The sequence below is a fragment of the Heteronotia binoei genome, chromosome 2 (genome assembly GCF_032191835.1).
Source record: "Heteronotia binoei isolate CCM8104 ecotype False Entrance Well chromosome 2, APGP_CSIRO_Hbin_v1, whole genome shotgun sequence".
Classification (NCBI taxonomy): Eukaryota; Metazoa; Chordata; class Lepidosauria; order Squamata; family Gekkonidae; genus Heteronotia; species Heteronotia binoei.
The window spans coordinates 22,797,642-22,904,961 of NC_083224.1; the positions used below are offsets into that span (position 1 = coordinate 22,797,642).

The 107,320-nt window shown below is 45.6% G+C and overlaps 4 protein-coding genes and 1 pseudogene across 4 annotated transcripts; all 5 read left to right on the top strand.

The window, feature by feature from the left end:
- Nucleotides 1-348: 348 nt before the first annotated feature.
- LOC132567271 (zinc finger protein OZF-like) lies at nucleotides 349-14,199 on the top strand (the record flags this gene model as incomplete). The annotated part of the gene is made up of 7 exons (XM_060232960.1): nucleotides 349-354; nucleotides 2,198-2,312; nucleotides 3,376-3,446; nucleotides 6,165-6,270; nucleotides 9,827-9,946; nucleotides 12,518-12,588; nucleotides 13,396-14,199. Coding segments are annotated over exons 1-7 (1,293 nt in total), but the record flags the coding sequence as incomplete, so codon positions are not given.
- A 19,272-nt stretch (nucleotides 14,200-33,471) lies between these two features.
- LOC132567272 (zinc finger protein 420-like) lies at nucleotides 33,472-47,659 on the top strand. The gene is made up of 4 exons (XM_060232961.1): nucleotides 33,472-33,490; nucleotides 38,679-38,798; nucleotides 44,718-46,369; nucleotides 46,430-47,659. Exons 1-4 carry the CDS (start codon nucleotides 33,472-33,474, stop codon nucleotides 47,657-47,659), a joined length of 3,021 nt encoding a protein of 1,006 aa, XP_060088944.1.
- A 7,867-nt stretch (nucleotides 47,660-55,526) lies between these two features.
- LOC132567273 (zinc finger protein 709-like) lies at nucleotides 55,527-69,604 on the top strand. The gene is made up of 4 exons (XM_060232962.1): nucleotides 55,527-55,577; nucleotides 57,007-57,073; nucleotides 64,148-64,267; nucleotides 66,879-69,604. The coding sequence occupies exons 1-4, from the start codon at nucleotides 55,527-55,529 to the stop codon at nucleotides 69,602-69,604; spliced, it is 2,964 nt and encodes a 987-aa protein (XP_060088945.1).
- A 13,685-nt stretch (nucleotides 69,605-83,289) lies between these two features.
- LOC132567274 (zinc finger protein 69-like) lies at nucleotides 83,290-96,881 on the top strand. The gene is made up of 6 exons (XM_060232963.1): nucleotides 83,290-83,446; nucleotides 86,234-86,348; nucleotides 87,613-87,683; nucleotides 87,877-88,003; nucleotides 90,079-90,198; nucleotides 96,817-96,881. The coding sequence occupies exons 2-6, from the start codon at nucleotides 86,234-86,236 to the stop codon at nucleotides 96,879-96,881; spliced, it is 498 nt and encodes a 165-aa protein (XP_060088946.1). The 5' UTR covers nucleotides 83,290-83,446.
- Nucleotides 96,882-97,102: 221 nt separating this feature from the next.
- Nucleotides 97,103-103,386, top strand: LOC132567275 (oocyte zinc finger protein XlCOF6-like; annotated as a pseudogene).
- The last annotated feature ends 3,934 nt before the right edge of the window (nucleotides 103,387-107,320 follow it).

Here is a 107,320-nt window from a genome sequence, read left to right on the forward strand (position 1 = left end):
TGCATTATGTAAGAAAGTAACAGTCTGTACCTGTACAGATTTCTTCCTAAGATTGATGGAGTCTCATTACATATGGCTTAAGGTGATACCTTCCGTGATGATAGATTCAGGTGGGTAGTCATGCTTGCACATGAAAGCTTATACCATGAATAAAACCTTTTTGGTCTTAAACAGGAGCAACAAGCTAAGTCTACAGGGTCAACAGCTGTATGGATCCAATTAAGGGGCAACAAGGATTGAAGCAATAAATACGTTGATATAGCAGATAAGTGTGTAAGAGAACCTTTTCTAATTATGGTGAAATTAACTGAGATTCCTTTTTGACGCCCCATTCATTTCCTTTCAAGCATGAAGGTAACAGGCAGCATTTTTTCTTTTTAGTTGGGGTGGAGTGCAGTATATTTCAAGTTTCATTGCATGGATGTTGGAACCAAGGAACAGAAAATATTGAAGAATTTCAATTTCTTCATCAGCAGCAGTTTCCGCATTTCTCCACTAGTCATTACTTTTGTCTTCCTGATGGTCGGCTGTAATCTCCCTTTAGCATTTTCTGTTGTAGCCTTCACTAATAATGATTTCAAGTTTTCACTATTTTCTGCCAGTAATGTGGTGTCATCTTCATATCTCAGATTCTTAATGTTCCTTCTCCCATTTTCATTCCACCTTCCTCTAAATGACAGGGAGATAAAATCCATTGTAGTCTGGCAGCCTTACGCATGGGAAACCATTCTGTTTCTGTGTGTTCTAACAGTGGCCTCTTGACCAGAGTACAGGCAGGGCTAGCCCGTTCACTAGGCAGCCTTAGGTGGCTATCTGGGGTGCGGCCCTGGGAAGGGCACCAGTTTGGCCCTCCCACCCGACCTTGCTTCTGCAATGAGGGAAATACCTGGCAAAGGAAAGGGCAGCAGCAGTGCTCTTGTGCCTCAGAGCAAGCCATGAGGCTGCTGTCGTGTCAGAAATTCTGTGATATTTTTCTATACTGTGTGCGACCCCCCCCCTTTTTTGTATTTTGTAATGTGCATATTTAATGGTTACATTTGGAAGTGATTCACTGTTATTAATATATTTCTTACATTGAGTTATTAATTTTGTTTTTTTCGTTATTTTCCACAATTGTTTTTGGTATCTGCAGAGAAATATATTAGCCTACACGCTAAAAAATATACAGAAATTTACTAGTATCAGCATAGTACGAACTGAAAACAGAGTCCTGATGAATAAATTCTAGAAAGGGTTCCCATGTGGTGTAGAACTTAGAGACAAAGTGGGGGTTGTGTATGCAGTAAATGTGATCTGAAAGTCTCTCCATAACAAAAAAATCCGAGATAGTTTTAAACCAATTATGGATAAGGGGGGGATGAGCAGATTTCGAAGTGTTTGCTATGGTGAGTTTGGCTGCTATTAGTAATAAAAAGATAAGCCATATCTTTTCTTGATCCCAGCAATCAAAAGCATGGATGTAAACCTTGAATCCCAAGCTGGTTATCTTCTGAAATTATCTTCTATGAATTACAAGTTGATTTATCTCTCCTTTGCTCTTTTAACTGATGTGAATTTGCAGTATGATCTCAAGTGCCTCTTCCTTTTGTGAATCCATGTGGAACATTTGACATTTCTCTTTCATTATATGACCACAGGCCTGGTTGTAAAAGTTTGAGCACTTGACTTGCATGAGGAATTAATACAGTGGTTCAATAGTCGCTACAGTCTTGGATGTCTCCATTTTTGGAACTGGAATGTAAAGTGAGCATTTCCCCTCTGTGGGCCATTCTTTTGTTTTCCATCTTTGTTAGCAAATAACAAGAATAACAAAGTAAAGCTGCATTGACATCTACTGGGAGAAGAAATCACCAGGAGTAGATGGGATATCAGGGGAGGTATTTCCAGCCACAGAAAAAGAGTCTATCAAGTTAAGATTCTACCTTCTTCTTCAAAAGATTCTTCTTAAAAGGAATCTGTCTTCCTTTCATTTCTTTTTTATAATGCTTCAGTGTTTTGTTCCTATCTTTTCTTAGATATTTCTGCTTCTAGATAGTTCAGAAGTCTGGGAAGAAAACCCAACCCTGGTTCTTGCCCCTGTGGTTAAAGAAACTCTGATGGTGGAGTCAGTGATGAGGAGTCTGGGAGTGGGTCAGGATCCATATACCACCCCCTGCTCCATTCCTTCTCTAACCCCTCTCCCTTACTGTTGTTTCAGATGTGGGGAGGATCTGTGAAGGTGGAAGCAAAGTTGTCTGAGTCAGAAGGAGCTCTGTCAGAGGAAGGTCAGAGGGCACAGGCCCAGGAGCATGCCCGAGAGGCCCTGTCAAGTGGTAAGGGGGCCTCCTGCCCAGAGGGAATCAGGACACGTAGTGAAGTTGTTGAGCAGAAGCTTCCGGACAGAAGAAAAGGGAAATACTTTTACATAGAATGGAGTCCTGGGGGAAAGTGCCCTAGGATGTTGCGATAGCCACTTCAGTTTAAGGGGAAGTATGTAGATTCATGGAGAGCAATTCCATTCTTATTTACATTAATGAAAATATTTATATCACAGCTTCCTTCCATTAGAAAGACACAAGGTCTCTCAAAAAAGGAAACGGAGAACAAATCTGGGTGCAGCCTTAGCCAAGGTGAATCAGTGGAACCTCCATGTTTTCTTGACCAGCATGACCTGGACTAACTAAGGTCATCCAATCGTGGAAGCCAAGAATGGTCAGCCCTGCTTAATTTCTGGCTTCGGAAACCAGCAAAGAAATTCCTGCAAAGGGTTCCTATGCAGAGGCATACTGCGTGTAAATGTCTCTTGCCTTCTAGAACTGGAGTTACCATGAGTCAGCTATGACTTGATAGCATTTTAGACACACACACACCCTGTTCTGGGGCAGCAAATCTAAAAAAACCCCACATTGCCAGACGCCAGTAATTTTGACTCTGTGTCCCGTTCTCTGGGGGAATGTCATGCCCAAGCTTTTGGTCTGATCCTGCAACCATTTGAGCCCCAAGGTTCACAGGACACATATCAAGTCTCACAGAAGTGTGAAATCACTCTCTATTTGGATATTTTTTCTCTTTTTGTTTTGTTTTCGTTTTTTATTCTTTTTCACTTTTTATGTTAAAAAAAAAGAGGTTGTTTATGTGTGGAAAATAACAAAATAAAAAAAAAAAGAAGTGTGAAATATTTTGACAGCATTTATAACCCCTGAGGCTCATGGGCACCTGGTGCTTCTATTTTGCTTCCGCCACAGTTTATTAAAATTATTACAAATTTTATTGAGTGTGAAGAAGACCAGGTTTCAGACCCTGGGAATGGGGATGCATAAAAGCAGGATTCAGAGAAGCAAAGCAAATAGGAATTTGAGTTTTAAACCCTTCCTTCCAATTTTGTCTCCCTTGCAGGCAGTGAAGAGATGTTGTCGAGCTATTTTCTTTGCAGAGAAGTGGGAATGGCTGCTCAGCCTCTGGGCCAGGTAGGGGAGGATGAACAGGGGATAGTCAGGGCCCTCCCTCCTTTCTCAGGGAAGCTTTTGCTCCTGACGTCTTAGGAAGAGAGACTCTGAATGGCACTGGCCTTACACATCCCATACTCTACCTCCTACACCCTCAGAAAGTACCCCTGTCGAGGTCTCTGCCCGGCAGGATCTCTGATGAAGGAATCTGCTTTTTCTTTCAGTCTCCATTTTCCTTTGAGGAGGTGGCCGTGTATTTCAGCATGGGGGAGTGGGCTCTGCTGGATCCAGGCCAGAAAGCTCTCTACAAAGAAGTCATGCTGGAGAACTATGAGAGTGTGGCTTTTCTGGGTAAGGATCCTTCACAGGCATACTGCTGCCATAGGGATTATACAATCTGTCTTTGTGAGGCTAGTGCAGCTAACTCGCCGCCACTCTGTGCATCGAGCAGTTGGGGTGGCCATAAAAGTGTTGTTCAGCATAGCCAAGTAGAGCAATACAAGCCCCGCCACCCCCCCACCACTGATCCAGGGCAGCTGAGGACAGTGTTGTGGCCATCATCCAAGCCAGAGCAGTTGTCTTGTCCTGAGGCCAAGGAAGGGCTGAGAGGCCCTCTGAAAGACTCTGGAAGAATCCAGATCCTAATTTCTCAGTTGCCAGCCATTACAACATCCCCTTCCCTACATGGGATTATGCCTGTCCATTCAGGCTGTAATCTGGAAAGATCCATCCCCTGTGGAGTGGTTCAGATTGTGGGCTTGGATCGTGACCATGGTTCCGTCCTTCTGGAAGAAAATTTCCTCTTTCTTGGATTTCTTTCCTTCCCCATATAAGAATGGTCACTTTCTGTCTCTGTCTCTCTATCTCTGCCAAAGCCAGGAATCAAAGAGACCTTATAATGCAGGGATCGCCAACCCCCAGTCTGTGGACCAGTACCAGACCGTGGCCTGTTAGCAATCAGGCTTTGAGTTGTATAATTACTTCATTATATATTACAATGTAGTAGTAGTAGTAATACTCCTGCCCTCCACTTTGAATTTCAAAGTCTCAGAGCAGCTCACAATCTCCTTTATCTTCCTCCCCCACAAAAGACACCCTGTGAGGTGGGAGGTGCTGAGAGTGCTCTCCCCAGAAGCTGTCCTTTCAAGGACAACCTCTATGAGAGCTATGGCTGTCCCAAGGCCATTCCAGCAGCTGTAAGTGGAGGAGTGAGAAATGAAACGCGCTTCTCCCAGATAAGAGTCTGCACACTTAACTACCACATCAAAATAATAGAAATAAAGTGCACAATTGTATCATCCCAAAACCACCACCACCCTCCGGTGCCTGGATAAATTGTCTTTCACAGAAACGGTCCCTGGTGCCAAAAAGGTTGAGGATATAGTCAAAGGTCTTGCATCTGAGGAGCGGCTGCAGAGTTTTTCTAAAGATCTCAAGAGGCTGTTTCCTTCTCAAATGAAATGGCTGCAGGTGGGTATCCTTTACATTGATACCAAGGGAATGGGCAAGGAATCCCCATTGGATCTCTTCACTTCTAAACAACTCCTTGTTTGGTAGAATCCCCAAGTATGCAGAGTGAGGAGAGAGAGAGAGAAGGCCCCTGCGGCCTGGAATCTGGGGGCTCAGAAACTCCTCCTGGGGCTTAGTTGACTTGTGCCCATTGAGTGGCCACACTAGCCTTAAAGTCTGGACATTCCAGGGAAGGGGGAGGTTTCCGTAATGGATGATTCCCAGCTGTGGGTCACTTGCATGTAGCCTCAGTTCAAAGATGCACGCTTCCCTCTCACATATCAGGTGAAAGGCTCTTTGTTAATACTGAGAAGGCAAGAACAGCTCTAATGCAGTGCCTTTGGAGGTTTAAAAATAATAACAATTCAGTTCAAAACCAAATATATCCATACCCCAAGGGTAGGAGTATTTTCTGCCCCCACAAGACGCATGCAATAAGAAATGTTTTTTTCTCCTGCTTGGCTTTATTCTGGAAGCAGAGAAAGCAAAGTTGACCGATCAGCTGCCTTTGTCTCCTCCAGCCCAGCTGTTAATTAGGATGACTCAGCAGCTCTAGCAAATCAGACAGTTTCTGGCAAAACTTGCTTTAACTTATAGGCTAGCTCTAAGGTGATCCCTTCCTTACTGTCCGTTCTCTGGGAGAATGTCATGCCCAGGCTTTTGGTCTGATCGTGCAACCATTTAAGCCCCAAGATTCACAGGGCACGTATCAAGTCTCACAGAAGTGTGAAATGTATTGACAGCATTTATAACCCCTGAGGTTCATGGACAGCTGGTGCTTCTATTTTGCTACTGCCACAGTTTATTAAAATTATTACAAATTTTATTGAGTGTGAAGAAGACAAGGTTTCAGACCCTGGGAATGGGGATGCATAAAAGCAGGATTCAGAGAAGCAAAGAAAATAGGAATCCTTCCTTCCTATTTTGTCTCCCTTGCAGGCAGTGAAGAGATGTTGTCGAGCTATTTTCTTTGCAGAGAAGTGGGAATGGCTGCTCAGCCTCTGGTCCAGGTAGGGGAGGATGAACGGGGGGTAGTCAGGGCCCTTCTTTCTCGAGAAAGCTTTTGCTCCTGCTGTCTTAAGAAGAGAGACTCTGAATGGCACTGGCCTTACACATCCCATACTCTACCTCCTACACCCTCAGAAAGTACCCCTGTCAAGGTCTCTGCCCAGCAGGATCTCTGATGAAGGAATCTGCTTTTTCTTTCAGTCTCCATTTTCCTTTGAGGAGGTGGCCGTGTATTTCACCATGGCGGAGTGGGCTCTGCTGGATCCAGGCCAAAAAGCTCTCTACAAAGAAGTCATGCTGGAGAACTATGAGAGCGTGGCTTCTCTGGGTAAGGATCTTTCACAGGGAAACTGCTGCCATTGGGATTATACAATCTCTTTGTGAGGCTAGTGCAGCTAACTCACCGCCACTCGGTGCATCGAGCAGTTGGGGTGGCCGTGAAAGTGTTGTTCAGCATGGCCAGGTAAAGCAATACAAGCCCCCCCTCCACTGATCCAGGGCAGCTGAGGCCAGTGTTGTGGCCATCACCCAAGCAAGATAAGTTGTCTTGTCCTGAGGCCAAGGCAGAGCTGAGAGGCCCTCCGAAAGACTCAGGGAAAAGCCAGATCCTAATTTCTCAGTTGCCAGCCATTACAACATCCCCTTCCCTACATGGGATTATGGCCGTCCACTCTGGCTGTAATCTGGAAAGATCCATCCCCTGTGGAGTGGTTCGGATTGTGGGCTTGGATCGTGACCATGGTTCCATCCTTCTGGAAGAAAATGTCCTCTTTCTTGGATTTCTTTCCTTCCCCATATAAGAATGGTCACTTTCTGTCGCTGTCTCGCTTTCTCTGCCAAAACCAGGAATGAAAGGGACTCTATAATGCAGGAGTTGCCAACCCCCCGACTGTATCCAGTTAGCAATCAGGGTGTGATATGTATATTTACTTAATTATATATTACAATGTAGTAGTAATAATAATAATAATCCTGCCCTCCACTCTGAATTTCAAAGTCTCAGAGCGGCTCACAATCTTCTTTCCCTTCCTCCCCCACAACAGACACCCTGTGAGGTGGGTGGGGTTGAGATAGCTCTCCCCAGAAGCTGTCCTTTCAAGGACAACCTCTATGAGATCTATGGCTGACCCAAGGCCATTCCAACAGCTGTAGATGGAGGAGTGAGAAATCAAACTTGGTTCTCCCAGATAAGAGTTCGCACACATAACTACCACACCAAAATAATAGAAATAAAGTGCACATCCTGAAACCACCCCCACCCCCCTGGTGCCTGGATAAATTGTCTTCCTCAAAACCGGTCCCTGGTTCCAAAAAGGTTGAGGATATAGACAAAGGTCTTGCATCTGAGGAGTGGCTGCAGAGTTTTGCCAGAAGATCTCTAGAGGCTGTTTCCTTTTCAAATGAAGTGGCTGCAAATGGGTATCCTTTACATTGATATCAAGGGAATGGGCAAGGAATCCCCATGGGATCTCTTCACTTCTAAACAACTCCTTGTTTGGTAGAATCCCCAAGTATGCAGAGTGAGGAGAGAGAGAGGCCCTCTAGAGCCTGGAATCAGGGGGCTCAGAAACTCCTCCTGGGGCTGAGCTCACTTGTGGCTGTTGAGTGGCCCCACTAGCCTTAAAGACTGGACATTCCAGGGAAGGGGGAGGTTTCCACAATGGATGATTCCCGTCTGTGGGTCACTCGCGTGTAGGCTCAGTTCAAGTATGCACGCTTCCCTCTTACAAATCAGGTGAAAGGTTCTTTGTTAATACTGAGAAGGCAAGAACAGCTCTAATGGAGTGCCTTTGGAGGTTTACAGATAATAACAATTCAGTTCAAAACCAAATAAATCTAGGTTTAAAGATTTTTATTTCAAATGAGAAAGGGAAAGTAGATATAGAAAAGTAAAGAAAACATCTGTTCAGAAAAATAGAATACATTCTGCATATCGTTAAATCCTCAAATACAAAATAATTCTATCATGTCATTATTATTAGGCATGTGCACCCCAATCCAGCGATAGGTGGTGGTTGGTCGTGTTGTAGCTGCTGCGACGCTAGTGAACTTCCTGAGGACTTAGGCACGCTGGAGCGTGGGGAGGGGACAGGCGTAGCTTGCTGTGAGGGAGGCGGTCGCCATGGCAATGCCGCTGGCGTAGGCACACAAGGGAGGCGGAGGCAGTTGGGTCAGGCCACCCCCCTGCCCCCATTGGCCAGTCTTGGTGCATGTGCCGCAGCTCCTGACAGTCAGGGATGGGCATAGGCGGCCCCAGAGAGGCTGATAGCAATCCCTAACCAGCCCCCAAACAGAAAACAGAGCCAATGATGGGCTGACCATCAAAGGCAAAGGAGAGATTGCCCACCAACACGGGGAGGGAACAGAAGTGGGAGGGAGACAGGCCCATACGGGAATACGGAGAAACCGTCAATCCCCTCAAGCCCTCCTGCTGTCGTAGACTCTGCCGATGGCAGGCAGACAAGCAGAAAGTACCAAGTGCAGGAGTTCGCTGTCATAGACAGCGGCTGGAATGTGTGTCTGGGAGTGAGCAGCCCAGCAGCAGACACCCCCCCACACCCACAGACCCCCTGTGATGCCCTGACGCCCCCTGCCATGTGCACAGAACACCTCCCCGGGGGCCGCAGAACTCAGAGTGTGAGTGCATCAGCCGCAGAACTCTGAGTCCACTTCATCAGCCCCCCCTTAGTGCCCTGTGCACAACAGCCCTGTGGGGTTGGGTATACCTGTCCATTCAGTGCTCCCTGATGCCCGCGTTTTTCTAAATCTGGCTGGCACCATCTCCCCCATCCGCAAGGAAGAGGGTTGACAACAACGACACCCCTGTGCTGCTCTCAGGGTCTGCCAAACTAGCTTCTCCATGTTTACATGACATCACCCTGGTCATGCTGAACAACTGTGGCATATCTGAACGTTTGGTGTGTGTTCTCTGCACACTATAAGTGTTTGGGGAAGATGGTACAGGACAGACTCTTCCGAGCCCTTATCTGGTCTTTCCTTCACTGTGTGTTACTCTGGGATGGGCATTGAGAGGCTCTTGCTATTCTGTAACACTTGAATGGCTTTGAGGCCCCATAAGCCAGTCTTCTGGGCATAAGAACATGAGAAGCCATGTTGGACCAGGCCAACGGCTCACCCAGTCCAACATTCTATGTCACAGCTGTAAAAATAAAAGTGCTATCAAGAGGTCCACCTGTGGGGCTAGACGATACACTCCTTTCTGGACAGACAGGCTGCCTTGGTGCTTCTAGGAAAGGTGGAAATTCCTGGATGATTCAGGAACTGCTGAGCGATAGACAATAGACAAGCTCAGGTAAGGTGTAGAGAATGGCTCAGATATAGCAAGAAAATGCAGCTGACCTTAGAGAAAGGTGGCCCAACAATACAGGGTTGGTTTTCTCATTGGTCATTACCTGCCCCCCTAACAAATGGCGCCTCTTTCAAAAACCACGGTGGCCCCCTCTGAACTGTGGGATTCACTTGGTTAGATCCTGGTTCGACCCCCAGAAAACATCTATTTTGGGAAGGCTGAAAACGAGTTTCTCCTTGCTCTTCACAATGGCAAGGAAACGCTTGATGTTTGATGACTGCATATTGTGATAACTTTTTCTATTTAATTAGCTGAAAGTCAAAAGAGCTGCACGGGAAGTCTTTCTTTGCAACTTCCTCCTTAAAACACTACAGGAAGTTTGGGGAGAGGAGGGATGGGACACAATATAAAAAAGCTCTGTGGGATGGCCTGGCAGGGATAAAATATTACCAGCAGCTCAGTTTGGTAGGAAAGAAGCTCTTATAAAAGAAATGCAGACCGAAAGGAGAGGAGTCCCTGACTTGTGGCCTGCCTTCTTGCATTGGTGCTGATTGAAACTCTTTCCTCATTCCAGCAGCAGATCTAGAAGAGACAGCTGTGGAATTCCAGGGGTTCTCTTTGGAAAAAGTCAAGACTCAAAATGCTGAAGAAAACCATGGAGATGGACCACAGAGGCAAGAGGAAAACCACACAGGTAAGAGGAGAGATAAGCACATTCCTTGCCAAAGAGGGGTCCTCCCTGAAACCCCAGTCCATGAAGAAAGGTCAGTCCACAAAAGAAGGAACAAAGGCCTCCATTTGAACCAGAGAATCCACTGCAGGGAAAAGGGAAATTAAAGTGTGGCATTTGTAAAAACCTTCAGTCAGAGAATGAACAGCAATGCTAATTTGCTCAGGAGAGAAATTGTACAGTTGCTTGGCATACAAAAAGATCTTCAATCCTAAAAGAGCCCTCACAGAGGTCTCAGATTGGGGAGTCAATATTAATAACAAGAGTGCCACCCAGGGCTCTCTGATGCAGGAGGCGGGCAGCCCAATCCAGAGAACCGGCGTGTAGCTGTGCTCGATTGCAGAGCTAGCGTAGGCAGCCGCAGTCAGCTTCCAAAGGGGAGATGTTGCGCCACACTTGGAGGGGGAAAAGTGGCCCGATGAGTGAGAGAGAACCTGTTGCCATGGTGATTCTGCCCAGGTGTACGGTATTGGCCCACTGCCAAGGTGGGGGTGCGGGAGGCAGAGGCTCGCGTGGGAGCACGGGATTGGCCAGCCCGTTGCATGTGTACAGGCGAGGGGGTGGAAAGGCCACGCCTGTGAGGCCGTCGATGCTTCCACTCCCTCCCACTGTCAGAGACCCTGCCAATGGCAGGCAGGCGGGCAGAGGTATGCGCAGACAAGCAGGAAATCCCAAGCGCAGGAATTTGCTGTCCTAGACAGCAGCTGGAATGTGTGTCTGGGAGCGGCCAGACCATGTCCAAAAGACCACAACCCGGAGCCCCCCCCCAACGTTGCCCTGCTGCTGCCCCCTGCTATGTGAAAGGAATGCCTCCCCTGGGGGCCGCGGAACTCAGAGTGCGAGCCGCTGGGCATGGATCCACCTCAGCAGCCCCCCTCAAGTGCCCAGTGCACAACAACCCTGTACGGTTGGGTAGGCCATCAGCCCGGGCAGGCTGAGGGTCAGCACCCCCCGTTCCCTGTCCAGCCACGTGGGAGGCAGCGTGGCGGCTCAAAACCCATCCCCCTCCGCTACAACTATGTCTGCCCACCCTCCCAGGCATTCCCTCGAAGTTGGGGGGGGGGCTTGCCCTGAAAACGTGCAGCAGATGCCAAGCAGGAGAGACAGCAGAGGGCACAGCTCAGACTTTATTTTTCCGGAACAGAGTGCAACAGTTTCCCTGCTGCGTGGTCGGCAGTATCGCTGTGGGTGGGGCTACATTCCGAGCGACAGGCAGAAGCAGCTGAGGGAGTGGGGGCGGGCGGTAGAGCGACACACGTGGCAGCCTCTGTGTTGGAGTCCCACCTGCAAAACAGAAACAGAGATCAAGAGCACCTGCAGGGGCGGCAGCTGGAAGACCAGGGTGCGTTTCAGGCGGGTGCTCTCTTAAAGGGACAGTCTCTGACCCACCTCCCCACATCGGGTCAGCTACCACACACACACACACACCGCATGCCATTCCAGGGGTTGGGAATGCGGCAGAGGGCAGACCGAGGGAAGGGGGCAGGCAGCAGCACAGGGGAGTGGGCTCAGCAAATGCCCCCTGCCTGAGCCACCTGCCTGGTTCATCTGCCAGGGATGCTCACGCACCAAGCAGCCATGAGCGAGGGGAGGGGGAGGATAGTCGGGGTGAACAGTGAAACTTACCCAGCTGTGGGTGACAGTCCTCGCTCGCATGCAGAGCCTCCGCGAGCCCGGAACTTGTGGAGACCTGGAAACGAGCAGTTAACCCTAGGGGAGAGATCTTGCTCTCCACTGAGCAAGTCAAAGATACTGTCAAAGCTATGGCGCAGTGCAAAACCCGTCACCAACACCCCTGCCTGTTCTTCGCTCTAAGTTCGTATGGCCGGGAGCTCACCGGCGGAATATCCCGCCACACGCTCATCCCCCTAACAACTGAATTGTGCGAGGCAGAGTGGAACTATTTCTAGAAGGGAGGCTCCCGCAATAGGACGCCGGGAAGGGGCCTCGCCAGGCCGAGGTGTGAGGGGATTGGTGAGGTAATCACACAGCTCCCTAAGGGGTTTGCGAGCTTCTGCATTGGCGGAGCGACCTTTGTTTTTGGTTCAACAAATGCCTATGGAACATGCAGCTGTTTTTGAAACGTTGCGCCTCTCGAGGGGGGCGTCTCATGGCTCAAACTGCTCAGGACATTGCTTAAGCCTGGCCGCACCCCGAATTCCCCCCCTCCTTCGCTTAATGCCATGCTCCGCTTCACTTCCACCCACGCTTGGGCGTAGCCCTCCGGCGCCGCTGCACTCAGGCGGAGCAGAGCTTGGGCTGCCCCCCGCCCACGTAATTCCCCTCCACTGTGGCGGCGGCGGTCATACGTTGGCGTAAACCCTTCTGCGGCTGGAATGCTCCCAAAACACTTTTTGGCAACCCCCCTCTGGATTGTGCTGTTAATGTTCTTTCAAAGAGTAGATAATTGTACACTTCAGTGTATACCAGGAGAAGGCATTGAACTATCTGGAGCATGGGTGGAACTTCAGGATCCGACTAGACCTCCTTGTGTGGATTCTAACAAGATCTCTCTCTCTTTTTCTATTCTTGCAGGAGATAATCAGAGTAATGAGGAGGATGAGGAACCGCATCAGGTATTGCCTGATGAAGTCAAGAAGGAAGATGTGAGAAGAAATGTCAGGATTCAAGGCAGACTGAAGAAGAAAATCAGTCGCAGGGTGAAGAAGAGAAATAAATCCATTCCTTGCCAAGGTGGGGATTTCCAAGAAGTTATTCACCTGTTGGAGGAATCATACAAGTGCTTGGGGTGTGGAATGAACTTCTCAGATCAAACCCAATATACTGTCCATTTGGGAATGCACAGTGGAAAGAAGACCCATCAGTGTCTGGACTGTGGAAAGGCCATGATTACCAGAGCAGAGTTCTTTAGACATCTAAGAACACATACAGGAGAGGAACCTTCTAACTGCTCAGACTGTTCTAGGAGCTTTTCAGAGAAACCAGACCTTGGTCAACGTCAGAGAATTCCTGCAAGAGAGAAGCCTTTAATCTATTCCAAGAGTGGAGTGCTATTCTTGAATGGAAACGAGAGTAATATGCATGTTTCAAAGCACAGTATAATGAACACACACCGATGCTTTCAGTGCGGAAAGTACTTCAAATACAAATCACAGTTCCTTGTACACCAAAGGACCCACAGAGTTGGGAAACCTTTTGAATGCTCACAGTGTGAAAAGAAATTCAATGAGAATTTCCTTCTTATACAACATCAAAAAGCCCACAGAGGGGAAACGTTTTTAGAGTGCTCAGAGTTTGGGAGGAGATTCAGTAGGAGTGGCACTTTTGAATGCTCACAGTGTGGGAAGAGCTTCAGTCAGAGTGACCATCTTCAGCTGCATCTAAGAACGCACACAGGGGAGAAGCCTTTTGAATGCTCAGAATGTGGGAAAAGATTCAGTCGGAGTAGCCATCTTCAGGTGCATCAAAGAACACACACAGGGGAGAAGCCTTTTGAATGCTCAGAGTGTAGGAAGAGATTCAGTGATAGTAACAGTCTTCAAAAACATCTAAGAATCCATTCTAGGGAGAAACCTTTTGAATGCTCAGAGTGTGGGAAGAGTTTCAGTTGGAGTAGCAATCTTCATCAGCATCAAAGAATGCACACAGGGGAGAAGCCTTTTGAATGCTCAGAGTGTGGGAAGAGATTCATTCAGAGTGGCCATCTTCAAAGTCATCTCAGAACGCACACAGGGGAGAAGCCTTTTGAATGCTCAAAGTGTGGGAAGAGATTCAATCATAGTGGCAGTCTTCATCAGCATCAAAGAATGCACACAGGGGAGAAGCCTTTTCAGTGCTCCGAGTGTGGGAAGAGATTCAGTCAGAGTGGGACTCTTCAAAGTCATCTCAGAATCCACACAGAGAAGCCCTTTGAATGCTCAGAGTGTGGAAAGAAATTCAGGCAGAGTGGAGAACTTCAACACCATCGAAGAACACACATAGGGGAGAAGCCTTTTGAATGCTCAGAGTGTGGGAAGAGATGCAGTCAGAGTAGCAGTCTTCAACGTCATATCAGAACCCACACTGGGGTGAAGCCTTTTGAATGCTCAGTGTGTGGGAAGAGATTTAGTTGGAACGGCAGTCTTCAAAAACATCTAAGAATCCATTCAGGGGAGAAACCTTTTGAATGCTCAGAGTGTGGGAAGAGATTCAGTCGGAGTGGGACTCTTCAAAGTCATCTCAGAACCCACACAGGGGAGAAGCCTTTTGAATGCTCAGAGTGTAGGAAGAGATTCACTAACAGTAGCAGTCTTCAAAAACATCTAAGAATTCATTCAGGGGAGAAGCCTTTTGAATGCTCAGTGTAGGAAGAGATTCAGTCACAGCAGCACTCTTCAACAGCATCAAAGAACCCACAGAAGGGAGAAGCCTTCTGAATGCTTAAAGCAGGAGTGTTGAACTCATTTGTTTTGGAGCCGGATGTGACATAAATGAGACGTTGCCAGACCATTTGTGTCATAAAATGTAATACCAGGTTGCAGAGATATAAACTTTATAAAGGAGTGTGGGATGAGGTTGTCAGAGTAGCCAGCTTCAACAGCATCAAGGAATCCACAGAGGGCAACAATCTTTTGAATAGAAATTCAGTTAACATTCTTATGTTCAACAACATCTAAGAACACTCACAGGGAGAAGACATGTAACTTCTTAGCCCAGTAAGTTACATTGAACTCAGTTGTTACTAGGATACGATGTGAATGTGGGAACCAACCGAGAGCGCCGTAGACGAACCGGCGCGGAGTGGGAGCCAGCCGAGGGCACCACAGACGAATTGCGGGCGTCGGCTAGGAGGGTCGGGGAGTAGCGACAGAGCCCTGGGGAGCGGAGGAGCCGAGGAGAAACGAGAGGCGAGTGAACCCCAGGACGAGGGCTTTGGCGGGCGCCTTTTGGCCCCGCCCTGCTCCCCCCCCGTCTTTGTCATCTCGCGCCCACCGACCCACCCATCCACTCCTTCTGTCTGCAAGCGCTGAATAACACGGCTGACTCAGCAGCCTGGGTATCCCCAATTAGAGAAGCCCTATACGGGGCTCAGGGGAGCCCAGGTCGTATGCTGAGTCAGAGAAGACCTGAGGCGACGCGGAGAGAAGCTGTGCTTCCCGGCCGGACCAGCCAAGAGACCGCAAGAAGGACCTGCCTCCCCTCCCCCCCCCCCCCAGATTGCCAGGCTACAGATGCCCGAGCGGCTGAATCAGAAGTGGTCACCATCTGCACTTGCACTTTAACATCATTGGGACTCATCTAACATCTTGACACCACCGGCACCTGCACTTTAACACCACCGAGACCATCACCGGGACTAATTTTGTAAACGGTATCAATGAAGAACATCTACGGGCAGTGTGCATTAATTACCCAACAGATTATCTGGACTCACACCCCACGGATGAACGACGGCTAGCTCACTAATAGAACCAATTATTATTATTGTTAATTAATTATTGATTATTTTATCAATCAATTAGCGACTAAATTAATATCTAGAAAAAAATTCTTAACTTATTAATTAGGACGGGGTGGGAGGGACTATTTATTAATAAGGGACTATTTATTAATAAGTTTAGGAACCAATGAACTTATAGAAATTCAAACTAATTGATTGTAAGGTGGATTGTAAGGTGGATTAATTTAAGACACAAGTAGTGGGTTATCAGCCGGGAACCGGAGGGGTTGGTGAGGAGGGTAAATTGAAACGGCAGGTGGAGACAAATCGGGGGAGTGACACCGGTGACTTTATCCTGGGTTGGTGCAGATGTTCGGCCAGGGGATCCCAGTGCTCCTGGGGAGGGGAAGATATGACGGTGGGAATAGACAGAAATATAATGGAAGGAGACAGAGACAAAACGGTGCTTGGCCACTTTCCAGTATACTTCCCATCCCAATGGTGGCAGGTAGTGGGGCCAAGAGGAAATGCTCGCCTCTGTCATTGGTGTTATGTAAGGCCAGGTCCATAAATAACAAGACCGCGACCCTTAGGGAGTATCTGCTACAGCAGAATGTGGACCTGGCTTGCGTGACCGAGACCTGGGTGAGGGACGGGGAGACAGTAGCTCTCTCCCAGATGTCCCCCCCAGGATACTCGGTCTTTCACCAATCACGGATTAGCGGGCGGGGGGGAGGCGTAGCGTTACTCATACGGGAGGATTACTCCTTTCGGGCTCTCCCGGACCCAAAGATTGATGGGATTGAGTGCGCCGGTCTGGCGTGGGATGTTGGAGAGGGGTTGGCAGTTTGGCTGGTATACCGTCCGCCTAACGCACCAGCTAACGCCTTACCATCACTATTGGAGGCAGTGGCGGGCTGGGCGTTGGAGTACCCGAGGCTTATGGTCCTGGGTGACTTCAACGTCCATGCCGACGACACGGCCTCCACTCAGGCGATGGACCTAGTGCCGTCCAGGGCGACACTGGGACTCTCTAAATTTGTCACGACTCCCACGCATCAGGCCGGGCACACATTAGACCTGATCTTTGCATCCGGGATTTTGGTGAACGATATCGCCGTAGAAGCGGTACCATGGTCGGATCTCCTAGCCCTTAAGGCCCGTATGGGGACGCTGCCCCAACCCTGTATGGGCGGAGAGCCTATTTTGGCTCGCCCTCGGGGCCTGATGGACCCGGACCGGTTCCAAATGGCCCTGAGGGATCCCTGGCCCACTGGCAATTCCCTCGATGACCTGGTGGAGATCTGGCAGGGCCAGTTGTCCAGGGCTATCGACGAAATTGCACCCCGGCGTCCTCTACGCCCTCGTATGAAGCTGGCTCCCTGGTATACCTTGGAGCTGCGCCAGCTGAAACAAGGGCTCAGACGACTAGAGAGGCAGTGGAGGCATACTCGGGATGAAGCAATGAGAACATCCTACAGAACGTTTATGAAGTCTTATGAGATGGCAGTCAAGGTTGCAAAGAAAGATTACTTTGCAACCAAGATTGCATCTGCAAACTCGCGCCCAGCACAATTATTTAGAATAATTGGGGATCTTATAATGCTGCCACAAGGCAAACCAAATGTTAAAGAATTAGAAATAGGCTGTGAGGCATTTGCGAGATTTTTTGCAGATAAAATCTCATTGCTCCGCCAAGACCTGCCTACCACTTTGGACACAGTGAGTGAAATTGAGGCTCCGTGCCTGTCTTCGGGTTTAGTGCTGGACCACTTCGACCCGCTCAGCCTGGAGGAAGTCGACAGAATCCTCTCTGCTGCTCGCCCGACAACATGCGATCTGGACCCTTGCCCCTCTTGGCTGATTAAATCTTGCCAGGGGGAGCTTAGATGTCCTTTACGGGACATCATAAATAGGTCCCTCTTAGAGGGGCATTTTCCAACACCTCTGAAAGAGGCCTTGGTCCGCCCTCTCTTGAAAAAAGCTACAGCAGACCCGGCCGAATTGGTGAACTACCGTCCGGTGTCTTAATTTACCGTTTTTAGGTAAAATTATTGAGAGGGCTGTGGCGTTGCAGCTTCAGAGGTTTCTGGATGACGCTTCTGTCCTAGACCCATGTCAGTCTGGCTTCCGGCCGGGCCATGGGACAGAGACGGTGTTGGTCGCCTTGGTAGATGACCTCCAACGGCAACTGGATCGAGGTGGCGTTGCGGTGCTGATGCTGTTAGATCTGTCGGCTGCATTTGATACAGTCGACCATCGGCTACTGACACGCTGCCTCGCCGACATTGGGGTTGAGGGGTTGGCCTTGCAATGGCTTTCCTCCTTTCTCCTGGGTCGGGGACAGAGGGTGGCTATTGGGGGTGAGCGGTCCCGGAGGCGCACACTGGATTGTGGGGTGCCTCAGGGAGCAGTGCTCTCCCCGATGTTGTTCAACATCTATATGCGCCCCCTTGCCCAGATTGCCCGGCGGTTTGGGCTGGGTTGCCATCAATATGCAGATGACACCCAGCTCTATCTACTAATGGACGGCTGGCCCGACCCCGTACCAGGGAATCTCGACTGGGCCTTACAGGCTGTTGCGACATGGCTCAGGCTGAGTGGGCTGAAGTTGAACCCAGCGAAGACAGAGGTCCTTTGCGTGGGTCACGGCGCTCTGGGAAGGGAAATAGCTCTCCCGGCCTTCGATGGCACTCTATTGAAACCAGCGCACCAGGTAAAGAGCCTGGGTGTTTTACTGGAGCCTTCATTGTCGATGGAGGCCCAGATAGCAGCCACTGCCAAGTCAGCATTCTTCCATCTGAAGCGGGCAAGGCAGTTGGCCCCTTTCCTTGAGCGCCGGGACCTCGCAACAGTGATCCACGCAACGGTCACCTCAAGACTAGACTACTGTAATGCCCTCTACTTGGGGCTACCTCTGTGCCGGACTCGGAGACTGCAGCTAGTGCAGAACACGGCGGCCAGGCTGTTGTTGGGACTCCCAAAACAGGAACATATACGGCCGGGGCTACGTGAACTGCACTGGCTGCCGATTATATACCGGGTCCAGTACAAAGTGTTGGTCATCACCTTTAAAGCCTTATATGGCCGAGGACCTGCCTACCTGAGGGACCGTCTTTCCCCATATGAACCCCAGAGAGCACTGAGGTCAGTCGGGAAAAATCTAATGACCATCCCTGGGCCGAAGGAGATTAAATATCAGAATACTAGAGCACGGGCATTTTCAATCGCGGCCCCAATCCTATGGAACCGACTCCCCGAGGAGGTGCGGGCCCTGCGGAACCTTGATCAGTTCCGCAGGGCCTGCAAGACCGCCCTTTTTAAACTTGCACACTTGGACTGCTAAGAAGATCGGTAATTAAGGATCCGCCAATGCGGGTTGAAGATCTATACCGCTGAATAACTGTACTGTAATTGGATTGGTTTTAATGTTATTAATGTTTTAATGTTTTATACTGTTAAATCTAAAGGCTTTTATCTACTATTGTATGTTTTTATAAAATGTTGTTAGCCGCCCTGAGCCTGCCGAGGTGGGGAGGGCAGGATAAAAATAAAATTTATTATTATTGTATTATAATGTCATGGACTTTTATTCCAGAATAGAGCTGTCCACAGATGTAGGTTGTTCCGAAACTATACAGAATTTTGAAGCAAAAGTCTTAAAGTTTGGTTGTAATTGGGACCCAGAACCTGGTAACATTTGGTAAGGCCAACTTCAGAAAGCTTATCCTTCCATACAGCATTACACTGTTCCCTCATCTACCTGAATTTGTGCTATCTTTTGATTGGTAGGTTAGGAGCAGTGTGAATGTCCCATTTTCTCAACTGTACTGACTCAATATGTGTAATCCACCTTCAGAATGCCTCCCACCTTAGAGAAACTTTTCCTGTCCATCTCCCTCCCCCCACTCCATGGCAGAAGTAGTCCTCTTCCCGCTCTGAAAATATATTTCCTCATTACACTCAATCAGCAACTTTTTTCTGCACAACCCTGGAAGCATTTTTGCCTGTGAAACAGGGCTTCTCCCCTATTTAGAGTGTATTACCCTAATAAGTACACATAGAATAAAAATTCTCCAAGGAACTGGAGCCACTGCCCTCAACAGTAGCTCAATCCACCACAAAAATTGCAAACTTTCCACAGATTCATCAGCCATCTGTCAATTACCTTAAATCTGCCCCCTTCTCCAACCATCTCTGTGTGATTCATCCATATCAATCCACTCTCCTTCCGATTCAAATCTGCTCCCACAACTTTCCTTGCAGTTCATTCCTACTTAGTGACTTGGCCTTCAATGAAGACACATATGTACCCCATGGTGCTGAGGTTCAAGCATGGGGACAAACATCTGGGAATCCCATAGAGGTTGCTGGGTGGTTTTGGGCCAGTCACTCTCTCACCTTCATGGAGTTAGTGCAGTTATTGTGAGGGCAGAACCACAGATGAGGAAAACGATACTTGTAAATTTCTTTGGTTCCCTATTTGGGGAGAGAAGCAAGGTACAGGTGCCTAGAAAATAAAAGAATGCTTTAAAAAAAAGTGGCTCAAGGCTCTTGTTTTATTTCAGCCTCCAACTACACCCCTGCTCTTGCAGGTCACCCACCCGAAACACCGTCCCTCACCCCTACAGCTTTATTTCTCCTCCTCTCCCATGACGTTCCAGCACAGTCATTTCCAACTGTCAAAGGTGTCAAGAACTGCATTTTATCTCCCTATCTCTTCAGTCTGGGTGCAGAACATAGCATATGGAATACTGGATTAGTATTCACCTCTCAGCTGCTGGTATTCCAAGGAGGTCTCCCATCCAAGTACTTGCCAGGGTCGATCCTGATCTTCTGAGGTCTGATGAGGTGGGGCTTGCCTGGGCTGTCCATGTCAGGACATTAAGCCTACTTTCCCAGCAGCTTCAGGTGTTCATACCTTGAGTGAGAAGGAGGTGAGAGTTGTCTGTACATGCTGTGAAGAAACAGATGAACTGTCCTTCCTCTTGCAACCTTTTAAATATTTTAAAAACTGGATGCATGCTGTTATCCATCCTGCCCCAGCATGGTATTCCTACCCCACCAATTTTGAGTCTCCCAGTCTGGATTCTTAAGAACAAAAGAAAAGCTCTGCTGAATCAGACCAGTGGTTCATCTAGTCCAGCATTCCATCTCACACAGTAGCCAGGCAGTTCTCTGGAGGGCAAACAACAGGGCACAGAGTCCTTCATAAGAACACCTGGAAAGCCCTGCTGAAATAAGACCATGCAGTAGGACCACTATAAAATATATAATGTAAGGTAAAGATGGTGACCGGAACTGGAGCCCGGGTGCTAGGGCTCCGATTAATTCAGTGACAACTTAAGAACAATAAGCTATTGATAAACATACATCACAGTGATAATACCTGGAGGTGCTTGGAGTGGATAGAGAAGAGAAGAAACCAACCAACTTCCAAGAAACCAACTTATATCGAGTCGCGCTGCGCCGAGACTGCGGAGGTCTTCCCGGCGTGCGGGAGGCGAGCTGGGATCGCTGCTGGTTGCGCCGCCATTGGCCGGCTGCTGTGACCAGCCGCTGGCTGGGTCAGCCGGGCCGGCGTGGAAGTAGGGCGCGGCCGCAGGCTGAGATACCCAGAGCAGCCGGAGAGGGTCAGGAGACCGAGGTGAGAGGCACTCAGAACGGGTGGGCCGGCGTGGAAGTCGGGCGCGGCCGCAGGCTGAGGTACCCAGAGCGACCGGAGAGGGCCGGGAGACCGAGGAGAGAGCTGCCATGCATGGCGATGAGAGCCTGGAGGACGCCATGCTCGAAACAACGAGTGTGCAGTGCGGTGCGACTGGTGATCGCCGCAGACGGAGCTGACGGGAGTGTGGGAGTGACGAGGCCGCAGCCACTACAAAGGTTTAGCCCGACCCGACCGCTAGGAGCCACACGACCAAGAAGCCCTGTACGTGGCGAACGGCGTGTGGAGGCCTGTGCACCGGCTGCAGGGGGCGGCATTCACCCCGGAGTAGCGACGGCGGAGCTGGAATCCCTCCACCCCTTGGGATTTACAACTGGGAGGACTCCTGGGAGGACACAGGGGGAAGTTCCATCTCCTCCTGGGTCACCTGAGATTTGGGGTGACCTGGACCGTTGGACAGCAGAGAGCATCAGTGGAAACTCTGGCCACAGACCAAGAATACCGACGAGCACTGGCACTTTTAGAACTGTATCCGAAAGACTTCCACCTAATTGGCAGCTAAACTCCCACTCTCCACTGAGACAAATAGTTTACATCGCTGGTAACTAGAAAGATTTAATTATTTAGTTAATTAACAAGTGATCATTAATTGTTTAGCACTAAGGATTATTTATATATTTATTAGTAGATTAATTTTGAGGGGTGGAATTGGGGGGTTATTTGTTAATGTGCTACTGATGTCCAGAGTTAGCTAAGGAATTCGAGTAGGTTAGGATCAGGGATTTTAATTAACTTTGGATTAATTAATAGTGAACCAGCAATCTCAAGGATGGAGTAAAAGAAGGGGGGGAGGGAGGTTAAGATTAGAATAAAATAAGCGAGGAGAGAAGAGACGACAACCCGGTATTAGTGGAGGACATACCGAACACAGGGGGGGATGTCTGGCCTGGGGATCCCAGTGCTCATGGGGAGGGGGAAGGTCTCTCGGCTTGGCTTCGCGAACGAAGATTTAAGAAGGGTGCAATAGTCCATGTCTGCTGCAGGCTCGCTGGTGGCTGACAAGACCAATGCGGGACAGGCAGGTCCGGCCACAGTGGCTGCAGGGAAAAGTCTGATTTAGGGTTGGTGCTGTAGCAGTGCGATTCTTCCTCAATCTCCTTTTGTCCTCAAGACCAGCTATGCGTGCGTTCTCAAAAGAAGAAACAGCCTGGTGGATGGTGTGCCTCCATGCTTTGCGATCTGAGGCTAGGTCAGACCACTGGTGATGGTTGATGCGACAGGTGCCAAGGGATTTCTTCAAGGAGTCCTTGTACCTCTTCTTTGGTGCCCCTCTATTTCGATGGCCGGTGGAGAGTTTGCCATACAGGGCAATCTTGGGAAGGCGGTGGTTTTCCATCCTAGAAATATGCCCTGCCCAGCGCAGCTGCGTCTTCAACAGCAGTGCCTCGATGCTGGTAACCTCCGCCCGCTTGAGAACTTCAGTGTTGGTCACAAAGTCACTCCAGTGGATGTTGAGGATGGTGCGAAGGCAGCGCTGATGAAAGCACTCAAGGAGTCGCAGGTGATGACGGTATAAAACCCACGATTCGGAGCCGTAGATGAGGGTTGTCATCACAACCGCTTTGTAAACATTGATCTTTGTGCCTTTTTTCAGATGCTTGTTGCTCCACACTCTTTTGTGCAGTCGGCCAAAGGCACGGTTTGCCTTTGCCAGCCTGTTGTCAATCTCCTTGTCGATCTTAGCATCTGAGGAGATGATGCACCCCAGGTAGCTGAACTGCTGGACTGTCTTCAGAATTGATTCACCCACAGTGATGCAGGGAGGGTGATAATCTTCCTGGGGTGCAGGCTGCTGGAGGTGGGAGGTACGACGGTGGGAGCAGACGGTATGATAAGGGAAGGAGGCGGAGACAAAACAGTGCTCAGCCCCCTTCCAGCCTGCGTCCCATCCCGACAGTGACAGGTAGTGGGGCTAAGAGGAGCCCGTCTCCGTCATTGGTGTTATGTAACGCCAGGTCCATAAACAATAAGGCCTCAATCCTTAGGGAATTCCTGCTTAAGCAGGACATGGACCTGGCTTGCGTGACCGAGACCTGGGTGCAAGATGGGGAGACAGTGGCTCTCTCCCAGATGACACCCCCGGGTTACTCGGTCTTTCACCAATCACGGACAAACGGGCGGGGGGGAGGGGTGGCGCTACTCATATGGGAGGATTACTCCTTTAGGGCTCTCCCGGCCCCAACGATCGATGGCTTGGAATGTGCCGGTTTGGCGTGGGAAGTGGGGGAGGGGTTGGCGATCTGGCTGGTGTACCGTCCGCCTAACGCACCGGCCAGCGCCTTACCATTCCTGATGGAGGCAGTGGCGAGCTGGGCGTTGGAGTTCCCAAGGCTTATGGTCTTGGGTGATTTCAATGTCCATGCGGATGACACGGCCTCCAGTCGGGCAATGGACCTAGTGTCTTCCATGGCGACACTGGGACTCTCCCAATTTGTTACCACCCCCACACATCAAGCCGGGCACATGTTAGACTTGATCTTTGCGTCCGGGATTTTGGTGGACAATATCACTGTAGAAGCGGTGCCATGGTCGGATCACCTAGCTCTCAAGGCTCATGTGGGTGCGCCGCCCCAACCCTATATGGGCGGCGAGCCTATTTTGGCTCGCCCACGGAGTCTGATGGACCCGGAACGGTTCCAAATGGCTCTGTGGGATCCCTGCCCCCCCAGCGATTCCCTTGATGACCTGGTAGAGGCTTGGCATGACAGGCTATCCAGGGCCATCAACGAGATCGCTCCCCGGCATCCTCTGCGCCCCCGTAGTAGGCTGGCTCCATGGTACACCTTGGAGCTACGGTAGCTGAAACACGGACTCAGACGATTAGAGAGGCGGTGGCGGCATACTCGTGAAGAAGCGACGAGAACATCCTACAGAACGTTTATGAAGTCTTATGAGATGGCAGTCAAGGCCGCAAAGAAGGAATACCTTGCGGCCAGGATTGCGTCTGCAAATTTGTGCCCGGCACAATTATCTAAGATAATTGAGAATTTGACTAGTCTGCCTCAGGGCAGACCAAATGTAAGAGAATTGGAAATAGGCTGTGAGGCTTTTGTGAAATTTTTTGCAGACAAGATCTTGTTGCTCCGACAGGACTTTCCCGCCATGTTGGATACAGTATTGGAACCCGAGGTTCTGTGCCTGTCTTCTGATTTTAGTTTGGATCACTTCGACGCACTTAGCTTAGGGGAAGTTGACGGAATTCTCTCTACTGTGCGCCCTACAACTTGTGATCTTGACCCATGCCCCTCCTGGCTAATTAAATCTTGTCAGAGGGAGCTAAGATATCCTGTACGGGATATCATAAATAGATCCCTCTTGGAAGGGCAATTTCCAACATCTTTGAAAGAGGCCATGGTCCGCCCTCTCTTGAAAAAAAGTACAGCAGACCCGGCTGAATTGGCAAATTACCGACTGGTCTCGAACTTACCATTTTTGGTAAAGTTATTGAGAGGGCAGTGGCGGCACAGTTACAGAGATTTCTGGATGACACTTCCGCCTTAGACTCCCACCAGTCCGGCTTTCGTCCAGGTCATGGGACGGAGACAGTGCTGGTCGCCTTGGTGGATGACCTCCAGCGGCATCTGGATCAAGGTGGCATGGCGGTGCTGATGTTGTTAGATCTGTCGGCCGTTTTCCATAATACGGTTGACCATCGGCTACTGGCCCGCCGGCTTGCCAACACAGGGATCAGGGGGTCCTCCTTACAGTGGCTTTCCTCCTTCCTTAATGGTCGGGGACAAAGGGTGGCAATTGGGGGAGAGCTGTCCCGGAGGCACCCACTAGTGTGCAGGGTGCCACAAGGTGCAGTTCTCTCTCCGATGTTATTTAACATCTACATGCGCCCCCTTGCCCAGATTGCCCGGAGGTTTGGGCTTGGGTGCCACCAATATGCAGATGACACCCAGCTCTATCTACTAATGGACGGCCGGCCTGACTGCGTTCCCGAAAACCTGGACTTAGCATTGCAGGCCGTGGCAGGTTGGCTCAGGCTGAGGGGGTTGAAGTTGAATCCAATGAAGACAGAGGTCCTTTGCTTGGGCTGTGGTGCCCTGGGAGGGGAAATCCCCCTTCCGGCTTTTGACGGTGTACCGCTGAAAGCGGCCCATAGGGTCAAAAGCTTGGGGGTTCTTCTGGAGCCTTCATTATCAATGGAGGCACAGATAGCGGCCACTGCCAGGACCTAGCAACGGTGATCCATGCTACGATCACCTCGAGACTAAACTACTGTAACGCCCTCTACATGGGGCTGCCCTTGTGCCAAACTCGGCAGCTGCAGCTGGTGCAGAACGCAGTGGCTAGGCTGTTGTTGGGGCTCCCAAGATGGGAGCACATACAGCTGGGGCTGCACGGACTGCACTGGCTGCCGGTGGTGTACCGAGTTAGTTACAAGGTGCTGGTTATTACCTTTAAAGCCCTATATGGCCGAGGACCTGTTTACTTGAGGGACCGTCTTTCCCCGTATGAACCCCAGAGAGCGCTGAGGTCAGCTGGAAAGAACCAGCTGAATATCCCTGGGCCAAAGGAGGCCAGATTGAAGACCACCCGGGATCGGGCCTTCTCCATAGCAGCTCCCCTACTGTGGAACCAACTTCCGGAGGAGGTACGGGCCCTGCGATGTTTAGACCAATTCCGCAGGGCCTGCAAAACCCACCTCTTTAAAATAGCCTTCACTTAATACCGAGCCAAGAAAGTCCTGCTGGATATGTTTTATGTTTTAGTCACTGGATTTTATGGAAGATCTTAACTATAGCACCATAATGTTAATCTTAATGTAAGTTTTAATGATTTTAAGGATGATTTTATAATTGAAATTGTAATTACTGTATACGGTTTTATTGTACATTGTATTTACGTGTTGTGAGCCGCCCTGAGCCTGCTCTGCGGGGAGGGCGGGATATAAATAAAAAGTATTATTATTATTATTATTATTATTATTATTATTATTATTATTATTATTATTATTATTATAATCAATAGTGCTGTAAGATTGGATTTGACTCTCAAAATCCTGTTGGTCACTGAGGTGCAACTGGACTTAAATCAAGCTTTTCTGCAGACCAGCATAGCTTCCCTCTGATGCATTAAGTCCCAAAGCAATTTATAACTTGCACGATGCATTGACCAGTGGCTTGGTATGGTTTTGAAGTGCTCAAGAAGATCTAGGAAGAACTGAATTCAAGAATCCCCTGCCACCGCCACCAGCACAAAGTTCTTGGTAACCTTTGGTCAGTTACATAAGAACATAAGAGAAGCCATGTTGGATCACGCCAATGGCCCATCCAGTCCAACACTGTCACACAGTGGCCAAAAAAAATTATATATATAATTATACACATATAAATACACACTGTGGCTAATAGCCACTGATGGACCTCTGCTCCATATTTTTATCTAACCTCCTCTTGAAGCTGGTTATGCTTGTAGCTGCCACCACCTCCTGTGGCAGTGAATTCCACATGTTAATCACCCTTTGGGTGAAGAAGTACTTCCTTTTATCCGTTTTAACCCGACTGCTCAGCAATTTCATCGAATGCCCATGAGTTCTTGTATTGTGAGAAAGAGAGAAAAGTACTTATTTCTCTACTTTCTCCATCCCATGCATTATCTTGTAAACCTCTATCATGTCACCCCGCAGTCGACATTTCTCCACGCTAAAGAGCCCCAAGTGTTTTAACCTTTTCTCGTAGGAAAGTGTTCCAACCCTTTAATCCTTCTAGTTGCCCTTTTCTGGACTTTTTCCAATGCTATAATATCCTTTTTGAGGTGCGGTGACCAGAATTGCACACAGTATTCCAAATGAAACCGCACCATCGATTTATACAGGGGCATTATGATACTGGCTGATTTGTTTTCAATTCCCTTCCTAATAATTCCCAGCATGGCATTGGCCTTTTTTATTGCAATCGCACACTGGCTTGACATTTTCAGTGAGTTATCTACCATGACCCCAAGATCTCTCTCTTGGTCAGTCTCTGCCAGTTCACACCCCATCAACTTGTATTTGTAGCTGGGATTCTTGGCCCCAATGTGCATTACTTTGCACATGGCCACACTGAACCTCATCTACCATGTTGACGCCCACTCACCCAGCCTCAACAAATCCCTTTGGAGTGCCTCACAATCCTCTCTGGTTCTCACCACCCTGAAGAATCTAGTGTCATCTGCAAATTTGGCCACTTCAGTGCTTACTCCCAACTCCAAATCATTTATGAACAAGTTAAAGAGCATGGGACCCAGTACGGAGCCCTGCAGCACCCCACTGCTTACCATCCTCCACTGCGAAGACTGCCCATTTATACTCACTCTCTGCTTCCTATTAATTAGCCAGGTTTTGATCCACAAGAGGACCTGTCCTTTTACTCCATGACTCTCAAGCTTTCTAAGGAGCCTTTGATGAACTTTACAAAAGCTTTCTGGAAGTCAAGGTAAACAACATCTATTGGGTCTCCTTTGTCCACATGTTTGTTCACCCCCTCAAAGAAATGTAACAGGTTAGTGAGGCAAGATCTTCCCTTACAGAACCCATGCTGAGTCTTCCTCAATAATTTGTGTTCATCAGTGTGCCTACTTATTCTGTCCTTGATAATGGTTTCTACCAACTTTCCCGGTATTGAAGTCAGAATGACTGGCCTGTAATTTCCCGGATCTCCTTTGGAACATCATAACCTAAGCTACCTCACAAGTCTGTTGTAAGAATAAAAGGGAAGAAAAGGTGACTCGCATATGCATTTATTTATAGTCTGCCTTCCTCACCAATATTCAAGGCAGATAGGTTGGAGCCCCTTCCCCGTGAGGAAAGGCTGAAAAGTCTGGGACTTTTCTGTTTAGAAAGGGGATGACTAAAGGGGGACAGGATTGAGCAGGGATGCTGAACTTGCTTAACAAGAGCTGCATAGAATAAACATCAGATGTTTGAGACCTAGAAGGAAGACAGATGGGAGGGTGGGAGAGGTGGAAAGAAAGGAACTTTAAATGCATTCTCCAAGCTGCGGGCTGGCTTGGCAAAGTGATTTAAAGAGATTAATGCTTAAACCAGCAGATGCGGGGGGGGGGGCTTGGAGAGCCACACAATATGTGTGAATGAATCCCATGTGGCTCCCGAACTGCACTTTAGCCAGCCCTGTTCAAGAAGATTTCCTGGGTTCTCCAGAATATAAGCTCCAGGTTGGGAAATTCCTGGAGATTTCGGGTGGTACAGCCTGGGCAGGGTGGGGTTTGGGGAGGGGAGAGAACTCAGCAAAACATCATGCAGCCATTTTCTCCAGGGGAACTGATCCCTGTGGTCTCCACCTGGAGTCTGCCAATGCCAACCCTACCAGAGGGCTCACCTATACCTACATAGAAGGGCATCAGGGAGGTGGCAGGGGGAGGAGAGGACAATGACTGGACAAGGGCAGACTTCAACCTGTTTGTAATTGTGAAGCTTCCCTGTTCCAGGCTAATAATCTTGAGAGGAGAATATTCCCAGCCCTTGAAAAAGATCTTTATTTTGAACATGTAAACAATCGTAGGGCAAAAGGACCTCGGCGCTATCTGCATCCATCTCCTGGTCTCCTTGGGCCTGGTGTTTTTGGAAAAATTTTCTTTCAGACTACTGCCTCTGGACACCTATGGACTCCTATATAAATTGTCTATGTTTTGGAGCCTGAATTCCTTGTTGTTATAGCTTACTTGTGATGGTTCTTTAGACTTTGTAATGTATAACTTATACAGTGGTTTAAGAACAAAGCAGTAGACGAGCACCTTTAAGACCAACTAAGTTTTATTCAGAGTGGTTTGATAATCCATTCATATATAAGGGTGCAACGTATTTTTCTTTTAGAAGAGTCTATCAGAATAATGTCTTTTTTGTACTGTCATGCTGGATTAAAGGATATTGGTTATCTCATGACATATGCTAAACCCATCTCCCACTGTATTCTAATATATTATTTTTTGTTTTGGCAATCTGCAATGATGTTTATAATACTATGCTACATGTTAAATTAGGTAGACAGAAACTCTCCTAAGAAAAAGCCGTTCTTAGTTTAACCCATGCTTGAGGAGAAATAACACAGTTAACAGACTCTGCATTTATTACCTTGTGATGATGGACTGTCGCCATTCATTCCCCAACTCTGACATGTTTTTGCCTTTGTTGTTTTCCCACACAACTGATGCTATCCAGACCTACCTTGTGATTTTTAAAAAATTGTTAATTTCACTATTTTGCCAACTGATTCTAACTTTGAACTATTTTGATGCTTGACCACTGCCCACCAGCTGTATGTAGCACTGCTCACAGTACTGCATTTCATTATCTGATGAAGTGTGCATGCACACAAAAGCTTACATTCCGACTTAAACTTTATTGGTCTTAAAGGTGCTAACGGAATGCAACTTTGTTCTAAGATGGAGGTTTATCAAATGATGCATGAGGTGCAGAGAGAGGGCAAAGAGAACTTTTTCTCCCTCTCCCAAATTACTAGAACTCAAGGGCATCCAACTGCAAATAGTTAAAGTGGACCTCCTTCCAGGGTCAGGATGCTGGATCAGATGACCCCACCTTGGGCTGACCCAGGAGGGCCGATTCTCTGGTGGAACAATGGATTGCATGGATTCTCCAACCCAGGACTAGCCCCCTCCTCCCATGGATTTTCCCAGCCGTTACTCGGTGGAGGAGGAATTCTGGAGGCCAGGCGAGAAAGGGACTGGAGGGAGCCACTTGCTCAGCCTCCTTTGCCTGAGACTGGGGGCTGATCCAGCCTGGGGTTCCCTCCTACCTCTTCCGGGACCGCAGCCCTGTGCGGGGTGATTCCCGAGCAGCCCCACTGAGCTGCATTGCCGGGGGTCGCTGACCGCAGCCGTGATGAATGAAGCCCAGCCCCGCGGGCGGGGAGGTCTTTACGGGAGGGTGGGGAGGAGCTTTCTTTGGACCTTTCCCTGCAACCTTGAAAGCGTTAAAACAACCGAGCAGTTTGCTAGAGCGGCCGACAAAGGAAAGAGCGGAGAGAAGGAGGGGGGCTCCAGACACAGAAGAGCGCGGGAAGGTCCCCTCCCAGTCAGTCTCCCCGGAGAGGGATTCCGCTCTCGCCGTGTTCGGGGCAGGGGCCCTTTTAAACCCTTTCCAAAGGTGAAGTTCTCCCCTGTCCGGGTTTCCCTCTGTCAGCCCCGGGGGGTCCGGAGGCGCCTGTCTTGGAGGGGGGGGGGGGGTCTGCAGGGCTTGCAAGGCGGCTCTTTCCCGGGCGGCCTCTGGGGGATCGGGACCCGCCAGGCAGCGGGGAGGTGAGTAGAAGGAACACCCCAGGCCAGCACCATCTCTGCATCCTACCCTGCTGGAGGGTGGAAGGAGTTTATCCGAGATAGATTACTAATACTTTTATATTTGTAAAGTGTTTTTTGTACTGTGTTATCTGGTGCGTTTTCTCGGTTCTCGAGCCCTATTCCGGGGAGAGGGAGCAGGATATAAATGTGATTGAATAAATACCCTCCACGGTGTCCCTTGCAGGGGCTGAAAGGCCGGATCTGAGTTTTGTAAACCAAAATGCATTCTGAGCCATGGAGGGCAGAGGGGGGCCCCATAAGATGTCGATCACATTGGATGAGTCATTCATGCTGATTGGCTGCCCCAAATATTGCATATCTGGGCCGCACTCCCCCCCAATCTGCAGGTTTTTTTGTGGGGGGGCGGGTTATTTATTTGCATTAAATTATAGAACAGAGTTTATGTCCAGTGACATCTTTAAGACAAAATCGTATTCAAGGTATAAGCTTATGTGTACAAGTACTATTTTTCAGAATAGTCCAGGTTTTTGCATCACGTAAGAAAGGAAATAACAGTCTGTACCTGTGCACGTTTCTTCCTAAGATTGATGGAGTCTCATTACATGTGGCTTAAAGTGATGCCTTCCGTGATGATAGATTCAGGTGGGTAGTCATGCTTGCACATGAAAGCTTATACCTTGAATAAAACCTTTTTGGTCTTAAACAGGAACAACAAGCTAAGTCTACAGGGTCAACAGCTGTATGGATCCAATTAAGGGGCAACAAGGATTGAAGCAATAAATACGTTGATATAGGAGATAAGTGTGTAAGAGAACCTTTCTAATTAGGGTGAAATTAACTGAGATTCCTTTTCGATGCCCCATTCATTTCCTTTCAAGCATGAAGGTAACAGGCAGCATTTTTTCTTTTTAGTTGGGGTGGAGTGCAGTCTATTTCAAGTTTCATTGTATTGATGTTGGAACCAACAGAAAATCTTGAAGAATTTCAATTTCTTCATCAGCAGCAGTTTCCGTATTTCTCCACTAGTCATTACTTTTGTCTTCCTGATGGTCGGCTGTAATCTCCCTTAACATTTTCTGCTCTAGCCTTCACTAATAATGATTTCAAGTTTTCTCTACTTTCTGCCAGTAATGTGGTGTCATCTTCGTATCTCAGATTCTTAATGTTCCTTCTCCCATTTCCATTTCACCTTTGTCTAAATGACAGGGAGATAAAATCCATTCTAGTCTGGCAGCCTTGCGCATGGGAAACCATTCTGTTTCTCTGTATTCCAACAGTAGCCTCTTGACCAGAGTACAGGCAGGGCTGGCCCGTTCACTAGGCAGCCTTAGGTGGCTATCTGGCATGCAGCCCTGGGAAGGGCACCAGTTTGGCCCTTCCACCCGACCTTGCTTCTGCAGTGAGGGAAATACCAGGCAAAGGAAAGGCCAGCAGCAGTGCTCCTGTGCCTCAGAACAAGCCATGAGGCTGCTGTCATGTCAGAATTCTTGTGATATTTTGTGATATTTTTCAATACCGTGTGCTACCCCCCCTTTTTTGTATTTTGTAAAGTGCATATTTAATGGTTACATTTGGAGGTGATTCACTCTTATTAATATATTTCTTACATTGAGTTATTAATTTTGGTTTTTTTGTTATTTTCCACGTTTTGGGTATTTGCATAGAAACATATTAGCCTACGCACTAAAAAATATATAGAATTTTACTAGTATCAGCATAGTACGAACTGAAAACAGAGTCCTGATGAATAAATGATTTAGAGTTGGGAGTGAGCAGTGAAGTGGCCAAGTTTGCGGATGACACTAAATTGTTCAGGGTGGTGAGAACCAGAGAGGATTGTGATGAACTCCAAAGGGATCTGTTGAGGCTGGGTGAGTGGGCGTCAACGTGGCAGATGCGGTTCAATGTGGCCAAGTGCAAAGTAATGCACATTGGGGCCAAGAATCCCAGCTACAAATACAAGTTGATGGGGTGTGAACTGGCAGAGACTGACCAAGAGAGAGATCTTGGGGTCGTGGTAGATAACTCACTGAAAATGTCAAGACAGTGTGCGTTTGCGATAAAAAAAGGCCAACGCCATGCTGGGAATTATTAGGAAGGGAATTGAAAACAAATCAGCCAGTATCATAATGCTCCTGTATAAATCGATGGTGCGGTCTCATTTGGAGTACTGTGTGCAGTTCTGGTCACCGCACCTCAAAAAGGATATAATAGCATTGGAGAAAGTCCAGAAAAGGGCAACTAGAATGATTAAAGGGCTGGAACACTTTCCCTATGAAGAAAGGTTGAAATGCTTGAGACTCTTTAGCTTGGAGAAATGTCGACTGTGGGGTGACATGATAGAGGTTTACAAGATTTCCAAGCGCGTGCTATGGTGAGTTTGGCTGCTATTAGTAATAAAAAGATAAGCCATATCTTTTCTTGTTCCCAGCAGTCAAACGCATGGATGTAAGCCTTGAATCCCAAGCTGATTATTTTCTGAAATTATCTTCTATGAATTACAAGCTGATTTATCTCTCCTTTGCTCTTTTAACTGATGTGAATTTGCAGTATGATCTCAAGTGCCTCTTCCTTTTGTGAATCCATGTGGAACATCTGACATTTCTCTTTCATTATATGACCACAGGCCTTGTTGTAAAATGTTGAGCACTTGACTTGCATGAGGAATTAATACAGTGGTTCAATAGTCGCTACAGTCTTGGATGTCTCCATTTTTGGAACTGGAATGTAAAGTGAGCATTTCCCCTCTGTGGGCCATTCCTTTGTTTTCCATCTTTGTTAGCAGATTCTTGTTAAGATTTTGATGGACTCCTTTTCTGTGGCTTGGAATACCTCCCCTGATATCCCATCTACTCCTGGTGATTTTTTCTCCCAGCTGTTCTCAATGCAGCTTTACTTTGTAAAATTCTACCTCCTTCTTCTTCAAAAGATTCTTCTTGAAAGGAATCTGTCTTCCTTTCAGTTCAACCCTGGTTCTTGCCCCTATGGTTACAGCAGCTCTGATGGTGGAGTCAGTGATGAGGAGTCTGGGAGTGGGTCAGGATCCATCTTTCCCCCCTGCTCCATTCCTTCTCTAACCCCTCTCCCTTTCTGTTGTTTCAGATGTGGGGAGGATCCGTGATGGTGGAGATGGAGGAAGGTCAGAAGATGCAGGCCCAGGAGCATACCTGAGAGGCCGTCAAGTGGTAAGGGGGCCTCCTGCCCAGAGGGGATTGGGACATGTAGTGAAGTTGTTGAGCAGAAGCTTCGGGACTAGAGAAAAGGGAAATACTTCTACATAGAATGGAGTTCTGGGGGAAAGTGCCCTAGGATGTTGCAATGGCTACTTCAGTTTAAGGGGAAGTATGTAGATTCATGGAGAGCAATTCCATTCTTATTTACATTAATGAAAATATTTATATCACAGCTTCCTTCCATAAGAAAGACACAAGGTCTCTCAAAAAAGGAAACGGAGCACAAATCTTAGCCAAGGTGAATCAGTGGAACCTCCATGTTTTCTTGACCAGCATGACCTGGATTAACTAAGGTCATCCAATCTTAGAAGCCAAGAATGGTCAGCCCTGCTTAATTTCTGGCTTCGGAAGCCAGCAAAGAAATTCAGGGTTCCTATGCAGAGGCATACTGCTTCTGTCTCTTGCCTTGTAGAACTGGAGTCACCATGAGTCAACTATGACTTGACAGCATTTGAGACATACACCCCCTGTTCTGGGGCAGCAAATCTAAAAAAATCCCAACATTGCCAGACGCCTGTAATTTGGGCTCTATGTCCCGTTCTCCAGGAGACTGTCATGCCCAAGCTTTTGGTCTGATCCTGCAACCATTTGAGCCCCAAGGTTCACAGGACACATATCAAGTCTTACAGAAGTGTGAAATGTGTTGACAGCATTTATAACCCCCGAGGCTCATGGGCACCTGGTGCTTCTATTTTGCTTCCGCCACAGTTTATTAAAATTATTATAAATTTTATTGAGTGTGAAGAAGACAAGGTTTCAGACCCTGGGAATGGGGATGCATAAAAGCAGGGTTCAGAGAAGCAAAGCAAATAGGAATTTGAATTTTAAATCCTTCCTTTCAATTTTTTCTCCCTTGCAGGCAGTGAAGAGATGTTGTCGAGCTGTTTTCTTTGCAGAGAAGTGGGAATGGCTGCTCAGCCTCTGGTCCAGGTAGGGGAGGATGAACAGGGGATAGTCAGGGCCCTCCCTCCTTTCTCAGGGAAGCTTTTCTCCTGTTGTCTTAAGAAGAGGGACTCCGAATGCTGCTGGCCGTACACATCCCATACTCTACCTCCTACACCCACAGAAAGTACCCCTGTCGAGGTCTCTGCCCGGCAGGATCTCTGATGAGGGAATCTGCTTTTTCTTTCAGTCTCCATTTTCCTTTGAGGAGGTGGCCGTGTATTTTACCATGGCGGAGTGGGCCCTTCTGGATCCAGGCCAAAAAGCTCTCTACAAAGAAGTCATGCTGGAGAACTATGAGAACGTGGCTTTTCTGGGTAAGGATCTTTCAAAGGCAAACTGCTGCCATTGGGATTATACAATCTCTTTGTGAGGCTAGTGCAGCTAACTCGCTGCCACTTGGTGCATCAAGTAGTTGGTGTGGCCATGAAAGTGTTGTTCAGCATGGCCAGGTAGAGCAATACAAGCCCCCCCACCCATGATCCAGGGCAGCTGAGGCCAGTGTTGTGGCCATCACCCAAGCCAGAGAAGTTGTCTTGTCCTGAGGCCAAGGCAGAGCTGAGAGGCCCTCCGAAAGACTCAGGGAAAAGCCAGATCCTAATTTCTCAGTTGCCAGCCATTACAACATCCCCTTTCCTACATGGGATTATGGCCGTCCACTCTGGCTGTAATCTGGAAAGATCCATCCGCTGTGGAGTGGTTCGGGTTCTGGGCTTAGATTTAACCATGGTTCCGTCCTTCTGGAAGAAAATTTCCTCTTTCTTGGATTTCTTTCCTTCCTCATATAAGAATGGTCCTTTTCATCCAGTTTGATGTAGTGGTTAAGTATGCGGACTCTTATCTGGGAGAACCGGGTTTGATTCCCCACTCCTCCACTTGCACCTGCTGGCATGGCCTTGGGTCCGCCATAGCTCTGGCAGAGGTTGTCCTTGAAAGGGCAGTTTCTGGGAGAGCCTTCTCCAGCCACACCCACCTCACAGGGTGTCTGTTGTCGGGGAGGAAGGTAAAGGAGATTGTGAGCTGCTCTGAGACTCTTTGGAGTGGATGGCGGGATATTAATCCAATATCTTCATCTTCGTCTTCTGTCTCTCTTTCTCTGCCAAAACCAGGAATGAAAGAGACCATATGATGCAGGAGTCGCCAGCCCCCAGACTGTGTCCAGTTAGCAATCTGGCTGTGAGTTGTATAATTACTTCATTATATATTAAAATGAAGTAGTAGTAGTAGTAATAATAATAATCCTGCCCTCCACTCTGAATTTCAAAGTCTTAGAGCGACTCACAATCTCCTTTACCTTCCTCCCCCACAACAGTCATGCTGTGAGGTGGGTGGGGCTGAGAATGCTCTCCCCAGAAGCTGTCCTTTCAAGGACAACCTCTATGAGAGCTATGGCTGTCCCAAGGCCATTCCAGCAGCTGTAAGTGGAGGAGTGAGAAATCAAACCCGGTTCTCCCAGATAAGAGTCCGCACACTTAACTACCACATCAAAATAATAGAAATAAAGAGCACAATTGTAATATCCTGAAACCACCCCCCCCCCCCCCCCGGTGCCTGGATAAATTGTCTTCCACAAAATCGGTCCCTGGGGCCAAAAAGGTTGAGGATATAGACAAAGGTCTTGCATCTGAGGAGTGGCTGCATAGTTTTTCCAGAAGATCTCAAGAGGCTGTTTCCTTTTCAAATGAACTGGCTGCAAGTGGGTATCCTTTACATTGTTATCAAGGGAATGGGCAAGGAATCCCCATGGGATCTCTTCACTCCTAAACAACTCCTTGTTTGGTAGAATCCCCAAGTATGCAGAGTGAGGAGAGAGAGAGGCCCTCTGGGGCCTGGAATCAAGGGGCTCAGAAGCTCCTCCTGGGGCTGAGCTCACTTGTGGCTGTTGAGTGGCCCCACTAGCCTTAAAGACTGGACATTCCAGGGAAGGGGGAGGTTTCCACAATGGATGATTCCCGTCTGTGGGTCACTCGCGTGTAGGCTCAGTTCAAGTATGCACACTTCCCTCTTACAAATCAGGTGAAAGGTTCTTTGTTAATACTGAGAAGGCAAGAACAGCTCTAATGGAGTGCCTTTGGAGGTTTACAGATAATAACAATTCAGTTCAAAACCAAATAAATCTAGGTTTAAAGATTTTTATTTTCAAATGAGAAAGGGAAAGTAGATAAAGAAAAGTAAAGAAAACATCTGTTCAGAAAAATAGAATACATTCTGCATATCGTTATATCCTCAAATACAAAATAATTCTACCATATCATTATTATTAGGCATGTGCAGCCCAATCCAGCCATAGGTGGCGGTCGGTCATGGTGTAGCTGCCGCGACGCTAGTGAACTTCCTGAGGACTTAGGCACGCTGGAGCATGGGGAGGGGACAGGCGTAGCTTGCTGTGAGGGAGACTGTTGCCATGGCAATGCCGCTGGCGTAGGCACACAAGGGAGGCGGAGGCAGGCGGGTCAGGCCACCCCCCTGCCCCCATTGGCCAGTCTTGGTGCATGTGCCGCAGCTCATGACAGTCAGGGATGGGGAGAGGCGGCCCCAGAGAGGCTGATAGCCATCCCCAACCAGCCCCCAAACAGAAAACGGAGCCAATGATGGGCTGACCATCAAAGGCAAAGGAGAGATGGCCCACCAACACGGGGAGGGAACAGGAGTGGGAGGGAGACAGGCCTGCACGGGACCACGGAGAAGCCGTCATTCCCCTCACGCCCTCCCAGTGTCAGAGACTCTGCCAATGGCAGGCAGACAAGCAGAAAGTACCAAGTGCAGGAGTTCGCTGTCATAGACAGTGGCTGGAATGTGTGTCTGGGAGTGAGCAGCCCAGCAGCAGACACCCCCCCCACACCCACAGACCCCCTGTGATGCCCTGACACCCCCTGCCATGTGCACAGAACACCTCCCCCGGGGGCCACAGAACTCAGAGTGCGAGTGCATCAGCCGCAGAACCTCATCAGCCCCCCCTTAGTGCCCTGTGCACAACAGCCCTGTGGGGTTGGGTATACCTGTCCATTCAGTGCTGCCTGATGCCCACGTTTTTCTAAATCTGGCTGGCACCATCTCCCCCATCCCCAAGAAAGAGGGTTGACAACAGCGACACCCCTGTGCTGCTCTCAAGGTCTGTCACACTAGCTTCTCCATGTTTACCTTACATTACCCTGGTCATGCTGAACAACTGTGGCATATCTGAACGTTTGGTGTGTGTTCTCTGCACGGTATAAGTGTTTGGGGAAGATGGTACAGGACAGACTCTTCCGAGCCCTTATCTGATCTTTCCTTCACTGAGTGTTACCCTGGGATGGGCTTTGAGAGGCTATAGCTATTCTGTAACAAGTGAATGGCTTTGATGCCCCATAAGCTAGTCTTCTGGCCATAAGAACATGAGAAGCCATGTTGGACCAGGCCAAAGGCCCACCCAGTCCAACATTCTATGTCACACAGCGGTAAAAATAAAAAGTGCCATCAAGAGGTCCACCTGTGGGGCTAGACGATATACTCCTTTCCGGACAGACAGGCTGCCTTGGTGCTTCTAGGAAAGGCGGAAATGCCTGGATGATTCAGGAACTGCTGAGCGATAGACAATAGACAAGGCCAGGTAAGGTGTAGAGAATGGCTCAGATATAGCAAGAAAATGCAGCTGACCTTAGAGAAAGGTGGCACAACAATACAGGGTTGGTTTTCTCATTGGTCATTACCTGCCCCCCTAACAAATGGCGCCTCTTCCAAAAACCACGGTGGCCCCCTCTGAACTGTGGGATTCACTTGGTTAGATCCTGGTTCGATCCCCAGAAAACATCTATTTTGGGAAGGCTGAAAACGAGTTTCTCCTTGCTCTTCACAATGGCAAGGAAACGCTTGATGTTTGATGACTGCATATTGTGATAACTTTTTCTATTTAATTAGCTGAAAGTCAAAAGAGCTGTACGGGAAGTCTTTCTTTGCAACTTCCTCCTTAAGACACTACAGGAAGTTTGGGGAGAGAAGGGATGGGACAGAATATAAAAAAGCTCTGTGGGATGGCCTGGCAGGGATAAAATGTGACCAGCAGCTCAGGAAAGAAGCTCTTATAAAAGAAATGCAGAACAAAGAGAGAGGAGTGTCTGACTGGTGGCCTGGCTTCTTGCATGGGTGCTGATTGAAACTCTTTCCTCATTCCAGCAGCAGATCTAGAAGAGACAGCTGTGGAATTCCAGGGGTTCTCTTTGGAAAAAGTCAAGACTCAAAATGCTGAAGAAAACTATGGAGATGGACCACAGAGGCAAGAGGAAAACCCCACAGGTAAGAGGAGAGATAAGCACATTCCTTGCCAAAGAGGGGTCCTCCCTGAAACCTCAGTCCATGAAGAAAGGTCAGTCCACAAAAGAAGGAACAAAGGCCTCCATGTGAACCAGACAATCCACTGCAGGGAAAAGGGAAATTAAAGTGTGGCATTTCTAAAAACCTTCAGTCAGAGAATGAACAGCAATGCTAATTTGCTCAGGAGAGAAATTGTACAGTTGCTTGGCATACAAAAAGATCTTCAATCCTAAAAGAGCCCTCAAAGAAAACAAATCAGCCAGTATCATAATGCCCCTGTATAAATCGATGGTGCGGTCTCATTTGGAGTACTGTGTGCAGTTCTGGTCGCCGCACCTCAAAAAGGATATTATAGCATTTGAGAAAGTCCAGAGAATGGCAACTAGAATGATTAAAGGGCTGGAGCACTTTCCCTATGAAGAAAGGTTGAAACGCTTGGGACTCTTTAGCTTGGAGAAACGTCGACTGCGGGGTGACATGATAGAGGTTTACAAGATACTGCATGGGATGGAGAAAGTAGAGAAAGAAGTACTTTTCTCCCTTTCTCACAATACGAGAACTCGTGGGCATTCGATGAAATTGCTGAGCAGACAGGTTAAAACGGAAAAAAGGAAGTACTTCTTCACCCAAAGGGTGATTAACATGTGGAATTCACTGCCACAGGAGGTGGTGGCGGCCACAAGTATAGTCACCTTCAAGAGGGGTTTAGATAAAAATATGGAGCAGAGGTCCATCAATGGCTATTAGCCACAGTGTATGTGTGTATATAAAATTTTTCGCCACTGTGTGACACAGAGTATTGGACTGGAAGGGCCATTGGCCTGATCCAACATGGCTTCTCTTATGTTCTTAAAGAGGTCACAGATTGGGGAGTCAATATTAATAACAATAGTGCCACCCAGGGGTCTCTGATGCAGGAGGCGGGCAGCCCAATCCAGAGAACCGGCGTGTAGCTGTGCTCGATTGCAGAGCTAGCGTAGGCGGCTGCAGTCAGCTTCCAAAGGGGAGATGTTACGCCACACTTGGAGGGGGAAGAGTGGCCCGATGAGCGAGAGAGAACCTGTTGCCATGGTTATTCTGCCCAGGCACACGCTATTGGCCCACTGCCAAGGTGGGGGTGCGGGAGGCAGAGGCTCGCGTGGGAGCACGGGATTGGCCAGCCCATTGCATGTGTCCAGGCGAGGGGGTGGAAAGCCCATGCCTGCGAGGCCGTCGATGCTTCCACTCCCTCCCACTGTCAGAGACTCTGCCAATGGCAGGCAGGCGGGCAGAGGTATGCGCAGACAAGCAGGAAATCCCAAGTGCAGGAATTCGCTGTCCTAGACAGCAGCTGGAATGTGTGTCTGGGAGCGGCCAGACCATGTCCAAAGACCACCACCCGGAGCCCCCCCCCCCAATGTTGCCCTGTTGCTGCCCCCTGCTATGTGAAAGGAATGCCTCCCCTGGGGGCTGCAGAATTCAGAGTGCAAGCCGCTGTGCATGGATCCACCTCAGCAGCCCCCACTCAAGTGCCCAGTGCACAACAACCCTGTACGGTTTGGTAGGCCATCAGCCTGGGCAGGCTGAGGGGCAGCACCCCCCGTTCCCTGTACAGCACGAGGGAGACAGCGTGGCGGCTCAAAACCCATTCCCCTCTGCTACAACTACGTCTGCCCACCCTCCCAGGCATTCCCTCGAAGTTGGGGGGGGCTTGCCCCAAAAATGTGCAGCAGATGCCAAGCAGGAGAGACAGCAAAGGGTACAGCTCAGACTTCATTTTTCCGGAACAGAGTGCAACAGTTTCCCTGGTGCGTGCTGGGCAGTCTCGCCGTGGGTGGGGCTCCATTCCGAGCGACAGGCAGAAGCAGCTGAGGGAGTGGGGGCGGGCGGTGGAGCGACACACGTGGCAGCCTCTGTGTTGGAGTCCCACCTGCAAAACAGAGACAGAGATCAAGAGCACCTGCAGGGGCGTCAGCTGGAAGACCAGAGTGTGTTTCAGCCGGGTGCTCTCTTAAAGGGACAGTCTCTGACCCACCTCTTCGCATCGGGTCAGCTACCACACACACACATACCGCATGCCATTCCAGGGGTTGGGAATGTGACAGAGGGCAGACCGAGGGAAGGGGGCAGGCAGCAGCACAGGGGAGTGGGCTCAGCAATGCCCCCTGCCTGAGCCACCTGCCTGGTTCATCTGCCAGGGACGCTCACGAACCAAGCAGCCATGAGCGAGGGGAGGGGGAGGATAGTGGGGGTGAACAGTGAAACTTACCCAGCCGTGGGCTAAAGTCCTCGCTCGCATGCAGAATCTCCGTGAGCCTGGAACCTGTGGAGACCTGGAAACAAGAGCAGTTAGCCCCAGTGGAGAGACCTTGCTGTCCCCTGCGCAAGTCAAGGATACTGTCAAAGCGCAAAACCTGTCACCAGCACCCCTACCTGTTCCTTGCTCTAAGTTCGTATGGCTGGGAGCTCGCTGGCAGAATTTCCCGCCACGCGCTCCTCGCCCTAACAACTGAATTGTGCGAGGCAGAGTGGAAGTATTTCTAGAATGGAGGCTACCGCAATAGGACACCGGGAAGGGGGCTCGCCAGGCCGAGGTGCGAGGGATTGGTGAGTCAATCACGCAGCTCCCTAAGGGGTTTTTGAGCTTCTGCAGCGGCAGAGGCGACCTTTGTTTTTGGTTCAACAAGTGCCTATGTGACACGCTGCTGTTTTTGCAACGTTGCGCCTCTCGAGGGGGGCCAGTCAGGCGACGGACCTAGTGTCTTCCATGGCGACACTGGGACTCTCTCAACTTGTTGTGACCCCCACTCACCAGGCTGGTCACATGTTGGACTTGATCTTTGCGGCCGGGGTTGTAGTGAGCGATATAACCGCCACGGCGGTGCCATGGTCGGATCACTTCGCCCTCAAGGCCCGTGTAGATATGCCTCCCCAAACCTGTTTAGGCGAGGAGCCTATTATGGCTCGCCCGCGGAGCCAGATGGACCCGGAACGGTTCCAAATGGCTCTGTGGGATCCCTGGCCCTCTGGCATCCCTCTCGATGGCCTGGTTGAGTCCTGGAATAGCCGGCTCTCTAGGGCCATCGAGGAGATTGCACCTCGATGTCCTCTGCGACCTCGGATTAGGCCGGCTCCGTGGTATACCCCGGAATTGCGCCGGCTGAAACAAGGCCTTAGACGGCTAGAGAGGCAATGGCGACGTACCCGCGACGAAGCGACTAGAACATCTTATAGGAAGTTTATGAAATCCTATGAGATGGCAATCAAGGCCGCAAAGAAAACATACTTTGTGACCAAGATTGCATCTGCAAATTCGCGCCCAGCTCAATTATTTAGAATAATTCGGAATCTTACTTCATTGCCACAGGGCAACCCAAAAGCTAAGGAATTGGAGATAGGCTGCGAGGCTTTTGCGAAATTCTTTGCAGAGAAGGTCCAATCGCTCCGCCACGACTGCCCCGCCAATTTAGATGCAGTAAGTGAACTTGAGGCCCAATGCGTGTCTTCAGATTTAACCTTGGACTGTTTCGACCCACTCAGGTTGGAGGAAGTTGACAGAATTCTTGGCACTGCACGATCCACAACTTGTGACCTGGACCCTTGCCCCTCCTGGCTAATTAAGGCCTGCCAGGAGGAACTGAAATGTCCTATACGGGACATCATAAATCGATCCCTTTCGGAGGGTGTTTTCCCAACATCCCTGAAGGAGGCAGTGGTCCGCCCTCTCGAAAAAAGTTACATCAGACCCATCCGTATTGGCACACTATCGGCCGGTCTCAAACTTGCCCTTTTTGGGTAAAATTATTGAGAGGGCTGTGGCGTTGCAGTTGCAGGGCTTTCTGGAGGACACTTCCACCTTGGACCCATGACAGTCCGGCTTTCGCCCGGGCCATGGGACGGAAACAGTTTTGGTCGCCCTCATAGATGACCTCCGACGACAACTGGACCGGGGCGGCTCGGCAGTATTGCTGCTGCTCGACCTGTCGGCGGTGTTCGACACCGTCGACCATCGGCTGCTGACCCGCCGCCTCGCCGACGCAGGAATTCGGGGGCTAGCCTCACAGTGGCTCTCCTCCTTCCTTGAAAATCGGGGACAAAGGGTGGCAGTTGGGGGGAAGCTGTCTCAGAGACACCCTCTTCATTGTGGGGTGCCTCAGGGGGCAGTTCTCTCCCCGATATTGTTTAATATCTTTATGCGCCCCCTTGCCCAGATTGCGCGGAGGTATGGGCTCGGTTGTCTTCAGTACGCTGATGATACCCAGCTCTATCTATTGATGGAAGGCCGGACTGGCGATGTCCCTATAAATTTGGACCGGGCGCTACAAGCCGTGGCTGGCTGGCTCAGGCTGAGTGGGCTGAAATTGAATCCAACGAAGACTGAGGTCCTTTGCGTGGGCCGAGACGGACCGGGAGGGGAGATCATTCTGCCGGCCTTTGACGGTGCGCCACTGATACCAGTGCGCAGGGTCAAGAGCTTGGGGGTGCTACTGGAATCCTCGCTATCAATGGAGGCCCAGATAGCTGCCACCGCAAGATCCGCCTTCTTTCATCTTAAGAGGGCGAGGCAGTTGGCTCCCTTCTTGGAACGCAACGACCTAGCAACTGTGATCCACGCAACGGTCACCTCAAGATTAGACTACTGCAATGCCCTCTACATGGGGCTGCCCTTGTGTCGAACACGGAGACTTCAGGTAGTGCAGAATGCGGCGGCCAGGCTGCTGGTGGGACTACCTAGATGGGAACACGTGCAGCCTGTGCTGCGGGATCTGCATTGGCTGCCGATCGTCTACCGTGTTCGCTATAAGGTGCTGGTTATCACCTTTAAAGCCCTATATGGCCGAGGACCTGCCTACCTAAGGGACCGCCTCTCCCCATATATTCCCCAGAGAGCACTAAGATCCAGCTCCCAAAACCTCCTACAAATCCCTGGGCCAAGAGAGGCCAGACTGAAGATAACCCGGGAGCAAGCCTTTTCACTAATGGCCCCTCGTTGGTGGAACCAACTTCCAGAGATGGTGCGAGCCCTGCGGGACTTGAACCAGTTCCGCAGGGCTTGCAAAACCTCTCTTTTTCAGCTCGCATTTAAAACAGGACCAGACCAAACTGATTAATTATTGTAACTTTAGCCACCTCATGTGTAATTGGAACTGATGTATGATAATGTGTAAATTGTGACCGATAGAAGTATAGCACCTATTTCTATCTATTTTTATATTTTTATATTTTTCTATTTTCTATTTTTAAACTTTAATTAATTTATAACTGTACCATTTAAATCATTGTGTATCTGTTTTAACCAAATCATGGCTTGCCATGTTTGTGAGCCGCCCTGAGCCCGCCTTTTTAAACTTTAATTAATTTATAACTGTACCATTTAAATCATTGTGTATCTGTTTTAACCAAATCATGGCTTGCCATGTTTGTGAGCCGCCCTGAGCCCGCCTTTTGGCGGGGGAGGGCGGGATATAAGAATAAAATTTGCTTTGCTTTACTTTGCTTTGCATGTCATGGCCCAAACTGCTCAGGACACTGCCTAAGCCTGGCCGCAACCCCAATTCCACCACCTCCTCCGCCTGAACGCCGTGCGCCACCTCACTTCCGCCCACGCTCGGGCGCAGCCCTCACGCGGAGCAGTGCTCGGGCTGCCCTTGCCCACGTAAGTCCCCTGCACTGTGGCGGCGTCGGTCATACGTTGGCGCAAATCCTTCTGCGGCTCCTATGCTCCCAAAACACGTTCTGGCCACCCCCCTCTGGATTGTGCTGTTAATGTACTTTCAAAGAGTAGATAATTGTACACTTCAGTGTACACCCGGGGGAAGGCATTCAACTATCTGGAGCATGGGAGGAACTTCAGGATCCGACTAGACCTCCTTGTGTGGATTCTAACAAGATCTCTCTCTCTCTCTCCCTTTATTTCTGCAGGAGATAATCATAGTAATGAGGAGGATGAGGAACCACATCAGGTATTGCCTGATGAAGTCAAGAAGGAAGTTGTGAGAAGAAATGTCAGGATTCAAGGCAGACTGAAGAAGAAGAAAATCAGTCACAGGCTGAAGAAGAGGAATAAATCCATTCCTTGTCAAGTTGGGGATTTCCAAGAAGTTATTCACCTGTTGGAGGAATCATTCAAGTGCTTGGAGTGTGGAATGAACTTCTCAGATCAAACCCAATATACTGTCCATTTGGGAATGCACAGTGGAAAGAAGACCCATCAGTGTCTGGACTGTGGAAAGGCCGTAATTACCAGAACAGAGTTCCTTAGACATCTAAGAACACATACAGGAGAGGCACCTTCTAACTGCTCAGACTGTTCTAAGAGCTTCTCAGAGAAACCATACCTTGCTCAACGTCAAAGAATTCCTATAAGAGAGAAGCCTTTAATGCTGTTCTTGAATGGAAAAGAGAGTAATATGCATCTTTCAAAGCACAGTATAATGAACACACACCGATGCTTTCAGTGCGGAAAGTACTTCAGATACAAATCACAGTTCCTTGTACACCAAAGGACCCACAGAGTTGGGAAACCTTTTGAATGCTCACAGTGTGGAAAGGAATTCAATGAGAATTTCCTTCTTATACAACATCAAAAAGCCAACAGAGGGGAAACGTTTTTAGAGTGCTCAGAGTTTGGGAGGAGATTCAGTAGGAGTGGCACTTTTGAATGCTCACAGTGTGGGAAGAGCTTCAGTCGGAGTGACCATCTTCAGGTGCATCTAAGAACGCACACAGGGGAGAAGCCTTTTGAATGCTCAGAATGTGGGAAAAGATTCAGTCGGAATAGCCATCTTCAGGTGCATCAAAGAACACACACAGGGGAGAAGCCTTTTGAATGCTCAGAGTGTAGGAAGAGATTCAGTGACAGTAGCAGTCTTCAAAAACATCTAAGAATCCATTCTTGGGAGAAACCTTTTGAATGCTCAGAGTGTGGGAAGAGTTTCAGTTGGAGTAGCAATCTTCATCAGCATCAAAGAATGCACACAGGGGAGAAGCCTTTTGAATGCTCAGAGTGTGGGAAGAGATTCAGTCAGAGTGGCCATCTTCAAAGTCATCTCAGAACGCACACAGGGGAGAAGCCTTTTGAATGCTCAAAGTGTGGGAAGAGATTCAATTATAGTGGCAGTCTTCAACAGCATCAAAGAACCCACACAGGGGAGAAGCCTTTTCAGTGCTCAGAGTGTGGGAAGAGATTCAGTCAGAGTGGGACTCTTCAAAGTCATCTCAGAATTCACACAGAGAAGCCCTTTGAATGCTCAGAGTGTGGAAAGAAATTCAGGCAGAGTGGAGAACTTCAACACCATCAAAGAACACACATAGGGAAGAAGCCTTTTGAATGCTCAGAGTGTGGAAAGAGATTCAGTCACAGTAGCCATCTTCAACGTCATATGAGAACCCACACAGGGGTGAAGCCTTTTGAATGCTTAGAGTGTGGGAAGAGATTCAGTCAGAGTGTCAATCTTCAAAGTCATCTCCGAATCCATACAGGGGAGATGCCTTTTGAATGCTCAGAGTGTGGGAAGAGATTCAGTCACAGTAGAACTCTTCAGAGGCATCAAAGAACCCACGCGGGGGAGAAGGCTTTTGAATGCTCAGATTATGGGAAGAGATTCAGTCACGGTAGAACTCTTCAACAGCATCAAAGAATCCACATGGTGGAAAAGCCTTTTGAATGCTCAGAGTGCGGAAAGAGATTCAGTCGGAGTGGCCATCTTCAACAGCATCAAATAACCCACACAGGGGAGAAGCCTTTTGAATGCTCAGAGTGTGGGAAGAGATTCAGTCGGAGTGACCATCTTCAACAGCATCAAATAACCCACACAGGGGAGAAGCCTTTTGAATGCTCAGAGTGTGGGAAGAGTTTCAGTCGGACTGGCAGTCTTCAACAGCATCAAAGAACGCACACAGGGGAGAAGCCTTTTGAATGCTCAGAGTGTGGGAAGAGATTCAGTCACAGTATAACTCTTCAACAGCATCAAAGAACCCACATGGGGGAGAAGGCTTTTGAATGCTCAGAGTGCGGGAAGAGATTCAGTCACAGTATAGCTCTTCAACAGCATCAAAAAACCCACACGGGGGAGAAGCCTTTTGAATGCTCAGAGTGTGGGAAGAGATTCAGTCGTAGTGGCAGTCTTCAACAGCATCGAATAACCCACACAGGGGAAAAGCCTTTTGAATGCTCTGAGTGTGGGAAGAGATTCAAGCACAGTGGCAGTCTTCAACAGCATCGAAGAACCCACACAGAGGAGAAGCCTTTTCCGTGCTCAGAGTGTGGGAAGAGATTTAGTCGGAGTGGGACTCTTCAAAGTCATCTCAGAACCCACACAGGGGAGAAGCCTTTTGCATGCTCAGAGTGTAGGAAGAGATTCACTAACAGTAGCAGTCTTCAAAAACATCTAAGCATTCATTTAGGGGAGAAGCCTTTTGAATGCTCAGAGTGTGGGAAGAGATTCAGTCACAGTAGCAGTCTTCAACAGCATCAGAGAACCCACACTGGGGAGAAGCCTTTTGAATGCTCAGAGTGTGGGAAGAGATTCAGTTGGAATGGCAGTCTTCAAAAACATCTAAGAATCCATTCAGGGGAGAAACCTTTTGAATGCTCAGAGTGTGGGAAGAGATTCAGTCGGAGTGGGACTCTTCAAAGTCATCTCAGAACCCACACAGGGGAGAAGCCTTTTGAATGCTCAGAGTGTGGGAAGAGATTCAGTTGGAATGGCAGTCTTCAAAAACATCTAAGAATTCATTCAGGGGAGAAGCCTTTTGAATGCTCAGAGTGTAGGAAGAGATTCAGTCACAGTAGCACTCTTCAACAGCATCAAAGAACCCACAGAGGGGAGAAGCCTTCTGAATGCTTAAAGCAGGAGTGTTGAACTCATTTGTTTTGGAGCCGGATCTGACATATATGAGACCTTGCCTGGCCATTTGTGTCATAAAATGTAATACCAGGTTGCAGAGATATAAACTTTATAAAGGACATTCAGACTTAAGACTGTACCATGATGCAGTTTGTTTGACATGGATAAAGGATTGGATAATGCTGTTAAATAAAAAAACTTTTATTGTTAGAAGCTCATGGGAACAAATTCGGCTGGCATGCTTATATGTATTACGGGAAAAATAAGATGGACTTTTTTTTTCTCACCACTGTATTAGAAATAACTTACTAAATACATGGATAAAATATAAGAAATATGGTGATGAAAGAAAGCCACTTTGGATAGTGCCAGCAGAAGTAATAAACATAACAGCTGAATCTGATGAAGAGAGAGGGATGTCATATAACCAACTGTTAAAGATTCATGGTGATAAAGCTGAATTAAAATCAGCAGAAGAGTTATATAACAAGTATGACTGGTTTCAAATGCAACAAATAAAAAGCTTGATGGAAAATGATATCAAATCTGTTGGAATTAGATGTGAGCAAACGGAATTGGAAAGGGTTCTGCTTAGAGATAATGAAAAATTAATATCGAAAATATATAAATTATTGTTGAAATGGTCTACAGAAGAAGAAGTAGTAACATCTCAAATGATTAAATGGGCATTTAATGTAAACAAGGAAATACAAATGGATACATGGGAGTGTCTTTGGAAGAATTCGATGAAAATATCAACATGTCAGAGTATTAAAGAGAATTGTTTTAAGATGATGTATAGGTGGTATATGACTCCGAAAAAACTGGCAAAGATGAGTAAAAAGTCGGACAGATGTTGGAAATGTAAGAAACATGAAAGTTCTTTTTATCATATGTGGTGGACTTGTGAAAAAGCAAAAAAGTTTTGGCGGGTCATACAACAAGAAATATCTAAAATTTTGGAATATGACTTTAAGAAAGTTGCAGAGACTTTTCTGTTGGGATTACAAATGGAAAAATTTTCAAAAGAAGATAGAACTCTAATTTGGTACTTGCTCTCAACTGCTAGAACACTGTATGCGCAGTTGTGGAAGCAAGAAAAAATACCAGAGAAATGGGATTGGATCGTGAAAGTTTTATCATGGAGTGAGATGGACAAACTAACAAGAACTTTAAGAGACTATGATTTGGAAGTGTTTAAAAGGGAGTGGAAGAAACTTAGAGGATATATAGAGAAAGAGTGGAATGTAAAAAGATATTGGACAATTTTTTAATAATGAGTATGAGAAAAGGTAGAAATTGAACTTTGATTGGTTAAGGGTACCTTTATAAGTGAACTCAAGTATATAACTTCGGCGGGAGTCTAGTAACGGAGGGAGGGGGGATTTGAAAATATATGGGTTAGGGATAGTAATGATATAAACAGATTTTGTTACCATATGTTATTAATAAAAATTGTTTAAAACAAACTTTATAAAGGACATAGACAAACAAAGATTTTTTTTAACTTAAAACATGCTTTAACCATTAGCACTTGTTGGTCTTTAAGGTTCTTTCTTTGTTTCTCTCTCCCATGCATTCTGGGCTCCTTCTATTACACAAAAGTGCTGCTGAGCCAAGCCTGTCTTCCTTCTGTTGGCTGAGGCTCCTCCCCCTTCTGGTCCCCGAGGAAGGAGGGAAAGCTTCCTTTGAAGAAAACTATTCCTCTCCCCCTTTCTTCCCAAGGGAGGAGCCTCAGTCAGTGGGGTAGATCGAGACTTTGTTCGGTAACTCCTATATGATTGAGCAAGCTTGCTAAAGAAAGCTGTGATGCAGAAGGAAGCAAGAGAGAAAGAGCAAAACAGATGACAGCCAGTTGCTCGGGAGCCTGATAGAAGCCATCCAGGGGCCTGATTTGACCCTTGGCCACATGTTTGACACCCCGTCTTAGAGTGTGGGAAGAAGTTCAGTCAGAGTAGCCCTCTTCAGCAGCATCAAGGAATCCACAGAAGGCAACAATCTTTTGTATAGAAATTCAGTTAACATTCTTATGTTCAACAACATCTAAGAACACTCACAGGGAGAAGACATGTAACTTCTTAGCCCAGTAAGTTACATCGAACTCAGTTGTTACTAGGATACAATGCAAATGTTACGGACTTTTATTCCAGAATAGAGCTGTTCACAGATGTAGGTTGTTCCAAAACTAGACAGAATTTGGAAGCAAAAGTCTTAAAGATTGGTTGTAATTTGGACCCAGAACCTGGTAACATTTGCTAAGGCCAACTTCAGAAAGCTTATCCTTCCATACAGCATTACACTGTTCCCTCATCTACCTGCAATTTGTGCTATCTTTTGATTGGTAGGTTAGGAGCAGTGTCAATGTCCCATTTTCTCAACTGTACTGACTCAATATGTGCAATCCACCTTCAGAATGCCTCCCACCTTAGAGAAACCTTTCCTGTCCATCGCCCTCCCCCCTCCCTCCACTCCATGGCAGAAGTAGTCCTCTTCCCGTTCTCAAAATACATTCCTCATTACACTCAATCAGCAATTTTTTTCTCCACAACCCTGGAAGCATTTTTGCCTGTGAAACAGGGCTTCTCCCCTAATTATTACCCTAATAAGTACACATAGAATAAAAATTCTCCAAAGAACTGGAGCCACTGCCCTCACCAGTAGCTCAATCCACCACAAAAATTGCAAACTTTTCAGATTCATCAGTCATTGTCAATGACCTTAAATCTGCCCTTTTCTCCAACCATCTCTGTGTGATTCATCCACACCAATCCACTCTCCTTCCAATTCAAATCTGCTTCCACTCCTTTCCTTGCAGGTCATTCCTACTTAGTGACATGGCCTTCAATGAAGACACAAATGTACCCATGGTGCTGAAGTTTGAGCATGGGGACAAACATCTGGGAGTCCCTTAGAAGTTGCTGGGTGACTTTGGGCCAGTCACTCCTCTCCCATGACGTTCCAGCACAATCGTTTCCAACTGTCAAAGGTGTCAAAAACTGCATTTTATCTCCCTATCTCTTCAGTCTGGGTGCAGAACATATCATATGGAATACTGGATTAGTATTCACCTCTCAGCTGCTGGTATTCCAAGGAGGTCTCCCATCCAAGTACTTGCCAGGGTCGATCCTGCCGATCTTCTGAGGTCTGATGAGGTGGGGCTTGCCTGGGCTGTCCAGGTCAGGACACTAAGCCCACTTTCCCAGCAGCTTCAAGTGTTCATACCATCAGTGAGAAGGAGGTGAGAGTTGTTTGTACATGTTGTGAAGAAATAGATGAACTGTCCTTCCTCTTTCTTCTGGCAACCTTTTAAATATTTTAAAAACTGGATACACGCTGTTATTCATCCTGCCCCAGCATGGTGTTCCTGCACCACCAGTTTCGAGTCTCCCAGTCTGGATTCTTAAGAACAAAAGAAAAGCTCTGCTGAATCAGACCAGTGGTCCATCTAGTCCAGCATTCCATCTCACACAGTAGCCAAGCAGTTCCTCTGGAGGGCAAACAACAGGGCACAGAGTCCTTCATAAGAACACCAGGAAAGCCCTGCTGAAATCAGACCATGCAATAGGACCACTACAAAATATATAATCAACAGTGCTGTAAGATTGGATTTGACTCTCAAGATCCTGTTGGTCACTGAGGTGCAACTGGACTTTAATCGAGCTGTTCTGCAGACCAGCATGGCTTCCCTCTGATACATTCAGTCCCAAAGCAATTTATAACTGGCAGGATGCATCGACCAGTGGCTTGGTATAGTTTTGAAATGCTCAAGAAGACCTAGGAAGAACTGAATTCAAGACCCCCCTACCCCCACCACCAGCACAAAGTTCTTGGTAACCTTTGGTCAGTTACATCATCTTAACCTAAGCTACCTCACAATTCTGTTGTCAGAATAAAAGGGAAGAAAAGGTGACTCGCATATGCATTTATTTATAGTCTTCCTTCCTCACCAATACTCAAGGCAAATAGGATATTGGAGCCCCTTCCACATGAGGAAAAGCTGAAGACTGGGACTTTTCTGTTTAGAAAGGGGATGATTAAAGGGGGACAGGATTGAGCAGGGGTGGCTGAACTTGCTTAACAAGAGCTGCATAGAATAAACATCAGATGTTTGAGACCCGGAAGGAAGGAAGACAGATGAGAGGGAGGGAGGGAGAGGTGGAAAGAAAGGAACTTTAAATGCATTCTCCAAGCTGAGGGCTGGCATGGCTTGGAGAAGTGATTTAAAGAGATTAATGCTTTAACCAGCTGATGGGGTGCGGGGGGTCGGGCTTGGAGAGCCACACAATATGTGTGAATGAATCCCATGTGGCTCCCGAACTGCAGTTTGGCCAGCCCTGCTCAAAGCCAAGAAGATTTCATGGGTTCTCCAGAGTATAAGCTCCAGGTTGGGAAATTCCTGGGGATTTCGGGTGGTACAGCCTGGGCAGGGTGGGGTTTGGTGAGGGGAGAGAACTCGGCAAAACATCATGCCAGAGAGCGGACCTTCCAAAGCAGCCATTTTCTCCAGGGGAACTGATCCCTGTGGTCTCCCCTGAGTCTGCCAATGCCAACCCTACCAGAGGGTTCACCTATACCTATGAAGAAGGGCATCAGGGAGGTGGCAGGGGGAGGAGAGGACAATGACCAGACAAGGGCAGACTTCAACCTGTTTGTAAGCTTCCCTGTTCCAGGCCAATAATCTTGAGAGGAGAATATTCCCAGCCCTTGAAAAAGATCTTTATTTTGAACTTGGAAACAATCGTAGGGCAAAAGGACCTCGGCACTATCTGCATCCATCTCCTGGTCTCCTTGGGCCTGGTGTTTTTGGAAAATTTTTCTTTCAAACTACTGCCTCTGGTCACCTATGGACTCCTAGATAAATTGTCTATGTTTTGGAGCCTGAATTCCTTGTTATAACTTACTTGTGATGGTTGTTTAGACTTTGTAATATATAACTTATACAGTGGTTTAAGAACAAAGCAACAGACAAGAGCACCTTTAAGACCAACTAAGTTTTATTCAGAATGGTTTGATGATTCATTAATATATAAGTAACTCATGAATTTATATGTTCCTAGAATTTGTGGTTGTTCGGCTTAGTTCATTCACTGGGGGACCCTTGTTTGCTTTTTCCGGTCACATACACCCAGACAACACTGAAACTAACATTAATTAATTACACCATCTCAGGCTCATTCACTTGCTCAGCTTCCAGCATTCTAAAAAAGTTAAAAGGTAGAGCTATACTATACATCCACTGTAGGATGCGACGTATTTTTCTTTTAGAAGAGTGTATCAGAATAATGTCTTTTTTGTACTGACATGCTGGAATAAAGGATATTGGTTATCTCATGACATATGCTAAACCCATCTCCCACTGTATTTTAATATATTATTTTTTGTTTTGGCAAACTGCAATGATGTTTATAATACTATGCTACATGTTAAATTAGGTGGACAGAAACTCCACTAACAACCCCCCCCCCCGTTCTTAGTTGAACCCATGCTTGAGGAGGAATAACACAGTTAACAGACTCTGCATTTATTACCTTGTGATGATGGACTGTCGCCATTAATTCCCCAACTCTGACATGGTTTTGCCTTTGTTGTTTTCCCACACAACTGATGCTATCCAGACCTACCTTATGATTTTTTAAAAATTGTTAATTTCACTATTTTGCCAAGCGATTCTAACTTTGTACTATTTTGCATGCTTGACCACTGCCCACCAGCTGTATGTAGCACTGCTCACTGTACCGCATTTCATTAACTGATGAAGTGTGCATACACACAAAAGCTTACATTCCGAATAAAACTTTATTGGTCTTAAAGGTGCAAAGGGAATGCAACTTTGTTCTAAGTGGGGATATGATGAAGGTTTATCGAATTATGCATGAGGTGAAGAGAGACGGCAAAGAAATCTTTTTCTCCCTCTCCCAAATTACTAGAACTCAAGGGCATCCAACTGCAAATAGTTAAACTGGACCTCTTTCCAGGGTCCGGATGCTGGACCAGATGACCCCACCTTGGCCTGACCCAGGAGGGCCGATTCTCTGGTGGAACAATGGATTGCATAGATTCCCCAACCCAGGACTAGCCCCCTCCTCCCATGGAGTTTCCCAGCCGTTACTCGGTGGAGGAAGAATTCTGGAGGCCAGGCGAGGAAGGGACTGGGGGGAGACACTTGCTCAGCCTCCTTTGCCTGAGGCTGGGGGCTGATCCAGCCTGGGGTTCCCTCTTCCGGGGGTGCAGCCCCGTGCGGGGTGACTCCCGAGCAGCCTCACTCAGCGGCATTGTCGGGGGTCGCTGACCGCAGCCGGGATGAATGAAGCCCAGTCCCGCGGGCGGGGGAGGTCTTTACGGGGGGAAGGAGCTTTCTTAGGGCCTTTGCAATCTTGAAAGGGTTAAAACAACCGAGCAGTTTGCTAGAGGGGCCGACAAAGGAAGGGGGCGGAGAGAAGGAGGGGGGCTCCAGACACAGAAGAGCCCGGGAAGGTCCCTCCCCAGTCAGTCCTTTCGGTCTCCCCGGAGAGGGATTCGGATCTCGCCATGTGTTCTGGGCAGGGGCCTTTTAAACCCTTTCCAAAGGTGAAGTTCTTCCCTGTCCGGGTTTCCCTTTGTCTGCCCCGGGGGGTCCGGAGGCGCCTGCCTTGGAGGGGGGGGTGGTCTGCAGGGCTTGCAAGGCGGCTCTTTCCCGGGCGGCCTCTGGGGGATCGGGACCCGCCAGGCAGCGGGGAGGTGAGGATGGGGGGAGCCCCCCAGGCCAGCAGCATCCCTGCATCCTAACCTGCTGGAGGGTGGAAGGAGTTTTTCCGAGATAGACTGCTAATACTTTTATATTTTTAAAGTGTTTTTTGTACTGTATTATCTGGTGCGTTTTCTCGGTTCTCGAGCCCCATTCCGGGGAGAGGGAACAGGATATCAATGGGATTGAGTAAATATCCTCCACGGTGTCCCTTGCAGGGGCTGAAAGGCCGGATCTGAGTTTTGTAAACCAAAATAAATTCTGAGCCATGGAGGGCAGAGGGAGGCCCCATGAGATGTCGATCATATGGGAAGAGGCATTCATGCTGATTGGCTGCCCCAGATATTGCATATCTGGGCCGCACTCACCCCCCATCTGCAGGGTTTTCTTTGTGGGGGGGGGGGGTATTTATTTGCATTAAATTATAGAACAGAGTTTATGTCCAGTGACATCTTTAAGACAAAATCGTATTCAAGGTATAAGCTTATGTATACAAGTACTCTTTTTCAGAATAGTCCAGGTTTTTGCATTATGTAGGAAAGGAAATATCAGTCTATACCTGTGCAAATTTCTTCCTAAGATTGATGGAGTCTCATTACATGTTGGTCGTAAACAGGAGCAACAAGCTAAGTCTACAGGGTCAACAACTGTATGGATCCAATTAAGGGGCAACAAGGACTGAAGCAATAAATATGTTAAAATAGCAGATAAGTGTGTAAGAGAACCTTTTCTAATTATGATGAAATTAACTGAGATTCCTTTTCGATGCCCCATTCATTTCCTTTCTAGCATGAAGGTAACAGGCAGCATTTTTTCTTTTTAGTTGGGGTGGAGTGCAGTATATTTCAAGTTTCATTGCATGGATGTTGGAGCCAAGGAACACAAAATCTTGAACAATTTCAATTTCTTCATCAGCAGCAGTTTCTGTATTTCTCCACTAGTCAATTCTTTTGTCTTCCTGATGGTCGGCTGTAATCTCCCTTTAGCATTTTCTGCTGTAGCCTTCACTAATAATGATTTCAAGGTTTCACTACTTTCTGCCAGTAATGTGGTGTCATCTGCATATCTCAGATTCTTAATGTTCCTTCTTCCATTTTCATTCCACCGTCCTCTAAATGACAGGGAGATAAAATCCATTCTAGTCCGGCAGCCTTGCGCATGGGAAACCATTCTGTTTCTCCGTATGCTAACAGCGGCCTCTTGCCCAGAGTACAGGCAGGGCTGGCCCGTTCACTAGGCAGCCTTAGGTGGCTATCTGGGCTGCGGCCCTGGGAAGGGCACCAGTTTGGCCCTTCCACGCGACCTTGCTTTTGCAGTGAGGGAAATACCTGGCAAAGGAAAGGGCAGCAGCAGTGCTCCTGTGCCTCAGAGCAAGCCATGATGCTGCTGTCGTGTCAGAAATTTTGCGATATTTTTCTATACTGTGTGCTCCCCCCCCCCCTTTTTTGTATTTTCTAAAGTGCATACTTAATGGTTACATTTGGAAGTGATTCACTGTTATTAATATATTTCTTACATTGAGTTATTAATTTTGTTTTTTTCGTTATTTTCCACAATTGTTTTGGGTATTTGCAGAGAAATATATTAGCCTACACGCTAAAAAATATACAGAATTTTACTAGTATCAGCATAGTATGAACTGAAAACAGAGTCCTGATGAATAAATTCTAGAAAGGGTTCCCATGTGGTATAGAACTTAGAGACAGAGTGGGTGTTGTGTATGCAGTAAATGTGATCTGAAAGTCTCTCCATAACAAAAAATATCCGAGATAGTTTTAAACCAATTATGGATAAGGGGAGGATGAGCAGATTTCCAAGCGCTTGCTATGGTGAGTTTGGCTGCTACTAGCAATAAAAAGATAAGCCATATCTTTTGATCTCAGGAGTCAAAAGCATGGATGTAAGCCTTGAATCCCAAGCTGGTTATTTTCTGAAATTATCTTCTATGAATTACAAGCTGATTTATATCTCCTTTGCTCCTTTAACTGATATGAATTTGCAATATGATCTCAAGTGCCTCTTCCTTTTGTGAATCCATGTGGAACATCTGACATTTCTCTTTCATTATATGATGTCAGGGCTGGTTGTCAAAGTTTGAGCACTTGACTTGCAAGAGGAATTAATACAGTGGTTCAATAGTCATTACAGTCTTGGATGCCTCCATTTTTGGAACTGGAATGTAAAGTGAGCATTTCCCCTCTGTGGGCCATTCTTTTGTTTTCCATCTTTGTTAGCAGATAACAAGAATAACAAAGTAAAGCTGCATTGACAACTACTGGGAGAAGAAATCACCAGGAGTAGATGGGATATCAGGGGAGGTATTTCCAGCCACAGAAAAGGAGTCCATCAAGTTAAGATTCTACCTTCTTCTTCAAAAGATTCTTCTTGAAAGGAATCTGTCTTCCTTTCATTTCTTTTTTATATTGCTTCAGTGTTTTGTTCCTATCTTTTCTTAGATATTTCTGCTTCTAGATAGTTCAGAAGTCTGGGAAGAAAACCCAACCCTGGTTCTTGCCCCTGTGGTTAAAGAAGCTCTTATGGTGGAGTCATTGATGAGGAGTCTGGGAGTGGGTCAGGATCCGTATCCCACCCCCTACTCCATTCCTTCTTTAACCCCTCTCCCTTGCTGTTGTTTCAGATGTGGGGAGGATCGGTGAAGGTGGAAGCAAAGTTGTCTGAGTCAGAAGGAGCTCCATCAGAGGAAGGTCAGAGGACGTAGGCCCAGGAGCATGCCCAAGAGGCCCTGTCAAGTGGTAAGGGGGCCTCCTGCCCAGAGGGCATCAGGACACGTAATGAAGTTGTTCAGCAGCAGCTTCAGGACAGGAGAAAAGGGAAATACTTCTACATAGAATGGAGTTCTGGGGGAAAGTGCCCTAGGATGTAGCGATAGCCACTTCAGTTTAAGGGGAAGTATGTAGATTCATGGAGAGCAATTCCATTCTTATTTACATTAATGAAACTATTTATATCACAGCTTCCTTCCATTAGAGAGACACAAGGTCTCTCAAAAAAGGAAACGGAGCACAAATCTGGGTGCAGCCTTAGCCAAGGTGAATCAGGGGAACCTCCATGTTTTCTTGACCAGCAAGACCTGGACTAACTAAGGTCATCCAACCTTAGAAGCCAAGAATGGTCAGCCCTGCTTAATTTCTGGCTTCGGAAACCAGCAAAGAAATTCAGGGTCTAATTCTGCCTCTAACTGTCTCTTGCCTTGTAGAACTGGGGTCACCATGAATAAGTTATGACTTGATAGCATTTTAGACACACACACACCCTGTTCTGGGGCAGCAAATCTGAAAAAAAAACCACATTGCCAGACGCCAGTAATTTGGGCTCTGTGTCCCGTTCTCCAGGAGACTGTCATGCCCAAGCTTTTGGTCTGATCCTGCAACCATTTGAGCCCCAAGGTTCACAGGGCACATATCAAGTCTCACAGAAGTGTGAAATATGTTGACAGCATTTATAACCCCCGAGGCTCATGGGCACCTGTTGCTTCTATTTTGCTTCTGCCACAGTTTATTAAAATTATTACAAAAAATTGTGAAGAAGACAAGGTTTCAGACCCTGGGAATGGGGATGCATAAAAGCAGGATTCAGAGAAGCAAAGCAAACAGGAATTTGAGTTTTAAATCCTTCCTTCCAATTTTGTCTCCCTTGCAGGCAGTGAAGAGATGTTGTCGAGCTATTTTCTTTGCAGAGAAGTGGGAATTGCTGCTCAGCCTCTGGTCCAGGTAGGGGAGGATGAACAGGGGATAGTCAGGGCCCTCCCTCCTTTCTTGAGGAAACTTTTGCTCCTGCTCTTCTTAAGAAGAGAGACTCTGAGTGGCACTGGTCTTACACATCCCGTACCCTACCTCCTACACCCTCAGAAAGTAACCCTGTCAAGTCTGTGACCGGCAGGATCTCTGACGAGGGAATCTGCTTTTTCTTTCAGTCTCCATTTTCCTTTGAGGAGGTGGCCGTGTATTTCAGCATGGGGGAGTGGGCCCTGCTGGATCCAGGCCAGAAAGCTCTCTACAAAGAAGTCATGCTGGAGAACTATGAGAGTGTGGCTTTTCTGGGTAAGGATCTTTCACAGGCAAACTGCTGCCATTGGGATTATACAATCTATCTTTGTGAGGCCAGTGCAGCTAATTCGCCGCCACTCAGTGCATCGTGCAGTTGGGGTGGCCATGAAAGTGTTGTTCAGCATGGCCAGGCAGAGAAATATGAGCCTGCCCCCCCCCCACTGATCCAGGGCAGCTGAGGCCAGTTTTGTGGCCATCACCCAAGCCAGAGAAGTTTTCTTGTTCTGAGGCCAAGGAAGGGCTGAGAGGCCCTCCAAAAGACTCTGGAAGAATCCAGATCCTAATTTCTCAGTTGTCAGCCATTACGACATCTCCTTCCCTACATGGGATTATGGCCGTCCACTCTGGCTGTAATCTGGAAAGATCCATCCCCTGTAGAGTGCTTTGGATTGTGGGCTTGGATTGTGACCATGGTTCCGTCCTTCTGGAAGAAAATTTCCTTTCTTGGATTTCTTTCCTTCCCCATATAAGAATGGTCACTTTCTCTCTCTGTCTCTCTTTCTCTGCCAAAGCCAGGAATGAAAGAGACCCTATAATGCAGGGATTGCCGACCCCGTGGACCAGTACCAGACCGTGGCCTGTTAGCAATCAGGCTTTGAGTTGTATAATTACTTCATTATATATTACAATGTAGTAGTAGTAGTAGTAGTAATCCCGCCCTCCACTCTGTCCCAAGGCCATTCCAGCAGCTGTAAGTGAAGGAGTGAGAAATCAAACTCGGTTCTCCCAGATAAGAGTCCACACACTTAACTACCACATCAAAATCATAGAAATAAAGAGCACATCCTAAAACCACCTCCACCACCCCTGGTGCCTGGATAAATTGTCTTCCACAAAACCGGTCCCTGGTGCCAAAAAGGTTGAGGATATAGACAAAGGTCTTGCATTTGAGGAGTGGCTGCATAGTTTTTCCAGAAGATCTCAAGAGGCTGTTTCCTTTTCAAATGAACTGGCTGCAAGTGGGTATCCTTTACATTGATACCAAGGGAATGGGCAAGGAATCCCCATGGGATATCCTCACTTCTAAACAACTCCTTGTTTGATAGAATCCCCAAGTATGCTGAGAGAGGAGAGAGAGAGGGCCTCTGGGGCGTGGAATCTGGGGGCTCAAAAGCTCCTCCTGGGGCTGAGCTCACTTGTGGCCAGTGGCCTTAAAGACTGGACATTCCAGGGAAGGGGGAGGTTTCCGTAATGGATGATTCCCTGCTGTGGGTCACTTGCGTGTAGGCTCAGTTTAAAGATGCACACTTTCCTCTCACAAATCAGGTGAAAGACTTTTTGTTAATACTGAGAAGGCAAGAACAGCTCTAATGGAGTGCCTTTGGAGGTTTACAGATAATAACAATTCAATTCAAAACCAAATAAATCCATACCCCAAGGGTTGGAGTATTTCCTACCCCCACAAGTCGCATGCAATATGAAAGGTTTTTTCCTCCTGCTTGGCTTTATCTTGATAGCAAAGTTGACCGATTGGATGCCTTTGCCTCCTCCAGCCCAGCTGTTAATTAGGATGAGTCATCAGCTCTAGAAAATTAAAAATCAGACAGGTCCTGGCAAAACTTATAGGCTGGCTTTAAGGGCACATATCAAGTCTCACAGAAGTGTGAAATATTTTGACAAAATTTATAACCCCTGAGGCTCATGGGCACCTGGTGCTTTTATTTTGCTTCCACCACAGTTTATTAAAATTATTACAAATTTTATTGAGTGTGAAGAAGACCAGGTTTCAGACCCTGGGAATGGGGATGCATAAAAGCAGGATTCAGAGAAGCAAAGCAAATAGGAATTTGAGTTTTAAACCCTTCCTTCCAATTTTGTCTCCCTTGCAGGCAGTGAAGAGATGTTGTCGAGCTGTTTTCTTTGCAGAGAAGTGGGAATGGCTGCTCAGCCTCTGGTCCAGGTAGGGGAGGATGAACAGTAGATAGTCAGGGCCCTCCCTCCTTTCTTGGAGAAGCTTTTGCTCCTGCTGTCTTAAGAAGAGAGACTCTGAATGGCACTGGCCTTACACATCCTATACTCTACCTCCTACACCCTCAGAAAGTACCCCTGTCGAGGTCTCTGCCCGGCAGGATCTCTGATGAGGGAATCTGCTTTTTCTTTCAGTCTCCATTTTCCTTTGAGGAGGTGGCCGTGTATTTCACCATGGCGGAGTGGGCCCTTCTGGATCCAGGCCAGAAAGCTCTCTACAAAGAAGTCATGCTGGAGAACTATGAGAGTGTGGCTTTTCTGGGTAAGGATCTTTCACAGGCAAACTGCTGCCATTGGGATTATACAATCTATCTTTGTGAGGCTAGTGCAGCTAACTCGCCGCCACTCGGTGCATCGAGCAGTTGGGGTGGCCATAAAAGTGTTGTTCAGCATAGCCAGGTAGAGCAATACAAGCCCCCCCCCTCCACTGATCCAGGGCAGCTGAGGCCAGTGTTGTGGCCATCATCCAAGCCAGAGAAGTTGTCTTGTCCTGAGGGCAAGGCAGAGCTGAGAGGCCCTCCGAAAGACTCAGGGAAAAGCCAGATCCTAATTTCTCAGTTGCCAGCCATTACAACATCCCCTTCCCTACATGGGATTATGGCCGTCCACTCTGACTGTAATCTGGAAAGATCCATCCCCTGTGGAGGGGTTCGGATTGTGGGCTTGGATCGTGACCATGGTTCCGTCCTTCTGGAAGAAAAATTCCTCTTTCTTGGATTTCTTTCCTTCCTCATATAAGAATGGTCACTTTCTCTTTCTGTCTCTCTCTCTTTGCCAAAACCAGGAATGAAAGAGACCCTATAATGCAGGAGTCGCCAACCCCCAGACTGTGTCCTGTTAGCAGTCGGGCTGTGAGTTGTATAATTACTTCATTATATATTACAATGAAGTAGTAATAGTAATAATAATAATCCTGCCCTCCATTCTGAATTTCATAGTTTCAGAGCGGCTCACAATCTCCTTTACCTTCCTCCCCCACAAAAGACACCCTGTGAGGTGGGTGGGGCTGAGAGCTCTCCCCAGAAGCTGTCCTTTCAAGGACAACTTCTATGAGAGCTATGGCTGTCCCAAGGCCATTCCAGCAGCTGTAAATGGAGGAGTGAGAAATCAAACCTGGTTCTCCCAGATAAGAGTTCGCACACTTAACTACCACACCAAAATAATAGAAATAAAGAGCACAATTGTATCATCCTGAAACTACCACCAGCCCCATGTGCCTGGATAAATTGTCTTCTACAAAGGTCTTGCATCTAAGGAGTGGCTGCAGAGTTTTTCCAGAAGATCTCAAGAGGCTGTTTCCTTTTCAAATGAACTGGCTGCAAGTGGGTATCCTTTACATTGATATCAAGGGAATGGGCAAGGAATCCCCATGGGATCTCTTCACTTCTAAACAACTCCTTGTTTGGTCGAATCCCCAAGTATGCAGAGTGAGGAAAGAGAGAGAGAGAGGGGGGGCCTCTGGGGCCTGGAATCTGGGGGCTCAGAAGCTCCTCCTGGGGCTTTGCTGACTTGTGCCCTTAAAGACTGGACATTCCAGGGAAGGTGCAGGTTTCCGAAATGGATGATTCCCGGCTGTGAGTCACTCGCGTGTAGGCTCAGTTCAAGGATGCACGCTTCCCTCTCACAAATCAGGTGAAAGGTTCTTTGTTAATACTGAGAAGGCAAGAACAGCTCTAATTGAGCGCCTTTGGAGGTTTACAAATAATAATAATTCAGTTCAAAACCAAATACATCTAGGTTTAAAGATTTTTATTTCCAAATGAGAAAGGGAAAGGGAAATTCTATCATGTCATTATTATTAGGCATGGGCAGCCCAACCCAAACATAAGCGGCGGCCAGTCGTGGCGTACCTGTCGCGCCGCTTGTAGACTTCCTGAGGACTTTGGCACGGTGGAGCGTGGGGAGGGAAGAGTAGCTTGCCATGAGGGATATGGTCACCATGGCAATGCTGGTGGTGTAGGTATGCAAGAGAGGTGGAGGCAGGCAGAGGGGAGGGCCAGCCCACCTCCCCCCCATTGGCCAGTCCTGGCACATGCGCTGCAGCTGATGACAGTCAGGGATGGGGAGAGGCGGCCCCAGAGAGGCTGATAGCCATCCCCAACCCGCCCCCAAACAGAGAACGGAGCCAATGATGGGCTGACCATCAAAGGCAAAGGAGAGATGGCCTACAAACACGGGGAGGGAACAGGAGTGGGAGGGAGACAGGCCCATACGGGACTACGGAGAAGCTGTCAATCCCCTCACGCCCTCCCGGTGTCAGAGACTCTGCCAATGGCAGGCAGACAAGCATGAAGTACCAAGTGCAGGAGTTCGCTGTCATAGACAGTGGCTGGAATGTGTCTGGCAGTGAGAAGCCCAGCAGCAGACACCCCCCCACTCAGAGACCCCCTGTGTTGCCCTGACGCCCCCTGCCATGTGCACGGAACACCTCCCCCGGGGGTCGCAGAACTCGGAGTGCGAGTGCAGCAGCCGCAGAAATCTAAGTCCACTTCATCAGCCCTCCCTTAGTGCCCTGCATACAACAGCCCTGTGGGGTTGGGTATACCTATCCATTCAGTGCTCCCTGATGCCCGGGTTTTTCTAAATCTGGCCGGCACCATCTCCCCCATCCCCAAGGAAGAGGGTTGAAAACAATGACACCCCTGTGCTGCTCTCAGGGTCTGCCAAACTAACTTCTCCATATTTACATTACATTACCCTGGTCATGCTGAACAACTGTGGCATATCTGAACGTTTGGTGTGTGTTCTCTGCACACTATAAGTGTTTGGGGAAGATGGAACAAGACAGACTCTTCTGAGGCCTTATCTGATCTTTCCTTCACTGAGTGTTACCCTGGGATGGGCTTTGAGAGGCTATAGCTATTCTGTAACAAGTGAATGGCTTTGATGCCCCATAAGCTAGTCTTCTGGCCATAAGAACATGAGAAGCCATGTTGGACCAGGCCAAGGGCCCACCCAGTCCAACATTCTATGTCACACAGCGGTAAAAAAAAAAAAAGTGCCATCAAGAGGTCGACCTGTGGGGCTAGACGATACACTCCTTTCCGGACAGACAGGCTGGAAAGGCGGAAATGCCTAGACGATACACTCCTTTCTGGACAGACAGGCTAGGAAAGGCGGAAATGCCTGGATGATTCAGGAACTGCTGAGCGATAGACAATAGACAAGCCCAGGTAAGGTGTAGAGAATGGCTCAGATATAGCAAGAAAATGCAGCTGACCTTAGAGAAAGGTGGCCCAACAATACAGGGTTGGTTTTCTCATTGGTCATTACCTGCCCCCCTAACAAATGGCGCCTCTTCCAAAAACCACGGTGGCCCCCTCTGAACTGTGGGATTCACTTGGTTAGATCCTGGTTCGATCCCCAGAAAACATCTATTTTGGGAAGGCTGAAAACAAGTTTCTCCTGGCTCTTCACAACGGCAAGGAAACGCTTGATGTTTGATGACTGCATATTGTGATAACTTTTTCTATTTAATTAGCTGAAAGTCAAAAGAGCTGCACGGGAAGTCTTTCTTTGCAACTCCCTCTTTAAAATACTGCAGGAAGTTTGGGGAGAGGAGGGATGGAACAGAATATAAAAAAGCCCTGTGGGATGGCCTGGCAGGGATAAGGTGTGACCAGCAGCTCAGTTTGGTAGGAAAGAAGCTCTTATAAAAGAAATGCAGACCGAAGAGAGACGAGTCCCTGACTGGTGGCCTGGCTTCTTGCATGGGTGCTGATTGAAACTCTTTCCTCATTCCAGCAGCAGATCTAGAAGAGACAGCTGTGGAATTCCAGGGGTTCTCTTTGGAAAAAGTCAAGACTCAAAATGCTGAAGAAAACTATGGAGATGGACCACAGAGGCAAGAGGAAAACCACACAGGTAAGAGGAAAGATAAGCACATTCCTTGCCAAAGAGGGGTCCTCCCTGAAACCTCAGTCCATGAAGAAAGGTCAGTCCACAAAAGAAGGAACAAAGGCCTCCATGTGAACCAGACAATCCACTGCAGGGAAAAGGGAAATTAAAGTGTGGCGTTTGTAAAAACCTTCAGTCAGAGAATGAACAGCAATGCTAATTTTCTCAGGAGAGAAATTGTACAGTTGCTTGGCATACAAAAAGATCTTCAATCCTAAAAGAGCCCTCAGAGAGGTCACAGATTGGGGAGTCAATATTAATAACAAGAGTGCCACCCAGGGCTCTCTGATGCAGGAGGCGGGCAGCCCCATCCAGAGAACCGGCGTGTAGCTGTGCTCGATTGCAGAGCTAGCGTAGGTGGCCGCAGTCAGCTTCCAAAGGGGAGACATTACGCCACACTTGGAGGGGGAAGAGTGGCCCGATGAGCGAGAGAGAACCTGTTGCCATGGTGATTCTGCCCAGGTGCACGCTATTGGCCCACTGCCAAGGTGGGGGTGCCGGAGGCAGAGGCTCGCGTGGGAGCACGGGATTGGCCAGCTCATTGCATGTGTCCGGGCGCAGGGGTGGAAAGCCCACGCCTGTGAGTCCGTCAATGCTTCCACTCCCTCCCACTGTCAGAGACTCTGCCAATGGCAGGCAGGCGGGCAGAGGCATTCGCAAAGAAGCAGGAAGTCCCAAGTGCAGGAGTTCGCTGTCCTAGACAGCAGCTGGAATGTGTGTCTGGGAGCGGCCAGACCAAGTACAAAAGACTCCACCACTACCACTTGGAGCCCCACCCCTCCGGTATTGCCCTGCTGCCACCCCCTGCTATGTGCAAGGAACACCTCCCTTGGGGGCTGCAGAACTCAGAGTGCGATCCGCTGGGCATGAATCCATTTCAGCAGCCCCCCCACAAATGCCCAGTGCACAACAGCCCTGTGCAGTCGGGTAGACCGTCAGCCCAGGCAGGCTGAGGGACGGCACCCCCCCTCCCCTGTCCAGCCAAGCGGGGGGCAGTGTGGTGGCTCATATCCCATTCCCCCCCTAGAACCAAGTCTGCCCACCCTCCCAGGCATTCCCTCGGAGAGACCACTGACGGAGGGGGGGGGGTTGCCCCGGAAACATGCAGCAGATATCAAGCATGAGAGACAACAGAGGGCACAGCTCAGACTTTATTTTTCCAGAACAGAGTGCAACAGTTTCCGTGATGCGCGCTGGGCAATCTCCCCGTGGGTGGGGCTCCATTCTGAGTGGCAGGCAGAAGCAGCTGAGGGAGTGGGGGGGCGGTGGAGCAACACACACGGCAGCTTCTGTGTTGGAGTCCCACCTGCAAAACAGAGACAAAGATCAAGAGCACCTGCAGGGGCGGCAGCTGGAAGAGCAGCCTGCGTTTCAGCCGGGTGCTCTCTTAAAGGGATAGTCTCTGACCCACCTCCCCGCATCGGGTCAGCTACCACACACACACACAACGCATGCCCTTCCAGGGGTTGGGAATGCGGCAGAGGGCAGACCGAGGAAAGGGGGCAGGCAGCAGCACAGGAGGATGGGCTCAGCAAATGCCCCCTGCCAGAGATACCTGCCTGGTATACGTGCCAGAGATGCTCGTGCACCTGAGCAGCCAAGAGCGAGGGGAGGGGGAGAATAGTGGGGGTGAAAAGTGAAACTTACCCAGCAATGGGTGACAGTCCTCGCTTGCATGCAGAGCCTCCGTGAGCCCGGAACCTGTGGAGACCTGGAAACAAGAGCAGTTAGCCCCAGGGGAGAGACCTCACTCTCCCCTGTGCAAGTCAAAGATACTGTCAAAGCTATGGCGCAGTGCAAAACCCATCACCAACACCCCTGCCTGTCCCTCGCTCTAAGTTCGTATGGCTGGGAGCTCGCCGGCAGAACTTCCCGCCATGCGCTCCTCTTCCTAACAACTGAATTGTGCGAGGCAGAGCAGAAGTATTTCTAAGAGGTAGGGGATTACAATAGGACGCCGGGAAGGGGGCTCTCCAGGCCGAGGTGCGAGGGGATTGGTGAGACAATCACGCAGCTCCCTAAGGGGTTTGCAAGCTTCTGCAGCAGCAGAGGCAACCTTTGTTTTTGGTTTCAGCGAGTGCCTATGGGACATGCCGCTGTTTTTGCAGGCGCAACATTGCGCCTCTCGAGGGGGGGTGTCATGGCCCAAACTGCTCAGGACGCTGCCTAAGCCTGGCCGCACCCCCAATTCCACGCCTTCCTCCACCTGAACGCCATGCTTCACCTGACTTCTGCCCACGCTCGGGCATAGCCCTCAGTTGCCGCTGCCCTAGGGCGGAGCAGCCCTCGGGCGGCCCCCCGCCCACATAAGTCCCCTCCACTGTGGCAACGTCGGTCTTACATTGGCACAAACCCTTCTTGCACCCACGTAGCAGCTCGTCTGCTCCCAAAAGACTTTTTGCCCCCCTCCCCCCGGATTGTGCTGTTAATGTCCTTTCAAAGAGTAGATAATTGTACACTTCATTGTACACCAGGAGGAAGGCATTGAACTATCTGGAGCATGGGTGGAACTTCAGGATCCGACTGGACCTCCTTGTGTGGATTCTAACAAGATCGCTCTCTCTCTTTATTCCTGCAGGAGACAATCAGAGTAATGAGGAGGATGAGGAACCGCATCAGGTATCGCCTGATGAAATCAAGAAGGAAATTGTGAGAAGAAATGTCAGGATTCAAGGCAGACTGAAAAAGAAGAAAGTCAGTCACAGGGTGAAGAAGAGGGACAAATCTATTCCTTGCCAAGGTGAGGATTTCCAAGAAGTTATTCACCTGTTGGAGGAATCATACAAGTGCTTGGGGTGTGGAATGAACTTCTCAGATCAAACCCAATATACTGTCCATTTGGGAATGCACAGTGGAAAGAAGACCCATCAGTGTCTGGACTGTGGAAAGGCCATGATTACCAGAGCAGAGTTCCTTAGACATCTAAGAACACATACAGAAGAGGAACCTTCTAACTGCTCAGACTGTTCCAAGAGCTTCTCAGAGAAACCAGACCTTGCTCAATGTCAAAGAATTCCTACAAGAGAGAAGCCTTTAATCTATTCCAAGAGTGGAGTGCTGTTCTTGAATGGAAAAGAGAGTAATATGCATGTTTCAAAGCACAGCATAATGAACACACGCCAATGCTTTCAGTGCGGAAAGTACTTCAGATACAAATCACAGTTCCTTGTACACCAAAGGACCCACAGAGTTGGGAAACCTTTTGAATGCGCACAGCGTGGAAAGAAATTCAATGAGAATTTCCTTCTTATACAACATCAAAAAGCCCACAGAAGGGAGAAGTTTTTAGAGTGCTCAGAGTTTGGGAGGAGATTCAGTAGGAGTGGCACTTTTAAGCAACATCAAAGAATCCATAAAGGGGAGAAGACTTTTGAATGCTCACAGTGTGGGAAGAGCTTCAGTCAGAGTGACCATCTTCAGCTGCATCTAAGAACGCACACAGGGGTGAAGCCTTTTGAATGCTCAGAGTGTTGGAAAAGATTCAGTCGGAGTCACCGTCTTCAGGTGCATCTAAGAACGCACACAGGGGAGAAGCGTTTTGAATGCTCAGAGTGTGGGAAGAGATTCAGTCGGAGTGTCCATCTTCAAAGTCATCTCCGAACCCATAGAGTAGAGAAGCCTTTTGAATGCTCAGATTGTGGGAAGAAATTCAGTCACAGTAGAACTGTTCAACAGCATCAAAGAACGCACACGGGGGAGAAGCCTTTTGAATGCTCAGAGTGTGGGAAGAGATTCAGTCAGAGTAACAGTCTTCAACATCATCAAAGAACCCACACAGGGGAGAAGCCTTTTGAATGCGCAGAGTGTGGGAAGAGATTCAGTCGGAGTGTCCATCTTCAAAGTCATCTTGGAACCCATAGAGGGGAGAAGCCTTTTGAATGCTCAGATTGTGGAAAGAGATTCAGTCACAGTAGAACTCTTCAACAGCATCAAAGAACCCACATTGGTGAGAAGCCTTTTGAATGCTCAGAGTGTGCGAAGACATTCAGTCGGAGTAACAGTCTTCAACAGCATCAAAGAACCCACACAGGGGAGAAGCCTTTTGAATGCTCAGAGTGTGGGAAGAGATTCAGTCAGAGTGTCCGTCTTCAAAGTCATGTCCGAACCCATAGAGGGGAGAAGCCTTTTGAATGCTTAGAGTGTGGGAAGAGATTCATTCGGAGTGACAGTCTTCAACAGCATCAGAGAACCCACACAGGGGAGAAGCCTTTTCAGTGCTCAGAGTGTGGGAAGAGATTCAGTCACAGTGGGACTCTTCAAAGTCATCTCAGAACCCACACAGGAGAGAAGCCCTTTGAATGCTCAGAGTGTGGAAAGAAATTCAGACAGAATGGAGAACTTCAATCTCATCGAAGAACACACACAGGTGAGAAGCCTTTTGAATGCTCAGAGTGTGGAAACAGATTCAGTTACAGTAGCCACCTTCAACGTCATCTCAGAACCCACACAGGGTCGAAGCCTTTTGAATGCTTAGAGTGTGGGAAGAGATTCAGTCAGAGTATCCATCTTCAAAATCATCGCCCAACCCATAGAGGGGAGAAGCCTTTTGAATGCTCAGAATGTGGGAAGAGATTCAGTCGAAGTGACAGTCTTCAACAGCATCAAAGAATCCACACAGGGGAGAAGCCTTTTGAATGCTCAGAGTGTGGGAAGAGATTCAGTCGGAATGACCATCTTCAAGTGCATCAAAGAATCCACACAGGGGAGAAGCCTTTTGAATGCTCAGAGTGTAGGAAGAGATTCAGTGACAGTAGCAGTCTTCAAAAACATCTAAAAATCCATTCAGGGGAGAAACCTTTTGAATGCTCAGAGTGTGGGAAGAGATTCAGTCGGAGTGGGACTCTTCAAAGTCATCTCAGAACCCACACAGGGGAGAAGCCTTTTGAATGCTCAGAGTGTGGAAAGAAATTCAGGCAGAGTGGAGAACGTCGACCCCATCAAAGAACACACACAAGGGAGAAGCCTTTTGAATGCTCAGAGTGTGGGAAGAGATTCAGTCGGAGTGACCATCTTCAACTGCATCAAAGAATCCACACAGGGGAGAAGCCTTTTGAGTGCTCAGAGTGTGGGAAGAGATTCAGTCGGAGTGACCATCTTCAACTGCATCAAAGAATCCACACAGGGGATAAACCTTTTGAATGCTCAGAGTGTGGGAAGAGATTCAGTCACAGTAGAACTCTTCAACAGCATCAAAGAACCCACACAGGGGAGAAGCCTTTTGAATGCTCAGAGTGTGGGAAGAGATTCAGTCACAGTAGAACTCTTCAACAGCATCAAAGAACGCACACGGGAGTAGCCTTTTGAATGCTTAGAGTGTGGGAAGAGATTCAGTCGGAGTGGCCATCTTCAACTGCATCAAAGAATCCGCATAGGGGAGAAACCTTTTGAGTGTAGGAAGAGATTCAGTCACAGTAGTACTCTTTAAAAACATCTACAGATTCATTCAGGGGAGAAGCCTTTTGAATGCTCAGAGTGTGGAAGAGATTCAGTCGGAGTGGGACTCTTCAAAGTCATCTCAGAACCCACACAGGGAATAAGCCTTTTGAATGCTCAGAGTGTGGGAAGAGATTCAGTCGTAGTTGCTATTTTCATGAGCATCATAGAACCCACACAGGTGATAAGGCTTCTGAATGCTTAAAGCAGGAGTGTTGAACTCATTTGTTTTGGAGCCGGATCTTACATAAATGAGACCTTGCCAGGCCATTTGTGTCATAAAATGTAATGCCAGGTTGCAGAGATATAAACTTTATAAAGGACATAGACAAACAAAGATTTGTTTAAATTTAAAACATGCTTTAACCATTAGCACTTGTTGGTCTTAAAAGTTCTTTTTTTGTTTCTCTCTCCTATGCATTCTGGGCTCCTTCTATTACACAGAAGTGCTACTGAGCGGGGGTGGAGCATCATGAGAAGGTGGCGGATGCAGAATATGTGAGCTCTATTAGCCTCCTTCCCCATTACCCCGCGTTTTTGAATTTGAGAACTCTAATGCCTGCAAAACTCAGAGGGAAATCTGCCCGTCTAAAACAGAAGCTAACTGCAAAAAGAGCAGCTTTGGTCTCATCATTTTTTACACCAAAAGGTTGGTGGCCCTCTCCTGCGCTCCCCAACATCTCCCAAGATGGCGACTGGTATTACGAACACCCAGTCAGAAAGTTCCCCTTCCCCTCAATTACTCGATGACGGTCCGCTCTGCCGAAAAGATTTAGATCTCCGGCTGGATGTTCATAAATACTTTCAAGAGTCTATTGCTGAATATGTCCGACCTATTAATGCCAAAATCAAAGAAATGTCGGAAGACATGGCAACTACTGTGAAATTAGCAAAACGGGCGGCAGAGCTGAGCTTAGCACTTAAAGGGGAACTAACACAAATAAAAGACAGGAAGGAAAGCGTCCAAAACAGACTAATGGCCCTGGAAGATAAATGGAGGGCTTTAAACCTTACATTTCGTGGGTTTGAGGAGGGAGTGGAGGAGAGGGGAGACTTAGCATCATTTATTTCAAACTGACTGCAAGAGAAAATGGCGCTTACGGAAAACGTGGCACCCAACATTATTAGAGCTCAACGACTTGGTCCCCTAACATTGGCGCATCACAACCAACCCAGGGACATCTTGATTCAATTTTCTACTAGTAAAATCAAGGATAAGATTCTTCAAAAAGCACGACGTGCAGATGCACTGACACATAATGGGAAGAGTATTTTGATTTTATTAGACCTTTCCCCTGAAACACTGGAAAAGATTGAAAATCTTCACAACTAAGCTGCACAATGCCAATCTGCGCTTCAGATGGAGTCCCTCGTTGGATATCCTACTCTATAAGAATGGGGTTTTACACAAAGCCTGTGATGTGACATCGGGAATAGTGCTGATGAACGCTCTCTCTTTGAAACTGACAGCGAAAGAGGAGGAAGAACTGCAAAAGCTCATCCCAGCCAGAGAAGATCAAGTTCCAGAAGAAGGCTGAAGGCTGTGAACTCATTCAAAGTAGAAGCAATGTTACCTAGCTGAATGTCAAGCGAAATCCTCAAGCTCTTTGGAGCATTCAACAATTATTATGTCGTTTTTACTTTTTAAGTGTTTGAAGTTAGTTCCTTAACTAAATGAGACCTTCAATCAGTTTTTGGGGGCTGTTATAAAGTTTTTCTTTAAAAAAAAATTGTAAGGCATAGTTTTAAATACCTTTAAGGCTTAGAGAGAAGCAGCTTTGTTACAGCTCACCTTTTACAAATTAAAGGTTCTTAATAGTCTATATGCAGTTATAAGAATCAACAACAAAAAATTTATATGATATATTGATACTTCTAACAATATTTTGTATTTTGGAGTTTGATACTAAAGCATTTTCAAATGGGGAAGGGGCCAGAAGAGTTAGTGACTTAACTGATTTTATTTTTTTTTTGCCCTCTTCGTAGTGTGAACTAGTTTCTTGTCAGGGAGACCTCTAGGTATTCTCCCTAGTTTCTTCTTTGGAAGGAAGCTTGCTGAAACTATACCTAGTTGGGGTAGCAGTAGTATATTTTTAGTTACTATTTCTCATTGGCTGGTTTTTGCCAATAAAAGTATAATTTTTAGTTCTTATTTCTATTTTTTTTATCAGAGTGTAGACCCAGCCTAGGCATACATATCTATTGTCTTCTCCTATAACTTACGAATTAGAATATTGGTTTGCAATGTCTCAGAACTTTAAAATCCTTACTTGGAACTGCAGGGGTTTTAAAAATTTTATCAAATGTACTCGCATAACCAATTATTTGATGAAAGAAAGACCTAATGTGGTGTGCCTTCAGGAAACTTATGTAAAAAGAAAAGCATCTCCATTTCTGCAAACTAAGTGGTTTAATCAGGTTTTTCATGCCACAGGTACGTGTAAGGCCAGAGGGGTAGCAATTCTTTTTTCTAAGTCCACACCATTTGTTAGAGTGGCCCCAAAGGGTCGCTATGTCTTCGTTAAAGGAATGCTGAACGACTATCCTCTAACTTTTGCATCTATCTATTCCCCTAATAGTGGTCAGGTACAGTTTCTAAAAGAGACTCTATCAGAACTGATGCACTTCAGACATGGGGAGATCATCATAGGCCGTGACCTCAATTTTTTAAGTGATTCTTTGTATGACAAGTCAACTTACAAACAGGCACATCACCACACAACAACAACAACAGGGCAGCATAAAATCTTGCAATCATTCAATTTGGTGGACATCTGGAGGACTCTAAATCCGAAAGTAAGAGAATATACGTACTTTTCGTAAGTCCACAATACCTACTCCAGAATAGACTACATATTGACCTCTCCTGCTTTACTTAACTCAGTACAGAACACAGATACAAGTTCCAGAACAATCTCTGATTGCTCATGGGTGATGGGTGAACTGGCTATTCAAGTATCAGATAACAAAGGGCCTAGCTGGACTCTTAATAAATTACTGCTGTTCAAACAACTAATTTGTGAGGATGTAGACAAACACATTCAGGAATATTTCCTCCACAACAATGACTGAGGTGTTGCTCAGAATTTTGTTTGGGATGCATTTAAGGCTGTAATTTGTGGCAATCTCATCTCACTAGCAGCAGTCTGCCAAAAAAATAAAAAGTAAAGCCATTGCAGACTAAAAAGCAAAAATACTTGACCTGAAGCACAGGCATATCAAATTTGGAGGGGAAAAAATTGAAAACAATTACTACAGTAAGAAATATTTTAGATCTAATTGAAACCTCAGATATACAGAAAAAGCTGTTATATCTGAAACAAAAAATTGTTACGAAAAGAACAAAATCTCTTAGAATTCTTAAGTACAGAATCCAAGAAAAGCGTACCATCTCACTAATTCGTGCCATTCGGTCATCTCAGGGAAAAATTCTTACATCATCAAAAGAAATAACAAAAGTTTTCCATGACTATTATTTATCTTTATATAAATCTTCTTTGGACAGTACAGTAAATTTCAAGGATTACTTAAGATCTACTGAATTTGATAGGTTTTTGTTAAGTGAGCACATAGAATTTATGGACAAACCCTTTAATGAGTCCGAAATTTCAGAAGCCTTATTATTAGTATTAGCACTTAGTATTAGCACTTTTATTAACTTAATTAACTAATTTTAAACCTAATCAGAATTTTAATGCTTAAATATAATTTTGTGTTTTTTGCTTTTTGTATAATTGAAATTTGTATGATGTTGTTAGCCGCCCTGAGCCTGCCTCGGCGGGGAGGGCGGGATACAAATAAAATTATCTAACCTATCTAATCTAATCCTTATCCTCTATCAAAAATAATAAGGGGACGGGGAAAGATGGCTTCCCCATCGAGTTTTATAAAAAATTCAAATCTAGTTTACTTGGCCTTATTACAAAAACATGTAATTCTGTTATGCAGGAGAGCATATTCCCAGAATCATGGAAAGAATCTAAAATGATAGTACTGTACAAAGAAGGAAAAGACAGCTTAGACCCTAAATTCTACAGACATATTTCTATTTTAAATCACAACTTTAAGATTTTTTTCAACAACTATGGCCCGAAGACTGGAGAGAATTGTTGGTACTTTTGTCCATACAGATCAAGCAGGATTTATACCTGGCCGTACTATAACTGATAACATCAGGAGAACATTACATTTAATACATCATAGTAGAAAATCTCATATTACATCTCTGATTCTTTCTCTGGATGCGGAGAAAGCGTTTGATATGTTAGAAATTGGATATCTTAAAGCAATATTAGAGCAAATGGGTTTCGGCCCACATTTTTAAAATTCTATTACGGCCATTTATAAATCACCTAAAACTCAATTAAGTGTCAACAATTTTAGGTCTGATGAGATAAATTATTGCGGGGCACGAGACAGGGTTGCCCCCTTTCTCCTATTTTATTTGCCTTATCATTGGAACCTCTAGCCCATATGGCACGCTCAGACTCAGAGATTGAAGGAATACCGCTCAATGGAATAACACATAAAATAAGTTTATTTGCCGATAACAGTTTTCTACTTAAGTAACCCTATTAATTCTCTGAGTAAGTTCATGCAGACTATATCTCATTTTAGTACTTATTCTGGGTTTAAAATAAATATAAATCGGAAGTTTATCCAATAGAGCTACCTCCAGCAGTTTACCAACATCTTGCCCATAACTTCCCCTTTAAATGGGTTACTAAGTCGTGGCGTCACCTGGGTGTGCATATACTATTGCAATTGGCTAAGCTTTTTGATTTTAACTACAAACGGATTCACCAGTCAACAAAGACCAGTTTAACTTCATGGTCCAGACTAAACTTTAACCTTTTGGGAAAAAATTGACCTGTTAAAATCTTTTATTTTACCGAAATTTCTTTTTTTGTTTCAAAACCTTCCCATCCCCATTTCGACCAAAGAAATGAAAGTGTGGCAAGGCAATTTGATTTCTTTTTTGTGGCAAAATAAAAAACCAAGGATTTAATTCCATTTACTTTCCAGACCAATGTCAAAAGGTGGTTTGGGAGTTCCAATTTTAGCTAAGTACTATGAAGCTGCCCAGCTTCGAAACATTCTCCTTTATGCCAGAAAAGACTGTTACAAATCATGGATTCAAATAAAATCAGCTAGTATACGACCTAAGCGCTTGAATGAATTCCTATGGAATACCAAGGCCGATAGGAAGAAGACTCTTTTAGATAATCTTTTTTTACAATTTACTTTAGAGATGTGGAACAAAAACCGCACTTATTTGGTGCAACCTTCAATGCCAATAATGTCTTTTCTGGGCCAACCTTGGTTTTTGCTGGGGCTTTCTGTTTCAAATTTTAAACTCTGGAGGCAAAACAATATCCTTAGACTCTCTGATGTCAGCATTAATGGCCATTTGTGCTCACTTGATCAGCTAGAATCTAAATTCAAGTTCAAGATCCCTTGGTATGAATATCACCAAGTCCATGATGTCTTAAACAGAGTAATTCCGGTCATTCCTTTAAACAACCAACTTAATACCTTTGAAAAGCTTATTCAACAGGAAAACACACGTATGAGAGGGGTTGTTTCCATAATTTATTTATTATTGAATCAAAAAAATTGGGCAAATCTCACAACACAACAAAATTCATGACACAAAGACTGTGAGTTACAGTTTACAGAGGAGCAGTGGTCAGGTCTTTGGACTTCACCATTGTTCAAATCTAAATCTACTTTGTTTAAGTTACAGCAGTATAAAATTTTCTCCCGGTGGTATCCTACTCCACATTCTCTATGTAGGGCTAAGCTGAGTTCTAATCTGCTTTGCTGGAAGGGTTGCAGTGAAACAGGAAATTTAAATATTGCTGGTGGTCTTGTCAAAAGATCGAAGCCTTTTGGAATATGGTTGTAAGCAAAATAGAGGACATAGTTAAAGTATCAATACCTCGTACCCAAGAATCTGTATTATTAAACCTTTGGCCACAAAATACCTTCTCTCCTCAAAGAGCGGAATTGATATCATTAATATTAGAAGGGAAAATTATACTGGCAAAACACTGGAAATCAGGGAGAATTCCGTCTTTAACTTTGTGGTTCCAAAAAGTATGAGACATTGTCATCCAAGATACAATAGCTATGCAACTTCTACTTCGTGAAAACTTCAAAATATGGAATAATGTCACAGAAAAATTGTATGTTTTTTTTAAATTCATAAATGAAACATCTTCCAAGAAATGTAAAATGCCAAAAAAAATGCCTCTTGTATTAAGGGGATTGTGGAATAGTGTAATCTGTCATTGAAATTTTCTGTGCTGGGCTGTTTTATTTTTTGGTTTTGGTATTTGTATATGCCTTAGTTTATTATTTATTTATTTATTTGTGTTACTTTTTTCATTTATGAAAAAGTGTATTATGTCATATTAAGTCTGAGATGTTGTTGATAATTTTTTTTTGGGAAAAGAATAAAAATTTAAGTTATAAAAAAAGAAGTGCTACTGAGCTAAGCCTCTCTTCCTTCTGTTGGCTGAGGCTCCTCCCCCTTCTGGTCCCCAAGAAAGGAAGGAAAGCTTCCTTTGAAGAAAACTATTCCTTTCCAAGGGAGGAGCCTCAGTAAATGGGGTAAATCGTGACTTTGCTCGGTAACTCCTATGTGATTGAGCAAGCTTGGTAAAGGAAGCTATGATGCAGAAGGAAGCAAAAGAGAAAGAACGAAACAGATGACAGCCAGTTGCTCGGGAGCCTGATAGAAGGCATCCAGGGGCCTGATTTGACCCTTGGCCACATATTTGACACCCCTGTCTTAGAGTGTGGGAAGAAGTTCAGTCAGAGTAGCCCTCTTCAGCAGCATCAAGGAATCCACAGAAGGCAACAATCTTTTGAATAGAAATTCAGTTAACATTCATATGTTCAACAACATCTAAGAACACTCACAGGGAGAAGACATGTAACTTCTTAGCCCAGTATGTGACATTGAACATTGTTACTAGGATACGATGTGAATGTAATGGACTTTTATTCCAGAATAGAGCTGTTCACAGATGTAGGTTGTTCGAAAACTAGACAGAATTTAGAAGCAAAAGTCTTAAAGTTTGGTTGTAATTTGGACCCAGAGAACCTGGTAACATTTGCTAAGGCCAACTTCAGAAAGCTTATCCTTCCATACAGCATTACACTATTCCCTCATCTACCTGCAATTTGTGCTATCTTTTGATTGGTAGGTTAGGAGCAGTGTGAATGTCCCATTTTCTCAACTGTACTGACTCAATATGTGGAATCCACCTTCAGAATGCCTCCCACCTTAGAGAAACCTTTCCTGTCCATCTCCCTCCCCCCACTCCATGGCAGAAGTAGTCTTCTTCCCGCTCTGAAAATACATTTCCTCACTACACTCAGCAACTTTTTTCTCCGCAACCCTGGAAGCATTTTTGCCTGTGAAACAGGGTTTCTCCCCTATTTAGAGTGTATTACCTTAATAAGTACACATAGAATAAAAATTCTCCAAGGAACTGGAGCCACTGCCCTCAACAGTAGCTCAATCCACCACAAAAATTGCAAACTTTCCACAGATTCATCAGCCATCTGTCAATTACCTTAAATCTGCCATTTCCTCCAACCATCTCTGTAAGATTCATCCACACCAATCCACTCTCCTTCCAATTCAAATTAGCTCCCACTCCTTTCCTTGCAGTTCATTCCTACTTCGTAACCTGGCCTTCAATGAAGACACACATGTTCCCCATGGTGCTGAGGTTCGAGCATGGGGACGAACAACTGGGAATCCCATAGAAGTTGCTGGGTGACTTTGGGCCAGTCACTCTCTCAGCCTGATGTACTCAGTGCAGTTATTGTGAGGACAAAACCACAGATGAGGGAAATGATATTTGTAAATGTCTTTAGTTCCCTATATGGGGAGAGAAGCGAGGTACAGGTGCCTAGAAAATAAAAGAATGCTTAAAAAAAAGTGGGTCAAGGCTCTTGTTTTATTTCAGCCTCCAACTACACCCCTGCTCTTGCATGTCACCCACCCGAAACACCGTCCCTCACCCCTACAGCTTTATTTCTTTTCCTCTCCCATGACGTTCCAGCACAATTGTTTCCAACTGTCAAAGGTGTCAAAAACTGCATTTTATCTCCCTATCTCTTCAGTCTAAGTGCAGAACATATCATATGGAATACTGGATTAGTATTCACCTCTAAGCTGCTGGTATTCCAAGGAGGTCTCCCATCCAAGTACCTGCCAGGGTCGATCCTGCTGATCTTCTGAGGTCTGATGTGGGGCTTGCCTGGGCTGTCCAGGTCAGGACACTAAGCCCACTTTCCCAGCAGCTTCAAGTGTTCATACCATCAGTGAGAAGGAGGTGAGAGTTGTTTGTACATGTTGTGAAGAAATAGATGAACTGTCCTTCCTCTTTCTTCTGGCAACCTTTTAAATATTTTAAAAACTGGATACACGCTTTTATCCATCCTGCCCCAGCATGGTGTTCCTGCACCACCAGTTTTGAGTCTCCCAGTCTGGATTCTTAAGAACAAAAGAAAAGCTCTGCTGAATCAGACCAGTGGTCCATCTAGTCCAGCATTCCATCTCACACAGTAGCCAAGCAGTTCCTCTGGAGGACAAACAACAGGGCACAGAGTCCTTCATAAGAACACCAGGAAAGCCCTGCTGAAATCAGACCATGCAGTAGGACCACTATCAAATATATAATCAACAGTGCTATAAGATTGGATTTGACTCTCAAAATCCTGTTTGTCACTGAGGTGCAACTGGACTTTAATCGAGCTGTTCTACAGACCTGCATGGCTTCCCTCTGATACATTCAGTCCCAAAGCAATTTATAACGCAGGATGCATTGACAAGTGGCTGGGTATGGTTTTGAAGTGCTCAAGAAGACCTTGGAAGCATTGAATTCAAGACCCCTCTGCCACCACCACCAGCACAAAGTTCTTGGTAACCTTTGGTCAGTTACATAATCTTAACCTAAGCTACCTCACAAGTCTGTTGTGAGAATAAAAGGGAAGAAAAGGTGACTCACATATGCATTTATTTATAGTCTGCCTTCCTCACCAATACTGAAGGCAGATAGGATGTTGGAGCCCCTTCCCCGTGAGAAAAGGCTGAAGAGTCTGGGACTTTTCTGTTTAGAAAGGGGATGACTAAAGGGGGACAGGATTGAGCAGGGGTGGCTGAACTTGCTTAACAAGAGCTGCATAGAATAAACGTCAGATGTTTAAGACCCGGAAGGAAGGAAGAAAGACAGATGGAAGGGAGGTGGAGGTGGAAGTGGAAGGAAAGGAACTTTAAATGCATTCTCCAAGCTGTGGGCTGGCTTGGCTTGGGAGAAGTGATTTAAAGAGATTAATGCTTTAACCAGCTGATGCGGGGGGGGGGGGGGGCTTGGAGATCCGCACAATATGTGTGAATGAATCCCATGTGGCTCCAGAACTGCAGTTTGGCCAGCCCTGTTCAAGGCCAAGAAGATTTCCTGGGTTCTCCAGAGTATAAGCTCCAGGTTGGGAAATTCCTGGAGATTCCGGATGGTACAGCCTGGGCAGGGTGGGGTTTGCGGAGGGGAGAGAACTCAGCAAAACAGGCCAGAGAGCGGACCTTCCAAAGCAGCCATTTTCTCCAGGGGAACTGATCCCTGTGGTCTCCCCTGAGTCTGCCAATGCCAACCCTACCAGATGGTTCTTCTGTACAGGTCTGATGCAGCAGGGCTGCTCTTACATTGTTATGCTGAAGCAAACCCTTTTGCACATGGCAATTGTAAATGTCAGTCTCACCTGTTCAAGCGATGAGCCTTGCTTGTGGGTTTCTAGAGAGGGGAGGCATCAGGGAGGCTAAGTGGGATATGCTTGGGATGCAGAAGCCTCCCATTTCAGTCCCTTGCATCTCCAGTTGATGGACAGAGTATTCTGTTGCATGGAGACAGGGCCAGCGCTAGGGGTTCTGCAGCTGGATACAGACCCCTGCGCAGTACCCCCTCCCCAGCTCTTTTGAGAAAAACAAAAGTGATGTCATCAAGAAGGGGGGAAGCCAACGGTCGCATCCAGTGAGCCTTGCAAGGTGCGCAGGACACAAGTGTCGGCCCCCTGATCAGGCTGGCCTATGGAGAGCCAGTTTGGTATAGTGGTTAAGTGTGCGGACTCTTGTCTGGGAGAACCAGGTTTGATTCCCCACTCCTCCACTTACAGCTGCTGGAATGGCCTTGCGTCATTCCACAGCTCTGGCAGAGGTTGTCCTTGAAAGGGCAGCTGCTGTGAGAGTCCTCTCAGCCCCACCCACCTCACAGGGTGTCTGCTGTGGGGGAGGAAGATAAAGGAGATTGTGAGCCGCTGTGAGATTCAGAGTGGAGGGCGGGATATAAATCCAATATCTTCTTCCTGCCTTGCAGGAAGCTTGATTGGGGGCAGGGGGAGCTGACGCTCATGTTCGGCGTGCCTTGCAAGGCACATGGGATGCAAGCTCTGGGCCTGGCTCATAGGGGGGGGGGCACCCTAGGCCTACCCCGCCTACTCCCACACGTCGGCTCTGCATGGAGATCAGTTCTGTGTCTGAAAGCTTTTCCAGCCCCAGCTGATGGCTGGCAACCCTGGTTAAAGGAGACAAGACTGCGCATGACGCATATTTTAAGTAATCTTTTTCAGGGGAGGGGGGAACATCTGAAGAATATTAATTTCAGAAAAGTAGTCAAAGCATAGAATGCCCAGAACATTTGCAGGCAACCTAGAACAGAGAGGAGAGAGAACTACAGCAATGTGTTCAGGCAGGGTACTTATTTGCAGGGAGAATTTCTGCACCAGGATCCGGAAGCGTTAGAATCACAATTTGTCCCTCAGCCGTCTGTGAGTTCAGAACTGCTTGCTTGTCAGCACCTGACCAAGGAGCCTCAGGAGCCCAAGGCAGCTTGCAGAGTAACAAACCTGCTGGCCTTCTGGTGCTTCAAATACTGGTGGCTTTCCCATTCAACACTACGCAGAACCCTTCAGGTCAAACAAAATGCAATTGTACCATCTCCTGTGCGTCCCTCTGGACTGTCGCTTTGAATTCTTGGGAATAACAAGCACACATCTGCTCCAGATGGTTAACAAATGCTATGCTGTCAACAGCAGAACAGCAAGATTTGAGTCCAGTAACACCTTCAAGACTAAAAAGATTTTCAGGGTTCTCCAGAGTATAAGCTCCAGGTTGGGAGATTCCAGGTGGTACAGCCTGGGCAGGGTGGGGTTTGGGGATGGGAGAAAACTCAGCAAAAATAATGTCAAAAGCAGCCATTTTCTCTAGAGGGGAATTGATCACTGTTGTCTCCACCTGGAGTCTGCCAATGCCAACCCTACCAGAGGTATCCCCTATGAAGGAGGGCATCAGGGAGGTGGCAGGGGGAGGGCAGGACAATGACTGGATAAGGTGCAGACTTCAACCTGTTTGTAATTGTGAAGGCGTCACCATTCCAGGCTATTAATCTTGAGAGAAGAATATTTCCAACCCTTGAAAAAGATCTTTATTTCGAACATGGAAATGATCATTGGCCAAGTGGACATCAGCACTATCTGCATCCATCAACTGGTAGTCTTGGGTCTGATGTTTTTGGAACATTGTTATTTCAGGCAATAGCCTCTGTACACCTATAGACTCCTAGATAAATTGTATCTGTTTTGGAGTTGGAATCTCTTGTTATAACCTACCTGTGTTGGTTGTTTAGACTTTGTAACTTATAACTATACATTGTTTTGATGTTTCATTAATATTTAAATAATCCCTGAATTTATATGTTGCCAGTATTTGTGGTTGTTTAGCTTAGTTCATTCACTGGGGACCCCTTGTTTTTTTTCCCGGCCACATACACCCAGAAAACACAATAAGTGGACCTAAAAGCATTAATTACACCATGTCAGGCTCATTCACTTGCTCAACTTCCAGCATTCTATATGCTATTAAATGCCAACAATGCCCTTCAGTTCTCTATATAGGGCAAACAGGACAAACCCTACACCAAAGGATAAATGGACATAAATCTGACATCAGGAATGACAAAACTGAGAGATCGGTAGTTGAACACTTCAGCCTTCCAGGACATTCAATGGGTGACCTCAAAGTAGCTGTTTTACTGCAAAGGAACTTCAAGAACAGAATGGAAAGGGAAACTGCAGAATTACAAGTTAGAAACTTGGAACAAACACCTCCCTGGGACTGAATAGGGATATTGGTTTCTTATCTCAGGCCTCGGATTCAGCAGGAGTTCACAGTAGCGCAACTCCTGAACCTTTCTGAGGGTTCCCCCTCCTCCTCCCCACCTTGTCCGTTGAATAGTATATGCAGCTGCATAACAATCCCAGGATGAGCTCCACCACCTATTTTTCTACAAAACGACTCCTGTCTTATCTCATTACATATGCTAAACCCTTTCTCACCAAGTAGTGCTATAAATCCACTGTATCCCAATGTATTTCTCTTTTAGAATAGTGTATCAGAATAATGCCTTTTTTGTACTGACATACTACAATAAGGGATACTGGTCATCTCATTACATATGCTAAACCCATGTATATATTCTTTTTTTGTATTGGCAAACTGGAATGATGTTTATAATACTATGCTACATGTTAAATTAGGTGGACAGAAACACCCCTAAGAAAAAGATGTTCTCAATTTAACCCCTGCTTGAGGAGAAATAAAAGAATTAACAGACTCTATATGTATCACCTTGTGATGGACTGTCGCCATCATTCTCCGACTCAGACATGTTTTTGCCTTTGTTGTTTTCCCACACAACTGATGCTATCCAGACCAAACATGATTCTTTCAGTTTTTTTATTTTCACTATTTTGCCATTGGATTCTAACTATTTTTGCTTGCTTGACCACTTCCCCCTAGCTTTATGTAGCACTGCTCACTGTACTCTGTTTCAACCTCTGATGAAGTGTGCATGCCCACAAAAGCTTACATTCCAAATAAAACTTTGTTGGACTTAAAGGTGCTACTGGACTGCAACTTTGTTCTAAGTGGGGACATGATGGAGATTTATCAAATGATGCATGAAATAGAGAGAGTGGGCAAAGAGAACTTTTCTCCCTCTCAAGGGCATCCAGCTGCAAATTGTTAAACTGGACCACCTTCCGGGGTCAGGATATTGGACCAGATGAAGCCACTATGGTTTGACCCAGGAGGGCCGATTCTCTGGTGGAACAATGAATTGCATGGATTCCCCAGTCCAGGTCTAGCTCCCTCCTCCAATGGAGTCTCCCAGCCGTTACTCGGTGGAGTAGGAAGGATCGAGGCCAGGCGAGGAAGGGAATAGGGGGAGCCACTTGCTCAGCCGCCTTTTCATGAGACTGGGGGCTGATCCAGCCTGGGGTTCCCTCACCCTCCTGTTCGGAGCGACTCCCGAGCAGCGCCGTTAAGCTGCATAGTAGGGTGTCGCTGGCTGCAGCCGGGCTGAAGTCCGGTGAAGTACCGCGGAGGGGGGGGGGTCTTTAGGGGGAGGGCAGGGAGCTTTTATTCCGAGCTCTGCAGCCGTGAAAGGGTTAAAAGAGACGAGCTGTTTGCTGGAGTGACCGAGCAGAGGGGGAACGGAAGGGGAAAGAGGACAGGGGAGGGGCTCCAGACGAGGAAGAGCCCGGGACGGTCCCCTCCCTAGTCAGCCCTTGCTGTCTCTGCAGAGAGGGATTCTGCTCTCGCCACGTATTCGGGGCAGGGGCCCTTTTAAATCCTTTGCAAAGGTGAAGTTCTTCTCTGTGGGTGTTTCCCTCTGTCAGCCCCCAGGTAGGGGTGGGGTGGTTTGGAGGCGCCTGCCTTGGAAGGGGGTCTGCAGGACTTGCAAGGCGGCTCTTTCCCGGGCGGCCTTTGGGGGATCGGGACCCGCCGGGCAGCGGATAGGTGAGGAGGGGGTGGGGGGAGGCCGGCAGCATCCCGGCATCCTGCCCTGCTGGAGGGTGGGTGGAGTTCATTAGAGATAGATTGCCAATAGTTTTGTATTTTCAAAGTTTCTTGTATCTTTTGTAATGTTTCATCAGGTGTTTTTTATGTTTGTCACCTTGAGCCCCATTCCGGGGAGAGGGAGCAGGATATCAATGGGATTGAATAAATGCTCTCTGCGGTACCCCTTGCAGAGGCTGAAAGGCGGGATGTGATTTTGGCAACCCAAAATACATCCTGAGCCATGGAGGGCAGAGGGAGGCCCCATAAGAATTCGATCACATGGGAAGAGTCATTCATGCTGATTGGCTGCCCAAAATACTGCATATCTGGGCTATGCTCCCCCCATCTCCAGGGGTTTTTTTTTGGAAGGGGGTGCATTTATCTGCATTAATTATAGAACAGAGTTTACGTCCAGTGACATCTTTAAGACAAAATCGTATTCAAGGTATAAGCTTTTGTGTGCAAGTACACTTTTTCAGAATAGTCCAGGTTTTTGCATTATGTAAGAAAGGAAATACCAGTCTGTATCTGTGCAAGTTTCTTCCTAAGGTTGATGGAGTCTCATTACATGTGGCTTAAAGTGATGCCTTCCATAATGATAGATTCGGGTGGGTAGTCACATGCTTGCACATGATGCTTATACCTTGAATAAAACTTTTTTGGGCTTAAACAGGAACCACAAGCATTCAATTTCTACACTTCTCCGCTGGTCAGTACTTTTGTCTTCCTGATGGTCAAGGCTGTAATCATCCTTTAGCATTCTCTGCTCTAGCCTTCACTAATAATGATTTCAAGGTTTCACTACTTTCTGCCAGTAATGTGGTGTCATCTGCATATCTCAGATTCTTAATGTTCCTTCTACCATTTTCACTCCTCCTTCCTCTAAATGACAGGGAGATAAAATCCATTCTAGTCTGGCACCCTTGCCTATGGGATACCAATACCATACTGTTTCTCCGTATTCTAACAGTGGCCTCTTGCCCAGAGTACAAGCAGGGCTGGCCTGTTCACTAGGCAGCCTTAGGCAGCTATGTGGGATGCGGCCCTGGGGAGGGCACCAGTTTCGCCCTCCCACCCACCCTCGCTTCTGCAGTGAGGGAAATACCTGGCAAAGGCGAGTGCAGCAGCAGCATGCCTGCACCTCAGAGCACGCTGTGAGGCTGCTGTCATGTCAGATGCTGCAGGCGGAGCAACAGCAGCCTCACGGTGTGCTCTGAGGCACAGGAAAGCTGCTGCTGTGCTTGCCCTCATGAAGGTTGGGGTGGGGCACCTTGCCTAAAGTGCTGGGCTTGCTGTGGCTTCATAGAGGTGTGCATCACTACAATCAGATGTTGTGGCGCATCCATTTCTTTTCAAACCAGCACCTTTCCCCCTTTTTTTAATACTACTTTATTTAATAAATTTTGTCAGTAAAAACAGAAGTGCAACAAAGACACAGTCCATAGTGAATTTTACCAGCTAGGAAATGAAGCCGAGCCTGTTTGTACAACAAAGCCAAAAAGGTTATATTGTGACACATATACAAATATAATGTGATTTCCAGAGAAATATATTAGCCTATGCTCTAAAAAAGAATACAAAATTTTACTAGTATTAGCATTGTGCGAACTGAAAACAGAGTTCTCATGAATAAATTCTAGAAAGCATTCCCATGTGGTATAGAACTGAGAGACAGAGTGGGGGTTGTGTATGCAGTAAATGTGATCTGAAAGTCTCTCCATAACAAAAATATCCCAGATAGTTTTAAACCAATTATGGATAAGGGGAGGATGAACAGATTTCCAAGTGCATGCTTTGGTGAGTTTGGCTGCGGTTAGTAATAAAAAGATAAATCATATCTTTTCTTGATCCCATCAGTCAAAAGCATGGATGTAAGCTATGAATGTAAGCTGGTTACCTTCTGAAATGATCTTCGCTTTATTAACCAATGTGAATTTGCAGTATGATCTCAAGTGCCTCTTCCTTTTGTGAATTCACCTGGAACATCTGGCATCTGTCTTTCATTATATCACCACGGGCCCTGTTGTAAAATGTTGAGCATCACTTGAGTTGCATGAGGAATTAATGCTGTGGTTCAGTAGTTGCTACAATCTTTGATGTCTCAATTTTTCAGAACTGGAATGTAACGTGAGCATTTCCCCTCTGTGGACCATTCTTTTGTTTTCCATCTTTGTTAGCAGATTCTTGTTGAGATTCTGGTGGACTCCTTTTCTGTGGCGTGGAATACCTCCCCTGAAATCACATCTACTCCTGGTGATTTCTTCTCCCAGTTGTTCTCAGTGCAGCTTTACTTTGTAAAATTCTACCTCCTTCTTCAAAAGATTCTTCTTGAAAGCAATTTGTCCTCCTTTCTGCTTTTTATAATGCTTCATTGTTTTGTTCCTATCTTTTCTTAGATATTTCTACTTCTAGATAGTTCAGAAGGCTGGGAAGAAAACCCAACCCTGTTTCTTGCCCCTGTGGTTATAGCAGCTCTGTGGTGGTGAAGTCAGGGATGAGAAGTCTGGGAGTGGATCAGGATCCATCTTCCTCCCCCACCACCACCATCCCATTCCTTGTCTTACCCCTCTCCCTTGCTGTTGTTTCAGATGTGGAGAGGATCCATGAAGGTGGAAGCAAAGTTCTTTGAGGCAGCAGGAGCTTCGTCAGAGGAAGGTCAGAGGGTGAAGGCCCAGGAGCATTCCCGAGAGACCCTGTCAAGTGGTAAGGGGGCCTCCTGCCCAGAGAGGATTGGGACACATTGTGAAGTTCTTGAGCAGAAGCTTCAGGACAGGAGAAAAGGGAAATACTTCTACATAGAATGGAGTTCTGGGGGAAAGTGCCCTGGGATGTCACAATGGTCACTCTGATTTAAGGGGAAGTATACAGATTAATGGCGAGCAATTCCATTCTTATTTACATTAATGGAAATATTTATATCTCAGCTTCCTTCCCTTAGAAAGGCACAGGGTCTCTGAAAAAAGAAAAGGAGGACAAATCTGGGTGCAGCCATTAGCCAAGGTGAATCATTGGAACCTCCACGTTCTCCTGACCAGCATGGCCCAGACTAACCAAGATCATCAGATCTTAGAAGCCAAGAATGGTCAGCCCTGCTTAATTTTTGGCTTGGAAAACCAGCAAAGAAATTCAGGGTTCCTATGCAGAGGCAGGCAATGACATACTGCCTCTAAATGTCTCTAGCCTTATAGAACTAGAGTCACCATGAGGCAGCTATGACTTGACAGCACTTTACACACACACACCCTGTTCTGGGGCAGCAAATCTAAAAAAGAAAAAAAAACATTGCCTGAGACCAGTAATTTGGGCTCTGTGTCCCAGTTTAAAGACTTTTAGGGGGCATCTGGGGGCCATAGCCAGAAAAAGGCTTGCCAGTCCATGGCCTGGAGCTCATAGGAGGCTTGAGGGTGGAGCATGGGTTAGACAAGGTGCAATTTTCATGTCTTGTTTGGCCAAATACCTGGATGTGAAGTCAGAGCATCAGCGGACGTTTTGGAAACACATTGGCAGTTCCCCAGAGTGTTAGCTGATGTGCTAAAACCACATGGGTTTCAGGCTGAATGTGATGGTCACATGTCGTACTATGTGATTTCCAATTGCCTCTTTTTCTCCTACTATTCCAGACTCCAGAATGGGTAAGAAGGCCCAGCAGGTGGGAGAATATCATGCCCAAGCTTTTGGTCTGATCCTGCAACCATTTGAGCCCCAAGGTTCACAGGGCACATATCAAATCTCACAGAAGTGTGAAATGTGTTGACAGCATTTATAACCCCTGAGGCTCATGGGTACCTGGTGCTTCTCTTCTACCTCTCCCACAGTTTACTAAAAGTTCTTACAAATTTTCTTGAGCATGAAGAAGACAAGGTTTCACAATGCCTGGGAATGGGGATGTGTAAGCAGGATTCAGAGAAGCCAAAAAAGTTGGGATTTGAATTTAAAATCCTTCCTTCTAATTTTGTCTCCCTTGCAGGCAGTGAAGTGATGTTGTCGAGCTATTTTCCTTGCAGAGAAGTGGGAATGGCTGCTCAGCCTCTGGTCCAGGTAGGGGAGGATGAACAGGGGATAGTCAGTGCCTTCCCTCCTTTCTCGGGGAAGCTTTTGCTCCTGCTGTCTTAGGAAGACAGCCTTACACATACCAAACTCTACCTCCTACACCCTCAGAAAGTACCACTGTTGAGGGTGTCGAGGTCTGCCGGCCATGATCTCTGATGAGGGAAACTGCTTTTTCTTTCAGTCTCCATTTTCCTTTGAGGAGGTGGCCGTGTATTTCACCATGGAGGAGTGGGCCCTGCTGGATCCAGGTCAAAAAGCTCTCTACAAAGAAGTAATGCTGGAAACCTATGAGAGTGTGACTTTTTTGGGTAAGGATCTTTCATAGGTGCCAAAGGTGCATATTGCTACCATTAGAATAATGCAACATATCTTTGTGAAGCCAGTGCAGCTAACTGGCTTCCACTTGGTGCATCGAGCAGTTGGGATGGCCATGAAAGTGTTGTTCAACGTGGCCAGGTAGAGCAATACAAGCCACCCCACTGATCCAGGGCAGCTGAGGGCCATCAGCCAAGCCAGAGAAGTTGTCTTGTCCTGAGTGCAAGGTGGGGCTCAGAGGCCCTCCAAAAGACTCTGGGAAAAGCCAAATCCTAATTTCTCAGTTGTCAGCCTTTACAATATCCCCTATGAACCTAAACACATGTTGCAATTTGTGTTACTGTAACTGGAAACAATTGTTAATTTTTTTAATGATTATAGGCATTGATTTATGTTGTAAAGCAATCAACTGAGAAATGTTTTATCAATATAGGTGAATGAATCTCTATTAAAATTCCAGGCTGGAAGAAGCTATGTGAAACAGGAAGCAAAAGTCGATGTCTTGTTCCCATGGAATTTGTTGTGCTTGATTGTTCTGATTATTTCCGGGTGATCAGGGGGATTCTGGGAGATTCATATTTACTTTGATGGAATTATTGCAAGTGCATGGTACATAAGTTATAAACAGTGTGGTTATATTTGTATAAGTTTCTTAGTTATTTATGTCACTATAATCTGTTGGTTGCGGTTTGCTCATTCTCTAGTGACAGCTCTCCTATTCTCTAACTCGAGGAGAACTGGTTTAAGCCAAACCACAGGGCATCCTCTGTTGCTGTGAGGAGGATCAGTCCTCACCCCAAGAGGGTGGAATTGTGTGCTGTTGAAGAGATTCCCACTGACTCTGTCAGCCCAATAAATACAGAAACAAGTTCTCAGTTGAAACACAGTTGGTTGAGCCACAGCCAGGTGGAGAAAATACTGCAGCAGCCTTCCGTCTCCCCAAGAGACAAGTGACCAGCTCTTTCCCAAAAGCTATGCCCTTTCCACCCCCTTAAGACAGGAGGGCATCTGCCACAGAAAAGCCAGGTATACCTGTCCGTTCAGAGCTCCCTGATGCCCAGGTTTCTCTAAATCTGGCCAGCACCATCTCCCCCATCCCCAAGGAAGATGGTTGACAAAAATGACACCTCTGTGCTGTTCTAAGGGTCTGCCAAACTAACTTCCCTACATTTACATTACATCACCCTGGTCATGCTGAATGCTCATTCTGTATCTGCACATTTGGTGTGCATTCCTTGCATCTTCCTTGTTTCTTTTGTGAAGATGGAACAGGACAGTCTCTTCTGAGGCCTTATCTGGACTTTTCTTCACTGTGTGTTATGCTGGGATGGGCTTCTGGAGTCTCTTCCTCTGCTGAAACAAGTGAATGACTTTGAGACCATATAAGCCAGTCTTCTGGCCATCTCTTGCTGAAAATCAGATACAGTCCTTTCCATAGAGACAGGCTGGCTTGATGCTTCTAGAAAAGGCAGAAATCCTTGGAGGATTCAGAAACTGCTGTGCATTTTAAATGATAGACTAGCCCAGCTGTGGGGTAGAGAATGGCTCAGAAATAGCAAGAAAATACAGCTGACTTTGCATGGTTGGTTTTCTCATTGGTTCTTCCCTGCCCACCTAACAAATGGCACTTCTCCCAAAACCCATAGTGCCCCCCCCCTTTGAACTGTGGGATTCACGTGGTTAGATCCACAGAAAATATGTATTTTGGGAAGGCTGAAAACCAGCTCCTCCTGGCTCTTCACAACTAGAAGGAAATGCTCTGTGCAGTTCTATGACTGCATATTGTGATAACTTTTTCTGCTTAATTGTCAAGAGTGGAGAGTCACAAGAGCTGCAGGGAAATCATTCTTTGCCACTTTCCCCCTTAAAATACATGCTGGGCAGAATATAAAAACATATATTCAGCATGGGCAGAATATAAAAACATCTCTGTGGGTGTGACCAGTGGTTCAGTTTGGAAGGAAAGAAGATCTTATAAAAGAAATGCAGACCCAAGGGTGAGGAGTGCCTGACTGGTGCTTCTTGGCTTCTTGCATGGGTGCTGATGGAAACTCTTTCCTTATTCCAGCAGCAAATGTAGAGGAGACAGCTGGGGAATTCCAGGGGTTCTCCTTGGAAAAAGTAAAGAATGAAGATGCTGAAGAAAACCACAGAGATGGACCCCAGAGGCAGGAGGAAAGACATGCAGGTAAGAGGAGGGATAAGCCCATTCCTTGCCAAGAGGGGTCCTCCCTGAAACCCTAATCCATGAAGAAAGGTCAGTCAACCAAAGAGGAACAAAGGCCTCCGTGTGAACCAAAGAATCCACTGCAGGGAAAAGGGAAATGAAAGTGTGGCGTTTGTAAAGACCTTCAGTCAGAGAATGAACACAGATGCTAATTTGCTTAGTGTCAAGTTCTACACAGCCCTCCTCAATAATTACTTCTTCATTTGATGAATAAAGGTAGTTTATTGAAAGAGTTAAACAGATACTGATGCAAGATTATTCTTGCTGAAACTGAGGGTTGAGACCTCAGTTCCCTTAGATAGAAGTTTGGGTCCATCCGTTATACATTCAAAACGCAAAGTGCCAAAATCCACTAATAACAGTCTCTTCCATCCCCCCAACCAACATTCCAAGCCCCCTGAGCACCAAGAAAATGGAAGTAGACATTCTTTGGGAGTCAGATAACGCTGGTCGGCCTTGTAGCCATAGCATTCCCTTTCCTAGGGCTAAAATGGTTACTTAGTTCAGGTATAGACATAACAGAAAGAGCAAGCAGGAATATACTAATAACAAGTAAAGACCCTGAAAGAAGATGATGATAGTGGATTTATATCCTGCCCTCCACTCCCGAATTTCAGAGTTTCAGAGCAGCTCACAGTCTCCTTTATCTTCCTCCCCCACCAGAGACACCCTGTAAAGTGGGTGGGGCTGAGAGGGCTCTCACAGCAGCTGCCCTTTCAAGGACAAGTCCTGCAATAGCTATGGCTGACCCAAGGCCATTCCAGCAGGTGCAAGTGGAGGAATGGGGAATCAAACTCGGTTCTCTCAGATAAGAGTCCACACATTTAACCGCTACACCAAACTGGCTCTCCTGTTCTCTAACTCAAAGGTTACATAAAGTCATATAAACAGCCTGAGAATAAAATCTTGAGCCGTCTTCTGAGCTGGTGCCAGTTGTGTAAACATAAGAGACTTTTTGAGTCTATTTGTGAATATACTAAAGGGGATGTTATTGTAAATAATTGGAGGAGGAAGAGTTTGGCGTTACCTTCCATTTGGAATAATAATAATAAGTTTTTATTTATACCCCGCCCTCTCTGCCAAGGCAGGCTCAGGGCGGAATGTGATTATATTGACTGGAGTTGTCTCCATGGAAGAGGAGATTGTACAGTTCACCTTTGCTGGAAGAAACTTCGATGTAGGATATCAAGTCAATCTCCTGTACATTAAAACTCTACTTTGAACTGTTTATTTTTGTAGAAAATATTTTGTATTGTGATTGCTTATGTGTATATGAATTATTGTGAACTATGGTTCACCTATCGAAGTTATAAATTTGTAATACACTATATTTAGTAAATTTAAGTCACTATAACCCTTTGGGTTGCTTATTGTAGCTGAGAATAAAATTATGGCAAGAGGCACTCTTCACACTCAGGAGACAAATTGTGTAGTTGCTTGGAATACAAAAAGAGCTTCAATCATAAAACAGCCCTCAAAGAAGTAACAGAGGTGTTGTACATGGCAAAGAGCCCCTTTTGGTCCAATTAAGAGACTCAACAACAGAGGTGTGAAGATATAGATATGCAGGTTCTTTTTATTGTTTTCACATTAATGTGGGAAGGAACGCAACCCCCCCTTAATCTTTCCCTGCTTTCCTTGCAGACATCTTCCCAAAAGCCATAGCATTTATACATTTCTGATAACAAAAGCCAACTTGGAGATTGGTTACAAAGTTCTCGCTTTGGCATTTTGATTATACTAATTGGTCAAATAAATTTCATTTCCCAGTTTAGAGGTGAAAGATGAAGTGATATCTCATAGGGTTTTCTAATCTGGACCCCCAAGCCTCACTTCCTAGTATCTTACAGTTGCTGTTTTTCTTTTTCTGCTCCTTGTGTTTATCCTTTGTATTAATTCACTGTGTGGGCACCTGGCCTAATTCCAGAAAACGTGTAAGAGCAGTGTTTCTGCTCTTGTAGGGTGATGTGACCTTTGTAGAGTGATATATCTCCGGAGGTGAGAAGATTTCTTACTTTTACTGAAAGATGTTTACAGAACAAACTTGTGCTAACATATTTCTGCTAGCGAGAAAGCTTCCTTCTGATGTCTAGTATGTTTAGCCAAGAGTCTAACAAGAAATTACATTGTTCTCTTGTTCTCCAGACCACTAGGCCTGTGGCCCATAAAAAAACTCATATACTTTTTTTTTTTACAACTTACATTTTTATTATTTTAACTTGGTATAGAAAAGACATCACTTACAGAAATAAAACATACAGAAAAAGTGCAAAACTTAAATATAAATGCATTTTACATACACAAAATCTTAACTCATGTTACAAGCTAACAACATATTTAAAGAGACAATTAGTACAGAATGTAATCTAGATATTTAGTTTTTTTATTATTATTAATTATTATTATTATTTTTATTAAATTTTATTTGTATCCCGCCCTCCCCGCCCAGGCAGGCTCAGGGCGGCTAGAGTTAGAGTAGATGAGCTGGAAGATGGATTTTCATTTATATCTACAAGGAATCCAGACCATTTTTCAACAAAGGTATCTGCTACTAATGGATTTTCAAATTTCAATATGCAGGATGCCAACTTATCTTGAATCAAGAGATCCCAGACTTTATCAAACCATTGACGAATATTAGGACTTTTGTCAGATTTCCAACATTGTGCCACCTTGATTTTAGCTGCCATTAATAAAATAGAAAGTAGTTCTAATTTCTGTTTAGAACACGGATTAGTATTCCACATATTCAGCAGAATCAGCTCTGGTACTAGAGGGATATCACAACCAATTATTTTTGCAGTAATCTTTAGAACTGATTTCCAAAACTGATTTCCAAAATAAACACCAACAATGTTTTAACGTGCCTATTTCTTCACATTCTTTCCAACAACTTGGGTTTGGGATTAGTTTGCTACGAAACATAATATACGGCGTGTAATACCATCTGGACCAGATTTTAAAGTTTTGGATTTTAATATAAGAGGATCTTGATTTAAATAAAGAGCTTTTCCATACTGAGTTCCATTGTTCTTCCGAGAAAACTTTCCCACAGTCTTTCTGCCACTGATTTTGTTGCAATGTACATTGCACCCATGTCTTTAAGTTTAGTAACTGATAAATATTTGAAATTATACCTCTAACAGCTGTAGAGCTATTCTTTAACCGAATTTCAAAGGCATTTAATTGCCTGATTGCACATGTAAGAGGTATAATTTTGTTCAAGGTATCACGTATTTGATAATATTGCATCCAGGGGATTTTGATTTTATGTTTTGCTTCTAGTTGGGCTATTGAACTAAGTTTACCAGTGGTTGTAATGTCTATTAGACGAAAAAAAAAAATTTTCATGGCAGAGTTTAAAATCATTTACATTTTTCCCTGTTAAAACCAGGTTTGTCCAAGAAAAGCCATAAACGGGGAGGTGGCTGGTGTTAAAACCTCTCTAAATTTATTCCATAAATTAAGTGTATGTTCTAAAAAAGGATTGTTCAAAACCATTTTTGGTCTTTCAAATTTCCCAAGCCAAATGACCTCATGTAGCAACGCCTCGCTTAGCGAAGCCTTTTCAATACTTAGCCACGCTGAATCATAGTACGGATTTGCATATGAAAGTATATACCGTATTTTTCAGACCATAAGACGCACTTTTTCTTCCAAAAAAAGTGGGGGCGAAAGTGTGTGCACCTTATGGAGCGAAGGTACGTACCTTCCTGGGGGGGGGGGGCGATCCACTGCCTCTGATCCGGCGCTTCCCCCGCACCTCCCTGCCTGGCTCCATCTTCTTCCAGCAAGCGCTGGGATCGCTCCACGTGGCCCCACCGCAAACCCAGCGCTTGCTGGAAGAAGATGGAGCCAGGCAGGGAGGCGCGGGGGAAGCGCTGGATCGGAGGCAGAGGCAGCGGATCGCCCCCCAGGAGGAAGGTGCGTCCTATCGTCCGGAGCGCCTTATGGTGCGAAAAATACGGTATTTTAATTGAGATGCTACATAGTATTTCTCTAAGAGGGGAACACCCAAACCTCCTAATGATGTAGGTTTTGCTATCATAGAAAGGGAGAGTCTATGGTGTTTATAGTTCCACAGGAAATCCATAAAGGCTTTTTGCCACCTTTGCAAATCACTTCTATCAATTGGAATAGGCAGATTCTGAAATAAAAATAGAAATTTTGGTAATAAAAAAGATTTTAAAAGATCAATTTTCTCAAGCAGTGAAAAGGTACCTCTGGACCATTCAAATAACGAATTCTCCCCCCCCCCAAAAAAAATTATTATAACTCCAATAATTACATACCAACTCATTATTACAATCCATTTAACATATCTAACCACTTATGAAAAGCACTCTAAACTTGTAAAAAACAGAAGGGAAAGGTGGATTACATTAATTTATAAATTCACTTTTCCCCCCTTACTTACTTCATAATTACATTTTGATTATCTCTTCTCCATATTTCTATTATTCATTTATTATTTTCTCCCACTTCATTATTTTCCTCAGCTTTAACTCTGTTATGAGTCCAGACATATAATTTCTCCCATTTCTTATTAGCCAGTACTTTTGATTCCCCATTAATTATAGCCATCAATATATCGGCTTCTGCAGCTTGTAAAACCTTGTCTGTCAATTCAGCCAACCTTGGTATTTTCTCCTGTCTCCAATATTTTGCATATAAGATTCTTGCAGCAGTAAGAATGTGAATTATCAGATAAGCATTTTCTTTAAACACCTCCTTTTTCACCATAGATAGCAATATAACTTCAGGCTTAAATTGGAGCTTTATACTCAGCATCATTTGCAAAAATCGATAAACTTTAACCCAGTACTTTCTTGCTTTGCTACATGTCCACCATAAATGAAAAAATGTACCTATTTTTACACCACATTTCCAACATTTTGGAGATAAACTTGAATTAATTTTCACTAATTATACTGGTGTAATGTACCACCTATGAAACATTTTAAATAAGTTCTCTCTGAAACTTATTGCCTTAGTGATCTTATAGTTTGACTGCCAAATTTGTGCCCATTGATCTAACTCTATAGTTTTCCTGAAATTTTGTGCCTATTTTATTATTACCTCTTTCACAGTTTCATCTTCCAACTTCAAGCTCATAAAATAATTATAGAATTTCTTAATTTGCTTATCATCCTTTGTCAGTAGTAATTTGTCAAAATCAAAATTTCCTTTATTAAAACCAATTAATTTATCTTTGTTACATTTTGCTTTAATCTGCATATTTAACTACCAGTCCATTTTTATATCTTGACTTTCTAAATCCTCCTGCATTCTAAAAGTGTCAGCATCATTTAACAAATCACAATACCTCACTATTTTTGTCATATCAAATAATTGTGGCTGTATGGAAGCCTCGCTTGGAGAAATCCATCTAGGCGTTTTAGTATATATTTGTCTCTTAATTTTTTCTCAAGCACTTTGCAAAGATTTACATATTAAGTGGTTGGTAAAATATTTATGTTCTTTTTCTACATACCACATATTCACGTGCCAACCAACTTTAAGATCATGTCCTTCTACTGCAAGAATTCTTTTATTCTCCAGACAGACCCATTCCTTTAACCATACCATTACGTTAGCAGTGTAATACGTTTCCCAATCTGGAAGTCCCAGCCCACCATTTTCTTTTTTGTCCCATAAAATTTTATGTTTTATCCTGGGTTTCCTACCTTGCCAGATGTAGGCCATCATGATCTTATTTAATCTAGTAAAAAAGTCTTTTTTTAATGTTTTGCTAATCATCTGGAATAAAAACATAATCTTAGGAAGAATAGCCATTTTTATAAGTGCAGTCCGGCCCATAAGCGATAATTGCAATCCCTCCCACTTTCCTAACTGTATCTCAGTCTCTTTTAACAAACTCAAATAATTGTTATCATAAATAGTACTGCATTTATTAGTTAAATTTATCCCCATATACTTTACTTTCTTTTTGCTCTTAAAGCCAGCTTTATCTTCCAATCTCTTAACCTCCTGATCTAACATATTTTTCGATAACATTTTAGATTTTTGTTTATTTATCTTCAGACTAGCCACTTGCCCATACTCATTTAAGTCTTTTAAAACCTTTTCAATTGATTCTCTTTTTTACATTTGGCAGCAATGGAAATTAATTTGCCTCTTATCAGTGCTTTAAAAGCATCCCAGACATAATCTTGGGAGACCCCACACGTGGCATTAAAAGAAAAGTACTCTTTAATGTGCTGCTCTATCTCATCTGAAATGACCGAATTTGTTAGCAGCAATTTATTCAATGTGCATCTGGGACCTTTTTCATCAGAGTTATGCAGAAATAAATCACAGGATACTGCAGCATGATCTGATATCTTTATAGAATCAATCTTTGCATTAGAAAATTTGCCCACTAGATTTTTTGCTGTGATTAGAAAATCAATTCTGGAGTATACTTCATGTACAGAAGAAAAATAAGTATATTCTCTGGAACCAGGGTTTAAGGTACGCCAAATATCTATCATGTTGTAAGTGTCTAGAACATTTTGTAGAGCAGTTGGTTTCAAGACAGATTGAGGTGATTTCCCTTTCTTGTGTGTTTTGTCATAGACCGGATCAGCAATGATATTAAAATCACCTCCAACAATGATTTCCCCTTTTTGAAAAGAGCTTAATTCATCTAGTGTGGCTTTAATAAAATTGACTTGGGAATTGTTAGGCACATAAATTGATGCAAGTGTAATTGGGGTGTCATTTAACATACCTTGAACAAAAATGTATCGCCCACAAGGATCTACCTTTGTTGATTGGCATTGGAATGGCGTATTCTTTGAGATGAGAATCGCAACTCCCTTTGATTTTGACGTGCCTAAGGCCTGGAATGTTTGGGTGAACCATGGGGATTTCAGAAGCTGTTTGGCACCGGACTTTTGATGGGTTTCCTGCAGAAAAACAATGTTAGCTCTTTCTTTATATAATTCATTAGTTATATGCCTGTGTTTGATTTGGTTGTTAAGACCTTTGCAATTCCACGTTATAAACTTGTACTGCTGAGACATTGGTTTAGATTCCTGAGAACAAGTGTATACCAAAACAAATTAAATAAAACCAATAAATACAATACGTACACAACACACTAAACGTGAACACAAAACTCTAAGTAGAGACTAATCTCTACCACTTAAGTCCCAATAGGGGCACAGGTTTCAACTCTTTCTAAGCTACCAACTTATAGGGAGGAGTCAGCTAATCTCCCTAATTTGAAACCTTCCTATACCTCTGGGGAGGCTCTAACCACCTGAATATGAACAAACTTAACAAAACACTCCTTTCTCCCCTTCCTTTCTGTACTATACAGCAGACTGTAAAGAAATTCTCCGTTGGCTGAAGGACTTTGGCTACAATATAGCCTTAGACGAATGGGAGAAACTTTGGAAACAGAACTTAAAATTAATAAAACCAGCAGATTTCAAAGAAAATCTATATAAAATGGTATATAGATGGTACCTTACACCAGATAGACTGGCTAAAATCTATCCCACATACTCAAATAAATGTTGGAAGTGTCGAGAAGCTAAAGGGTCGTTGTATCACATTTGGTGGCAATGTAAAGATGCCAGAAAATACTGGACCCAAGTTAATATTTGGATTCAAAAAATCTTGAAAATACATATTAATCATGTGCCAGAGTTGTATCTCCTGAACATCTGTAGACAAAACTTTCCTATGACAAAACTGAAACTGTTACTGTACATAGTCACTATCGCCAGAATACTTTATGCTAAGTATTGGAAGATTGACAGAATCCCTAATAGAGATGAATTTATTAATAAGCTGTTGGATGCCGCAGAATCTGATTTAATGTCCACAAGACTAAGAGATGGTAATGTCCAAAAATGTCAGGAGGAATGGGACCCTATTTATAAATGGGTTAAAAGTAAAGGTTTTGGTATGGAGTAATAATAATATTTTTCTTTTATTTTTTAAATCCTCTCCATCTCCCAGTGTGTTTGAGTGGGTAGTTGTATTAGTTGTGAGATTTATCAATGTTTTGAATGTGCTGCGCATTGAAGTGTTATGAATGCTATGTGTTTTCAATGTATTGTGCATTGATGTGTTCTTGAATGTTTTATGTTTGTATTTTTGATAGTGTTGGTGGTATTTGTATTTGTTTTATTTTATTTTATTGTTTTAGTTTCATTTCTTGTGTGTTACTTGTTTTCACTCTTCGTGTGTTAATTTCTTTTTCAATAAAAACCCTTTAAAATTTAAAAAAAAGAAAAGAAATTCTCTCCAATGTTACGATTGAGAAACTCGTTTCACGAGGTATCAATTGAAATGACCTTAGGTCCATTCCAAAGTAAAACTGGTTTTAACAAATATAAAGATATCTATAGAGTATAAAGACATAAAAAATTTTTTTATCAACAATCAGCATTGAGTACCATCACATATAAAGGTTTGCTATTAGAACTGTCTTGTACTTGTTACCAATATATCACAAGCCCACTGTTAATTCAGTGGCTATAAACTTAACTAACCAAGTAGTTTCAAACTTATGTAAACAGTTTATCTTTAAGCATAAAGCCACCAAGTAATGATTAAGCCTATCTAACCCAAATTTATAAGAAATAGCAACTTATTATATGTATTAAAATTTCTTCCAAAACTACTAAATAAATGCAGATAATAATGACAACTTGAAGGGACAACAGTATCAAAAATGTCTCCATATACACAATTTGTAGTGTTAGTTGTAGTCTTATGCCTAAGAGTTCATTGTGTTTTATATATTCCTAATAAATACTATAATAAAGTTCATAAAGGCAATTTTAGTTTAATTCATAACCAACTATGCTATAAATGCTTTGTTCTCTAGTCACCTTAAGAAAAATTCATTTATAAATACTTAACTTTTAAATAATGTATAATAGTACTAAATCTTTAACTGGATTTCATTAACAGTATAGACTTACTGTAACAACATAGCTTGGTATAAAAGTTCATATCCCAAGAAGCATCTTCGTACAAACATTAAAAGCCCATAATAAATTTCATTAATTAAATATGTCAGTAGTATTAGAATTAACAAGATAAACCCTAAAGTTAGGCTGAACAGAGTTAGCAAGATTAATTATCCCAAGGAGCATCTTCATATAAACATTAAAAACCATAATAAATTTCATTAATTAAATATATCAGTAGTATTAGTATTAACAAGATAAACCCTGAAGTTAGGCTGAACAAAGTTAGCAAGGTTAATTTAAAATATAAATAAGAAAATTCATCAATGATTATAAAACCAGGATATGTGATGTATCATTCATTAATTTTTAACACTCTATAAAACTTATTATATGCATTATCCTATTAAAAAACGTGAAAAGTGAATGCTTTAACTCCGTTGTTTGTGCTATGGCAACTCAGCAGACTCATATACACAAGTTCAAATGGTGATGCTAAACTATCTAATTATAAAGCTGAGAGTTTAAGTAGCTTCAGGCATGCGTGGTTCCTCTGCTATGGGAGCATCAGCACTCAGTTCATCCTCTTCTCTTCTTGATAGTCTTAAGTTCAAATTTTGAAGAAGTAACTTCCCTGTAGTGATGTTCAAAGCTTTAAACAGTGTGCCTCCTTTATACACTAAGATATCTGAGACGGGGCTCCAATGAAACTTTATGTTAGCATGGCACAATTTTGAAGCAAAAAACTTTAGGCTCTTCCACTTTTCTAATGCTTCTGCTGGCAGGTCTAGTAGCACAATCACCTTCTGCCCTTCAAACAAAAAATAGCCTTGCAGCCCGGCTTCCCTCAGAATTTTTTCTCTTGTCTTGGGGTAGAGAAACTGCACCAAAATATCCCGTGGTTTTTCTTTGTGCACCATTACTAACGGTCCAAGCCTCAGTGCTTTAGCAAAGGCCAGAGACGCGCCACCTTCTTGTTTAAAAACCCGAGCTAACCACTGTGATAGGAAAGCAGCAAGATCCATATTCTCCTCCGCGCCCTCTCTGAGCCCTCGAAATTTTAAATTCAGGGCTCTCCAACGATTTTCCAAGGATATTATTATAGTGTTGAGCAAAGACTCTTTTGCTTTTAAATGCTTTACTTCTTGCAATGACAAAAATATTTCAGCAGAGCATTCCGCCATTTTCAAAGTGACTTCTAGTTCACTAGCCACTTCATCAATGCGTTTATTAACAGGAGCCAACAGGGCTTCCACTGTTTTTGTAAAATAAATATGAATGTCTTCTCACAGCATGTTCAGATCTCTTCTACAAATTGGGGCTTCTTCCCTCTCCTTGTGTGGGCTATCAGTAACGTTCTGCCCAGGGGACATTTTAGAATCCACAGAGGGAGAACAGCCCGTTTGAATAGGGGGAGATATCGGTATGAAAAAATCTCTTACCGATTGCGAAGCTTCTATTGTGGGTTTCCCCCTGTTTTTGATCTTGGCTTTCGCTGTGGATTTAGTTTTGAGAGATTTTCCCATCTGCAAAACGATTTTGAGTCCACGTTGTAGCCGAAGTGCCCAGAATTAGCAGGGGAAGAGTCGGAGCTTCACTTGAATGCGTCCGCCATAGCTCAGCAATGCCCCACCCCCCAAAAACTCATATACTTTAAAGCAGGTTCTGCAAATATAATAGTTAAGGCAGGTTAATATAATTAAGTTCTATGATCAGGATTAATGCATGTTCTAGTGCAAATCTATGTGGCACTCTTTGCATGTTCTAGTGCAAATCTGAATCTACATTCTACAGAGGTGGGGAGTCAATATTAATGACCAGAGTCCCAACCAAGGGTCTCTATTGCAGGAGGCTTAATCTACTTTCAAACTACTTTATTGTACACTTCACTGTACAACAGGAGGGAGGCATTAAACTATTAGGAGCATGGGTGGAACTTAAGGGGCCGACCAGACCTCCTTGTGTGGATTCTAACAAGATCTCTCTCTCTTATTCCAGCAGGAGATGATCAGAGGAATCAGGAGGATGAGAAACTGCATCATCTATTGCTTGATGAAGTCAAGAAGGAAGACATGAGAAGAAATGTCAGGATTCAAGGCAGACTGAAGAGACAGAAAGTCCATCACAGGGTGAAGAGGGATAGATCCATTCCTTGCCAGGGGGTGGATTTCCAAGAAGCAATTCACATGTTGGAGGAAACAAACAAGTGCTTGAAGTGTGGAATGAACTTCTCAGGCCAAACCCAATATACTGTCCATTTCAGAATGCACAGTGGAAAGAAGCCCCATCAATGCCTGGAGCGTGGAAATGCCAGGATTGGCAGAGCAGAGTCCCTTAGACATCTAAGAACACATACGGGAGAGGAAACTTCTAGCTGCTCAGACTGTTCTAAAAGCTTCTTCAAGAAATCAAACCTTGCTCAACACCAAATAATTCATTCAGGAGAGAAGCCTTTCATCTGTTCAGAGAGTGAAAATATGTTCTTGGATGAAAAAGAGGTTAATATGCATTTTTCGAAGCATAACGTATTGAATGCACATCAATGCTTTCAGTGTGGAAAGTACTTCAGATACAAATCACAATTCCTTTTACACCAAAGGATTCACACAGTGAGGAAACCATTAGAATGCACAGAGTGTGGAAAGAGATTCAATCAGAGTGGCCATCTTCAAACACATCTAAGAACTCACACAGGGGAGAAGCCTTTTGAGTGCTCAGAGTGTGGGAAGAGATTCAGTGACAGTAGCAATCTTCAAAATCATGTAAGAATCCATAGAGGGGAGAAGTCTTTTGAATGCTCAGTGTGTGGGAAGAGATTTAGTGTCAGTAGCAATCTTCAAAATCATGTAAGAATTCATACAGGGGAAAAGCCATTTGAATGCTCAGAGTGTGGGAAGAGATTCAGTGAGAGTAGCAGTCTTCAAAAACATCTAAGAATCCATACAGGGGAGAAGCCTTTTGAGTGCTCAGAGTGTGGGAAGAGATTCAGTGACAGTAGCAATCTTCAAAAACATCTAAGAACCCATACAGGGGAGAAGCCTTTTGGATGCTCAGAGTGTGGGAAGAGATTCAGTATCAGTAGCAATTTTCAAAATCATGTAAGAATCCATACAGGGGAGAAGCCTTTTGAATGCTCAGAGTGTGGGAAGAGATTCAACGAGAGTCGCAGTCTTCAAAAACATCTTAAAATCCATACAGGGGAGAAGCCTTCTGAATGCTCAGATTGTGGAAAGAGATTCAATGACAGAAGCACTTTTCAACAGCATCAGAGCATCCATAAAGGGGAGAAGGCTTTTGAATGTTCAGAGTGTGGGAAGAGATTCAGTGACAGTTACAGTCTTCAAAATCATGTAAGAATTCATACAGGGGAGAAGCCTTTTGAATGTTCAGAGTGTGGGAAGAGATTCAGCAGCAGTAGCAGTCTTCAAAAACATCTAAGAATCCATACAGGGGAGAAGCCTTTTGAATGTTCAGAGTGTGGGAAGAGATTCATCAGCAGTAGCCATCTTCAACGTCATCTAAGGACCCACACAGGGGAGAAGCCTTTTGAATGCTCAGAGTGTGGGAAGAAATTCACTCACAGTAGCAGTCTTCAACAGCATCAAAGAACTCACACTGGGGAGAAGCCTTTTGAATGCTCAGAATGTGGGAAGGGATTCAGTCACAGTTGCCATCTTCAAAGTCATCTCAGAACGCACACAGGGGAGAAGCCTTTTGAATGCTCAGAGTGTGGAAAGAGATTCAGTCACAGTTGCCATCTTCAAAGTCATCTCAGAACGCACACAGGGGAGAAGCCTTTTGAATGTTCAGAGTGTGGAAAGAGATTCAGTGACAGAAGCACTCTTCAAAAACATCTAATAATCCATACAGGAGAGAAGCATTTTGAATGTTCAGAGTGTGGGAAAAGATTCAGTCGGAGTGGCCATCTTCAACAGCATCGAAGAACACACAGGGAGGAAACCTTTTGAATGTTCAGAGTGTGGGAAGAGATTCAGTCACAGTGGCCATCTGCAAACGCATCTCAGAACCCATACAGTGGAGAAGCAATTTGAATGTTCAGAGTGTGGGAAAAGATTCAATCAGTCTTCAACAGCATCAAAGAACCCACACAGTGGAGAAGCCTTTTGAGTGCTCAAAGTGTGGGAAGAAATTCAGTCAGAGTAGCCATCTTAAACAGCATCAAGGAATCCACAGAGGGCAAAAACCTTTTGAATAGAAATTCAGTCAGCATTCTTATGTTCAACAACGTCTAAGATCTCACACAGGGAAAAACCATGTAACTTCTTAGCCTAGGAAGGCATATTGAACTCAATTGTTACTAGGATATGACATGAATTTTATGAACATTCATTCTAGATTAGAGCTGTTTGTAGATGTATGTTATTCCAAAACTAGGCAGAATTTTAGAAGCAAAAGTCTTACGTTTGGCTGTAATTTGGACCCAAAACCTGGTAACATTTGCTAAGGCCAACTTCTGAAAGCTGATCCTTCCACACTGCTCTGAGGTTTGATCATGGGAACCCTCCCTGAGCCTGTTCTATGGGGAGGGAGGGCTAAAAATAGAATAAAATAAACTGGGAGTCCCACAGAAGTACCTAGGTTACTTTGGGCCAATCATTCTCTCAGCCTATTGTACACAGCAAAGTTGTTTTGAGGGAGAGAAGCAGGTCACAGGTACCTAGAAAATAAAACAATGCTTCAAACACTTGTGAAGTCTTTCAAGCTGCTCAGGGGTCTTGTTTTATCTTGGCCTTCAACTACACCCCTGCACTTGCATGTCAACCACCCTAAACACCGTCCCTCACCCCCACAGTGAAACGGGAATTATACTTTCCCTGGTTCCCTGTAACCCAAACAGTCACAGACAAACAATGCAGATAAACTTTATTCCACTCAACTCCAGACAGAAGACTTAAGGATATTCAAAATGCAAAACATAAAATATCGGTAGTTTAGATCTGGATATAATAGAAGATTATGCATTTTAATAATCAAATGAACTCTACACATGTTCTCATAGCTACGCTTACCCATGTCTTATAATCTAATACCAGTTAAAAAGAATTAATTCAATGAAAACCTAAGTCCAGTTTATTCCAGAGCTATGCCCTGGAATCTAAGGTTGAGCAGTAAGCTATTGTTCGAAGCCTCAAACAGGAGACAATTTAAATCAGCAAAGGCTGTTTCTCCTCTTAAGTTGTCCTGTCTCTGCAGAGCAACCCAGGAGTCTAAGTTCCAATTAGCTTGGCATGATCTGACACAGAGGCAGTGTAGCAAACTTCTAGTGCAGATCAGCAGCTTGGGCCCAAAAATTCACAGCTTATAAAGGCTCCAACGATCTCATATCAGATCTACTGAGTCACATCTGTGCCCCAGCTGTAAACAGTTTCACAGCCAACTGTAAACAACTAGAGCCCAGCTTGTCTCCTGCTCACTTTGACCTTTCACCCAGTTAGCAGGCTTCCTCTATCTTGTTTCCTGCCATACCATATAAGGAGAAGCATCCAATTTAGCCCTAATATAGATGCTCTATGGTGCTGAAAAACTGAGACCTCTGGTGGCCAAATTTCATAACTGCGGCCAAAATGATTGTGAGGGCCAACTCAAAAAGAAATATAGAAACTTAAGGTTGAAGAGCTTAGTGCCCATTTCATAAGAGACCCATTTCAAAATTCTGCGACATGCAGCTTTATTTCTCCTCTCCCATGATGTTCCAGCATAATGATTTCCAATTGGCAAAAGTGACAAAAGCTGTATTTTCTCTCCCTGGGTCTTCAGTCTGTGTGCAGAACATATCATAAGGGAAACTGGATTAGTTTCAGATGAAAGTGGAGGGAAAATTGGTGGAAAATGAACAATTTTAGGTACGCATATGACACTATATTATTGGCAGAAAACAGTGAAGACTTAAATTGAATACTGAAAATGGTTAAAGCTGAACATGCCAAAGCAGGATTTTAGCTGGACATCAAGAAGACAGAAGTAACAACTGGGAATTACACAACATCAAGGCTGAAGATGAAGAAACTGAGAGTGTTCAAGATTTTCTTTTCCTTGGTTCCATCATCAGCCCAAAGGGAATTTGCACCCTAGAAATCAGAAAGAGATTGAAACTTGAATGGATGCTAACAATAGGATGTTTTGGAGAATATTAATTCAGAGGGTTGCTATAAGTCAGAAGCGAAATGGTGGTACTCAACAAACACGGAGCAAGTGGATAAGAAAGGACACTGGATGTCCTCGGACCAGTCACATGCTCTTAGCCTCACCTACCTCACAGGGTTGTTGTGACTTTAAAATGGAGGGAAGGAGAAAGATATGTAAGCCTTTTTGGTTTCCCACTGAGGAGAATGGTGGGGTATAAAGAGAAGCAAAATGAATTAATTAAAATGTCTGAGGACTTTCCCCCCCAATATTCCCAGTGGAAGAACTCCCCCACAACAGACACCCTGAGAGGTGGGTGGGTCTGAGAGTCCAGAAGCTGCCCTTTCAAACCCACTCTGCAAGAGCTATGGCTGACCCAAGGCAATTCCAGCAGCTGCAAGTGGAGGAGTGGGGAATCAAACCTGGTTCTCCCAGATAAGAGTCCATACACTTCACCACTATACCAAGTGGTGGAAGAGCAAGATTGAAGTCCAGGAGCACCCTAAAAGCCACCTTTAAACTGATACCCATCTTTTTGGTCTTGAAGGAGCCACGTGTAGAATCTCGCTCTGTCCAAATAGTATACTTTCTTTCATTTACTATGTAATGTGTTGCCTGTCTTCAGTTTCTATTTTTTCCTACCTGTCAGATGGCAAAAATTAAGGGTTCAGCAGTTGGCAATGCTTTCTCAAGTACTGGGTGTGCTTTGAAATTTTTGTTATAGAATATTTATACTTTTAAATTCCATAGATATGCCAACTATTACAATGTTATTGTGATGGACTTGAAGTAGTCTATGAGTGGGGGTGAAAAGTTCACTTTGATTGGCTGAGCCCCTTCCATGGATATGAATGTACCAAGTGGAAGGAGGCTGACTGAGGGGGGAAATCTCATCAGTGTTTGAGTTCAGTGGAAGTTCTACTGGAGATAGGAGCTAAGAACAGACTGTCAACTTCGTTCCTGAGACAGAACTGGATGTTTAGAATTTCTGTTAACTTATGAGAAGGGGCAAAACCAAGGCTCCTTCTGAGGGAAAACTCAAAGCTGTGACACACGGGGTCACAAGGCAGAGGAAACTTTAAGGCTCTGCTGAGGAGTTCTGTCAGTGCCAAGGGACAGACTCTTGGTTCTAACATAGAACACAAACACACTGGAAGAGAGGCCAAAAGTTCTTGTGGCTGTGAGGAAATCCCAAAAGTCAGAGAAGGATCCTAGCTGTGTGGGACAACACAAGGGGACTAAGGTGCTGGTGTAATTAGCCCTCAAGGATTGTAGTTCCTAGGTATTACTCTACAGTCTGGAGTGCACCTGAATGCTAGTGGAAAGTGTCCGTGAGCGGATATAGGTGTCACAAGTTCAGTCAGTCCTCTGAGTGAGTGTGTGGATTCTATATACTTAAGAAAAGCCTGCAACATATTTATTTTCAAATGCAGAGTGTTATCCCAGTGTTAGGGAAACGCAGTCTGTTTATATATATTTTAGTAACATCAGCCTGCCAACATCTCTAGGTTTCTGAGATTGTTATTTAAATTCCTGCCTGTCAACTGAATTTTCATAAGCATCCCACAGTTATTTCCTCTCTTCTTTGCCTTTCTGTAAATAATAAATCTGTCATTTGTTTTTGAATTTAAAATGTTCGGTGTTTTATTATTTCTGACAATGTAAGTGGTCCCTTATACATACTGACCTTGACTGGTTCCTCGCAGTTATATATTAACATGGTTTAAAATGATACATTTATGTAATTCAATCAGTAAAAGATGATTATGTTAGATATGAAATGTAAGTATTTTTTTTTATAGCCCACCTTTCCCTCTGAGACTCAAGGAGGATTATATCCTGGAAACCAATGCAGTCAATGGGATGAGACCTCTAATAAACAATGTAAAAAGTCAATTAGGTGGACAGAAGCACCCCTAAGAAAAAGATGTTCTCAGTTTAACCCATGCTTGAGGAGAAATAAGGCAGTTAACAGACTCTACATTTATTACGTTGTGATGATGGAC

Bases quoted from the DNA above. Each gene is read 5' to 3' on its own strand.
- LOC132567272 (XM_060232961.1), top strand. The intron at 38,799-44,717 runs GTAAGAGGAGAG...TTATTTCTGCAG, and splicing joins GCAAGAGGAAAACCCCACAG to GAGATAATCATAGTAATGAG. The intron at 46,370-46,429 runs GCTTTTGAATGC...CTTCAACAGCAT, and splicing joins GAACCCACGCGGGGGAGAAG to CAAAGAATCCACATGGTGGA.
- LOC132567273 (XM_060232962.1), top strand. From the start codon at position 55,527: ATGGGAAACCATTCTGTTTCTCCGTATGCTAACAGCGGCCTCTTGCCC. The intron at 55,578-57,006 runs GTACAGGCAGGG...CTGTTGTTTCAG, and splicing joins ACAGCGGCCTCTTGCCCAGA to ATGTGGGGAGGATCGGTGAA. The intron at 64,268-66,878 runs GTAAGAGGAAAG...TTATTCCTGCAG, and splicing joins GCAAGAGGAAAACCACACAG to GAGACAATCAGAGTAATGAG.
- LOC132567274 (XM_060232963.1), top strand. From the start codon at position 86,234: ATGTGGAGAGGATCCATGAAGGTGGAAGCAAAGTTCTTTGAGGCAGCA. The intron at 88,004-90,078 runs GTAAGGATCTTT...TCCTTATTCCAG, and splicing joins TGAGAGTGTGACTTTTTTGG to CAGCAAATGTAGAGGAGACA. The intron at 90,199-96,816 runs GTAAGAGGAGGG...GTTTTGTCATAG, and splicing joins GCAGGAGGAAAGACATGCAG to ACCGGATCAGCAATGATATT.